At 43.6% G+C, this 144179-nt stretch overlaps 1 protein-coding gene across 1 annotated transcript; it reads right to left on the minus strand.

The window, feature by feature from the left end:
* Positions 1 to 3058: 3058 nt before the first annotated feature.
* On the minus strand, positions 3059 to 75863 carry cdh11 (cadherin 11, type 2, OB-cadherin (osteoblast)). The gene is made up of 16 exons (XM_079559426.1): positions 75263 to 75863; positions 40166 to 40223; positions 25597 to 25870; positions 24860 to 24999; positions 24427 to 24721; positions 22990 to 23109; positions 20733 to 20900; positions 16772 to 16959; positions 12026 to 12139; positions 11639 to 11778; positions 11423 to 11559; positions 10323 to 10444; positions 9484 to 9601; positions 8834 to 9085; positions 8111 to 8262; positions 3059 to 5773 (listed from the first exon to the last, which is right to left on the minus strand). Exons 3-16 carry the CDS (start codon positions 25742 to 25744, stop codon positions 5408 to 5410), a joined length of 2460 nt encoding a protein of 819 aa, XP_079415552.1. The 5' UTR covers positions 25745 to 25870; positions 40166 to 40223; positions 75263 to 75863; the 3' UTR covers positions 3059 to 5407.
* Positions 75864 to 144179: the final 68316 nt, after the last annotated feature.

Raw genomic sequence — 144179 nt, forward strand, 5'->3', positions numbered from 1 at the left:
CATTTGGTGTGAAGGGCGTTTGAGGAGGAGCACTTTCTTCCCCTACTTCAAACTTACTTGAGCTAAGTGAGAATGAGAAGTCCATTAGACAAGTCTGTGTCTTGGCTTAATGAACTTACGGTCTGTCTTCAAGGACACTCCGACACGCATACGTTCTCTGGAGTGAGGAGAATATTTCCTTGTTTACTGTGGAGCCTCTGGATGATTAAAAGCTAATCAGGCCGTGGGCAGAGAGGGGCTCCAGCTCCAAATACACAATGGAGCGGATTATCAGAGCAGCCAGCACTGTCCCTGCGCCAGCCGAGTGTGGCCGTACTAGTGCACCGCCTGTTTGTTTAATGCAGAGAGACTGTGGACACATGTCTCACTGGTCCTCAATGTCCCCACTGCGGCCCTGTGAGCTCCCGCTGAGTGCTAATAAAGCTGAAAGCATCAGCGAAATACTGTCTCAACTGTTGTTGTTTATTTTTCAAATACGTGTTAGGGTCTCCCATAGTAAACAGGTGAACGAGCATACAAAGAGACATCGACAAGGCCTGGTGTGTCGACTGGATTGGCTGGTGCACAGTGATCATCTCAGACTGTTGTTTCTGTGACCCAACAGAAGATAAAAGAAATAAGTGGATTTTGGAAAAGAAAAAAAGCCATGTAAAATCTACAAATAGAGTTAAATGTCACCTGTTGAACATGCCACCAGTTCAGTTAATAATCAATTTTAGGTTAAAGGAATAGGCCACCATTTTTACATACTGAGATATGTTCATACCTGAGCTTAGACGAGTTGATGCGTAACTGTCTGGTCTTTGTGCGTGTGCTCTGTCACGCAAATGTTGTTAGCGTTCAGCCGCTCCTAGCATAGGTATAGGCTAGCTCCAAACTGGGGTGAAGTTAGAAGCTACCAAGCTGTTCCACGTTTTCCCTATTTAAATGCAGTTACGTGAGTAGTTACACGATCCAAGTATAGTTACGCGAAATTAAACATGTTGATTTTCTAAGCGTATAAAAAGGGGTACTATATATGTAGGGCGTAATAACATTGGAGCACTGCGATGTCCGCGCAGCAACATCTCACTTTACTGCAGTCACCACCATCCTGCTTTAATGAGTACCGCCCAATAGCACTCACTCCAATTCTTATGAAGTGCTTTGAGCGGCTTGTCATGGACCACATTCAAGATTCAAGATTCAAGATTTTTATTTGTCAAACCATGTGAATGGTTTGAAATTATGTTTCTCTCATCCTTGATTGTGGAGTGGGGGGAGGGGGAAGAGCTGTGGGAGGGAGGTTAGGGAGTTCAGCTTCCCGATGGCCCTATGTACGAAACTGTTCCTCAGTGGACTTGAACTGACCCGTAGATAGTCATCAAGTCTGTTCTCCCTCCCACCCTGGACCCATACCAGTTGGCTTATCAGTCCAATTGCTCAACTGAAGATGCCATCTCCACTGCACTTCACACAGCCCTCACTCACCTTGACACTATAATCCCACAGCAGCTAATACACAAACTGCTCCACCTGGGGATCAACACATCACTGTGCAACTGGCTGCTGGACTTTCTGACGGGGAGACCACAGGCTGTATGTGTCGGTGGCAAGTCCTCCAGAGCCATCACACCGAACACGGGTTCTCCCCAAGGCTGTGTGCTGAGCCCCCCCGTTCACTCTGCTGACCCATGACTGCACTCCAATGTAAGACTCAAACCTCTTCATCAAGTTTGCAGATGACACAACAGTGGCAGGCTTCATCAGCAACAGACACGAGTCAAACTAAAGGAGTGAGGTGAGCAGTCTGGCCATGTGGTGCACACAGAACCATCTCTCTCTAAATGTGGAGAAGACAAAAGAGATAATTGTGGACTTTCGAAGAGCGCAGGTCCAGCATGCTCCTCATCATCAATGGTGCTGCAGGGGAGAGGGAGACCAGCACTAAGTTCCTGGGTGTGCACATCATAGAGAAGCTCTCCTGGACCATGCAAACTACATCACTGGTCAAGAAAAGTAATCAGCGTCTCTACTTTCTCCGGAAGCTGCCAAAAGAGCCTCCAGCGCATCGTGAGAGCAGTGGAGGAGAAGATATGCTGAGCCCATGTACACCACCCGTCTCACCCGCAAAGCCGTCAGAATCACCAGGGACCCTACACACCCATCACAGTCTCTTCAAGGTAATGCCTTCAGGGAGGAGACTGCGGAATCCATGGGACAGTTCCAGTCAACTGAAAGACATACATTTCATACACCAGGCCATCATCTGCGCTCCCAACCCTCACTCCCCACTCCCCCGTTTCACAATCAGAGATGAGAGAAATATATAATATCAAATCATTCACAAATGGTTTGACAAATAAAGAATCTTTGAATCTTTTGAATCTTTGAATCTTTCAAATTTGAAACACGGAAGACTCAAATCACATTGGTGCATTATGCAGCTTCTTATGCAGGCTGTATGAGTGATCAGCATGGTGCCTTTATTTTCGATCACAGTGATCTATACAACACTCCAGGGTCAACTGTTTTGTAGTTTTTCTAGTGAGCGGGTCCATCTGCAGTGAAAACCTTCCATACAATTGATCGTGGAGCATCCTAGAAACCACTGTGAAGGAAAGTAAAGGCATCATGCTGACCATCATATAGCCACGGGGCCACTACAAGGTCAAATACGCCCAAATATCAAAAAGAATTTCCACATAAAAGTTGCAAACTTTAACTGTATGAGTGTTTTAATATGCACTTGCTGTTCACACACACACACACACACACACACACACACACACACACACACACACACACACACACACACACACACACACACACACACACACACACACACACACACACACACACACACACACACACACAGTGCAAATGCGTATAATTTGAAATTAAATTGACCCAAAATCGTCTGAAAAGCAGCACCTGCAGTTGCTCCCTTTAGTTGCGCTGTTTCTGCTAGTCTCAGTGTGAATACAGATCGAGCCATTGCACACACAGGCCTCTCATTTTATAAAAAGAGCATTTATTTCAAATATTTCTTTTTTTTTTTGCTTCAGAGATTGAAGCACATAGTAAAGCAAAAGTACAATGTTCCCAAAATATAAGTGTGATGTTGTCACTTTCATATCTTCTTAACATGTTTGTCATAATACTGGAATATTCTGCATGTATACTAAAATAAGAACTTTTTAACTTGTACAAATTGCTTCCATAAAAGGTGACGGAATAAAAATGAGGCGTTCTTTCTCTGCAACAAACACTGATTGCATGGTTCTCGTGTGATCCGGGAGAAAAACAAAGCAAATCTGAGCTCAAACGGAAATCAAATTATAGACACATAAAGACAAAATGACCTTGACTTTTGGCAGGAAACCTTTCATAGTTACACAGTTACAACAGTATGAATATTAAAGATGACCCGCAAAAAGTCTTATGTGCAGCCAACATACAAACGATTCTTCTGTAAAAATGACAATAATAAAAATAACATTAATAATAGCAATAATAAAAATAATAATTACAATAGTATATAAAGAGGAACATCACATTGAGGCGTGTGCTGCTTCCCAGAGTCAGCTCTCACACACCGAGCTACAGTCATGTGCCAACACAGTCCTTAGAGACAGAGGAGTATGACAAGCCTGCCCCCAAACTACTGCGGAGATTTTGAATCCGCTAAGTATCTGACGGGACGGAGCGTATGCTACTTTCCGGTACATGTCTTTGGGAAACTCGGCTGCTTTTTTGAAAGAATGTGTGTCTTGCTGCGAACAAGAAGCACTCACCTCAAACTAAGAGCTTCTACACTCAGAGCAAGGCCGACAAGACTTCAATGACATTTAATGGCTGCGTTGTAGAGGGCGCTTTACACAGGAACATGATGCAAACGGGGAGAGGAGTTAAGTATTAAACGGATGAAATATAGGTCACACATTTTAGTATTTCCAGCCTGGATTTGATTTGTCATTTAGATGTTGGAGCAATCCTTCCCGCTGCAACTACAGATGTGGGACAGAGAGATCTGGTAAAGGCTACGCTTTAAGACCACTGACTATTGTACATATGGAACGTCAGGTCAATCTTTGCTGGCAAATGTATTCTTTTTCCCTCCCCCCATTGTCCAAAGTCCAAGCACTTCACAGTGATTTGACTCCTCATGCCAGATGCCCTACCACCTACTGTGTCTCGGTGGGTGAATTGATGAAACTGGTGAGCTATGTTGTCATTTTTTCTGGGATGTGAGTGTGTTATTTTCTGCTAAACTGAAGTGTCTTGCCCAGTCGTAAAAAAACAAAACAAAAGTGCTGTTTTGAGTGGGAAGTAATTGATCAGGGAGCAACCTGTTGAAAGTGTTACTCGACCCACGGCAGCCCCAAGACAAAAAGCAATATAACGAGCCATGTAAGTACTTAGAGTCAATTGCTTGTGAATGCACCAGTCATAAATCTGTGTGAGCTCAGCTGTGGCTGTGCTGAGTCATGACTGCAGCCCCGATGCTCCTTTGAGGACCCGCACTTCCCTTTAAAGGGCGGTGCCACCGTTATTTCTACAGCTCGGCTTCATACCGACGCAGCGTGGTGTCAACTTTCATTATGCTTCTCAAGTTACAAATCAAATCAAAGTGAGATAAAAAGAATATGCTCTGTGTCCGTAAAGTTTAAGGCGTTTTCCAGCTCACAGGTTTTCACTGATTGATTGTTGGTGGACGTCGGTGTGAAGTCGTGATCATTCGTGGGTGGACCATGTTGAAAAGTGACTGGACAAAGGACACAAAGTGGGAATGTTCTTCTCAGACATGGTGCAGTATGAAGCACAGTTTAGTGTCCACTTTGCAAAAAAAAGGAAACAAAGAAAAAAGGTTTCAGAAGCGTTCACACGATCCTGGAGTTGTGCGCTCTCAAATGCTCTGCTCCAGCCTCTGGAGTTGTTGTAGATTTATTATAAGGCCACCACACAGTGAAGACGCTGAGTCTTCAAAGTATCAACAACCCAGAGTCTGCCGTTCAGTCATAGTACCTGCTTTTGGACACACAACTTTTAACAATTCATTCTAACACTTTCACAAACTCATTTTTCATCTGCCCCCGTCCCCCTACAAGAATAAAATGCAGGAATGTCACCTTGTAGGAAGTTAGTCCAAGTCTTTTTTCAGAACCATCTTTATCCAGCTTAACAAGAACAGCTGCTTCACACAAACATACATAATTTTCTAGCCCAGGTCCAAAAAGAGAAAGAGGAAAAGGTGAAGATTGAGACTGTGTCCAGCATTGTGTCCATGAACGCACCATCATAAAAGAGATCAACAAACCTGCCTAAACCAGTCGTTTACTAGTTGGTGTTGGAAATATCTACTACAGCTCAGATCCTGATGGAATCACTAATGTGCAGTGTGGGCGTCCATCTGTGGAGTCCGCTGTTAGGAGTCCTCTGCCTCGTCGGCGTCAAAGAACGGAGAGTCTTTGGTCCCGTACAAATCGGCCAGTTTCCTGAAGCGCGGTCCCCAGCTCTGCAGATAGTCATAATCCAAGTCAGACTCTGTGGTGACAGACTCCAGAGAGCTGAGGGACCCAGCCAGGGAGCCCCTGCCCTCATAGCCGTAGATCTGAATGGAGTCATAAGGGGGCGCTGTGGGGTCACTGTCTGCCTCAGCGATCCGTGTCTTGATGAAGTCGTCCACGTCCACACTGTTGGGGGCAGGGTGTCCCATACCAGGTCTTAGTGAACACTGCAGCTCTGGCTTCATGTCCTTCCTGGGCAGGAAACCATTGGCACCATCGGGGTTCTAGAGAGGTACAGAAAGTACAAAGATGTCAACTCTAGGGTAAACACAGCAGAAAGAAGTGCACAGTTTGGACCTCAACAAAATGTTTTGTTGGGAGCTGTGCCTTTTCCAAAAGAAAACCTGTTTGGATTGAGACACATCAATTTCTGTAGGTTTGCAAAGTTTGAAATGAACATTTTAGCAACTCTCTGGTGTCAACTGCAACAATGCTAAGACAAATAGGAACATGTAAGCCAAAATGTTCAGTTCACATTGAAACAGAGCTATTTTTCATCCTACATTGTAGCACCTGCCTACTCTGGTGAGGTTCAGTCAAGTGGTTCTCAAGTGATTGGTCCTGTAAGTATTTTCAGTGGGTCGCGGGGCAAAATTGATTCCATAGTTTTTATAGTTTTAACAGTTGTCTCCATTATCCGTGCTTCAGTCAACAGAACTCTGTGAGAAACTGCTGTATCTAAATTCTTAGATATACAATATAAATAAATCATACAAAAAGAGTGGTTTGTCGGGATCAACACCAGTTGAAAACCATTGCGTTCCACACTGACGTTGGGGCAACAAGGGAAACTGTCTAAGGATCATGAGTCTGAGTCTCAACACTTAACCTGTTAAGAGCCAGACTGATATTACGGTGCAATTTGCTGCTGATTTGGTCAAGAACACTGAAAATCCATAAAATATTTAGTTTAACAAAAATGTATTTATGTTTGTGCGTGTAATGTGTAGCAGAATACCTCATGCATTTCTTTTCCTTTATGTCATCATTGCGTTGTTAATTAGTATCTATTTGCCCCAAACCAAAAATGGTTTGGTTCCGAATGTTGAAGGCAGGAGTGATTCATGATGGATTCTCGTGTGTTTGTGAACGCACAAATACCACGAGCAGGGCCGTAGCCAGGATTTAAAAAACAGTGAGGTCCGGATAATTCTTTAAACCGGGGGGTCTGGGGGTCCTCCCCCAGGACTTTTTTAAAGATTCAGATATAATTTCCTGTATTTTAAGTGATCAAAAACACTTTTGTCTCATCCTTGAGCCATTTTCAAAAATTGCTTTTTGTTGCACCGTTTGGGACCAGGAGCCTGAGTGAATGTGTGAGTGAGTGGATGGTGGTCGGACATGCAGATGGTGCAGACTGGCCTCACTTCCATCAGTCGACCCATGGGCAGTGGGTGCAGCCGTGAACCCCCTGAAGTGTTAGGTGACGAGTCACGTACCCCATACTTTGACATGATGAATATCACAAAACAAAATATCTATTTAACATCTATTTCATCCATTATTACTGTGAAGCAGGTTTTCCAAACAGTTTTACTCGCCTGAGTGAGAGGCAATAAGAAGGTCTTGTCCTAAATAAATACTGAAATATTAAATGAAAATTGTTTTGAAAACGAGGCTGTGGCTTTGAATGGGTAAAGCTGAGGGTTCTGCTTTGGCTCATTCTGAACATCAGACTCTGGTTTGGACACTGCACTCTGGCCCCGCCCCCTCTGCGTCGCCCTCACTGTCAAACCACTGGAGCTACAAAGGTGAATGCGCTGGTTTAAGCTCTCATTAAAGCGAAGATCATTTACACGCAGGACATTCTTTGCATGAGACAGAAACAAAGTGAGCAGCAGAGGAGGAGCAATGATGAGGCACGGACGCTTCTCCTTCTCCTCTCGCTCCTCAGATCAGAATGAGGAAAACTCCTGTTGTAAATCGAGGTCACCGTGGCGGCGCGCGCACAGGCTCCTCTCTCTTTATGACAGAGAGCATAGAAATTGCATCTCAATCAAACTTTGGCGCGGTTCATGCGCTGCTGTTGTAGTGAGGCTGACGCACAGCCGCGCCCCCGCCTCCGCGGAGTTTTACGCACTCGGGTCCAAAGCAGCTCATGAGGTCCGGTTTTAGAGCGGACACGTTTAGGTTCAGAACAAGCTCATCCACGTCTGAACTAGAGGCTCTTACGCCTGTAGAAGCGCGTGTTTACAACATTCATTTGCGCAGGATTCAATGTGTAAAAAAAAAAAAAAAAGCTAAAATTTTACCGAGGTCCGGACCTCGGTGACCTCAATGGTAGATACGGCCATGACCACGAGTGTTCAGTCTGAAGGCAAAGTAACTCAACTATCAATTATAATAGATCCACGCTCAAAACCCACAATTTTCAGAATGTCTTTCCCTGTTCATCTACTCATTTCATTATGTACTGTCCTCTCAAATAAAAGTCTTTACAAAATCATAAAATGTTCACTAGAGCTGTTTCAGCCACTTAGTACCAGAGTTTCCTTGTATTTTGTACAAAGACAGTGTAATCTATCTTATCCTACTTTCTGATTCGGCTCAGACTGAATTACCTGCAGAGTGGCGATGTCGAAGGCCTCGGTGTCTTCCTCTCCTCCGCCCTCGTCGTCGTACGTGATGATGTTCTCCCTGATGTCCTCTTCTTCAAACACGATCAGAGGCTCCTTCTTCTGACGCCGCAGAGCCACGAACAGAACCACGATCGCTGCAGCACAGAACATCAGCCACAGTCAGGACAACCAGCTGCTGGTTTTTAACACTTCATATCCTTTCAAAATGACCAAGAGAATGTGAGTTAAATGCAGTTTATGCTAGGACATTCAAATAGACATACACAATTGAATATTTTTCTTCACTACAGTTTTGATTGGTAATACTTTCAAAAACCTTCCTATGTTGGTCATTTTTCATAGCATATTTATGACTGGGTCATATGAATTGTTCTTTGCCAACAAACAAATATGCAAATAAAATGACTAATTTGAATGTTATACTACATTTATGATGATGTTGGCAGATTGTGTGTAACATGTTTACAACAAAATCTGGTGCACAAAGACATGTGCGTCTATAAACATGATTTGATACATGTGATTTGGCCGAAACAGTAATCAAATTCAGCTCATCAAACAATTATGTGGAAATGTGGAAAGCCTTTAGGACACTAGTAGAAAGTTGAGAAGCCATTTATGAGCTACCAGTTGGAGATAAAAGTTCGTGGCATAATTTGAGGGCTCAAATCCGTGTCAGCTTTAGTTTTATACAGCCGGATTTACCGAGCAGGATGACGATGCAGGCCAGGATTGCGATGAGGGCCCCAGTGCTGAGTCCAGCTGGCAGGACGTATGGCTCCACATTGCAGGACAGGATGGTGTCCCGAGAGTCACAGGAGCACACGCGGATGGTCAGTGTGTTGGTGGAGCTTAGAGGGGGAAGGCCGTTGTCATTGATCTCGATTGGGAGGAAGTACACGTCCTGCGTGAGGCGGCTGAAGCCTTTCCGCAGCACGTAGATACTGGCTGTGCTGTCTGCAATCACACCAACAACACAATCTAATCAGCATTCAACCAAATGTCAGCTCCACAGCTTTACTCCAATGGGCTTCCTGACGCCAAAAACTAGTCTGAGGTTCTTGGAAAATCACGGATCCCATCTGTTCAATAAACAAACAAGCACTGATACGATATAAATGTAAGGGTAGATTTTACGTAATTGCAAGAATTTTTAGAGGTAACAATTTTGATTTAAATGTAATAAAAAAACAACAATGCCAAATGTAAACGCCTTTTTATGTCTCACAACAACAATCAGCAGTCCCTTCCCTCGGCCGTAACTGCAATCTGGGGTCAAAGCCTGATGTAAACTCCAGTGCCCTTTTTCAGACGTGCGCTGTCCCATGTGACTAATGACTCCCGCAGAATCTCACCTCTGTTGTCTTTGAGGGAAAAGTTGTTATTGTGGGCCACCTCTGGAGCCAGGCTGAAGGTGAAGTGCTGCCTGTGCGCCATCTCGTCTTTGTCCACCGCTCTCACCGTCTCGATCAGCTGAACACAGAAAAAACACCATATTCTTTGAACTGACTTCGGACTTAAAGTTTGAAGCAATCCTAAAATAATAGTTAGATTTCTAGATTGCTGTTTGTTTATCATTAACCTGGTTGCTTACAGCTCTACACAGTTGACACAGAGCCTATCAAGGACTTGTGAAATGATTTTGGAAATATCAAACTGTGTCTGACAAATACTGACTGAGATTTTTTTCTTAAAAGCAAGATTCAGTTTGCATCTCTCATTTTAAACTTGCAAAGATGAGTTGTCATTTGAGTGAATTATAAACTTAGGGTGACCAGAACTCCCATGTCCCCTTGGACGTTTTCTCCAAAACCATTGATCTGTCCCAGTTTTACACCAGCTCTATCCAGGTTGTTTCAGTTTTTCACCAGAAGCAGCGGTTTTTGTACTTGATCCTAGTGACTTTTGGCCATGTGCGCATCAAACATGAAGTTTCCAAAGCAAATGAACCAATAAAAAGCTGAAAGGTCTATGGTCCATTTAATTGAAATTGGACTTTTACAAACTATGTTACTGTGAAATCTGGGGGGAAAAGTCACTTTTTAGCTCCTGACAGACATTCCCATTGTTTTTAATGTGGAAAATCGGGTCACCCTAGTATATAAACTGCTAAATTACAACAAGACTCACACGCATTTAAAAGCATTTCCCTTTAAACAACAGGAATAGCAGGTTTTGTATGAGATAAACTTACCCTCGCTGGAGCCACAGTGTCACACATCAGCACTTCGTTGTTGTTGGCAAACTCTGGAACGTTGTCATTCATGTCTTTGATTTTGATATTCACACGAACTTTAGTGTCCTGATGGTGACCTCCTGTACACACAGATGAGTTTTGCTTGAAATTATAGTATAGTATGAAAAAAAAAAAAACATGCACGTCTAGACTTATCAGACCCGATGATGTGATTTCTGACGTAAAAAAACAAAATGGGTGTATTACCACATGCTGACTTCGCTGAAGCTTATTTTGTCGTTGCAGAGAACACTCATTTAAAAAGTAAAAACCATTTAACTGAAGGGGAGCGTTTATTTCCACATGAGCCGCCTACATATTTGTGATGTTAGTCGCTCCAGCCTCTGCTCTGCCCTGTTATTACCAGCGCATATTTAGCTTCCCAGGACTGTTAGCGGTTAGCCTAGCCTGCCGTGGTCAGGGCTCTGTGGGCGGCGAGCCGAGTTCCATCTGGCTGCTGGCGTCTCACATGCCACAGGGAAACCACATGGCGCTCCCTTCAACCACAGGACTGCAGGGTGGGGCCAGAGAAGGGCCGGGGAGAGGGGCCAGAATGAGACCAAAGAATGAGGGGGCAGAAAGAAGATAGAGACATTAGAGACCAAAGAGCACCAAAGACCAAAGAGGAAAGAGAACAGAGACCGGACCGGATCAGAGTAGGAGCCAGAGGAGAAAGTGAGGGGCAAGTGAGTGACCTATCAGGGGCCAATGAGGGGCCAGCGGATCTTTACTTAAATCGTCAGGGCATATTATCCGCTTGGACCTCTGTTTGTTGTGGGATTGAATAAACTGTTGATTCTCTTGCTGCCAATTTCTAGAAGTGCAGTGTTCAGCTATTTGTTTGTAGCCCTTGGCCCCGGCCCGTAACTCCGTGGTTTTAGGAGTTATCTAGGAGGCTTAAGTTCTGACGCCAGAAGGTTTTAGTCTTGCTTTTTCTGCTTCTGATGTTACTCTTTTAACTCTTGACAACCCTTTCACTGCAAATTGTCTGTGTTATTTCCATTGTTAACTCAAGCAGTAATATGAGTTTCATTAGTACTTAAACCGGCCCCACACACCTATCTCGGTGGCCGACACAGAGATGTTGTGCCAGGGCTGGGTCTCTCTGTCCATTGGCCTGGTGGTGGTGATCAGGCCGTCTTCGGAGTTGATGTTGAAGAACTGCTCCACATCGGTGTAGCGAGGGATCATGTACCTGTGGGATGAACACTCTCCGTCACGCTATTTGTGTGCTACCATGGCAAACGAACTGCCCCGTAACACACGACACTCACCTGACTGGGTTGTTGGCCACATCTGTGTCCTTGGCATGGACCCGTCCCACTGTGGTGCCCTCCGGAGCGTTCTCCTCCACCTCGAACGTGTAACTGGGGGCGACAAACACTGGGGGCTCGTCGGCATCCTCCACTGAGATCTGTACGCACGAGGGTTACACAAAGACGCTGAACAAGAAATCCCAACAATCTTTACTGCTATATGATCATTCCCCGTTATTGTTGAGAATGCAAAGCTTATCTAAATATGCACTCAGAACATCACCAACAAACGACTTGGGTTTGAGAATTCTTTGATTTTGTATAGAGTTCCAAAAATGTAGCTGTGTCTCGGCACGTTCACACTGCCATGTGCTCTCAATTTCTTACACCCCTGTGCCGACTGACCTTTATTGTGGCTTCGTCCTTGTAGGGGCCCCAGGACATGAATCGAGAATCTATGTGTGGGTTGGATCCTTCCACTTTGAGCGTGTACATCCTCTTGGTCTCATAGTCCACGTGCTGACAGGACAGAGGAGAGAGAGAGAGAGAGAAAGAGGGTCACGTCTCCAGCTCACCATCTCCAGTTCATTCCCAAAACAATGCCAGCAAACAAACATCTTAGTCATCCGGATGAATGTAAACGCCGCTGATCCTCCGACCAGCGCAGTGTCTCGGTGTCCAGCTAGGGGGAGCTGTTGCTACACGAGTGCGGCGCTGTCTGACATTACCAGCGGCGGCCCAACTAGCGTGTCATTACGGCTGATAGAGAAGCAGAGGAGAGCGGGAAACACAAGTGAACAGCGAGTCTATTGGAGCATTATTTGAGAGAATAGTGGCTCGGAGGGAGAGACCAAAGCTGTTCAGTTGAGGCAGCAGCCCACAGCAATCACACACTACAGGGTCTGGTGGAGGAGATGAGCAAAATGACAAATTATACGTTGTACGCTGAGGGAGCTGCATAGGGAAAAAAAAACAAAAAACAAAACAAAACAAGAGAAACAAAACAAGCCACAAATAATTTACAGCATGTTTGAGGATTCCAACAGATTGCATAGCGTTGAAAGCGGCCTGTTGTGTAAAATTGAGATGGAAAGCAGGCTTCTATCCTAAAATGTGCCTTTCAGTGTTCCTTTTGTAGAATCCACATGAAACAACACTGGCAGTTCCAACATTTAAAGATCTAGTGTTTTTCTTTCTTTTCAGTCTCCTCCATCAGCACAAGTAAAGTGAGGTGGAATTATTTTCTGAAAATAGTTAGCCTAAAGTGATAACATTGTTCAACCGCACAGACATCATTGTTGCCATTGTAAAGGCGAAGGTGGCTCAGATGGTAGAGCGGGTCGCCGGTTTGAATCCCAGCTCCCGCAGGTTAAGGCTGAGAAAAAAGACGAGTCACTGCACGGATCTCGCCTATTATTGAATGTGGTCAGAGAGTGAGTGGATGATGGTGGTTAGAGGTTTCATCTGTCCGTCCCATAGACTGTTAAGAAGTCCATCCCAGGGCAGCTGTGACCAGTGTTGGGGAGTAACTAAATACATACATTTAGAATACTCATTTTGAGTAACTGTATTCTGGTAAAGTTACTCTTTCATTTGAGAGTATGAAGAATACAGTTACTTTCCAAATATCAGGGGAAAACATCCCAGTATCAATCATTACATTTCAGCTCATTATTATTAAGAAAGAACGTTTAATGTTGACCTCTTTTTCCTCCTAATATGAAATAAAACGCCTTATGCTACAGTTCATACAAACACTGCACATGCGTCACATGATGCTGCTCCATTTGCCAAGAGAGTTAAAGAGTTCCTAATAAATGGTAAGTAAGTTTATAACAATAATCGTAGTCTTCATTTTTGTAATTATACACCATATTTATACATAAATATAATGGCAATCAATGTGAAAATATTCTAAAAGTATTCAGAATACAGTACTCTGATAGGACAAAGTAACGGAATATGTTAGAAAATACATTTTAAGGCAAGTATTCAGTAAGTAAATACAACAAGTATTCTTCACAACACTGGCTATGACGGCAATAGTAGTTTATCACCATCAAGTGTGGAGTGAATGAATAATTCAATGTGAAGTGAAGTGTTCAGAAAAACGCTATATCAAAACAATGCATTTTTACATTAAAGGACGACAGCCACAAGATTAATATGAGGCGTTAATAGACCCTATCACACACTAAAAAGACTGTCTGTCCCTGATGTATATATATTTAAATAGTGAATCGTCCATGGAGAAAAACAAACCCCTTCATCCCGTCTGAAATGATTAGGCGAGCCTTACAGATTGCCACAGCAGATTCTGAGATGGGTCCGTCTGTGAAAGGCCATAACACGTTCATACACACAGCCTATTGCGTGAAAACTCACTGCCTAATCCTATTGTCCGTCCTGAAGGAGGAGCTTATTATACTCAGGCCTGAATGCTCCAGAGACGCTCGCCTTTGATTATGAGGCCGGTGTTGACAACAGCACTTGGCTGCAGCTCAACTTCCTCTCGCTCATGCCATGGCTGTTAGCACCAGAAATACATCTCTTTATGCCGCGCCTGTGCTCGAAAGCTACCACAAAATAGGCAGACAAACAACAAAAAAACAGACGCAAACTGTTAGCTATTCAGTATGTTCAGAAGTGATGGGAAGAGTTTAATGTACACATGGAGACATACTGAATTTAGAAATGGGTTGTACAAAAAGAAGTTAATAAATAATTATGAAAAAAGATATCTGTGCCTGGTTTAACCTTTTCAGACACTGGAATTGATTGAAATCTTTACACAACTGGGAAAATGCCAAACATTTCAAGTCTATTTTATGTTGTCTTTGGCTCCACAGTTTCAGTTCATCCTGAGTTTAGTCCACTCTGTTACTGATACTTTGCACCCATAGTGTCCTCTGACGGTGAACGCATCATTCCTCCTCCAGTCTCGGTGTAATGAGAGTGGGTTAATGTCCGACTCCCCCTCTTTAATATTCTGCGGCGGCGTTCATCAGGACACAGTTGAAAGAGAATAGCAGATTAAAGGCGCTCCCGTGAGTGTGTTTGTGGAGCAGAGAGGGAGAATGGAGACTCTCACTCCAGCTTTGTTTATCAGCTGCTAATACTACAGCACGGAGTCTGAGGGCTGCTGCTATGGGCCTGGAGCCTACGTTCACTCACATGGTCTACATACCTTTTCTACGCATGGACCAATGGATCGTCTTTATATGGTATGGTCTACACTTCATTTACACATGGTTTTTTCAGGCCTGAACTTTCTTGAAACAGACAAAGAGCCACAGGAAGAGGGATGTGGCTCTGAAACCATGGGCTGCCTAATGCGTATGCCTGGTCTACATGGTCTCATATGAATCAAATGATCTACAGTTGCAAGACCTTACATGCTGCTCATATGGTCATCATTTCAGTTGTTCATAGTCTCATTATTCCTAGATCTGCACAAGATTGGATTATTTACTCCATATTCTCAATTCAATGATGTCTATACACATCATCCGCACTCGATTTACACATGTTCATCTGCTATTATTCAACAAGACTGTGTGTCATGAAAACGTAGTAACTCTGGAAACTTCTTTGCTCCAGTCCTTATATGGTCTGATTCCAACTTTTTGATATTTAACTGACTTAATGTTGACATTTAGTAACATCAACATTTTAAAAAAAATTGTTCTTTATTTATCCAGGATAAAACTCATTGAGATTAAAAATCTCTTTTTCAAGAGTGTTCAAGAGTGTTTTAGTTCTCATATTTAGTCGACATATCATAGACATTTTATCACACGGACAGATCTCCAGATTATGTTCTGGGGCTCTTCATTTTTTACTTTTTAGTCATGGTTTTAGTCATCATGAACCACCTCTAAGTTTATTCAGCAAAAGTATCACTTTTATGACAAAAGTATTGTAGTTGAGAGAGAATAAAAACACTGAACGCTCAAGGAAACAGCGGTGAAGGAAGAGGCTGAGAGCTCCTCTGTTCGCTGACGGCACACTCTACTCCAGCTGCAGAAAACTCTCTGCTATTGATCCCAACTGCGCTTTTCCCACAGACTCACCATTTTGCACAAATAAAATGTCAGACTATAGTTTTCATTTTCAAAAAGCTCAACCTTTAGTGCATCCTGGCTGTTTATTCGTCTAAACAGGCTAAGCACCGCTATTACTGAAGCTCCAATGATAAAAACGGGAAGAGAAAGTGCTGATTCGTATGCTCTTCAACCTCCACTAAAAGCACGTCGATCAAGGAATCACTCAACCTCAAATTCATACAGTGTACACACCATTGGTGTCTTGCCCAAGGACACACACCCACAGTATGCACTTGTTTCCAAACATTTATGTCAGTTTTGTTTTCGTATAACTTCTCTGATCATTTCCATAGTGAATAATGAGACCAAGTTGATAAATTGGTATGACATTTAAATAGCATTTTCATTGAGGTTTGACATCTGTAAAGTAATGAGAAATATTTTTAAAAAAGAAAAGTAAACACATTTCCCCCATGTGGTTTCTCATTGTGCAAGGTTTCAGTGAGGACACTTCAGCCCCTCAGCTCACTGCTGTCTCTTCTGTCTTTAGCTCAAGGATTAACAGGGACCTTGTGCCACGTCACGCTCATAAAGCTCCTAATGTCGGAAAATAAAGATTGTGAGGTGACATTTTCCATCGCGCCTGCCTGTTTGAGCTACAGAGAGGCAGCAGCCAAGCACTCTGCGGTCCCGCTCGGCTGCTTTAACGGGCCAGGCCTGTATGCTAATTACACACCAGCTCCCAGAGACGGCCAATTTAGGAAGAAGCACTGCAAACAGCAGGGGAAAATTCACAACAAGAGCTCATGTTATGCGTAAGCCACTTTCTCTGTGGCCTTACGCATCTGTGTCCGGGGAAGATTTGCAGTTATATTTTCGATTATATTAAACGAGTCTCTCTTATTACGATATTCTATTTTTAGACAGGCGCTAATGAAGCTGCACATCTCTATTTCAAGTATCTGCACAGCCTAAAGCGCACCAAACCTGTGCAAATAGATCATTTAGGAAAGTGTATTCATGGGTAGGGTAAAATGTGTCTTTTCCACAGACGACAGGGTGATTAACCCAACAAAAGTCATGAACTCAGAGGAGCAGTTCTTACCTTCTTCAGTTTGATGACTGCCTCCCTGGTCTCGGAGTCAGTGGAAAGCTCAAACACGCCCATCCCATCTCCATCCAATAGGCTGTAAGTCACCAGGCCATTGTCCCCCAGGTCGGGGTCTTTGGCCTTGAGACGACCCACCTCCTCCCCGGGCACACGGTCCTCAGAGACAGACATGGGGTACACACCTGTGGACACAGACAGGTGCGCCTGTTAGTTTGGAGTGGTCACACTTGTGTTATCAGCTTTTAGAGGCACACTGGCTGCCTGCCACACTCTTTACACAAGGCCCGGGTCACTGTGGGAGGGCACAGCAGATTAACATGAAGCCTACCATCTGTGTGAGACAGCCCAGAGGAGAGCGCATGGCCTGCGGGATATTAATATACCCCCACACTGTCAGGTGTGTGTGTGTGTGGGGAGGGCACCTGGCTCAGAAGTGGAGCACCAAGACCATATGTGTGCCCCCCCGCAACCTGCCTCCCCCTTCCTCCCCCTGCTAACCCCCCGCCCTCCACTGCCTCTCTGTGCACATCTGTCTTCAGCCGTTTAGCACCCGGACCCTGACCGCAGCCTGACTGCATCCTCTTACTCTCTCTCTGCCGCTGTGATGGCTAGAGCCCGAGGAAAATTGCTTCTGAGAGCCATAAGCTGGATGTACCTGTCACATTTCATGGTTTCTGAAAGACAGATGAAAGAAACAAACTATTTTGGAGAAACTGTGTGAATGAAAGAAGAAGAAGAAGAAGATCTTTATTTATATAGCGCCTTTCACAGACATATAGTCACAAAGCGCTTTACATGAGACATGAGACATTCACTCCATACTCAGTGGTGGAAAGCTACGTTTGTAGCTTCAGTTTCCCCTGGGGGAGACTGTCAGAGGCGCTTTCGCGACTACACACGTCTGCGCCAACAGACCCTCTGACCACCACCATACATTCACTCACACACACATCATTCATCCTGACCTATTGTACATGTTTTTAGTGGTAGGGGAAACCGGAGTACCCGGAGGAAACCTACGCAGACACGGGGAGAACATGCAAACTCCACACAGAAAGGCCCCGTCCTTCCCCCGGTGGGAATCGAACCCGGACCTTCTAGCTGTGAAGCGAGAGCACTAACCGCTGCGCTACCGTGCCGCCCACAAAGAGGCAGAAAGAGGCAGATAGTAAAGCAGATGTGAGATGCCCAGACTTTTGCACCATTGGAAAATCAGCTTTTCAATGATCATTATTATCTTTGATTGTCTTTTTGACCAGTGCTGCAGTGTTAGACATGCTGCACCAAATCATACGGTGTAGCAAGTAAATGCTAGCACACATATAAGCTTCTATTTTCAATGAATTAGTGTAAATAGGCTGGTGTATATTATCAGCACAGCACAGCTTATATTTCTGAATCACTCAAAGTATCTCTAGTGTATTAAGATTAGCTGTCAAGCCTGCAGCTGCATCCTTTACGCTATTGCATGTGTTCCTGCCAACCACTGAGTCACACAGATACAGTCATTGGCTGGTGAGTTTCTACATGTTTATGTTGGACATTTTGAGCACATGTGTTGTCATAGCACCAGTCCAGAGCCGATGCTCCGGTGTTAGTGCTAATGCGTGAGGAAGACCCCCGCAGTGGCCTCATCATTCTGAGCTCTGCTTCCTTCAGTGTCCACCTGCCGCAGGTGTGTAGTCCTGTAAGTCATGAAATTCAATTGGTCGTGTGGCCTCCAGCGCTGGAACTGGGGATTGTGGGATTTCATAACGTCCCAATACATTCTGCACTCTTGCATCACATTCACTTCTTTATGTCTTTTTTATAAATGCAGTAGCCCTTCCTCGAATGAATTTCATCAACTCCTCTTGGATACAGTCTTTCACTTCACATTTCTGTGTTTTTTGCTGCTTTAGCTGTGGTTCCGTATGCCGTATTCTCCCCTCTCGCAGCACGTTTGGGCACTGGGCTGGCCCCCCGCTGCCCTTGCGCCTGTCTCTCCTGTTGTTCCTCATTTCGGAGGCTTTCCCTCAATGACTGGTGGCAGCTGAACAGAGAGAGAGAGAGGACACAAGCTGCTGCCATACCTGCTCCAGGCCGATGGTGCACGGAGACAGCAGACTGCAGTGTCTGTGGCTGCTCTGACACAGAACACCGTCAAAAGGGACTGTCATGCTCTGAACTTCTGATGATTTCCTCCATGCCTCATGAGAATGCTGTGATCATTCTTATGAACACATTGTTCACTTGTACAGTATGCTTCTGGGAGGCTGCACTGATAAACAGTTATAGATAGATCTTACATGCTTTTCAAATAATATGTTTTCCAATGTCTTGTCGCCATTTTCTCAAGAAATAATAACATTGCATTTACAATTGTGTGTTAGACTGCAGTGCTACGCAGTCCAGCACACTGTCGTTGTTAGTCCTGGCTCCAACAATTTGCTGAATGCCTCCTCTCACTGTTCACCTCTTTCACCCTCAACTGTGATGTCCAATAATTCCTATGGGCCAAAACAAGAAACAATAATGATGTAAACTAGAAATGCAATGGCTGCGCCATTGCGATTGACTGCGGAAATGTGGGAAGCGAATGCAGAAATTGCATAAACTCTTCAAATTGCATAATCAAATTTGCATAAACTGGTAAAATGCATAAAATGTCATGTTGCATAAACTGTATAAACTGCATAAAGTGGTAAAATGCATGAATGGGTTAATTTGCATAAATTGTGTAAATTGGATAAACTCTTTAAAATTCATAAATCCTAAATGGCATAAACTCGTCAGTTGCATAAACGCTTTAAATTCCATAAACTGGTCAAACTGTTGAAATGGCCTCAGTGCTTGATTGGCAGAAGCTGCACAAATGGCTGAAAGTCCTGGAGTCTCCCGATTGGCTGGATTCGCACATACACACCAATGCAAAAATTTCAAACTCTCATATAAAAAAACTGGAAATCTGCAGAAGGCCAATTTTTTCTCAAAACCCACAAGTTGCATAAGCTGAACATGCACAAAGTGCAGAAATTGCATAAAATGCAGAAAAAAGTGCAGAAAAGCATGGATTTGCGGCAGCCCCATTATAAGTCAATGGGAAAAATCTCCGGCATTTTGGCCGATTGCGGAAAAAACGTAAATTGCAGAAGTCCCAAAAGTAATAGCACCCTTCTCCTCAACATGCGGAACGTTTTGATGCATAACTTGCATAAATTGCACAAAGCATGAGGCATCAGGTGCTGAAAGCTGGAGAAAATCGGGAAAAAGATGGAAGAGGAATAATAATAAAGAACATGAAAACCAATAATTGACTGCGGAAGAATTCCGCAGTCAATCAATAATAATATATAACAATACAAATATAAACGCTGTAGTCCGGTATTCACGAACAGCGACTCCAGTTTGTAGGCTAAATGCATCAGTTGTCCTGACCTTGCCCGTGTGCAGTGTTGATTTCAGAGTTTCCTCTGCTGAACTCCTCAGTTTCCTGTGTTTTCTGTGCTTTGCGCCCCCTCCCACCCCTCCTGCTGAATAAGTCATCTCTGTCCTGGTTCACCATCTGGAGCTGTGCAGGTGGATGTTCTTTCAAACTCCACGGTAGAATTAGGAGTCACGGCAGATTACATGGGCTGCTCTGATTTTGTTGGAAAAAGTCTGAATATTTTACCGTCTCCCAAACGACATAAATAATCACAAATGATCGCAAGACTTAACTCCGTAATAGTAAATCTATGAGTTTTATTTGTTTTCCGATGGAGACGTTTGAGTCATTTCTCAATGGACTGTGTGGATCAGTTCTTTCTGTAGGTCCACTCACTCCAGCAATACACAAGTCCGCATGAGTAACTATTTCAAAAAAGGATTGATAAACTATTTCATTAAAAAAAAGGCAAAGTTGAAATAATTTGTTAATCATTTAAAAGCACCTAAAGCAGTCACAATGTTACTATTGAAACACAGCGATACTCACTCTGGGGGAACTTGGGCGGGTTGTCATTAACATCTGTCAGAGAGATCTTGACCTCTGTGGTCCCGGAGAGCCCCCCCATGTGGCCCCCCATGTCTTTGGCTTGGATCACCACGTCATACTCCTGCCGTGCCTCCCGGTCCATGTTGGGCAGCGCTGTCCGGATGATGCCTTCGGGGACACAAGTAGGCACAGACAGTAAGTATTGAAAGTATTGACACCCCTACACTTGGTACAACCTCAATTCCAAAATTGATTGAACTTGTTTGGATTGGACTTCATTTGGAAAAGGCAGCGGAGTGAATACTTTCCGGACTTAGACCTATATGTCTTTTCCTGAGTTCAGTGTGTTCTCTTGACCAGACTCCCTCTAACCGCAGGCTAACTACAGTCAAACCCGAAAATGTTTCTATCTCCGTCTCTCTAATCACTTCTTTGTATGTGCTTCATCCCGCTGCTCTCAACTCCCCGGCATGTCTGCGCTGAGCTGGGGGCCGTGTGTGTGACAGCATGAAAAGCTGATAATCTCCAAACCAATTAGAAATGTGAGCAGTGGATTTGTGCCAGGCCGGTTTGATTAGGCAGATTTACCAGGAGCAGCCAGCACTCAAACGCCTCTCTGTTCATGAATTGCCCCTAAGCCTGGCCACGCTCCTCTGACCGGACAGATGCATGCCCTCTCCGCTCTGTGTTGAAGCTTAGATATTGGAATGAGCTGCGGGGTCTTTGGATGTGATAACGCACTCCAGCTGACAGCCCCCGCGCAGTCAAAACAACCATAGCCCAGCCAAAGCACGCTGCCACTTTTTAACCGGCACAGATACTCCAAACGTTTAATGGATCAGCTCAGGAAAATTCTTCTGAAATAAAGTCAACCTATTGTTAAGTATGAGAGACAGAACAGTGAGATTGTATTCCTAGTGTGAGGCAAAAAAGGGCTGTTGATGCAGAACAGTGTTAATTTCGTCGACTAAAATATTTAGTCTTAATTTTAGTCAAAGTGATATTTTTGACGACTAAAATTTGACTAAAACTAAATTAAAAGTTTTACATGAGACTAAAACTATGACTAAAATGTCCAGATATTTTAGTCGACTAAAATAAGACTAAATAAAAAAGAAAAGGAGAGACTAAAATCATCCAAACTTCTATTGACAGTTTGAAAGAGCCTCAGATCATATAAATTCACTGCCAAAGGAGCAGCTCTGAGCTTTGTGTTGATGTTGTTGTTGATGGAGCAGCTCCATGAAGCAGAGGACCTGATTAAATATGATTATAATGAATATTATAAATGCAAAGTCGACTAAATTCGTCTTAAATTTAGTCGACTAAATTTACTTGCAATTTTAGTCGACTAAAACTAGACTAAAATTGAAGATATTTTTTTGACTAAAACTAGACTAAAATTGAATTACATTTTCATCAAAAGACTAAGACTAAAACTAAATTAAAATATGTTGTAAAAATTAACACTGATGCAGAAGAGGATCAGTGTTGGGGGTAATGTATTTCGACAGTTACAATAATATACTTTTTACAGTAACTGAGGAATATAACACATTACTTAAAGAGACTAGATGCAAGTTGGTCATTTTATACTCACTACTGCCACCTCAGCTCTTATGCATAACTGCAGGTTCTATATTAAGCTCGTGCATTTAGAGGCAGTTGTGGTGAACAGGTCTGGGCTCATTCTACACATCAGGACATGGCTGGAACATGTAGGGGAATACTTAGTTTTAACATTTTTTAACTCAAAATACGGTAACATATGAGTCATTACAATTTAAGTAACTCAAGTTTCAAGTGCATTTAAATGGTTTGTATTATGTACCAACGAAAAAAATGACAAACTTCACCAAATATATGCAGCACCAAATCAAGTTGGATCCTGGTGTACAAGATCTGCAGCTGCGTGTAGCTAACGTCGTCAAAACACAATACAAGCGAGTGGAGAATAGCAAAGTAAAAGGAAATCTTTGACTGCACTTTTGCTCAGTGGCATTATTACTATTTTCAGTTTTTGCCAAAAGTAACTCAAAGTAACTCAATGCAACTCAAAGTAGTGTAACTCAGCTACATTTTTGAAACAGTAATATGTAATACAAACATATGATTTTTTTTTAAGTTGTAGCAACTAATATAGAATATATTACAATTTTAAGGGAGCTCGCCCAACACTGAAGAGGGTGTGTGTCGTTAGTTCACATAAGGTTCACCTCTAAAGCTCTACATCTTACACAGTGCACGTTATACTGACCGGTCTGAGGCTCCACAGAGAAGTATGGCTGTCCCTGGAGGATGCTGTAGACCAGGCGGGCACTGTTCCCGTACGTGGGGTCGTCGGCGTCTGTGGCCGTCACCTGCATCACGGACGTACCTGCGCCACACACACACACAAACACACATAAGGCATATCATAGATTTCATATTTGGCTACTTTTCCTTGCTATACACGCCAGAAGGAGACTGGTCTGCAGCCAAGGAGTGTGCGGAGTGAATTGCAGTGGCGCTGGGAGCGTTGAATCTTGGAGCTTCGACTTCACAGGCGGAGTGTGAATGGGCCTAAACAGAAGTCCTCCCCGCTCTGTCAGATCTGCTCTTTAAAGTAGTCTCCTCACACAGATGGGATTTCTCTGCGAGAGAGAGTGGAGTCGAATGTTGCCGGTTGGTTCATGTGAGGTCAGCCTCCGGGGGAGACAGTGTGAGAGCGAGCGAGGGCCCAGCGGAGAGATGCCTCAGCCAAACTCTAATACTGCGTTTACGTGACTTTGCACCGGCTTCAGAAATTTCATTTGCACTCTTCTTAAGGTTTGTAGACATGCCATATCTCAAAGTGTTGGGAAAAAGACTTTAGCTGCTTTGACCGATAAACAGAAATCTGTACAAACCTGTCTGAACAAATCTGTGTGAAACCTCGAGTAGGAAATCTTTGAGGTAGTAGTCTGGAGGAGAGTTGTATTAATATGTGTGTCTATTCATGAGCGTCTACATTCAAATACAGATCAAATTAGTATCCAAACGTATCACCCAATTTACATTATCAACCCATGAGAGCCACTGCACAAGGGCATGATTTTCCTGACAAAATTGGTTTTGGAAAATTGGTTTGATTGGTTTCTCATTTTCTCTAAGCTTCTTCTTCGATATGATTGTCACGTTTTTTGTCCTTTCTGCTTGTGTTTTCATCACGTTTTCTTTTTTTTGCTTATTTGACAAGTTTTGGGCACATTTTTGTGGCTTGATCGCAGTTCCATTACAAAAACAAAGGCCAAAATGTCACAAAAACCATGAAAAAAACGTGACCAAAAAAATGAATGAAAACGCGTCCAAAAAGTATCAAAAAAGCAATGAAAATGTCACAAAAACATGACAAAAACGACTAAAATATGGTAACAAAAACAAGGAAGAAGCTTAGATCAGTTTTGCAGATCTTAGCTTTCAGATGAAGCCTCACACTGGCCTATAGGCTGTAAACTTGATTTACACTGGAGACAATGTGCTCGGCTAAGGTGAGGGTTAAGGGGTTAAAAGCAGGATGCATGTAGCAGCATGAAACGGAGACACATGGATGTCTAGTTGTGTAGGGAATGAAATATTAGCTCAAATATTTGCTCATTCTAATTCCATTGGCATTAGTCTCTCGGCCCTTGACTACACATGGTGGATTTGTCCAGAATGGTCGAGCTGTACTGACCCACGTTGGACATCTCGGGCACACTGGCGTAGTAAGGTCCGTGGAGGAATTCGGGCGGGTTGTCGTTGATGTCCTGCACTTTGACTATGAACTCCGACGGGGGCTCCAGAGGTTTGTTGGTGTCCCGGGCCACGGCCTGAGCTGTGAGGGTGTACTGCGCCTGCTCCTCGCGGTCCAGCGTCTTGGTGGCGTGGATGTTCCCCGTGTTATCGTCAATGACAAAGATGGTGCCAGCTCCTTCGCCCGACAGGATGTACTTTATGTTGCCGTCGCCCAAGTCCACGTCGGAGTGGAGCTGTGAGAGGAGGAGTATCATTTTAAAACATTTACCGTGGAAAAAAGATTCAGAAACTATCTTTACTACAGACTTCCCATCACTTGCTCAGAATAGTCTTGCCGTTCTTTCACCAAGGACTCACAAATATTTACTTACCCTGCCCACTAAGACGGGGTCGGGACCAGTGTACTCCTCGATGACGAAGAACTGGTTCCAAACCCAGCCCCGTTTGGAGCGGTGCAACACCTGGCCCAGTTTCCCCAACCGGTGATGGTGTCTGTGGGACGACTTGTGACCTGAGAACAAGACAGAAGCACGTTCACACACACAGCTCACGAAATTAGGCTGGCAAAATCTATACAGGGGTGTTAAAACTGTCTTAGGTGTAAAAATGTATGCATTTTTTATTTTTACCATCAGAGCTAATTTTAGGGGATGATGTTCCAACACAATTAAAGAAAGCCACTTTACTCCCTCTGTAAACTTATTTTATTCACCTAAATGTTTGCAGATTGTGCTCAACATGATCATAACGGAACAAAAGAATGCTTTGATGTGTTTCATAAAGCGTATGATGAAATACAGAAAGGTACTTGGAAAGAGACAGTTGTATAATCTCATTAATGGTGCAAGATGATCCACATTTACCTTTCTAGTATTTTTTTTTGTAATATCAAGCCCTCCAAACTCCAAACAGTTAGGATGACCTGACATCTTACTGTCAGACTCTGGATGTAATTCACTGAGTATTTGATGCTCTTTATAAGGCTGAGCACAGAGTCTGAAACCTTGAGTTCCACCTTTAAACTGCTCAGTCCTCCTTTGTTCGACCGCGCCGTTTGAGAGCAGCGCTTCCTTATGATAATGCAAGCTTTTTATGTTGCCGTTCTGACCTGGATGCCTGTGTGAGTGTGCTCTGTGATCCAGCGATCCGGCTCCTCTCCTTGTTCCCGATGCGACGCTGCAGAGGCCTGACACCCCCAGCAGCAGGAGAAAGGTCCTGAGCAGCCCCCGGGCCCCGCGTTTCCCCGTCGCTGCCATGACACACACGCCCCTGGCTGCTCCTCTGTCCTCTTAGACCTCTGTGGTGGCTCTGAGTGGGTTAGCTCAGAACAGACCTGCCGCTGTCACTCATCACAGTGGAGACAGCTCTCAGCCAGTCAGAGTCTGGAAGACAGAAACGGGCAGGGTTATGGTTTGTACATGAAACTGCACAACATCGATATATTCCAATATGAATGAATACGATCTGAAATACGTTTTAACTCATCCATAAGAAACACACTGAGATACTCTCTGGGATGGGGTTGCTGGGGTTGTAAGCGGATGCTCTAACCACTGAGCCACTGTGGCCGCTGAGAGAGATAGAGAGAGAGAGAGTGCTGTGCTGAAGTGTGACATATAATTACTCCATATAGACACTGCCTCACTGCTCATTACTGTAACCGGATGAGACACACAGATGCTCGCTGAGGGGCACAGCCGTTTACAGCCCAGGGGTGAGATCCCACCACGCGACGATGGAGAGAATATGAAGATGCAGCGTTGATCATTTGTCAACGTATTAGCAGCTCATGCATGTTGGCGTTTATGCACTGAATTGAATCTGCTTGGAGCGTACTTCAGTGTTTTTGCACACACGTTGACGCAATAGCTGTAGTGGAGTCTTTGACCCCCGTTCTTCTCGTTTAACTATCATGTTTGTCTTCAGTTCCTTTGACGGGTCAATGCGGGCCCCTGCTAGGCTCCTGAATAAAGGGAATGCGTTGAAGGGCAGCGTGTGACTGGGAGATGAAAGAAGACATTTTGAATCTATGCCATTTATTTATGAATGAGTGAATTGTAGAGACGCATTATGACTTTTCTTATGAGGACAATTCTGAAATTATTAGGCTACACCAAAATCTAAACTGGTTACTAGTCAGTCCACATGGTAGGATGAACCAATCCATCCAAAAGCTCATACATTTAAAAAATCGTCCTTAAACCTGTACTAAGTAACTCATGCCCCTAGAGGCCATAAGTGCCACTGCAGGTGTCGTACATATGTTACGTTATTTTACTCATTAATTGTCCGTGAGAGTAAATACTACTCTGACAGAAAAGACAAAGGGAGAAAGGGATATAGTACATCCAATTACACGATGGAGCTAATTTTTTGTCACTCAACCTTGGCTGTGAATATAATTAAAGTGGTGCTAGCCCGCAGTTAGCTTTGCCCGTTAGCTTCTTCTTCGTGATTTCATTAGTGTGTATGGGGGCCTCTGACCCAGTTCAGGAAAGCTTGTGGTTTTCTGGCCAGAGGGGGAGATGAAAGACCCCCCAATCATCCCATTAACACTTGTACTACCCCCAGAGGGACTACAGAAGGATTTATTAAGATAAACAAGTTACTTAGTGCTGCTTTAAAAGAAGGGAGGAGGATGGACAACAAAAATCCACAAACTCCAAAAATAAATGATTAAGAAAAAGATCCATTAAAACCGTGGCCTCTTCCATTTAAAACACAATGTGAGAGGTAGATACCCTCCCAGGCTGATTTGCTCAGAAATAAACGGTATCAAAGACACTGCGCTCAGGGGCCGGTTAAAAGAGCAGCCTGGTTTAGACCTGCAGTCCATCACACACAATCACCATGTCGAGACAAGCCAAAACTAAACGATGATTACAGTAAAGTCCATGAGGTTTGAGGAGGCTCGAGGGTGCCCCGGGCCGCTGCGCTCTGGGGGTGTCCCCTTTCTGCACAGCTATCTGTGGTCTGCTAAAAGCTGAAACACACACCGCACCACGAAACCGGAGCTTTAATTGCCTTTCAATTAGAGCGACTAACAGGCTTCTGAGGCGGGTGTGAGTGATTACGGGAAAAAAGTGCAGTGCTCTCTCAGCATTCTCCAAAATCACTCTCAACGTATAGGACCAGCCACTACGGAGACCTGAGACAATGTAAAAACAGCAAATTACACCGGCTAATGAGTCCCTCACTCTGCCCCTCTGCCCCGTCCTCCTCTGCTCGGAGCGGCAGAGGCATTGCTGATTCTGATCACAGAGTTGCTGAACACAATAAGTAAAATAATAATCATTGAAGTCAGTTAATCTCTACTGTCTCAGTCGGTGCTGTTGCCTGATTCAGTGAGCATAATTTAATGGTGTGTTTTTGACCTCCTGTAGAAATAATACAAATAATAATATTACAAAGTTATTGTTGGGTCTCTAAGAGCGTGTACATTTGCTGTTAGACCAAAGAACAAAGCGGTCACACAGAGATCGTCTATTGTTGTTGCGACTTGTGACTAATTATCTCCATTATTGTTGTGCTGAAGTCCCATTGATTTGCGCAAAATATTCTGCTCACAAATAAACCCTAATACACGGTTTGTCAGTGATTAGCTCTTTCTGATTAGCATTTTGAACAGCGGCCTGGTACAATACTGTTGGAAATACTCTGCAATCATGGGGTTAATGAGCCTTGTAGTCTTCACTGTTTGATTAGACTTTGAGCACTCTTCACAAAATGGCTGCCTGTCAATTCAAGTGGTTTAACTTTCTTACTGGCTGTTTATGCGCTTGAAAGTAACAATGATTACAATCAACACAATCATTTTACTGTTTGATGTGAAGTGCTAACAGAAAAAAAAATCAAATCAAACAAGTGGGTCTCAAAGCCAAGCGCGCACTCCGCTGGAGGAAAAGGCAGTGAGTGCAAATGCAGCGCCAAATACGAGCGATCAGCACACGGGAATCTTAAAAAGCACCGGGCAACGTGATGCAGTGAATGCAAAAAAAAACTCACTTGGGGTTTTACTCAAAGATGTTTCGCCTTTTCACAAAGCTTTTGGAGTTTTGCCACAGTGTTTTGACCTCGTCTTCTACACTAAACAACCAGCACAGATGAACACTTGAGCAACCCCTCTTTGTGATGGAAAACTCCTGAACAAGTAAGAGCTTGTGCTATTCGCTGTCTATTCTGTGACTGCACATTTTCCAGCGGTCTAAAAGGCACTATGTAGTAAGAGCTCCGCTGTGAGATCGTCAAAGTCATATCTTATCTTACGAAATGTTATGGACATACAAGTATTAAAGCAGTACTAAGTAACTTGTTTACCTTAATAAATCTTTCCGTAGTCCCTCTGGGGGGTAATACAAGTGTTAATGGGATGACTGGGGGGTCTTTCATCTCCCCGTGGTGTATCTGGCTAGAAAACCACAGTTACAGTTTTCCCTGCTCCGACCCGGAGGCCCCTATACACACTAATGGAATCACGAAGAAGAAGCTAGCAGGCTAACGGGCAAAGCTAACTGCGGGCAAGTGCCACTTTTACAGTATTTACAGCCAAGTTTGAGTGAAAAAATTATCTCCATTGTGTAATTGGATGTACAATATCCCTCTCTCCCTTTGTCTTTTCTGTCAGAGTAGTATTTACTCTCACGGACAATAAATGAGTAAAAAAAAACTTAACATGCTACGACACCTGCAGTGGCGCTTATGGCCTCTAGGGGCATGAGTTACTTAGTACTGCTTTACGATGCCAACAATTCAAAACTTTGATTAGGCCCACATAAGAACTCTGTGAGGGACTCTTAAATAATATGATTAACCTCCCACCCCCCACCCTCACAGAGCTAATTTCCTCCTGTTCCGCTTTACCCAAATCTAAAACTTTCTTGACTGGACCTTACAGCCTATAGGCCGGTGCAACACCTCATTTCAAAGCTACAAAACTAGATCTGTTTACTCTCATTGTTGCTGTGTTTCCATCCCTTTTTTCACTTGTGCGTTTTCGTCACATTTTTGTTTGTCTTTTGTGGCTTTTTGTGGTTCTTTTGTTGCTCTTTAGTCACTTTAATGTTGCATTTTTGTCACTTTTTCATTGCTTTTTGTTGTTGCCTGTTTTTTGTCGCTGTTCTGACGCATTTTCCAAGAAGCTTCTAGATTTGGGTGAAGCCGAACCGGAAAAAATGTGATTGGTTCAGGTTAAGAGGTCAACACTTTGACCCGGATCCGAGCAACATGACCCGAACCATTTTTGACCCAGTTCGACCCGCCCTGTGTCATCCGACGGCAAGACCTGCCCCTGACCCCTCGTCATCTGCTCCACGTGTTTTCACTCGCTTTCCACCGCTGACCACAATCCTCCTCCGCCAAACGGCCCGCGATCGACCCCCGAGAGTGCACACACGCAGCTATTACGGCCCATTCATGAGGCCCATGTGCTGGGGTCAGGGGACAGGAAACGGGCCAAGACCAACCGTCCCGGGACACTCTGGAGAACAGAGGCTTCTTTATCTGCCATATGTTATGAATCTACGCAATAAACTGGGATGGAGGCCCCCGAGATTTATCGTGGAAGTCATAAAACGTCTCAGCCCAAAGAAAAGAAATGAAAACGATACAGTTTATTTATGCAGCTATGGCCTTAAGAATGTTTTCTCCTCTGTGAGTTAGATTCAATGAAAACTAATAAAAAAGTTGCATCTTGAACAAACTTGAGCAGAGAAAATCTTTAGGACTATTACCATTGAAAGTCAATCCATTTCACCGAGCTACAAGGGGAAATTTGACCAAAAAAAAGTTGTGTATCTAATTTATAAAACATAATAACAGAGACAGCCAACCATTCTCTTTAAGTGAAACCCAAACTGCCCATTACCCCTCAGCCCCGGGCCCCTGTCCATCGCGGGTGCTCCCATCCACAAACCCTAACTCCTGCTTCTCTAATTGAGCAGCGGTGTAATCTGTATATTTTCTCCTGTGTAATTTTGAGCTGGAAACTTTAGTTATTGCACATCCGCTGGAGGAGAGGAAAGCGATACACAAAGAACCTGAGATGGTCCGAGAAGAAGAAGACAGCCGACAGTTCCAGGAATAAGTGCGGGGCCCGAGGAGCAGCGATGTGGTGTGTGACTCAGAGCGCTGCGGTGTGGGCCCCGGGGGGAGAGCAGGAAACCGCCGCGTCTGGAATTGATTTGAGGCTAAAGGGAAAATAAAATAGCTAAGATTCTTAAAGGCAATGGGGGCAGACAGTGGAGCCTATAGAACCACAGAGAGAACGTTTACTCCATAGCGCTGCAATGGGCATCTGTGGGCGCTAAATGCCCCACAATCTCGCAATATATTTCGGAAAGTTTGGAGTTTGCTGCGGCTTTTTCAAAACCTGTTTACAACTCACGCCGTGTTCTGTATAACCGGCCCCTCCATTTGGGAACATCGCACTTCTGCTTTTACCAGGACAGTTCCGGCAGTGGCGAAATGAGAAAAGAGCACAACCTCAATTTCACATTTCAGCTGTTTTATCACGGGCACATTTCTCCTCCACATTTACATAAAGAATATAAAACATCACTTCTACATTTCTTTATAATTTTCAATCTTTTCTTTTTTTCAATCTTTGCCCCGACTTATTTGTTTATAATAAAAGCAGCATCTAAATGTGAAGTTGTTAGTTCCCGACCTAACTCATTCCTAATGCATTTCCAACACCCCAATTCTCCACAGGGATGAGCGTATTAGCACATTTATTTGTCACTTTCTGGGAGCAAAACTGTCACATTAATGTAGGCAATAACAATAACAACAACAACTTGCTGCTAGGGCTGTCACGATAAATACTATATCGATTTATCGTTCAATAAAAACAGATAAACGATACATTTTTGTGCTCGATATTTATCGTCTGTACATTTATTAGCATTTCCCCCCATTCTTTCTTTGTAAAATTTTTACGTTTCACTTAAATTGAGTTTCAATATATTTCATGTTTATTGCAGCTTGTGTGGTATTTTAGGATATTATACAGACAGCATCTCCACAATCGCCCATATATGGTCATGTTTGAAAACAATTAAGGGGGAAAACAATTTTGAGAAAAATCTAAACTTTCTCGAATTTTTCAAAAACTACTTGCTGAACAAATACTGAATTATGAATGTAGTTTTCTACTAAATGAAGATAAAAATACATGGGAAGGAGCAAAGACGTTCAACAGCCCATAGATACATAAAAAAACGGAGAATGCTAACATGATGCTACATGTTAGCATCGTGCTAATGCTAACGCTAGCTAGCGCTTGCTATGACTGCCGTTTTTTTGCTTCTACTGAACAATCTGCTGTGAATAAATATCCATATGGACCCGATTTAGACTTTACTTTATTTGTATGTGAAAAATAAGTTTGTATTTCGCCAGAAAATGGCAAAAAAGAGTGAAAAACTTTCCCAAAAGATTCTATTTTCCCCCTTGGCGAATCCACGCCCCCATCTATGAGATGCCATCTGTATCTATGATGCACTTTTACCACAAAGGTTTACTGTCATTTTTATGCCTGAGAGTTGACAGTATCTGGTATTGTTAGAGTTAATAATATCGTTTATCGCGATACTTTCCTGTGTCAATGTATCAAACTACAAATGTGTTTGTCGTGACACGCCTACCAGCTGCTAGTTCACATTAGTAAAAAGGCTATAATTAAATGCACAGGGCTTTTACACAAACTCATCAATAATTTACTCAATAATCAGCTACAAGGACCTTTTTGAAAAGATTCAGCAGTATATAAACTGTGTAAAGCGCTTTATAATTCCATTCCTTTCCTTGTAAGAAGCCGTACCATGCACACCACAAAATTACAGCTAGTTGCCAACTCGAAATTAACACTTGTTGTTTGGAAAGCAATGAAGCCACACCCTGAATGTGTAATGTTGTTTTCCACTTCTTGACTACCGTGGTATGACACATCATGTCTGCTCTCAGCGATTGCTTCTGGATGTGATTCTGATCGGTGGAGATAAACAGAAACCGCTGACGGCTGGGAACAATTATCCCATATAAGTCATTGTAATGTTGTGTCTGTTTCGCCAGTTAACATAAAGCAATATGTGTAGAATCCAACAAGGACCGTTTTGTTGGGTTTAAATGTCCCATGAAGACTTTCACAGCTGTGCAAACGTGTAACGCGACACCTGGAGTAGCCGGTTTGGACGGTGAGCCATAAAAGAGCAGAGGCCACTGGCGTTGAGATCCCCCAGCTGTCACAGTGAGGACTCGGCCTCTCTCATCCAGACTCCACGGCATTGATGGGAAATTTAGCAATTTTATATGACTATAGATGCAGACGGCATGTTTGTAATTGCCCATATATGGTCATGTTTGAAGCAGTCAGAGGGGGAAAACAAAGAAGAGAAAAAAACATTCTCCCATTTCTCCGCCACTGAATAGATTTTTCAGCTAAACAAAGAAAGAGACATAGAGTGGAGCAAAGTGCTTCAACAGAACATAAATACCTAAAAAAACAATGCTAACGAGGAGGCTAGCGACACTAACATTAGCTTCATGCTATGTTAGCCAACAAGTGCTGTTTTTCAGTTCTACTGAACAATTTGCTGTAAAAAACATCCACATGGACCCGATTTTGGCTTGACTTTATGGATAAATTGTGACTCTTGGTGCGATCATGTGGACTGGGATGCTTGTTTTCCCAAGATGTGACATCATTGACCAGGGTTGGTTTGTGTTAATGTGGTTTTTATGTGTGAAAGTAGGGATTTTGATGTCAACAAATAAAAATGTCTTTTATCATTGATTAGCGCTTAGCTCAGCTAATCATTTAAATGTGTCTCTCAAAAGCTAAACTTCAGTTTGTTAGTTTAAAAAAAAATCACGTAAATTCACTTTTTCCTAACATTGATGATGGACAACTCCTGTACGACTGAGAGCTTACAGACACATTGATGTAAGGCATTTCACTCGCAAATTTGTTGCTACGAGGATGACGACAGCTCACACTAAACTCTAAAAAAAAAGCAGTGTTGCTCACATTACATGATAAAAGAACAAATCAGCTGATTTCCGCATCAGGTGCGGAAGTCAGGAAGCTCGTCTTGACCCGAGTTCCTCCATCGTTTTCCCCAGTTGAGCGAGCGTTCACGTGCATTCCTCAACTGTGGAAGTCGTTCGTCCGAGGACCACATGAACGCACCATCTCATGACAGGTTGTGTGCCCCCTCGACGAGGCCACGCCCCCTTGTATGACATTATGCCGTCTGTATCTATATTAGTGTAGATATTTTTAGAACAATGTCAGAAGAGTTAACAATGTTTTTTCTATTTCCGATGCCTCCACATATGAGATCCACTCAAACGATTCATTTGAAAATAGCCAAGACCAAAACATGATCCGCACAAGCCCAGCCTCTATGCTGTTGAAATCTGGGTATTTTGACAGATACAGATGTAAACGTCGCCGGGAGGTGGCGGTTACTTGGACTTTTGGCATCATTTCCTCTCAAAACGGTCGTGATCAAAACGCTTACATGCAGCTTTTATCTCACACCCGGCAACAAAACATTTGACCGTATGGTGTTTGACAATGTAAAAGGTTGATGTGGACTTGATGGATGGAACAAGTAAATGAGACGCATCAAAAGAAACAAAAAAAGACGCTTCACCCCGGCGTGACCTTAGCAGAAGACATGAGAAGTTGCTTGCGTTCTCTACCCCGACAATAATGTATAAAAAAAAAACATTATGCAAACCCTTCTTTTATGTGTTCTCTTTGCTGTTTCCTATTTGCATCTTATTTGTTCTTCTGCTGTCATATTTAAAATCCACACACCGGATTTGTTTTGATCACTTGCACACAGTTTTTTTTTTTTTTTTGTGACTATACCGCATTAACACAGAAATACTAGAGAAGATGATTGTTCGGATGACTCTGCCCCAGTGCTTGGACTGACACGGGCCGTCACCGACTGCTGTGGACAAATGAGGGGCCCATTAGGCAACAGCAGGGGCCCCATTATCTCATTATGCAACCTCATTACGGAGCCGCAACACTGATATGCATAGGTCGTAAGGCGCAGGAACAGTGGATGTCTGAAATAAGCGATGATGCCCGTATTGTAAGGTTTGCATTTCCAACCATTTCCCTATGAATGCCAGATGTTTGCTTTATCCACATGTTGTCCCCCCTGATTGTTTGCTCGACGTGTTCCCCCCTCCGGCCTCGTTCCTATATAAATCACACAGCTCCCTGGCTCCTGCAAGCGGCTCCTGTCCCGTCCCCCGCTCCTCAGCTTGGCGACGCCGCTTATGGGATATTTACATCTGATTTATGCGTGCGAACAGGATTACGCGCGCGCAAGGGGTAGAGGAGCGGAGGATGATAAAGACATGCTGAACACGTCGCAAATTGAAGCGTAAAACAGAGGCACAGAGAGAAAGAGAGAGGGGGGGAGTCAAAGATAGCAGAGGAAAATTAACATCAGATCCATCCGAAAACCACTCAGCGGGAACATGCACATCACGTCTAAATCTGCGTCTTGACATAACATTTTCCGCAATTACAGCCATGCTCCTTCAGAATCTAGAGAACGTCACGTCGGAAAATCAAGTGTCACATCTCATTGTGCCTTGTTTTCTTTGCCGCGCATTCATGTTTTGTGTTGTTTTTCGGAGAGCAGGCAGTGGAAAAGCTGGAAGCTTTGATTTTGATATTTAGTAGACTCTTGGAATACCTATAGGTTAAGGATTGTGCCAAAGCGCGTAACAGAATTTGCCAATCGGCGCCATACTAACTTTGAACTACTACTTGTTTTTATATTATTTGAAAGATGGATGGAGCGTGAGATCGATAGACGGATCGGTGCGGCATCAGCAGTGATGCGGTCGGACTGTTGTGGTGAAGAGGGAGCTGGGTCGGGGGTCGATTTACGTTCCCACCCTCACCTATGGTCATGAGATTTTGGTAATGACCGAAAGGACAAGATCGCGGAAACAAGCGGCTGAAATTAGCCTTCCTTCCTCCTGGGCGCACCCTTCAATATAGAGTGAGGAGCTCAGTTACCAGGGAGGAGCTCGGAGTAAAGTCGCTGCTCCTTCACGTCGAAAGGAGCCAGCTGAGGTGGCTAGGGCATCTGTTTCGGATGCCTCCTGGCCGTCTCCCTCGGGAGGTGTTCCAGGCATGCCCTATTGGGAGTAGGAAGACCCAGGACACGCTGGTGAGACTATGTCTCTTAGCTGGCCTGGTGTCGCCTCGGGGTCCTCCCCAGAACAGCTGGAGGAGGTGTGCTTTGATCGGGAAGTCTGAACATCTCTGATGAGACTGCTACGCCCGCGACCCGGCCCCGGATAAAGTGGAAGAAAAGGGTGGATGGATGGATGGATTATTTCAAAGTTTCTAGATGAGTTTATTGCTGGGGACCGGGGGGAGCTAAATAGAGCAATATCTTGCTTTACTTTTTTTTTAATTTTTTTTACATGGACATCACTTCATGAGGGTCAGAGAGTTGGTTAAAAAATTCGACTTGGGTTCCACTTGGGCAAGACACAGTATTTTTCCTGTTGGTAGATGACCATATAGAGCAATTACAGTAGACCTGTAAGATAATCAGAGTTGCCAGTAACTTTATAAAGTTCATAGCTATTCTCTTAAATGACGGGCGAAAAGGTGATGTTTTTTTTGGTTGATGGGAGCTGACTTGGAGAAATCCAGTGTAATCTCACCCTGTCAGTAGTAGAACATGCAAACTCACATAGAAAAGCCCAGACTCTACGGCACCCCGCTGTGACAGAGAAGGAGCCACTTTTCCACCGCCCGGGCATTGATTTGACACAGTTAACTAATGCCAATCGAAGCATCTTCAAATTAAAAAGGCGCTCTCAGCACTGTTCAAAGCGACAAGTTCTCTCTCATCTATTTAAATCACCGATAAACTACAGTATATGTCAAGTCTAAAATGCCCCGTACATACAGTATTAAGGCACATATTTTCACTCTGTACGACACAGTCCTCCGTGTCGCCTGTGCCCGAAGAGAATGCTGTTTTCAAGGGGCTCAGCCAGTAATCTCATTCTGGAGGATAACTGCGTATCTGCAACTCCTGAACCCAACTAAAAGCAATCTCTCCTCATTTTCGACACGTTCTAATGCCATTTGCCCCAGACGTATTAATCCCCAGATCACGCTCACCTGATTTCACTGAGCTGTTCCCAAGGCCAGTGACAATATACTGCCTCGAGCCCTCCACTGTGCACAGGACACACAGCACACAGCTATGGCTCTTCATACTCAAGCCTTTTACTGTATGTAGGAGGGTGTGTGTGCATGTTTTAAAACATTTGTTGATGTTCCATGTAAAAAGTGTTATTTTTCACAGTGCTGCAGACTGTGGCTATTGTCCAGTAAAATCCCCTATAGCAACAGTAGCTCAGGCGGTAGAGAGGATTTCTTACAACCAGAAGGTTGTTTGTTCAATCTCAGCAACCTGTGCATAGGTAATTTACCCACCTTTCTCTCAGTCTGCCCCAGAGCAGCTGTGGCTATGTTTGTTTAGCTTATCACCAAAGAGTGAAGGGAGTGAATGAACAATGGCCTTTACAGTGGCACTGAAGGAGGTTGTGTAGTGGTCCAAGTATAACCGTTTCACAGAAATAAGGCCACATGTTCGTTTGTTCATCTAATAAAACTTATTTCCTTTTGTGCTCTATCACTTTTTTCACTAGCATCCTTCTATTCTCATAATTGTGACTTCTGCCTTTTCAGCACATGCTGTGCTCAGGGGGGAGGCAGCAGTCACCTCAATAAACAGTTTAACTTTTCATGAGAGATTTGAGCAATCACTTCGACACCTACAGTGTATACATACTAACCAGAATCAGTGCCAGGAGATTTAGAGCCGAGACTCTGACAAACTGCTCACACAGAGGCATTGTTGGTCTGCAGTGGCCCCTTTTAGGGCCCCGTGCCGCAGCCCTAAGTCTCCAGGCTCTTGACTGTTTCTTTAACAGGTGCTGGATAATCGATAGAGCAGAGTTTGTGCAGCTCCTCAGAGTGCTGTGAGCCGCGGGGCCCGGGACAGAGGGGACTCTTTATGGGGCCGATAGTGTGGCTTTCAGCAGCCGACGCTCCACTGCCTCCACAAGAACAGTCATAAAGCAGCGCTCCTGCCTGTCCTCTCGCCACACTGACAGGCTGATCCTAGCACTGCTCGCCGGGAAAATGTGTCACTGTCACAAATGTGACTAAAAAGAAAAAATCCCGGGGAAGTTTTAGTTCCCGTTTCAAAATGAGATTATCACACATCTTTCTATAACTGTGCTTCCTCTTCTGCCACAGCTTAAATACCTTGTGTGTTCAGTGTCTCATTGGTGATCTCAAACACAACTCAACAAACATAATATTTGAGAAGAAAACGCATTGTCTTCCAGTGTGAACATGAGCAGGAGCTTAATTTAAGCAGCAATTAGGGAAAAGTATTCAGAAAAATGTATTTAGAGCCAAGATTACGGTGTTGCATTCGGAGGCAAACAACTATAAGCGGACCGTTGGGAAACAAAGACACATCAGCGTGAAGCTATGGCTCCACAGGGACAACAAAAGGGTCGGGGCCCAGATGTGGAGACTGTGGAGAGGGATGCAGCTGTGTTTGATGCAGCTGAGAGAGCACTGTTCAGATACACATATAAATGTCTCTGTGTGTCGACAATGCCACGATCTGACATCATTATTTAGAGTCGTCAAGCACTATTTCTATTATGCACGATGGTGAACACATGCAAGTCAAATCCATGATCAATAAAGAACTGTTAGAAACTCCTATAAGAAACATCCAAGTAATGTCACGGCCTGTCCATTATTGCTTTGGCAATGGCAAAAATATATGGTTTATCTGTTATTTATTGAACGATAAGTCGATATAGTAATTATCGTGACAGCCCCAGTTGTAAGAGGGTCAAGATTTTGAATTTCATCTCGCCCTAAAGACACAGATATAATTTGTCCTCATGTGGGCTTGGTGAGCGACAGAGACATGATTGTTAGAGAACACGTGCTCAGATGGTGGTTTTAGGGGTCAAAGGTTAAATATCCAATCAGCCCTGTGCACCGCTAAAGCCCTGCACACCAGGATTTAGAACAGGTTCGCTCCTAAATCAATATGCGTCCGTGACAAGACTGCCGCCCGTAATCCTGAGAGCGTCTTTATTAATACGGCTCTGGTGCGGGATCGGAAATGAGCGCGCCCCACCTGTATTCATACGCAAATACATTACACACAATGACATAAACGCATCACTCCACCTCCGGGCCCCGCACCTCTGCGCGCACACACGGCCACAGAATGAGAAATAAATCCGTCTAAGCCCAAAACATACCACCCTGAAATGACGCTGTCTGGATTAAAATGGTAAACACACAGTGGTGACAGCGGCACAGGCAGACATTTCGTTGAACTATCATTCCATTTCTTTCCTCACTCTTCATCCAGTTTTACATTTAGCATAATATGTAAATCTTACTTTGTGGCTTCATGACAGACAAAGACTATGACTAAGAAAGACTGAGAGGATTCCTTTATTATCACTAAGATGACTGCTTTGGTCCAAAACCTTTCCAAGGAACCGCTCTTTGTATTCCAATTAGGGTCTCTCTCCCCGGGCCGCAGACTTGCCCTGTCATGAGTCTGTGTTTGGCTCAGTGCCCTGTTCTAATCTGACCTCTACCCTCGGACCTCTTTTTTTCCTTCTCGTTTCCCTCCTGATCGTGTCATTTTTCGCCTCTGTCTGACTGTCTGGGACCTTCTCGGGGTTGGACTGCAGTGATGGCCGTCAGCTGCAGCCCCTGATAAGCCGCTGCATTGATCCCCATCACTCTTGAATCTATTCAGCGTCTCCTCAGGGGGCGGGGGGCGGGGGATATGCTGACTTTGGGACACATGCTCAGAGGGCACTTTCATTGACGCACTTAATCAGTCCAGTGCAGTTTTTTTTTTTACACCATTCCAATACTGGGCACGGCGAGATGGTAAGATAATCCCAGTGTCGTCAGTAACTGTTATATGGGCTGCACATAAGCACGGGAACACAGGCTTTTCTTAATACCCCACATGGGGAAGATTTACAGTGTGACATGACTCATAGGTGGCACAGAATCAGAGGGTATGCAGATGATGTCACAGCATGCCCCCAGAAGGCAATTAAGTGTACATTTTCTGCTATAATATTTGTTAATAGCATAGAATGGTAACTGAAAGTGGGAATTATGGTAATTACATGATACATTGTGCTACTTCATTTCATGGTTATGAAATGAGTTTTCCTGTATGGAGACGTAAATTGTAAATTGCCAGGAAACATGGTTGACATTTTCTTGGTAATAATATAGAATAGGTGCAATGAATGCATTGATCCATTCTTCTCCCAGTTCCCATGCTATTCCCATCCTATCACCATGCTACTCCTGTGCAAGTAGTAATGCTTATATTGCAGGTCCAAACCAGGAGAGTGATATGGGGGAACACATGAGGAGCAGTGTGCATGAAAGGAGTAGTGCTCGGGAGAGTAGCTCTCTCCAGAGCCCAGAGCAGTGCACATTCAGGAGCCGCTCTCACAGAATGCTAAGCAGGCATCAGGGGCCCGCTGTCAGGGCCCATCAGAGGCCCTTTGATTCACTCACACAGCTCACTGCCTACCTTAAGCTCATCACTGAGACGCTTCACAGAGGGCCGCTTTCCTCAGAGTCGCAGAGATCTACAAGAGAGAAGAAAAACACTTGTTCAGACTGTAACCCTTTGGACCAGTGACAGACAACAGTTGATCTGACAGGATCCAATCAGGGCAGCTGCACAGGTTACATGCTTCTGCTGCAGACAGATTATTGGATTGCTCACCACATAAGTCTGAGGATGATGAGAGAGAGATTGTCGAGGCCGTTCTGTCGATTTCCTGCCTCCGCCTCAATCGGTGCTGCTGTGAAATGTGCCGAGTGTGAATAAATGTCTAATAAATATCCACTCCAACAGTTACATGTTTCACTGTGTGCTCCCGGCCGCAGAAAGTGATAATACCTCATATTGATTCATTTTGATGAATTGCATTGATTGCCAGCGAGCGATTTTGCGCACACTAAACACAGTTGAAGAATGAAATGGTCTGGGGCTATGAATAAGTAAATAATCTCCAACACACAATATGCGATGATACATGTCTGCGTGCTTCGATAGACAAACATGGATGGCTGGAGTGAGGGGGGAGGAGAGTGGGGAGAAATTGGCCAACTCAAAGTACATCACCAAATGGTAATGAGAAAGTGCCTATTACAAACCGCTTGTCGTGTATTGTACCATAGAAATTCTATGCATGACATCTGCATGAATTTGCCATTGCAACAACAGTGAGTTAAGTCGATAAGTGCATACAGTCGGCAGTGTTTTTTTTCCCCCTCAAGTGATCAAACATTAGGACTGTCATAGCAATTGCCAAGTAGAGTACTTTGTAATATGAAGTAGTTTACCTCATTAAAGAGACTAGGTAACCTGCTAGCAGAGGGCGTTGGGGTCACATCTCCACATCTATTTGACTTATGGTCAGAATCACCTAGTTGACAGATTCATCTGTTGTATATTTTTGGGGAAAGGGCCGTGATATGACTGAAATACATGAATATACTTTACTAGACAGGACATACAGTGTTGGGAGACATTCTCACAACATCATAGGCAAAGGTTCTTACTTTGTACTTTCCTCTCATGACTCTGCGACCGGCATAATGCCCCGAACATGTCTACGATCTAATCCTATATGTTATTTTAACGTGAGCCTGTCCGATTGGCCACTCCAGTGAAAGCTCTCAGCTCACAGACCTGGAGCGAAACCAGGAGCACAAAATGCTTCCTCTCACTGCGTCCACCTCACATCTGTGCGCTCCCATCTGCAGCGCTCGCTGGCACCCGCAGCGGGCAGCTTTATCCCCATCAGCGCCTGTATTAGCCCTATAACTGCTGATATAACGGCTGTGGATGAAGTCATTACGGGGCGCGCATCTGCCTTTATGGGACAGTAACAGGCAGCCTTTACGCAGGCGGACATAAAGTTGTCCCTGACCCACAACTTACATCTCCATAAGAGTTTACTGGATGTTACGAGGCCAAACCTGTCCATCACGCTGGCTGCTCTTTGCAACACAACTCCACGTATTTTTACATAAAGGACTCACTCATACCGTCCCTGATCCGCTTTTACTCGGAAATGCGTTTTGTGTTTCTTGTAGCTGAACACAGAAGCTGCAGGTGTGAAAGAGGTGTGAATCGCTTTCATTATTTTTGTTACATTTGGAATCACAACATCACAAGTGAAGAAGGAGGAAGTTGCATTTGCACTCCTATCCTAAAAAAAAAAAAAGACCTGACATGACACATCAAAACAACAGGGTTCATTTTGGTACCAAGTTTAAAGATTTCATATAGATGTGCCAGCTTGATAAAGGGCATACTAGTCTCATAAACTGTGTATTAATATTAGCATTTTCGTAAAAAGATTAAAGACATAACACCAGGCAACCGCCGATTCAACACAAGTACAGGAATATGGGGAAGGATGAAGAGCAACAAGGTGGAACACTTTGTATACCTTTATTACACCGAAACCAATAAAAACTGGTGGATTTAGTGCTATATCGGGATCACTGTTGTTCAGCCACGCCTCCATAAAACAGTCCACTTAGAAGTGAGTCAGTCAGTAGTATGGTTCGTGGATTAGCCCTTGTCTGGCTTGGATATCTCTACAATTTTCTCTCCTTTGTTTCCTGTTTGCTAGTTGTTGTGCTCCAGAGCAGATCACATCCCCATATCTGTTCGGCAAGGCCTTAGTTTGGCTCTCAGAAGTTCTGTCCACCCAGATCACTCAAGAAAAGCATACGAGAGGCTCTTTAGCCAACAAAGGCGTGATTAAACTTTACAAAAAGACACCGCCAACACATTTGATTGAGAAAGACTCAAAAAAACACCTTTGTTCTCTCACGCGGCATCATTTTACCCGTGGTTGTCACATTCACGAAACTCATTCTTCACATTTCAAACCAGCCTTCTCTTATGCATGCAGTGTGTTTGTCCTCCCCATGGGACTGCTGATAGCCTTTACGACTGTGCTCCAAAACAGTTATCCTACAGAGATTTAGAGCGTCCCGAAGTCCAGCCATCACAACAAGAGAACTGCATTTGGCTGACAGAGGCGGGTGTCTGACAGTCCTCACATACGAGACGTAACTGCCTCCCGCACAGTCTCAGCGGACGCCTCTTGTTTTATCCGGACCTGTTTGTGTAAACCAGAACAAACAGTGTATCTCGCTCCGTGTTCTTGTCTTCACGTCGACTGTAGCGGGTTATTTTTAGACGGGCTGCTCAGATCTCCCGCCCGTCGCTCCTCCTTGTACCTGCTCTGACTCACAGTCATCGGTGAGGCAGGTGCAGCCGATGGAGTCGGTTTCACTCAAACAGCCCCCCCACTGTCCTCCCACGGCCACTTCAGAAGAGTCAGAACAAAGATATGCCTGCAAACAGTAATAGTGTCTGTATGTTGACCTGGATGACGGTCAGTTTGGCTTTAATCAGCCAGGTGCATGCCCTGCCCTCCCTCAGTGAATTCTCCATCCAGAAAGGTTTTGAAACACATCCACACGTTTTGAAATGTTGCCATAAAGGTTCAATGCAAATGTAGCCGATAACACTGAGTAAATTTCATTTCATAGCTGCTGTAGTGGCTTTCCTTTTTGAAATATGCTATAATATATTTTTCCTTATGTTCTTTTTCTTGATGTTGCAAATGATTTAGTACTGCCTACACTGTCTGCAAATCTTTCCATCTTTAATGCAGTAAAAACTGGGAAGCAGACAGCAAAAAATATAAAAAATAATACCCTTAAAGTCGACAGACAGTATTATGTAATTACAAAAAACTCCCTGCGCCTGCAGAGTCTCTGAGAAAATACACAAGTGTAAGTTCAGAGAGTAAACATAATGAAAAGTCTGTGTGACACATAAAGCGGCTGCACCCTGGTCTGTGCATGCGTTCGCCGCAGGACACACTCTGTGATTAAACGTCGGGAGCAGCACTATTTTGGTAATATTCTTGTAAGCGCGCCTCATTATGTTCCCATCATTGATGTTTTCCAATTCTGCTTTTGTCTCTCGGGAAGACGGAGCGGCTCGTTTACAAAAAGCTGCTTATGTGAAAGTGTTCGGTAATTTCCATTTGAGGAGCCTGGGCATGTGTGTGTGGAGAGGTGGGAGCTCAGGCCTGACACTGCCACATACATAGATTACATTTATTTCCTGGCATGTGTGCTAGAATTGCCCTTAGACCACAGAGGACATCCAGACACTCAAGTCAATGCTTATTTTGTTCATTTCTAATCTATGCCACAGTGGTCTGGTGCAGCAGAACCTGTCACTCCAGCAGTGTCTGTTTAATACTAAAAGTTCCCACAAATCAACAATTCTATGAATTCTTTTAGACTGTAATTTGGATGTAAAGGATGTGCACAGGCTGACCTCGCTGGGTCACTCTGCTTTGAGCGCTGCTGTGGGACGCGCACACACAAACAGAACGTTTCCTCCACAAATCAATAAATAATATACCAGCACTGAGCGCAGTGCTTTAGTTTATTATAGACGCATTAACACCACAGCACCGAGAGCAGCTGCACAGAGGGAGATCTGAGCATGTCTCTGCAGGCCTCTGCTCTACACTACACATTTAGTTCTTCTGTGATCTCAAACAGGAGCAACACAAATAAGCCCATTAAGATTAATAAGACTTATGTATGAAACAACAACAGCAACTTGATCTTAGCTTGTGTGTTGTGTATACACTACATGTAGTATGCACTGTATTCTATGTGTATTAAGCTGCTAACTGGATTAACTTCTAACCTGCTGGTAAGAAACATGGATGGTTGGATTAAACAAAATGCATAAGGAGTTCAAGTAAATGCTTGAGTCAATGCTTTGGCTAAAATGATCCCATCAATTGTGCGTCTTCAACAGAAACTGTCCAGACTGGTTCTTCAGAGGGATGAGACCTCACCTCCATCCCTCTGGAGTGACAACACCGGCCCCTCTTGAGGAGGGGATGGATGACCAGGAGAAACTCTGACCTCTCCTGAGAGCTTCCCACGCTGGAGTATAACATACACACATGTGTGAACATGCAGGCTCAACAAACCGACTGCAGCTGCACCGATGTGCTGAGTCAGGAGAACACACAGCAGCGCTGTGAGACCTGCAATTTACATATTCAGCTGGGCAATACATATGCTCTCTATTTTAGTACGGTGCAAGGTGTGGCTTTACAAGTTCGTTAGATGCATAAAAGTGCACATTCATGTTGAAGTTGGAGACCGAAATCCTTGCTGAAAATGCCCCTACATGAAGACTGAAGGCTCTGTCCTGCCTCACATCCCCCCATAAGCAGCATATCATTTGTCTTTTATAGAACGCACACTCACCACACCACTGTTGCTCCTGTGAATCATTCATGATGTTTTGCCTGATTTAAATATTTATAATCGCCACCTTGTTAGCATAACTCACATTAGCACACGTTAGCATGCATCTGTAGTTTTCTGTGATGCAGCTTCACGCAGATGTCCACAGCCTGTTCCAACAGCCGCCGTGTTCCCTGTCAGTGAAGAGTGGCTTCTTTTAGTGCTTTATCCCTCAAGACTGGAATTTTGTACAATTTTGATCATGTCATGGTTTTGGCTACATTTTTCTATTTCTACAAGTATAATGACAATCTTATTTAAATCACTATTTCAAAGGTCACAATTAGCAAATTGCAAATATTTCTTTTTATGAGTAAGCTTTAATCTGAAATACATGCAGTTCTTTTGGACGTTACGACAGAAAGGGTTTGAAAAGCAGCAATCGGCTCAGGACTCACTCTCACAAAGCTGTCTGACATATGCGCTGCAGCCTAACCTTGTGGACTTTTGTGGTGCACGATGCCGGTGATTCTTGTATTAGTTTAGCAGTTCATAATTCAGTGTTTAGGACATGAACTGAGAACTGAATCGTGGGTTTAACACATAAACTCTAAAAACACTTTCTAAAATAGTTCAGCTTTTACTCATTCCGTAATGTCACATTTTGACCAAGAACACTGCTGTTTGGCACAGTCCCCTTCTGTCACCATTAGGTGCAGACTATCTAGATACTTCAGTAGATCTACTATGCAGGCCATTACCCTCACTCCTCCCTCTGCTCCCCCTTTTTCCTCCCACAACTCCCTCATGCCTCTGTCTGGCTCTTTTGGTATTCCGAGTCCGCTCAGCTTTAGCTCACAGACTCTTATCTCAGTCGGCATTCTGAGATCCAGGCTTCACTGATAACACAGGTCACTCCGCAATGACGAGTCCAAAAGGGACCCGGGCGCAGGAGCCAGAGGGGAGGAGGAGGCAAATGCCCAGGCGCACGTCCACCAGCAGGAGGCTGTCCATTCGCGGATCGGCTCACGTTTGGGTTTAAGATCCACTAAAAGCTTCAACGTGCTTGGAGTATTAACACTGCATCTAAAGACCACAGCACCAGAATGGAAGGATAAGCAGAGGATTAACTGATCAATGCTTAAGACTCTCCATATTTCAGAATAAAAAGCTACCGTGTAAAACCCTTTTTGTTTTCAGTTCATGCCGCGTTTGTTTTTATGGATTTATTCACAAGGCTATCACAGCTGCACCACAGAGGCTGGACTGGTTAGACTTTATAATGACGACAATCTTTGGATTTCCTCTCTCTCTCACACACACACACAAATATAAAATTATGCTGAAATCTGAGCTTTTTTTTCCGCTTCCACTATATTCTTCAGCACAATTTCATCACATTTAGTCATTTATTCAGCCACGCAGTCAGCAAAGGATTTATTTTATCGACAAATGGTCATTATGTTACGTGACGCAATATACCTTTCGCAAGAAGCTCAAATACATTGCGCATCCTCAAAAAAAAAAAAAGAGCACAAAGAAAGACTTCAGTGCCCGACGAACACGGAGCTTCGAGCAAACGCCTCATTGTCAGGTCAGCGGTGCAGATGATTCATATAAATGTTGAGTTGTTTTGTGGATATGGGGGGATCAGAAATGGCCCCACCTGCCGTGTGTGCGAATACAATGTTACCTAAAAATACCTTGGAGCAGTGGCAGGAGTGTGGAGGAGTGCGGATGTGCAGGCGTCTGAAGAGGCTAAAACTGGCTTTTCGGCCCACGCTCCAACCAACACAGCCGCAAAGGACCAGACATGCAGATACATCCAACATTCACGCGCCGTGTCAGAGTCCCACCGAGCCCGGAGAGGAACAGCTTTTCACGTTTCATTGTTTTTGCTGTACGCCTTTTGCCTGTCTGAACTGTAAGCACTTCCTCCCAACTTGGTATGTCGGTATATTTTACAGCAGTAAAAGTGTTACTGCTCACATGTATAAAATGAAGGCGTTATTTCACAGTGTTTATGAGCACAGCTTCAAAGTTTTCGCACCGTTATAATCCCTGTGAACGTGTTTGCAGCCCTGCGTTCTCCGGATTAGAAGTTAAGGCACATTCACGTGAGTGCTTCCCATTGTCAGGGCTGGGATGATCCCGCTCTGGCTGTCAGTGGTGTCTCGTGTTTTGCAGGTGTATTTTTATTCCCTCAACCTCTGTATCCCACACCATTCCACATCAACCGCTCCCGTATCCCCTCCCCTGCTGCTTTCTGGGGCTCGTAGTGTAAAGTCAGCCTCCATTCATCTGCAGCCCAGTGCTATCAGATCTGCTGCTACCGCTGTCCAGGCTAAATGAATGTTAAAAGCCTATTGAGTTTCGGAGCGTTAGCTGCAATAGCTTTGTCATCATGTAGGTAATACGATGTGTGTGTCTGTGGAGTGGTCCCTATGTAACAAGATCCACTCTTTTAATTTGGGAAAGAGAGCATCAGCAGGTAAAGGTCACAACCTCTGTGAAGGACACACATCGATTTCTGTAGCGCGAGGGCTGCCAGAGCGCTGGACTATGACTTTATTGTATGAATTATACCTCTAGATTTTTCTCATGTATCAGATTATGTTATATGGCTTTTGAGGTGGTCAGTGCAGGATCCGCTGTGAGATCAGGTAACTGCCATTTAAAGCCACAAAAACAAAAGAAAAAGCAAAACAAAAAGTGATAGCTTTTAGTGTTTTTCAGCAGTGAGATATCAAATGATAAATTCTAGACTCAGACCCTTATAAACGTTTAAAGAGGGGGTATTACGCTTTCTGCAGGTCAAACACATCTTTATCACTATCTTACACTTTGTTGGTTAGAAAATGCTACATCCATCCATTCATTTTCTTCCGCTTATCCGGGTCCGGGTCGCGGGGGCAACAGTCTCAACAGAGAGGCCCAGACTTCCCGATCCACGCACACCTCCTCCAGCTGTTCTGGGGGGACCCCGAGGCGACACCAGGCCAGCTCAGAGACATAGTCCCACCAGCATGTCCTGGGCCTTCCATGAGGCCATCTCCCAATAGGACATGCCTGGAACACCGGAGAGGTGGCATTCGGAACAGATGCCCAAACCACCTCAGCTGGCTCCTTTCAATGTGAAGGAGCAGCGACTCTACTCCGAGCTCCTACCAGATAGCTGAGGTCCTCACCCGATCTCGAAGGGTGAACCCAGCCACCATGAGAAGGAAACGCATATCGGCCCGCTTGTATCCGCGATCTTGTCCTTTCGGTCATTACCCAAATCTCATGACCATAGGTGAGGGTGCCGCGGTGCAAGGAATAGCCACGGGTGAAGATTTAAAGGTTATTCAAAGACGTGTGAGTAGCTTCAGGTATGTTTTTGATGAGATGAGAACATTTCAAAAGACACCTGGTGCCCTCACCCACATTATGAGCGACTGACCACTCCAGGCCGAGAGGTTTGAGAGGCTGAACACTCACTGAGAGGTGGCCCTTCTCTGTATTGACTGGGACACTGACTGGATCAATAGTCACTGCTCTTGGAAACAGGCTCCTCATCAGTTAGACTTTAAGTGTGTGCGACTCCTTAGACAGCCGTTTATGGAGAATCACAGCCTCTCAGTGGAGAACTATACCCAACCCCGCCCGCACTGTTCAACTCCACTATGGCCACTTTCACTTTTAGAAAATAAAAATTGATTTGTTTTCAAGTTAATATTTTGTGGTTTGCTTTTTATTGAAGTGGCTACAATAGTCAGAGCACCCAAACTCCACTAATACGGGACAATATTAAAAACTGTATTTCCTCTTCTTTCCTTTCTTTGAAGCAGTAAATGGCCTTATGAACCAACACACTATAAATGCTTTATGCCACACTCTCTGTCACGTCCGAGCACGCAGTCAAACAGCCCGCAGCGAGAGCGAAATGGAAAAGCAGCAGTGGGATCGTTCAGGGCCCTGCACTGCATATTGTGTGCTGTGTTTTGTCTTCATTGTGAGGAGGGACCACATATTGGAAGCATCAGGGTGAAAATCAAAATGGTTGCTCATTGGCGTGAGCTGCCTTAGTACAACAACACAATTATCTTACTACTCCGCTGCGTGATCCCTTCAGCTCAATCAAAGTGTAAGGAAGTGTAAGGGCAAAAGCGACATTAGGATGTGATTCTTCCCCGAAATAAACGTGTATTCATTTCACTTTCGGAAACACATGCAAATGTAAGCGCCGGTCGTCAGGGACATGCGCGTGTATTTCCACTCCAGTGACACAGATTGGGTTGAGCTGCTGAAGCGCAGACCCATAGAGTTTGTTTCCACAGGCAGAGGCTGATAAACTGCTCCTCTGCTCACACATGCATACAGTACAATTGGTTTGTGAGGACCGCCGCCGCCCCAGGCCAGGATGGGAGAGCAGAGAGACCACGGCCCGGCCAATAACGCCATGCTCCGAATGAAACAGGACAAAACCCAACAGGAGACTCCACTGCATTTCAGCAGAATTATTTTTAGTGAGCTATTAAAGCCGCTCTCCGAGGTGCTCTGTGCCCGGCTGCCACACAGCTTGTTAAGGTGAAAAATCTGGTGCTATGAGCTAAACATTGTGAGTTCCTTCGTTTTGCAGACGATAAGTGTTCTACTGTGTGTGTGAATATTTACAATATGATGCCATGGAAAGCACTGGACCCTGCTTTTACTGCTGTGATCAGCACTCTCAGCATGGCAACAGAGGCAACGCTGAACTATTTCAACATCCTCTGGCTTTGATTCATGTTTCACTTCTGTTAGTGTGTGAGCATATGGGAATATACTTCTGCACCAATTTGAGTTAAAAAATCACGTATTAATCTGGTAAAGCAAACAGATGGTTACTGCACGCGCCAGTGTTCAAACGGAGAGGTGTTTGGAGCTTTGCAGGTGTGCAGATTCCAAAGCTCTCCTGTGATGTGTGGCCTCTGAAATAAAGCCCTAAAGCGATCGATGGAGCGAGGAGTGAGGGGCTGATTACAGACATGACCAGGGTCAAAGCAATCTACGGCAAAACGCTCACCTCACCGCAAGTGACGGTGCGCGGGCAGGCAAAACCAACACTGCTATGAAGCCGTGTGAAGCCATAAAAACTCTACATGAGAAAGCTTTATGAAGACAGTGTCAGCACTTAATTGGAGTGTGGCTAAAGGTCAGCGCAGAGAAAACACCGGCTTTGTGTCTTTCCATAAAGTGCAATCTGTTCAACGCTGTGGGACTAAGAATAACTAGTCCAGTGTCTGCATCCGGATGGTGATGCTGGAATATTTCCACCTGCCACGTCGACACATAGAATAGAATGTGCTATTACGTGCTAGAATTAGACTCCAACTGTATATTTCCAGGTGTGGGACAAGAGGAAGTGGATTGAATGCACAGTGGTAGGCATGCAGGCTCAAGTATGATGTACACCTTTGGAAAGTTTTGCTAACTGCATGAGCCGTGTGCGTTCAAGTATCTAGCATTTTTTTTGGAGGAAAAAGTCATCACGACATTTACCTCACTCTATCTAGGAAGGAAACTGTTTATCGTCACAGGAACACGACATGTTTGATTAAAAATAATTGATTTGGGCTCTCTTTGACACCTCTCCTTTCTCCTGTCTGCTCTGTTCTCCCCCACCCCTCCTCTCTCTCGCCTTGTGTGCCACCTCTGGTCTCCGCTCATCCCTGAACGGGCTCAGAGCAGCTGGATTCAAACGGTGTCAGTTGAAGGCGGTGTCATTATGTGAACAGGGCATGACGACATCTGCATGCAACACAGACACCTGTCACGGCCGCGCTCACATCTCCGCTCGCAACTTTGTGTATACTCTACTCTCTCTGCGCTGTCTGGTGATGTGACGACGCTCATGACCAAATCGGCTCTTTTGAACGGCTTAACGTGACAGATCATTCAGTATCAGTTCTTTTTTTTCTCTTCTTTGTGCAATTTTACAAATTTGCCGTGAGCAAACATGGCAGAGACGCGAGCATAACAGTGGAGCAGGTAACATGAGTTAAAGCTTTTAAGCCAGGGGCACCCGAACCTTTTTGTCCTCAGTGGCGGAAATGGAAACATATCAGCAGAATGAAAATTGTAGTGTTTAGCATGCAAAGAGTTTTAAGATGTTAAATTATTGCTGCATGTGGGAGTTTCCCAATCTCTTCAGTGCACAACTGAATAAAAGTAGTAACGTCTTACAAATCTTTGCCCCAAAATGAATTTGTCCCAGCAGCCTGTTTTCTTTCATCGTGGCCCATTACTGTATTTACATTCACACGCTTAATTTCAAAACAGGGTGTCCGGGGATCCACAAAGCTCACGATTTGATGTCTGGCAATGTTAGAGAATATCCTGCAATAGATACAGACGGCATCTCTAAACTCTAATTATTCAAAAACTACTTAAAATTACTGAATTAATAATTCAGCATCTGTTAATTCAGAATTATGAATAAAGTTTTCTACTAAATGAAGATACAAAGACATGGAGAGAAGCATAATACATAAATACATAAATAACGGAGAATGCTAACATGATGCTTCATGTTAGCATCGTGCTAATGCTAATGCTAGCTAGCGCAACTTACAACTGCAGTTTTTTCGCTTCTACTGAACAATCTGCTGTGAATACACATCAATACGTCGTCACATCCGGGGGCCGTGGTAGGCATTTTATGTTTTAAACAAATGATAAGAATCCCATGATCAGCAAAAACAATGCTCATAAACAGGGCATTGCTTCCCTTGCGCTGTAACATATCGATCATTTTATAAAACCGTGTTAGAGACCTGGATGCATCAACTGTTGCCTACCATTCACCACAACATCCGCCGAAAAAAGAAAATAATGAAAAATTGTGAAAAAACCCACAATTTTCCTCCTCAGTGAGGCCACGCCCCCTTCCATGACACGATGCCGTCTGTATCTATTCACCTTATTCTGCCCCGCCCACTTTTGCCTCTTTTTGCCTTGTCTCGGCAGTTGTATTGACACTTCCGGTCGAGTGCGAAGCCCGTTCATTCAAACGGAGAACAAGGGAAAATGTTCGCCGCTCAAATCTGATGTTTAGAAGATTGATTTAAGTAAAATGTCCAATGTTCATTTACACCAACAAGTCAGCACTGCAACGTTTCTCTGCGTGGCCTAAATACGGTTTGTTTTCGTGTAGTAACTGATTTTAATTGGAGTTCACCAGTGCCATGTTAACTGATTAACATGGGATTAACAGGAGAAAAGGGGCGGGCACAATTCATGGTGAACTTCCGGAATAAGGTGAATATAATACGCCACAGCACAGAGGTCTGCTGGCTCAAACATAAACAAATGTTCATTAATTACAAGAAAAGGTCAAAGTATGTTTTAAATATCAGTCTTTTCGAACAGCTCTTTGAAAAGTAAGTCCGAAATACTTGGCTATACTTTTCAAGAGCCATAAATGGCATCACAAGCTCCATTTGCACCTTCCTACACCCAAGTGTCTCATCACTGCGGTCACACTCTCTCATATGCAGAAGCTTATAGAAATTCTCACTGAGAGAGACTGCGTTGGGGTGATGCAAGCTCGTCTATTTTGCCACAAATTTCTCGCTCTGCCAAAAGAAGATTGTGCTGACATCTAATCCACAGCGTCAAACGCCCCTTGATTGCAACTACATCTCCCTTTGAGAGCGTTGATAATAAAGAAGCTTAACTCACCTGTGGGCCAGATCCTCTCAATGAGCTGTAATCCTGGGAGTTTGGCCAGGGGACAGAAGAGAGCACCCGGGCATTTTTTTGCGATAAAACAGGGATTACATGCCGGAAGCCATTCTGAACTCTTCATTAGCTCGCCGGATAGGCAGCCAAATAAAAGAAGAAATACTATGGAAGTTTTGAAGGCCCCGTCCTACGAAATCAACTCTTCAGTGTTGAATGAAACCCCATCCTTCTGTCTGCTGCGAACTGATCAGACTCGGCCCAGTCATGGTCTCGGGAACAAACAGGACCCCTCCATTTCCATGACACTAGCCTCATTTGTCCAGCGTTTACGGGTTTCCGGGGGTGGGGGGCTTGTCTGAGAGGCCCAGAGGGGTTAAAGGGGTGGAGATTACACAGACTTTTACTAAATGGCAGGTTGTACTGTGATGTAAACACGCTCTTTTACTGTTTCTACTGGATTGTGTTGTTCTGACGGGAAATACTGACTCCTGTATCCACGACAACGCCCTCCTGACCACCCCCAGGACCACCCACTCACCGATTTCAGTTCAGCCTAAGAGCGCCTTTAAAACGAGCTCCTCGTCATGAATATGCAAACAACTTGCTCTCTCTGACTCAGACTGTTTCACGGGTTCAACAGGAAACTCACTTTGAAATTTGTTTAAGAGAATTCTAGATTGCGTTATAGAATTAGGTGAGATATTTTTGAAATACATCTAAGTGAATTAGGACAGGAAACACACAATTACTGACTTTCTGACATAATGGGAAACTCGTCTGAAGAATGCTGCTCTATACTAGGAAAAACCAAGGCTATGTAGGTCAGTAAAGGTTAGTAAGACCCAGCACTCGAGAATTAAATGGTCTTCAGTTATGTGACTAAGTGAGCCTTTTGCTCTATGGGAAAAGGTCGAAAGTCTACTACTTTTGATCAAGTGAAAACACCAAAGAATGTGAGGCCCCGTGAAGGACGCCCTAAACATGCTCCAAGAAAAATGTAGCAGACAGCCGTATAATGCAAAGAGCAGAAAACGGAAGCCGAAGCCAGACACGGTGCAGCAGAAACTATCGAGAGCATAAAGAGCCGCTCTTGTGCCAAAACCACAGAGAGCGCAGGAAGGGGCCCGCACTGGTAAACTCATCAGAGCAGCGCGAGGCCCCCGTGTGCCACAGACGGAGCCTGGTACAGAGCTGCAGCGGCCCTTACAACCCTGTCCGCTCCTGATTACAGACAGATGGAGTCCAGGCTCAGCACGTCCTGTACGTCTCCAGACACCAGATCACATCAGCGAACATCTAACCACCTTGTTCTCTCTGATTCAGTGTGTCAACCGCAGGATCAGGGACAAATCTGGGACCCTCACTTCTTAAGCCAAAGTTTATATCAAGATAGCAAGGCTCTTTATTCATCATTCTAACAGTATGCACTCTGTGGGTTGTCTCTTATGACGCAGGGTCCAAACCATCAGGCAATGGTGCAGGAGTGTCTTGGCGTTTGTGTGTGCTCCTCGCTTTGGGACTGTTATGACTCAGAAGTATGTTTTAAAACGCTCTTCTGTGGAGGACTATAGTGTATGGCCATAATGTGAATAAAAAGGCTATCTTTTATGGGTACCATTGACTTTCAAGCATATTACACGCATTACTCTCTCGTCCAGAGCGTTCGTGAATCGAGTGAAGTGAATCAGGATATAGCAGCAGCACACTTTCCGGACACCTTATTTCTCATTTATTATGTAGCAGCCTCATCCTGTGTCATATCCTCTTTCTTTCTTGCTACACAAACTATACACATATTAACCTCCAACAATACATTAAAAACTATAACTTGAAAAGTTTTCTACAAAAAATGTAAAAAAGAAAACTGAAGCTTTCATATGGGGCATATCATTCCACTGGCAGGTCCTGTCCTGCCCAGTGCCAGGTCAACCCTGTTGGCCGAGCATCTCCACTGCAGCAGCACAGGACAGGCACAAGTTTTGAGACCGACCTCTGGCTGTGGCCAAAGCGCGCTGAACCATCCATCCATCCATCCATTTTCTTCCGCTTTATCCAGGGCCGGGTCGCGGGGGCAGCAGTCTCAGCAGAGACGCCCAAACTTCCCGATCCACACACACCTCCTCCAGCTGTTCTGGGGGGACCCCGAGGCGACACCAGGCCAGCTCGGAGACATAGTCCCACCACCGTGTCCTGGGTCTTCCACGAGGCCTCTTCCCACTAGGACATGCCTGGAACACCTCCCGCGGGAGGCGACCAGGAGGCATCCGGAACAGATGCCCGAGCCACCTCAGCTGGCTCCTTTCGACGTGAAGGAGCAGCGACTCTACTCCGAGCTCCTCCCGGGTAACTGAGCTCCTCACCCGATCTCGGAGGGTGCGCCCAGCCACCCTGCGAAGGAAACTCATTTCGGCCGCTTGTATTCGCGATCTTGTCCTTTCGGTCATTACCCAAATCTCATGACCATAGGTGAGGGTGGGAACGTAGATCGATCGGTAAATCGAGAGCTTTGCCCTCCGACTCAGCTCCCTCTTCACCACGACAGACCGATACAGCGACCGCATCACTGCTGACGCTGCACCGATCCGTCTGTCGATCTCACGCTCCATCCGTCCCTCACTCGTGAACAAGACCCCGAGATACTTGAACTCCTCCACTTGAGGTAAGGACTCCCCACCGACCTGAAGAGGGCGCTGAACCAAGACTAACATTATGTGAACAGACTGCCAGTGTCTGATTGGCAAACAAGAGAGAGAGGACAGCCCTTACTATTTACATGCAGGTTATAGGGATTTTATTATTTATTATTTCCAGTATTGGGCAAGTTACCTTAAAATTGTAATATATTATATATTAGCAGTTACAGTTTTAAAAATGTAATATGTTTGTATTACATATTACTGTTTCATACATGTAGCTGAGTTACACTACTATGACTTACTTTTGAGCTACTTTTGGCAAAATATAAACTGAAAATAGCAATAATGCCCCAGAGCAAAAGTGCAGGCAAAGATTTCCTTTTCCTTCGCTTTTTCTCTCATTGTCTGTGTTTTTCTTTCCACAACATTAACTAACAGCAGATCTTATTCACCAATTTCCAACTTGTTTTGGTGCTGCATTTTATTTGGGGAGAGTTTGGCATTTTTTCGTTCATTCATTTAAATGCACTTGTAACTCGAGTCACTTGAATTGTAATGACTAATATATTCCGGTATTTTGTGTAAGTAATATGTTCCTTCCGTACATTCCTTAGTTGCTGAAAAAAGTAATATATTTTTTGTAACACTGATTATTTCACAACATCATGCCGCTGTTGAAAAAGGTGATTTTGCCGATGATAGCATTTAGCCGCTGTTAGCACAAATTTAGCTGGTGTTAGCTTATCAATAGCATGTTGCTTACCTTCATCATTGTCTTTTAGCTACTTCTTTCCTCTAGTATTTGCCTTGGCACATCCATAAACCCCACCAAAAGACAACATTTGTCTCGTCACACAACTCTTATCCCTGTTCTGTTTTCCTTCAGTAACGTGCGCATCTGTGGGGGCTCAGCCCACAACAACTGCGATCCTTGCATGCAGTGCCAACCCTGGCCTGTGCTGGGTAGAGTACATACGTAAAAAGGCGAGTACTTAGACCGAGGCGTGCGGGACACAAGCGTGTTATGTGAAACCACGGCTACAGTGCATTGTTCAGGACCAGCAGATCCATTTCTTTGCTCTCAATCAAGTCATAATTTTAGCATAGTTGCAGACTTAAAAATAACACAGCAAAGAAGTCCACAGTCGTTGAGCAGTCAGTAAACCATCTCCCTCCGACAGTGCGGGATTGGGGATTGTCGTGAAACAGTTCATTTGAGTCCAAAGCCCCGAGCTTCGACAGGATGAAATAGTGTTTATCTATCTGGAAAAGGAGGCCAGTGTTGACAGGGCTGTTTACACGCTCTGCACCAGAATCAAGCACTCTGACGCATTCTGATCAAAGTGTGGAGCAGGGGCCGCGCCGCTGACCCCCAGTGCACCACAGACGGCTTTGTTTGTGTGAGTGTGCGCCCGCCAGGCTGCTCTCTGCGCCTCCAGCCTTCATCTCTCATTGTTGCGGACAGATAAAGAGATTGCGATTGGGGCTCACAGAATAGAATCGCTTCCACGCACACACCCAGCCCGGATGAAAGGGTCATTGTGGCGAACGGGCAACAAATCCTGGCAGCGGCTCAGGCACATCCACTGACTGAGCTCCGGTCGGACAAAACGCTTCTTGTCTTCACTCGGAGCGGCGTAACACAGGCCCGTCCCGGAGAGGTGGATTACCCTAATTTACAAATGTATGGCTTTGTGACCGAGCCATTAGCAAAACTAGTGTGAGCTCAAAGGTATGAATAATTCAGCGCCTCCTTAAGGGTTAAAACAGGCGGAAAATCTGCTTGTTCGGATCTCAAAGCGATCTCAGACGATACACATCACAGGGGCCGAGGGACCAGCACAACAGCTGACAGGAGGAATGTTACGAGTTCGCGAAAAACATCAAATAATAATACCTTTGAGAATCAAGCCCTGTAACGTATCCACTGAAGAGAGCGGAGCGCTGTCACAAAGTATACTATTATCAAATGTACAGGAAATCTGGCAGAATTTCATTGTGGATCTCTACAGCGAATTCTGCCAGTGATGTGATGTTCATGACGAAGCACATCTTGGTGAATGGCTCTTGAACGCAAACGCTTCGAACGGATCTCATTTGTGAATAGAGACAGCTCTATTTCTTCCTGCCTTTTATGCAATTTTAAACAGATGTACTCTGAATGAACACAAGAAACGGCTTTTACTGCAGAGCAGGCAACACGGGTGAAAGCTTTTTGCACTAAAAAGTTTTTGACACCGCTGTTGTAGCCTGTTTCCTTAAATCACTTTTCCTACTGCAGTCCCTCAAAGTTTAAATGAGTATAACCGTGTGCCCCTCAGGTCTATAACAAAGACAGTTAAGATACAGAACCCAAAGAAGAGACTCCTCTGCGACTACATTCTCCAGGCAAGCGCCCCCTAGAGTCATGGAGAGTCTTTGTGTACTCACCCTCGTGGAAGTATAAATAATGTATGCAAGCGCTCTCTGCTGTATTCCGCGGCAGTGCAATATATATCTGAAATCAATGTCACAAAGTGGGAGTGGATGCTTCCAGGTTCAGTCCAGGGCTTGGGCCGCAGATAAATCAATCAAAACCATCTCCAAGGACCTACCCTGCTGCCCCCCCCCACACACCCCATCCACAATCTGCCCCTTGCGTCCCAATCTCCGGACCCCTGACAGCGAGCTGAGCACCTCGGGCCGGTCCCATGTGCCCGCTGAGCCTTGTCTAAGTGAGTGTGGCAGCTCTGCTCTTCGTGCATGAGTGCCCTGGACAAACAGAGACCACCTCCAGTGACCTCTCACACTTTCAGCAGACTTCAGACCGTGGCATCCATCTATCACCGGGACGCTCCGGCTAACGCTCAATCAGGCTTAATCTAAACGGGACGACAGATTAGGGTATTAGGCTTAACGTTTTCTTTTCCCACTGCAATTTTTCAGATAAGTACTGCGGTTGCGATTAGATTTGTGTGTTTGTTTGTTTTTTGCGATCAATCAAGATTGACTTCACTGTGCAAATTTTCAACACATCCAGGATACTCATTTATATTGTGGTAGAGATTTTCAAAGATTGTCAACCAGACTGTGTTGATGGAATGGATAACGTTTCACGCATAAGAGGCTTCTTTCGATCTCTTTAATCAAATGTAAAACCTCTCCACAGTAAAATCTCCTCAGGGCTGTGTACTTTCCCCCTGGCTCTTCTCCCTGTACACAAACTGCTGCACCTCCAGTCACCAGTCCGTAAAACTGATCAAGTCTGCGGATGACACCACCCTCATCAGGCTCATCTCGGACGGTGATGACTCTGCCTACAGGAGAGGTAGACCGGCTGGTGTCCTGGTGCAGCCACAACAACCTGGAGCTGAACGCAGACAGTGGAGATGATCGTGGACTTCAGGAAAGACACGGCCCCACCGTCCCCCCTCACCCTGACAGACTCTTCCACCCCCATCTTCATCGTAGGTTCCTTCTGTTTTCTGCACCGAGAAAGAAATCCTAGTTTGTGAACCTCAAACCCTCAAACAATGGCAATAAAAACTATTCTGATTCTGAAAAAGCCGTTAATGTTAATTGGATGACTAAAATGCTAATAACAAAATAAAGAAAAACAAGCACCACAGGGCTTCAAGAAGTACAGAAGTGCACTGAGACCACGACATTAGCTTTTGTGACCAGCACTAAGAGTGAAGGTCAAATGAACAAAATGTGTCTCAGGGGACTCCAAGAGCACAAAGAACATCAGCTCCGATTCACAACCAAACACCGAGCGGAGCTATGGGCCGAAAATACCTCCATCTGCTCTGCTTTCTGCTCCGATCGCCACCTCTGACTGCTGCAAAAGACACACAGTCGGTTTATTACCGCTTACTTTGGGACATCACACACTCGCATCTGCACTTGACGGCCAAGGAAGAGCTCTGAGCGGAGAATCAATGTGGAGAGAGAGAGGAGAAGGGGCGTTCTAGCGTTCGAAAGGGGAACGAGGAGAAGTGAGGAAGCAGCAGATGGTTAATAAAGAATCATTCAGGGCTCTATTAAAGACAAGCATTTCAAAGTGCACGAGCGCGCTTTAAAAGACCGGCACATCTGTCCTATCCAAATATTAATAAGTGCTGCTCACTTTTATGTGTGCAGAATGAAGACACACAATTTACAGCCATAGAATGAATGAGGAAAGAGGAAACGAGCAACATAAAGGGTTTAGAAAAGAAGGAAAGACGAGCAGGAAGAGGATACGAAGACAAAAAGTGAACAAGAACATACAGCGAAGGAAGAACGGTTGGGTAACACTGAAGTGAGACGCTCTCAGAGGGGAGAGCAGCTAAAGAGAGGAGCTAAAGAGAGAATTTTTATTTTTTAGACTTTAAAGTGGTCCTATCGTGCATAATGATGATTTATTTCGGGCACATCAGCAATAAAATGTCATGTTTTATCATTTGATATAAAGTGTATGGAAAATAGCCTCAGAGCGCCCTCCGCATACGTAATGTGGAGTAAACATGAGTAAGCAGAATATGCAAGCCACCAATTTTAGTCAACAGCATTCTAACACATCAATGACAGCATGATAAGCTGTCATTTCCGGAATCTATTTATTACACAATCCAGAAAATATGCAAAAAATCCAGAGCAGGATGATTAAAGCAAGTGAATAAAGCAGCATTCTACCCAGGTATATTTTGGATGAGGGGAATCAAATGTGTCTTGGATCAGAAAGTACCTGTAACTGGAAGATGTTTTTGAGTTAGAAAGGGCAACCTTACTAACCCAAAGAAAACCCATTCATGGAAACTCCTCACGACAAGCCTCACCTGGGCCAGAAAACATACATTTCATAGCAGCTCATCTAGTGCCACTGAGGAAAGGAGATGGGGGTTCTGAGAAAAGAGAAGAAACTGGAGCAGTAACAGGAGGGAAAGAGTTTATGGGAGAGGGGAGAGGAGCTGCAAAGTTTTTTTTTTTAAGTGCCAAAGGTTGTAGAGGTTGGCTTTTGTTGCTCTGAAGCGTCGTTGCACAAAGAGCCGAGCTGCCACAGTCTCTTAAACATGGCTGACTGGACACATGTAGCTGCAGTGACCTGGCTCTCTGCTGCACTTGGCTCAGCCTCTCAGCTCCTCTCTCCAAGTCCTTATGCACCCTGAGAAACAGTATGGAAACAGCGCAGGATTCAGTTTATCTAAATCACATCACACATCAGACTCAACATCCTCTCACTAGCTTCCCACTGTCTCCTGTCCCATCTCCACAGCTCCCCGGTATCCTCTTCCATCGATCCGAGCGGCCGTTGTACATCTGGGTGATTGACAGCGCATAATTGGCCTAATCCCGCCCCCGGGGGCTTGTAGGTCTTGGGCTGATCTGGATACAGCTGTCCTATTCTTCAGCCCTGACACTACAGCCCTGGGGACAGTCGGGAGGGGCCATGGGGGGAGATAAAGAGAGGCCGTCAGAGAGCGGTGTCAGGAAGAGGAATCACTCTCATCTGCTTTCACTTCAGATTATTTGCTGTTACTTTGCACACGTGTATGTCTGTTTGGATAAGCAGTACAGAGGCGATTGTGTTCTTCTGAACGCCTTCAGCTCAGTTAATCCACACAGGAGCATGATACTGAAAACGTTTGAATCAATATTAATGTTTATTGAAAGATTTTCATATCAGACTGCAACAACAAAAAGAGGTCTGAAAACTTTCTAACAATCAATCTCTTACATTGCCAAATAATGTGTTGGTGTGACTTTGTCCCCGATGCGAGCCCACTGTAAGTGAATCTCTAACAACAGCCTGAGAGGAGAAGGGAGAGATAGTCGGGAAAACCTCCCAAATGCCCCCCAACAGCAGCATCCTCAGACTGGGCAGACAAACAGAGGGAGGGGCCACAGAGCCAGGGGGAGCAGCCCTGGGGGCGCCCCCCCAGATTAGCTGTGCTCTATTGAGGAGCCAAGGGCCAGAACACACGGGTCTAAGGGGACGCGCTAAGCCTTTTAGACCACCCTCTGCTGGGACGTGCCCCTTCCACGGCAGCTCATTCATCCGAGCACTGACACTCCGAGCTCACTCACATTAGAGCCATGGAGACCCAACAGTCGCTTACAGGCAGGTCATGATCTAAGATAGCCCCCCCACCCCCCCACCCCAAACAACACTCTCTCTCTCCAGCCACAGCACGCTCCTGGATCTATGAATCATACCCTTCAGATAACCACAGCTTCTTCCATTTGCTTAATGTGTCATTTCACACTTTTTCATTGCGTAAACTACCTCAAAAATCTCGATTAATTGTTCCAACGTTTCAATGTATAAGCAATTTTCAAAACAAACATGCCAGAAATTCTTCATCCAAACATATGGACGTGTTGTGTTATGAAGTGTCGGCACTATTCAGATTGATTTGGCCTTTGACCCCGCCAGTAATAAACCCGCAGTAATACAACGATGCCTGAAGTGGCCGCATGAACACTTCAGTGTATCGATTTGTTCATGATATTTCACAGGTGTGGCCAAAACATGCGCCTAAACATGACTTAATTAATAACCTGTAACCGGGCCGTATAGGGCAAACAGTGCGAGGCGGTGGTCAGGGGGGAGGAGGAGGAGAAGGCGGGGGTTTGAAATATAAGAATTGATCGCTGATGTTCTGCCCCATTAAAACGGCTGAGCGTGCGGAACACTGAGTAATGAGCTGTGAATGGGCCTCAGTCTGGGCCCTTGAGCGAAGGACACAGGGGTCATTGTGCGACCCCCGCCGGGGACCTGAAGAAACCCCGCACCTCTGCCCCAACATGTCTGCCATCTGTAAACGCAGAGGACTCGCTTTCACCTGGAGCACTCCCCCTTCCCTCTCTCTCTCTCCCTTCTCTGTGGAACGGGACACCTGCATCAGACACTCAAACCCTCCTCCACAATGGCTCTTATTGTAAAGTGCTGTCCGCTGATAATGTTTTTGAACTGATGAGTGTGTTTTGTGAAGGTGGAGAGGGCTTGAGAGGAAGGTAATGTGAGGTACGTGTGTGAGCGTGAGCGTGCATGTGAAATATCTAATAAGAAGGAAATTGCATTACAGTGTATTGCTTCAGCACATTAAAGCGGCTTCATAAATAATATATTTGATTTTAAAACAGCACAGTAAAAGAACAGTATTTAGCAGTCTAGACCTATTTGAATTGTTCCATCAAATACGTTTATGTAAAGTATATATGCCGCACAGCTTGAGGCGCACCAGTAAAAATCAACTTAATGTCAAAAAAGGGTATTTCTTCTTAAAGATACAGTGTTGACCATATGTTTTACCACAAAACAACACAGAGCTGGGAGGGAAGACCAACCACCCGAGACTGAACACAGGCAGGTGTTTTGCATAAGCAGAGCGGCTATAAAATGAGGAACACATACAAACGCAGCAAAAATATCCTGTAAGAGATTCTTAATTTAAGCATGTCGATGATGAGCCTCCACTTGAGTCTGCATGAACAGTGAAGAGTCATCTGGAGTGGAGATGTTCCTACACCTGCGCAGCGTGGAGAGCCCGCTTTCTGCACATGAATGCAGTGCGTGAATGGGACGAGAGCTCATAATTGAAAAAGCCGCCGTCTGTAAATGTCAGCTCTTTATACATCTGTTTCTGGTGCTTACACACACACAAACACACGGCGGAGCTGAGAGGTGTGAGAGGTGCAACGTGAACGCCGTTTAGCATACAGCCTGAATAAAACATGAAAGAGGGAGGTCAGGAGTGCTCTGTGCACATTCACCGATGGCCAGATTTACGCTCGCATTCACCTGTTTGTAAGTGGGACCATTTCCTGAAAAAGCCTTATATATATATATATATACATTGAGAGGAAATCAAGGTCCATGAAATTGCAATGCATTCGCCGCTTGCCAGAATGCCATAATATCATATGGAGGGACTCAATGTGCAATTCATTGTTCAAAAAAATAAAAAATAAATCCCACGATTGGGCCCTGTGCCATAGAAACCTGACATATCCCCTCCTCACAATCAAACAATTGTGTGATTTAGCTGATAGCAAACTGATGATGATGATGATGAGGCTTTTGTAGGTAACTGTATACAGCTCTGTGTGGTTTGCTGACTGTTTATGGGTGGTAACTTGTGGAGTGACTCTGGTCATTTATCTCCAAACAACAGGGTGGAAATTCCCCACACAGATTGCCGGTGCTGGACTGAGCAGTGAATCAGCGGTTTGTGAATATAGAAACCTCCACCTGGCCCACTCCAGGGTTTACTGGAGCCCGTTGAACACTGTGTAGAGTTTAGCAGGCGTGTGTAAAGAGAAAAGTCCCCTGTGTCCCGCTCGGTCCCTCCCAGTGGGACACAATGGAATGTTAAGTGCACTGAGATGTTTGTGTCAAGGAGAGAAGCTGAGAACTTTATATAGCTCTGGCCAATTCTGTAAAGTCATTGCTACAGACTGCAGTGTGTGCTCATTTGTTTTTATTTCCTGTTATTTGTAAAATCTTTACCTTTCTCTAAAAGGTGTATGCGCTTCTTTTTCAGCTATGATGATATGAGTACAAGCGTGTGGTTTACTGTGCTCTGAGCTAAAAGTCACTGCAGCCAGTCTGCCCCTGTGTCATGGAGATAATGGGATGACCTTGGTGGAGGCACCTTTGGGTGACGCGGCCTTACACGGACAGGCCTGTGATGCTCATGCTTTGTGACCACAGTCAGAGAGGTCGCACTGTCATCTGAGTCCTCGCCTGCAGAAAGGACAGGAATTCATAAACATAAAAATATAAACATCAGCACACACTGCGATTATCCAGGACAACTGAATATGTAATGCACCCGCCCAGAGGCACAGCCTTCTGCCCGTGTAACTAGGGTACTTTCAGTCAGATGATGAAATGTCAGATTAGAAAGTGTGATCTAAAGCCATTCTGCATGTGCCTTATTCCACCGCTCTGCGGCTGATCTTTACATCGTGGTGCTGCTGCGGGCTGCACTCAGTCCTCTCCATCAGAGCGTCTGCTGTCAGAGCCTCCAACACCTCCCTATGAGCGGGACGTGAGGAGCTGACCTTTGGATCACTGCCACCAGCTCCAGTCTCTGAGGCCTACACCAGTGATCAGCACACTGTCAGGGGCCTGTAACCAAATGAGGTAATGAGCTCTCACATTCTACTGCTTTTACTCACAGTACCGTACATGCTTCCTATTAGTTATTAAGTTAAATACAGTGTAAACAATTATCGCGATTGTTTACAACATAGTTTGTATCTTTGGTGGCGGGTTTGTATTGATGCTCTGTGTGCAAACCAGTCACTGTGTACTTCCCTCAGTGTGTACTATATTCACACGCACTCTTTTCAAACGCAAAAAGGCAAAACTCCTATGGCTGAAAATTTGGAGACAGCCTGTGCACACCCTGCTCCAGACAGGTTGCACTGAGGCACTTGTTGAAATGGGCCAAATGCACTCCCCTTGGCGTGCTCTCTCCCCATCAGACAGCTGGCCATGGGTCCACTTCAAATCCCAAAAGCATGTAGTTAAAGGAAATGTTAAAGTGTGGTATAAAAAACAAAAGCGCTGGCTCATAAAAAATGAAAATACTTGTATTATTCTGCCATATGGGACCAAAGAGTTTCGTGGCATTTTAATATGGAAATCCTCACTTATATATAGGTCTCGGCTGAAGAGAGCAATTCTCGCGGGCCTTTAGGTTCTTCAGCCAAACTACAGTCTGTACTGTTCATAAGCCAAATCCGACCTGCCATCAGAGAAAGATTCTCATGGATTTTAGTGGAAAGACTGATTCATTTCAGATGAATCCAATGGTGCACTGTGAAAACTACGTAAACACATGTGACCATTGGTAAAGAATTGCATTGTGGCTTTTGGCCCGTCTACATGAGAGGCCAAACCAAAAAGACAAATCACTCTTTTTTTTTTTAAAGAAAATATATGAAATGCACATGGGTGGATGGAGACTGCAGGATGAGCGTGACTAATGCTACGGTGAGATCTGTATGAGCACTAACTGGGTAAATCCACAGACACACATACGCATGGGACGCACTCGCACCTAAGCTCTGCGCCCCATAAACACTTTGGATTGGATCCGTACAGCCATCTCACATCCAGCTCCATTCTCCCGCTTCCTGGCGTCAAACAGCTTTCATTTCTCTGTGGTGACAAAATCACGGGGAACAATCCCATTACGTGACGGGGCCTGCAGCTCAGAGCAGAGAGAGAGAGAGGTGTGCCAGCTCTCTTACCTGTGAGTGCTACAGAGCTACGCAACACACAGTCCTCAACACAAAAGAACTCTCCATATCCCACTAATGAGCTACTGCGCTGCGGCTTGAGAGCACATTAAGCGAACAAGTGGTGAAGTCATACTCATGGATTCATATTGAGACAGTGTCCTTAAAACAAGCCTCATTCAGTTCAATTAAAGCAGCTTAATTCATGTCATTTATAGATCTAAATACGTGTGCAAGAGGTGGTGCCTGTAATGGTAATTATTCAAAGAAAAAAATCACAAACTTTGTAGAACAGTGTCTTGAAGCCTTCCACAGCAGATCTGGAACAGGCCAGGCTCATATCTCTGTACATGTTTTTATGTGTCTGATTGAGAATGCGTGAGATAAGATAATGCAGCTCCGTCAGCCGTGCTCTGTGGAGAAATTCCTCTTGGCTTTGTTCAGCGATACAAACACGGAAAATCGTCCTGTTCGTCATGACCACCTCACAAGGCCTCGCACATCTCCAGCAAAAATACGAAAGTGTTTTTCCAGAGATGATCCCCATAGCCGCTGCCAGATTCTGCGGGCTGTATTTCTATCTTTCACTCTGTCAGCAGTGGTCAGGCATTTTCAGATTCTAGGCTGGTTTGAGGGTCAAATGCTTGATTTATTCTCCCCTGACCTCGTAGCCTCCGCTCAGACGAGCCCTGTTGATGTGTGCACAATGTGCTTGGACCCGCTCATACAGTCTGCCTCCAGGACTCAGACGTCCAGAGTTCACCTTTACAATGTGTCCCGTCAGCAACATTCACTCAACACAATTAACATAAGCAGGTTAATTATGCAAATCAGGGACACAGAACAAAACACCTGAGTGCGAGGCTGCGAGCACACTCAGAGGCGGTGCAAAGAGCGGAGATACGGACCCATTCAACTCCTAACATCAGGGATGACTTTGGAAAACTTTAAACTACGACGACTGCAATGTGTTTGTTGGGTTCGGTTTTGCCTTTTGAGCCAAAATGCCTTCAATAGTTGTGCAAATGACTACTGCTCTGTCAGTGTGCCAACCACAAAATGAGAAGCACGGAGGTCGCAGATTTGTATTTTCAAATTCATTTTTAGAGACTTTGTTGAAACTACCTTGACATTTGGCCACATCCTTTAAAGGGGCTAGATGCAAGTTTGCCATTTTATACTCACTGCTGCCACCTCAGGTCTTTTGTGTAACTGCACCTTCTATATTAAGCTCGTGCATGACGGCACTTCGGACCCGAAATAACACCTTTTTGAGTGACTGTGCAGGATTTTAGAGGCAGTTGTGGTGAACAAGGTCTGGGCTCATTCTACACATTAGGACATGGCTGGAACATGTAGGGGGAGGAAAATACTTAATTTTAACATTTTTAAACTCTGTATAGTCCCTTTAACCAGTACCCCAGCGCCTAGCCCCTCAGCGACCAAACCGCCGACATGAAAGGAGGCACGGACCTACTACTTGTTGCTCCTGCTTCCAGTCAAATAACAAACACTGATTGACTTACTTGCACAGACATGGTGTTTTTGCGCTGTACAGTACATCACATTACTGCAAATAAGTGAACCGCCGTGACTGCGCATCACATGCTTCTCATTCCCCCCATTTACAGATAGATTTATGAGATTATCGTCGGTCAAGAGCAGGAGGTCAAAGACTTGAACGGAATGTTTTACTAATACTTTGGGTCATCCAGCGGTGCCACGGCTGTCTGCAGGTCACATGCACACAACGTTAATTATGGATAAATTATGATGGTGAATTATGTGAAGCTAACGACTCATTACCTCTCTCCTTGACCCTCGGACTAACTCGGCTCTGTGTGATCGGGAATTAATTGCCAAAAAACAACAACAACTGAGTGTCCGTGATCCTTATGTGCGGCTCTAATGGCCGTGGATTGAGTTAAGAGTTATCTGCGGATGTTCTGAAACGAAGCTGAGCAGTCATGAGACTGAAGCAAATCACTGTCACACACCGTGTATGCAAACAAACACGCACACAGGCACACAGACCAAAGCACACGCCGACGGGCCCCGAAACATCCAAGCGTCCTTGCACCGAGGCTATCTCTCGAACTCCTTTCCCATTTTGAGGCTCCAAGACAACGACGACGGACTTTTGCTGTTGCCAAAGTAATAATTTTTCAGATTCAGTCTAAACAAGAAAGAGTTCATATTGACTCAAAATGCGAAAATGTTTTTGTGAGCAAATAATAAACCAAACGAAACTGGAGGAGACGAACAACGGGGCAGTATGAACCTGAGTAACAAGTCTGCCTTTTTGATATTTGACAAAAAAATACCGCCTCATAAATTAACTGACCTCCCAACTGACATGAATTGGAATAAATTAGCAAAAATCAAGTCTATGACAAACAAAAAGAAAGCATTCATTAATCAAACCCCAGTGAAAAACACCACAGTCTGAGAAGAGTTTTCATTATGAAGAAATGGAGAGCCGCGTGGTTTTCCTTTTTCTTTTTCCAGACCCTTTACATACTGCATATGTACCGTATGGGAATATCGACACAGGAGCAGGTCGATGCAGACTCCACCTGGACTCATTCATCCTCATCTAACGCCGTCAATATCCATGTCTTTCACTTCTGATCGCCAATACTCCGGATTCGTCAAATCACCACTAATGTGGAATTACCATCGATCTGAGCCCGGCCTGCTTCGCACCTACAGCGGCCCTGTCCCGCGCTCAAATCCAGAGCAACGGGAGGATTATAGGCTACATAGTGTTTATATGTCACTTCAAAAACATCCTTTACTTATTCTGTCTTTTCAAAACTCTAATCATAATCTTAATGTCATGCTATGGGAGAACTGAGCAGCTGCACTTTTCACCGTAGTCACCGATGAGTGGTGTCAGCAGGGATTGAAAGAAACTAAGAGTGCACTGTATGTTGTTTGTGTGTAGTGTTGCATCATGGGTTAAATGCTTGTTCACTGGTCAAGACTGGCGGTCGGCCGGACAGATTAGCAGTAGTGCGTCTGTCACTCTACCTCAGAGCAGCTGCACTGTGGAGACGCCGGTATTGCTTATAAATTAGACCTATGATCTCAAGAGTTAGAAATTAAAATGCAACTGGCCAGAGCAATTATCGCTGCCTTTGTAGTACGTGTCAAAGAATCATAAAGCCCTAGCATCCTTTTCCTTCCCCTGCACAGACACACACGGAATAATACATGCAAACGGCTGAGTCTGGCTCCAGTTCCAGTGAGAATGAGTGTAATTCTAGAATAATTAACGGAGATAAAGAAGAAAGAGGTTTCAGGGCGGACTGTTTCGTTCTGTGGAAAATAGGGATAATGTGACAGAGCCCAGAACAGCGTGTGCTGCGGGAGATGATGAGGGGAACACATGTTGAAAGCGAATGGAGGGAAGCATGCACCAGCGCGGCGGCGTGCTGCATTACAGAACATTCACATAGCCACACACCTGAACTGGGTACCAGACTCATGAAACCTGAGCTCAACAAAAAGTCAGGTTTACAGTTTCTGTTACACAAGCAAGACAAGATTTTAGAGCAATGTAGGGAAAAGCGTGGTGATGATTATTGTATTGTAATCAGATCTGGGATGAAATGAAGATTCGGTTTGCTGGGTTCGCAAGTGAGATAAAACTGAAACACGAACTGCTAAACGAATACAACGACGACATGCGTTTCAGTTTGTGAAGTCTAAACTTAGACTAGCCTAGTTAATTAACTTTGTTTGCATGTCATCATAGACTCAATATTGTTTCATGTTGAGCAAATCCTAGTTTGTGAATGTCCCTTGACTGACAAACAATAAAACCTATTCTGTTTCTGATTCTGACGGGAACCAGGATGGATTTTGTGTGTTCCATTAAGTGCGCCTGGCAGCGGAGCACAGTCATTCCCCCAAATAAAGAGGCTTTACTCCTGTCAGACTGGGAAGTACGGAGGGTAAAACACACAGCGAATGAAGCGACACCTCCTACTCAGCCCTATACCTCCCCGAGCAGCCGGGGAGGGGGGTGGAGGAAATAGAAGCTACCAGGGCAGACTCTTATTTAAGGGATTGAGGGGGTCAGATTGAATCCTGCCTCCCTGGGGAGTGTTAAAACAGACCCGGCTCTCCAATGGAGCCTGGTACTCCGGGAGGACTCTGAAACTTCAGACGGAACTTTGAGGTGAATTCGACAGGAATGAAAGAGCAGAGCACAGCCTGAGGGGGCAGGCAACAGCGCCCCCTATGTCCACCAGGTGCACCTCTGTGTCTCAACTCCACCCCGGGCGCAGCACCATCTATTATAGAAAACGCTATCTCAATGGCCGCCGCCTGGGCGCCGCCATGTTTATTTCCCATACCGACTTTGAAGCTAAGCAGGAAAGTGCCTGGTTAGAACTGGGATGGGAGACCGTTCCTCCGATGCTAAGCAGGGAAAGGCCTGGTTAGGACTGGGATGGGAGACCGTTTGGGAACACCAGGAAGCCTGGCGACAGTACTGAGTGTGTGCGTGGTTGGTGTTATTACATCCGCGGCCGGCCCCCACGTCACGACTCCCACCGCTCGCGGGCATTGACAACGGGTCCATATGGACCGCGGTGCTGCTGTCCGAGGACAACCCGCTGTCACAAAAACCCGAGTGCACGAGATCTGACTGCCGTGCGTGTGCGCGCGTACAAACAGGGCGATGTGTGTGTGCGTGTGTGTGTGTATGTATGTGTACGCGTGCGCATCCAAACAGGGCCATGTGTGCGTGCGTGTGCGTGTGCGTATGTGTGTGCGTGTGCGTGCGTGCCCAAAACCTGCTCAAACACGAGCCTCTAATCACACGCGCTGCTCCGACTGATTTATCCTCCGTGTGAGTAAAAGCGAAAATGACACTACAACTTAACGAGCGCATGGCCTGCACTGCGTATTTTTTTTTCTTTTTATCTTTTTTTTTACTGCTGTACCTTTTGTTTTCTATTTTGCTTTCACGTATTGAGCCCAGAGGTACATTTTATTCTAAAGCAGCTTGGAAAGCATTGCCAATTTTATTGTAAGGTTATAAATACTGTCTAACAACGATAATTAGGCTATTTCATTTCTAAACCTACTCATTATTTTTTGGATTGTAAACTACCGTGATGCACCAAACCACGGGTCCTGCACTTTGAACCAAAGCGTTAGAGCTCAACCCCTAATATTTATCCATAATTATTCCACTGTCTCTTGAATTCTATTCCCTGAGTTTAGCGAAAATATTGTCGTTGTAGTTTATAAGAAAAGAGTACGGGTGCATCAAACACTCCAATTGCAGTTTGTTTGACATTTTTTTTTGCATTCATTCTTTTACTCATTTGTAGTGGCCATAGTTTTTGGCATGGGTTGGGAACCACTGGTCTACAGCTGAACTGTGTGACGGGTTGGACATTTCTTTGTAATCACTCATAATCTCAGAATATCAAATGTGGAGACTAGCGAGGCCCGGCCGAAGGCCGGGTCTCAGCTAGTATTACAAGATCTTACTTTTCCTGTAGAGGTGTTACGACTCTGCCATTGTAGACGTGTCGGTTTAGTGATGTATTTCTAGCGTTGAAATCTCATATTAAAATGAGTACTGCTGAAATGTTATCATGTGAATTGGTGTAATACTATAATAACCTTACGCACATAAAAATATATATACTGAAAATGAAATGGGGGTAACGCCAATGTATAGCAATCATTTTAGGCCAGCCTCTGATGTGTAGCTTGAAGTCAGTTTTCATTTCCTGGTTTAGAAGCATGCCGCTGTGTTGATATGTGAGAGTGAGCAGCTTGGCGTAAAGTAAATACAGATCATAGAGTAGTAATAGATGTGATGGAGGTCCCCCTCTGAGCGGGCCCATATGCAGCCCCGGAAATAAACTTCCATGCCACAATGTCCAATACGTATGGGATTTTTTTAGGCGGGCGGCTTCACATTTAAAGTGATCGTCTGGAGGTCTAAATGTACTACAGATTTAATAAAATGTGCAAAATCGACCACCTGGTTTTGCTTTTTTGATGTTAAGTAAGTATATACTTTTTGTAAAGTCCCTCCTTCCCGGATCATAGCAACTAATCAGAGTCTAGTATCCTCCCGCGTCGACCAATGAGGCAAGCTTTTCCTGTGTGTGTCCAATCAGGAGGGAGGGGGAGGAGCTTGATCATTTACTTTTGAAAATTCTGTTCCTGCTCTCCTCTTTTTGCAAACTAAGAAGGGCTTTCTGGTTACAGAGGGGAAGGATTTGATTGTTTACTTTCAAATTTTACTCGATCCATCCACACAAACTTACAGACTATCACTTAAAATGGTCTGCAGAGGATTTCTCCCCAAAGCAACAGAAGCCACTATACATGCTTACAGCAGTTCTGCATAAGTTATTTCATTGCAGGACTAAAATGAGTCACTGAAAAACACTGCATTTCAATGATCAGAGCTGTATGGGTGCAAATATATGAAAAGAATATGAATATATGTTATGATATGAATACGATATTAATATATCGTGATATTTTGATCCAACAATCAAAACGTATCCAAGACCTAAGCAAGAAGACCACAAAGGATTCATTCGAACAAAAAAAAGAAATTTTCATTGTAGATCTGTAAAGACAAAACCGATGTGAATCTGAAGGATTTCATGACACATCGTGCAGCCCATGACAAAAAGTTAAGGGCGTTTTATCAAGACTTCAGGACAAACAAGCAATTTCACCAAAAGGTACAAGAAGCCATGTTTAAGAGAAGCAATAAACATATCCTTACGCATAGCAAGCCGGTGTTCAGAGAGTTCAGCAGTGATTCCGCGGTAAATAACCTGATACCTCCGCCCTGTCACACTAAGCCTCCTTTTAGCCCCAAATCTGCGCTCAACTCCCTGATCTCTCTTGCCCCACAGACGGAGCCGTGGGAGCCATGTTATCTGAGCGACAGGACAGGGGAGGCTCTTCTTTCAGCCGCGCGTCTGGAAAAGCCACGGTGATCCTTGGTAATAGAAGTCACGCTGCCTGTCAGGCGCTTCTAATGGGAGTCATACCCCCCCCCCCCACAACCCCCACGCATCCTTGACCATCAAGACCAACAGGCACAGACATGGATTTCATTCTGGTATCAATCTTTTTCTTTGTTCCGATAGTAACATAATGGCAAAGCCAGTGAAGGCTATGATTCTGCAGGATTTTCTTTTCTTGGTTGCTATTGTGACAAGCTATGCGATTTTTGACCTGTCCTTTGAGAAAAGACTGAAACCCCCCCAAATAAAACACTTATTCTCATCTGCTTGACCATTTTCAGTGGGCGAAAACTGTGTTGCTTTTGATTGTTGGCCTCAGGATAAGTGCTTGAATCAACAGAACTCTTTGGAAATACAGCTTTTTTTTATTTTCATTTTCTACAGGGTCAAACTACAAACTGCCAGAAGGCGTACGTTGGCCTCTATAAGCACCCATAGCACGCATAGACTGCCCCTTAACATAAAAGCTTTTTAGAGAAAATGTAAATCAAGGATTTGAAATCCACAGGCACCTGGCAGGTTTAATACATGAACCCCATGGAGACGACGTAACTGGTTGATTGTACAGCCTCAGTGATGGCAAAGCCTTTTATTGACTTTGCACCCCTTCAATTTGAGATTTGATTTGATTGTGATTTCTCTCACAGTACGAAACAGTCTCGAACGTTATGTTGAAGAGCATTCGAGATTATTTTTGACCTGATTACTCGAAACAGGCCAGCTCCACAATATTAACCATGGCCTTGTAATATAGATGGATATCTGTTACACAATGAGCTCTGGAGTGGGGTGGGGGGGGAATAACTGTCAAAGGTATTCAGATATCTTTCCTCAGGGCTTAATGGTCACACGGAACAAAGCCTCCAGAAGAGAAAAGTGATTTCTCTTCATACATACAAAAAAAATCAGCTCCCATTGTTTTCATCTAAAAACGGACAGTCAGACTCTTAACATATTCTGTAACACTATGCCGGCCTCCTCAGAGAGCTCTGACGCAGACATGTTTTCACGGCTGCATTCTGAGCCCCTCTTTAATCAATTCTCCCTATTCTCACAGAATAAATCAGCCCTCGGTGCTGCTTCGGGAGCGTATTATGCACAAGTCCACAAACACAATCAGCCGTTTAGAGGCGCCAGCGGCTGGGACCAAAGGCAATAAACATCCAGTTCAACATGGATCTAATGTAGCCCCAAAATGCTTCTCACCCTCCAGCACATGGTCTGCCTCAAAGAACACTACGAAGATTGGTCTCAGAAAGCAAAATCACTCTTTTGATGGTTGTGATTGGCCAAAAAGGAACTGAAACAGGGTGATAAATAATCTAAGCTATCTATCTAATAATAAAAACTAAGTAAAATGTAAGCATATTTAGTTTAACTTAGTGTTAATAGACTGAAGCAGTATTTCTTTTAATAAAGACTTTATTAATTCACGTGTCAACAGAAATAAATATTGGAATAGTGTGAAGAAAACACTCACACAAGCAAAAGTCTAATTGAAAACCAAGCAGGCCATCTGTGTGTGAGTCTGTGCGGACGCTTGGAAGAGAGAGGGATGTGCATATTTTCACGCCTTCAAAAAACCCCGTGAACAAAAACTATATTTCCTCTTAAGAAGCTGCGTCCATGTTTAGTCGGATATATATTTTCTCCTGCAGTCTGTCCGACACTCTCCTGTGAGCTCATCGGGGAGTCTCATTTCACTGACTGGTGTGTGTGAAATCAAAGTGCCTTTAACTTGATTGAGCTGTGGACTTCCACACAATAAGGCTTCCACAACAAACAGCGCAGTCGAGCAGCAGCAGAAGCCAACAGCAGCAAATGATTTTTGTGAATGGCTCCCCCAGGACCGCGGGAGCAGAGCATGGGGAGGCTGTGTGAGGCTGCGCAGCGCAACAGTGTGGAGATTACTGCCTGGCGGAGAGCAGCAATCTTCACTTGTGCCATGAATACCAAACACTTGCGCGTTACCAAGCCATTCCAAGTGATCTAAAACCGTGCGCCCCTGACACATACGCGGATATAAGTGCACCCCAACATCCACGCACGGCCCAGTAAAACTCATTCACCCCCCCTTTACGACGTGACTCTTCAAAGATCATTAAAAATACGAGCGGGCGCTACAATTAAAAAGCGATGCCCGTTGCCCTGCAGGGAGCGGAGCGCGGAGCTAATTGAGTGCGGAACGAGCCCGCTGGCCAAGTGATCTGTATGCGATGTGTATAGGGCGCTCCGCTGGCTCCGGTGCGCGCACGTTAAAAAAGGGCAAGGACGCGGAATGGCCGCTGAAGTATTTAAATGGACTGAATAGACGAAACCATATGGAGCCTTAAGGGACACTCGTTTCAAGATGTTGATTCCACATGATGAAGACGTGGAAGGGAACAGCAGCTCAGCGCACAAACCGTGATGCAACAAAGTCTTGAGAAATGAGCTGTGCAATTCCGACACACTCAATCATGTTGAGGGGGTTCAAAGTAACATTTTAAGGTGTCAAATGAAACCAGCCAAAAACACTTCACTATGACATGAATCACCAAATGCACAGGATTCAAGACCCCCCAAAAAACCTCGCTCACAGACGTTCCACATGCAGTCCCAATAGTCACTGCAAACCTGCACAGCACCCTATAGCCTCCAGACCCCGAGGGCAGTGCAGCGAACAGTGCAACAAGACTTTCAGCACCACTGCTTTCAAACAAAATAACACGCCAAATGAAAGCTTACCTGGGCTGGATATGGGAACCGGCAGATGCAAAGCAATCCTACTGAAATATCACCGCTCTCCTGTCTTCCAACGTCCCACACATCCACGGAGCTGCCTGTGCGCACAACCCAAAGCCAAAAGCGAGGGATGTTCCTTGATGCGTTGAGTTGACCAGCCTTTCCCCCATGCAGAGCGCACCAAGTACCAGCGCACGCGTCCTCAGCCTCCCCCCCGGGGAACGCGCGGGACAGACGCTCGTGAGTGGCAGTGGATGCTGTGGATATTGGTCTCCGTTTAGGAAGAGCTCATCACATTCCACAGTCTCTCTGCCTCCAGCCACTACAGTTGCCCGCGCTGCGTATCCGTCCTGCCTCCGACGACTTCAAGAGCGCTTTGAGCGAGAGGGGACGCGCGCGCACAGACTCACAAGCAGAGGAGAGGAGAGGAGAGGAGAGAAGAGAAGGAGGCGGGCGGGATGGAGAGACAGACGTGGCACTGCCGATGGAGGGCGTCGGAAACTAAACCCCAACCTCGCCTGTGCCACCGTTTTTCTGCGCTCGCATGTGACTTAACTGTCCGCCATTCTGAAATATGTATCAGCTTCTGTGTCGAACTCAGCAGAAGTTAATTGGAGCTGTATCCTCAACTATCCGCACGGGTCTGAATGAGTCATAGGGGCGCTGAAGATGACATTGATTAAAGGTGGACAGAGGACCCGTGCACAGACCTTTCTCGGTCTCACTCTGCTGCAACAGAGAAGCCTGCGGATGCAACAGTTGCCCGTCTCTGATTGGGTGCCAGGGAAGAACGACCAACTCTGAGACAGCCAATCACTTATGAGCAGAGGGAGGGGCAGCGCTTCAAAAAGGTGGTCGGTACAGCGAAGGTTTAAAAAACAAACATAAAACAACACAAAGAACTTGACCAATAGAAGGAAGGGAAAACAAAGGTTGGTTTCCTCCATGCAGGTGATGTATTGCACACTAGCCCGGATGAATGATAATGGTGTGTTTCGTGAGTGCGGGACAACGCAACAGAAATTTGACCCATGGCTTCAATCTGTGTGTGTGTGTTCATTAACAAGGACGGTCGACACGGAATAAACAAATAGACTTAAAAATAAAATGCTTCATGTTAGATGGAACAGTTCACACTACGATTGAACAACTTACCTGCCATCCACCCCATCTAAGCTGTGTTTTACTCACAGGTCTTAGCTTTCAAATGTGGTATTGCACCGGCCCTATAGGCTCTAAACAAAAACACAAAAAGCATTACAGGCGTGACAAAAAAATGGACAAAACCGTAACAAAAACGTGCAATAAAAGCATTAATAACACTGTAATAAAGCAACAACAACAAAAAAAGATGGAAAAAGCAACAAAAAATGCGACAAAACCGTGTAATAAACATGGCTACAATGCGTCAAAAAAGTTCAGATCAGTTTTGTAGGTCTTGTAGGTCAGAACTGGAGTAAATGCATCCAGTTAAAGCTGCATTATGCAACTTTTTATGTGGAAAAAAAAGTTGATATTTGTGCGTATTTGACCTTGTGGTGACCCAGCGGCTGCGTGAGTGGTCAGCATGGCGCCTTTACTTTCCATCACAGAGGTCTCTAGGACTCTCGCGACAGAAAACCTACAAAGCCGTTGTTCATGGGACCACAGGGGCTGGACACGGCGGAGGCTTTGCCAGGTAGTTCCGTCTCCTGCACTTGGCAGAGTCATTAAGAAGCGATGTATTTAGCGCGCAGAGGAACCTGTGGTGAGCCGCTCTCATACCTGCCAGTCCGACGGCGCGTGCTTTTATCCACTCTCTGATCACTCATTGTCATCTCATATGCGCGACAACAGGTCCCTATTACTTTAGATGCAAAACGACAGCATTAGCAGGAGATTAAGCGCGGCCTGTCAGATGTGATTACAGTGTTTTATTTGGCACGATGAATGATTCTATTTAAACTTATTTGCACACAGCAGCCTCCTCCAGGTGTGAATGTGCGGGTCATGTCTCTGAGCAGATGTTTGGACCTGGCAAAAAGAGCACTTTGCGCATTGTGTACGGAATTTCTGTTCATGTGGTTATAATATACATTATGTCGGGGTTTCTGTGGAGTTTTTACAGAGCAATATTAACTGTGAAACTTTATATTTTGCATCAATTTGACCTTGAGTGACAGATTTTCTAATTGTTCTGACTTTAATGATATACCCAAAGCCCTTCTAGTACAATCCCTCTACATTTACCCAGATCTTAAGTCATACTGAAGGTTGATTGTCATAAGTGCCTGTATCGGATTACCTTAAGCATTCAGGTCGTGACCAATAATGTTCAAGTGAAAATCATCCTTATACCAACTGCGAGATGGTACAGATTCTTTTGACACAAAACCTCTCCTTTCTTCAAGGTGGTCATGTGCCTGTGAGGCTGTGACTCTCATAAACATTTAAAGCCCCCGTGTGTTTACTGGATAACACTCTGCTCCACAGTTCAGAGCAGGCCAGAGTGCTTCTTCGTGTACAGGAGACGAGAACAGTGCTCCTCTGCTCTGTCCTCTGCTCCAAACATCCTCCAGGGACCGCCTGTGTCAGTGAGTGCGCGGCGGAGGACACTGTGGACGTTTAGCCGCTCTGAGGGTCTGTAGGGAAATGCAACCACAAATACAATACACTGTTGACTTTGCATGTATGAAGCAGGGTGTTGTGAGTACTTTTCAGACATTTCTGGGATCTGACAAAAAGAGGTTTTGACTGTAACTGTTCTTTTCTTTGAAGTACTGTTATTTGAGCTCCTGTACCTGTGTCTTTAAAACGGCTCCTATAGAGTTAACTATAATTAAATATCAGACTTTTTGGAAGATACACAGCAACAGAGCTGTGGAGGAAGAGAAAAGCGCAATATTTACCACATTCAACTGGGGCGAACACTTCTCCAGGAGATTTGCTTATTCTCATGTTTTCCATCTAAGTTGGTTCCTTCTGCTGTATCATCGAAAATATGAATAAATACGGCTTTCAAAGTACTGTATGAGAGTGGCAGTTCTGTATACAGTTAGTGCCACATCGATCATGTTTGTATCTGAACCTCGCTCACACAACATCCCAGTGAGGTTCAACTTTTACTTCAACCAAATCATTTTACAGTTGCCTAAATCACATCATATTCCCTTTTCCCCCCAGTTTCAGCATGTGCATCTTTTCCTCTTTCTGTCTGTCAGTCAAAGCTTCTTAAACTCTTAAGAGAACACAAAAAGGAGGAGTTAATAAGTGGATTAAATCAGAACTTTCCTGGTATTTAGTAAATCTTATTAAGTGGACCTTGTTTCCCCATAGCTCTGCAGGGCAGCACCGATTTGTCTCATTTCCATCTGTTTGTTTGTCGTAAAGCTCAGGACTAAGCATGGAAGGACCACAGTGAATGCTGCTTCAGTTTCAGTGTTTCATCTCTGGATCAGAGGACTACTCCGGTCGCAGGAGTCCTGCTGCTGTTAGATGTGGACAGAGCTATGGTGGGTAGGTCCTCTCTCATCACTCAATGATTAGAAAGTGGACCCCCGGGGACCTTTGTTTTTTTAATCTAAACTCAAGAGCCCCCAGCAGCTTTAACTGTTTCATTTAATCAACTGTCACTGAAACTGGCAGAATGTAGTAACTAATTTTCACTTTAGTTCAGGAAGTCATGGACATTCTGAGGTATTGTGATTATTATGTTTCATTGCCAACAAAACTAAATAAAGTCTCTTTGTAAGCTACGGCAGCTCTCTGTTGTCGGGATAATGTCCATAAAGGTTTTCAAAGTTGTCAACTGGACTGGGTTGTTTGAGTTGAAAACATTCGTCTCTTCTCCCTCTCCTTCAGAGAATGTGATTGATTGATTACAAAGTATCTAAACTTTCATTATAAGCGTTTACTTCTTCCAGATTTGTTGAAACTTGACATGAAAGAAACACTAACTATTAGCGACACAAAAATGCAATAAAAATATAGTTTTGGTAAGCTCAAAAATTGCTCGAGGGCCAGAATTTCCATCTAAGCATATGGCTTTTATAAAAAAAACAACAACAACAAAACAACAACGTATGTGCATGAAAGAAAAAAAATCACTATCAGCCAAGGAATGGATTATAATTTAATCAAAAGTAAAGATTCTGCACATCACTAACTTCTTCTCACTCGTCTGATTGAACGTCCTTATGCTTGCTCTTGTGTGCTCAGTCTACATGTGCAAATGTAGATGAGCATTATCTCTGGACCCCTGGATGTGCGGGACCCCACACCAGCCCCCCTGGCCCCCTGCCTGCCTCTCAGACCCTCGAGCTCCCTGTGGTGCTGAGGTAACGGCTTTGACCAATCAGAGAGCTGAGATTTTCAGCGGCACACTAATTGAATTTGGGCAGCGTGTGAGAACTATGGGTGAACACTAGAAAGATTTCTTAAGAATAATAAACAGAACACTAGAAAGAAAACACATGTCCCAAACTATTCAACTTTTGACACAAAATGAATCAAATGCTAAAGCTACAATCGTGTGAATATTTATTTATAAATGAATGGAAACAACATCATGTTTGAACAAAGCCTGTGGATAAAGGCTCCGATGTGCTGCAGACTCCTTTTTCCACTGTGAGGTTATCGGCATCAGTCACAGGCAGTTTCTTACAAAATGAGTTTGAGGAGCAACCTTAAACCTAGATCTGGATACATACCCTGTTCAAACCTCCAAGGTGTGAAACACAGAACTGATACTGTTGGATAAAAATTCAAATAAAATAATGAAACATCTCCACACAGTCATGTACTATGCAGTTGATTGCAAATGATGTAAATGGAAGATTCCCATTGACCACTAGTAACATTCAGTCTGGCATTTGTGCCCACCAACAGCCTGCTCTTCCAGACTCAAGTGTAAATCTCATCTTAGATTATTGGAATGACATTTGGAGTCCCTACTCAGAGTCCTTGTGTCGTGGCCGGTATGCCGGTGGGTGCTGGCTGCTCCTTCCCGCGCTGCATAAACAAACTCAGCGCCTTGTCCACTCTCCTCCTTCGTTCATTCTCATTATATGCCTGTTATTTGTGGCTCGCCGCAGTGGACAGCATTAACTTAAGTGCGGGGGGGCTTCTCCAGAGTGCCAACAAAATATCTCTAATGATGCAGAGGTGTTTTTCGGTCTATTTTCAATGTTTTCATGCTGCTGCTGCTGCTCTGCTGAGTGCATTTGCATCTGGTCACAGTTGCCAGCCTCACTGCACAGCTCTCCAGAGCTTGTGCAGTTAAGGACATCGTCAGCTGGAGCAGTGTGATGTCCAAAATGGATACACTCACCTTTTGAGTCCCATCAGATTACTTGAAAAATTGCTAAAATAGTATTATTTTCAATAACTAAGGAGGCCATTGACATTTTAGAGCTTTAACAATATCATAATGCTCCATCATGAAAAACAAACCTGGATCGCTGTTATGTGTCATTCATAAGTTTTGAATAGTCCTAATTAGGGATATCGGAGCCGATACTGGGAAAAAATACGATATCGGGTATTGGCTACAAATATCGGATACTTAACCGATAACAGTTTTAGCTGTCAACGACTTAAAAACACAACTTTAACCACCTAAATGTAAGTGAATATGGGCATGCTGTATATCATTTTAAAGGGGAGAACCAGGGGAAATGGAAAATGCTGCGCTAGTAATAGCATGCTAAAGCTAGCGGGTACATGCTAATCCTAACGAAAACTAATCAAGGCTGGGCCAGAAATTATGATAGAGACAACTAAAGAAGCAAATACAATAAAATAACCACTGCTGAAGCCAAGTGTTTTTATTTTAGTTGAAGAAATAGCTGATCAAACATATTTGTAATGATCAGATCATTACAAATATTCAACTTTTATATAAACATAAAATGAATGTAAAAGCCTCTAATTTACCCAAGGATGATAAGTGTAGAAAAGTCCAGTGATCCTTTAATGTTTATCCATTAGTTTATCAATAGATATAATTGATAATTGATTTGAAACATCGTAACAATAAAGTATGATTTTATTGGTCTGAAAAAGGAGAAAAGAGTCAATTAAATTTTTCACTCAGAGAAAGCCACTTTTAAGAAAGTCTCTAGGTATCGGTAAATATCGGCAGATACTCAGTATCGGTAGCCTATCGAGGTCAGTAGCAAAAAAGCTGCATTGGTGCATCTCTAGTCCTAATGCATTTGTTAATTTAAGCTTAAAAATGTCTTTTCAAGTCTGTAGCCTATACATTCATCATTTCAGTGCTCAAATTGCCTTCACTAAAACTTGTCTTGGAAATACTTTGCAACTTTACTTCACCCTACTCCAGGTGCGCACAGCATCAAAATACACATAACAACCTCTTCTTATTGACAAAATGACCTTTTGTAAACATTGTATAAGCTGGGAAGTGTTTCAGTCAGTATAAACAGACATAGATTGTCGTGATTATTGGACTAATTCTTAACTTGGACAAACACACAAAGCCCTGATGAAGCACATTTCCTCTCCTTGCTCAGACACTTATGTTCAGACTTGCTGCATACTGTAGGTCAGTATCACAAAGAGCCAAAAGGTAAAAGCTCACAATGCTTTAATATCTCATTAATAAATAACAGGAGGAACATTATGGCCGTCCAGACAGCGGAGGAGTTTTTACAAAGGCTCTGCGATGGTGTGTGCGTGTAAGGCTTGGACTGTGGGAAATCGGCACAAAACTTCATCATTCTGCCTGGTTCGGACCAATCAGGTGTCGGGGGACAGTCATGTTGACATGCACAGAGTACTATAGTCACTACACTTGTTGCTCGATCATAGTCTGAGAGAACCATTTGTCTCCGTTAACATACAGGTAAAAAATCTGAATTACTGAGAATACAGCCTGCAACATGAACAGGGTTTATGGGGAATAGGTACTAAAACATACTGAAAATACATTTGGCACACTAACAGTTTTTCTCACCTTTAGAAAATGCTCCTCTTACAGGTTGAATGTATTTTAACAAGGTTCATAAGCTCATTGGCGCTGTCTGATATTTTACAGGCTGTTCAATGCTGAGTGCCATTAGATTAGGAGTACTTTTTGCATTCAGCAGTACTCCGAGTATGAATGTTACCCAGTGCTACAATTATACAGTGGAAATTCAAATACCAATTACCATTACCCTTGACTTGTAGTTCAGAAATCCAAGTAAACGTAGGACAATATGCTTTTAAAAATGCGTGTAGATGGTGAGTGTGGCTTTACTCTGCTCTCCGGTGGGATCAGCTGCTTGATGCAGAGGTAGGGTCAGCTGGTGTGAAGCCAGTGTTTTTGCTCTCCAGGGAAGTGTAGGAGGTCTGTTTAGGTTCAGATAGTAGATCTCTCTGACAAACAGCAGAGCTCATTACGCTCCATTCCCTTCTTCCTGTCAATGTGAACACAAGGGTCGTCAGTCACTGCAGAGAAGTGGTCCTCAAGGTGGGGTCCGCAAAGGTCTTGCAAGGAGCAAGACCATATACAGTATTATATATTATACTTTGGAGAAATACATTAATATGCTAGTTTCAAATACTGTGTTGGTGAGGGATTAGGAGAGGAATCCAGGTTTGATCCCAAGGCCGGACGGGGCCTTTCTTTGCATGTTCTCCTCTGTTTCCTCAGGGTGCTTCGGTTTCCCATATTACTAAAGACTTGTACAATAGCCCTGGATGTGTGTGTGAGTGAATGATGTGTGGAGCCGCACTGATGTCTGTCCCAAAGAGCGGCCGTGGCTACATATGTAGTTTTCCCACCAATTAAAATTAAAATTCTCTCATGTAAAGCACTTTGTGTCCCTGTCTCTGAAAGGCACTTTACAAATAAATTCTTTCCTCCCTTTCTTTAGGTTGATTTATTTATTTATTGAGTACAGTAATACTGTCACAAGTCTTGAAACAGCATTCACCTTGCACTGCCAGTCCTGTCTCTGACACTGATGCCAGTCACACCCTTGGCCTCTGGGGCCATACGCACACATCAAAACACATGTGTTTCCTGTTCAGGGGTTTAGTTTGTTAGACTAATCAGATGTCGGCAACCATGATCTCAAGAGCCACATGCAGCACTTTAAAGCGCTGGTGTAAATGGTCTCAACTTATATAGCGCTTTTCTACCTTCATCACAAGGAACAAGTCACACATTCACACAGTCACTCTAATTCATACACCAATGTGCACAGACACTGTGCAGTGTGCATCTTCAGGCGCTGGGATTCGAACCCTCGACCTTTTGATCATGAGACAACCCACTCTACCAATTGCATAATGCATAATAAGGTGATGTTTTATAAGCAATAGAACAAATGAAAACCAGGTGAGAAAATGACATCAGTGTTAAATACTATACTTACACATGAACATAACTCTGTGTGTTGCGCAGAGTCATGCTCTAAATGTAGTGGCTGAATGTAAGTTGTGAATAAAGCAGACATATTCCTGTTGTCTGTTTTTTGTTGCAGTACATCGGTGCAGATCACCACATGCACACTCTCTTTGTTGCAGTACACCTACACATGAGAGTGTCTTCAAAGTTTGCTTCTCTCACAGTCAGAACTTTAGCGCTTCCACTGTACAGTTCCTTCAGACTGCACTCTGCTGTGCCTTTGGCAGATTGCTCAGACTCTGTTTTAAAGAATACAATAGCTGTGAAAACCATTAATTCATTTGGAGTTTGAGGTGTATATGTCTCTGTGCAAGTCAAGAAAAGATACCAATGACTATTTTTAAACTGCATTTGTTATTAGTCTAATGATTGTACGACTATGTTTAATGGCATGTGTAACCGGGTGAGCAGGTATGCAACAAATAATGCTACTAAAATATAACTTGCAATTTGAAATAAATTATCGCTACATGGACACAGATTTACAACATGTAATACAGTCCATAGCTCATTAACTTTGGGGGCTTTTCAAAAGAGGTGTCCAAAAGGAGAATCTTGGGATACTCGCCGCAAACAGAGTCTGAAAGGCTACTTTACATCTCTTTAAAGAAAAGACCAGTCCACACAAGTATTCTAGCAACCATACCATGAGTTGCACGGGTAATGGCACGCAGCTCCTACAGCCACTAAACACAGATGCCCACGTGGAAGAGATCTATCACCGAGCTACCGGCATGCTACAAACAATACCCTGTGAGCTTACACACACGCACACGCAAACGCACACGCACACACACACACGCCAGTCAAATGAACAGGTAGTCAGTACAAGACTCACTCACCAACATTACGATGCCCGCACACTCCTGCCAGCCTCTGGGCTTGACGAGTTTACAACTGAGTCTAGAGCGCCTAAAAGTAACGTGGATTGTCTCTTGGGCCATGACAGCTTGGCTCCTGAACAGTGTGAGTGAAGAGTGTGATAGCTCAGGTGGAGGGGGACTTGTGACAGTGTAACTTCTTCACACTGTCTAAATTCATATGTGACAGGACGGGTTTGTCTTCCCTTCAAATCCGCCTATAAAAGGACGTCACTACCTACATTTGGCCCCCTCACCTGACCTTAGACCCTCCGACGTCACTCACCGTTGTAGCCGTGGAGACCCAGCTAAGAGGACGATAAGACGCACTAGGCTCGATGTGTAAAGCCGTCAAGGCCAGTGATTGGGCAGTGTGTGAAATCGTCAGTGAGTAGGGAACGTCTTGAGAAACGTGTAAATCGACTTGCGCGAGGTCAATGGATCGTTGTTGCCTCTAGCATGTTGGTGGCCCTGGACTATGTGCGTTGGGTTGGCCACACTCGAGTGGCGCAGATGCTGACACCAACTATCGGTATGTGATGGCAGTCAATGCATTATGTAGGTTATTGCAGAGTTTATGTAGATTACCAATTATGCACTGTGTAAACTTTATCTTAGGCTCCTGTGGGCAGTGAGCCTTCCCCTTTTGCGGGATGTTCGGTCCACGTCTCAACCAGCACATCATCGTTTGCTGCTATAGAGCGCTCATGTTTGCTTCAGGCGCATGGTCCAGTTACTCCAGGGAGTCGAGTGGAGGTGGATAAATAGGGGTTTGTTTGGTGGTTTACTGACTGGAGGTAAAGCATTTGGGAAACAAGAATGAGGATACTTAACATCATGGACATTAATGTAATATTTTTGGTTTCTGACATATGAACCTGGAAATGTGCAACTTATGAATTGTCATTTATTGGATTTCCTGCCATATTATTACCCCGTAATGATTTCGGGGTGGGCGTTTATAAGCTTTTGCTTCGGCCCACTCCTTTTGAGCAGAATTTCAACTGCTCAAATAAACAAAATAACCCCTTTTAAAGCAACATTCTTAAATTATAGTAACATACAGAAATAAAATGTGTCTGGCAAACAGTTAAACATGCCTGTGTTGCCTGGTTATGTCGTGGGGCATGGGTTTTGTTTACTTCAGTTAAACACATTTAAGTTAGTTCACCCTCTGTTGGTCGCACAAACAGACTTAATAAGAGTGGCAGTGGTGGAATGCAAAAGCAGATATCTCAGATATATCAGAATCGTTTTGGATATTTGTTACAGTGAAACTAAAGTTAATCTAGATTCTACATTTGATTAAAAATAGTTAATTTAGATTTTTATGGCGCTGAAACAGATCTAGTAATGAAAAACACTGATATAAAGAAAAATGTGCATACGTTGGCACTTATCTGTTTTTGCAAATGAACTCTCCTGCCAGCTGGCGGCGTCACGGATATAAAAGCACAATTCATTCACTCCTTGGTTTTTTTCCTGACGTCACTCACTTCTTGATCCAGCCAGTCAGTGCGTTCCTCGCTCCTCCAAAGGACAGGTAGTAGTGTTCGTTATAGATTTTATTGCATTTAACTAATTAGAGGTTTTGTAATGTAGCTCCACATTGTAATAACAGCTCCACGATGTCGACCCTAGATGTTCCTTCTGCAGGGATGGCGTGCGTCTTGACTTTTTATTTGGTTTTAGAAAATTATTGCAATTTGAAATTGATACTGTGAACGATCAATTGTGGGACAAATGTTAATTGTCAAATGCTGAATTGTGAACCAACTGAACTTTTAACAACAAATGAAAAACGTTATTTATTGAAACAAAATATATAGTACATAGAACGTATATTTGGTGGTTATGGTCTAATTACGGTCTGCCTGTTGATCTGTCTCAGAGGTCCCTCCCCTGCTTTGCTTCTGAGGTCTAACGGGATCGGGCAGAGCAAAGGCATGGCCCGAAAAATATTGCGATATGATTCCAATACTTAATGTGTGCTTAATTGAAATTCACTGTCAAAGATCGGACAATGATCAGTGACATGGAGTATTTACCTGTGGAAAACATTAATCTAACTTTTAAAAATGAGCAAAAAGAAACAGAAAAAATCAGTCAGTTCGATATTTGATTTGAAGCATTATTTAACACTGTGGTTAAATACCTCGTATTGTGTGTATGTTGGTATAGTGACATTGGAGCGTCCTCTTCTTGTGAAGCATGGACTGTTTCTGCTGCTCGGGTCAGCTCATGTTTTACGGTCGACTGCCTGACGCGCGAAAAGCGTCTCTGTGGTGTGTGTGTAAAGATAATGTGTGAAAATGTTGTGTTTTCTTTAGCTGAGGGCCCCTGTTGAGCTGGGTCCACACTGTGGTCCCTCTGCGGGGGCCCGGGCTCCTCTGTCATTGTCTATATTTCCCTTCACAGTGACTGAGTGGAGCTGCAGCGTGTCACTCACTCTGCATATTTCCACACCACTGAGGGAACAAGTATTCTCACACTCGACATCCACCAGGCTATCAGGAAGCTGAACTCTCTCCCTTCCCTGCCCTAACTTCCTCTGTTGCCATCTGTAGACTTTACTCCACCACCATACCGCCTTTGATCTGCCCCATCTCGTCAGATCTCGGACGCTAAGCAGGGAAGGGCCTGGTCAATACTTGGATGGGAGACCGTTTGGGAAACAGGAAGCCTGGGTGAATGTAGTGAGTGAGTGAGTGGCGGTGGTCGGAGGGGCTGATGGCGCAGACTGGCAGCCTTGCTTCCGTCAGTCTACCCTGGGGCAGCTGTGGCTTGAATAGTGGCTTACCACAAGTGAGTATGGAGTGAATGAATAATACACAAAATTGTAAAGCGACTTTGAGCGTCTGGAAAAGCGCTTCATAAGCCTAATGCATTATTATTATTAGTATTTAAGTCAACATTTTTAAATTTTAGATTTACTTTATCCTGTCTTGCCTGAGAGTAAAGTAATTTCAATTCTGAGAAGGCACTCAACAGGTGGTGGATTGAAAATACAAAGGTGACTTTGACTTGGTTTGATTTATACTTCTAATATTGTATTTACTACGACAAAGATGAATAAAACAAAAGGAAGCAGCATATATCCAGGTTGAATTCATGTTCTAGAATTGAATGATGTCTTAAACTGAGCACACACTACACCATTTTTTTGCCTGATTTTGCTCTAACTCTCAGTTGCCGCGAGTCGTCCTGAGTCGTGACGAGTTGAAGGCAGTCGCAGAGTCGTGTCTCGTAGTGTGGGGAGTTCAAGACTGGACTCACGATCGAATGGTGTAATGTGGCCGGCAGAAAGACGCAGAAAAGCCTCAGTCACAGGAAGTCAAACATGTGTGATTTTTTATCCCGATTTGGGACGCACAGGAGAAGCGTGAGTGACATCTCAAAAGTGAACACACCGAATGCAGCAGCCAATGACAGTGGAATACACAGAAAAACAATTCCATTTCTCTATCATAACAGCGGCACTGACAACTAATGGCCACAGCCCGACAAAGACCACAACAACACACATTACAGACACAACATTATTTCCCCAAAAGTTCACATGAACCACTTATTGTGCTCGAAGACGAACAATTCAGGGAGTTACTTTACTCTCCGTCATCTCCTCCGTCACGAGGCTGATGTCAATCTCCTTTTCTTATTAGTGGGGCCTATCTTTGCAGATCTGAGGTCAGTTTTTCTCCTGTGAGCACTTGATAAGGTCTGGACCAACTGAGCCAAGACCAGGAAAACATGAGGCTCAGCGCACCTCCTCACAGCTAAACGGACAGAGGGCTGACCATGCGTGGAGCCGCTGTTCTCCTTTCCAGATCAGGCACTTTATGTAAAAAAAAAACAAAGCGCTCATGAGATGGCACGCTCATGTTTGCATCCTCATTTATTCAACTTCAGCCACTCTTTTACCTGTTAACTTCTACCATCACAAAGAAAGCATCTCTGCACTTGTATCTTCACATTTCCTACGAATGCAGATCAAATTAAGTCAAGGGAGAAAGGAAGCAAACATCTGCCTGTCACTTGCATTATTCTGATATTATTTGGGTAAGTTAGAGTTCAGGGAAGCACGCTGTTCATCCGCGAAGAGTCCTGCTCCTTCACGCGATAATCTAAGCAAAACTCGAGGCACACGATGCATGAGTGTCTTTGTACTTCGGTCAAATCTGTCAGTCCATTCAACGATAAGCCTCCATTTTTCACACTTTAGCCGCTTTACACCGTTTTACAAAGCCATGTTTTTATTTGAGGAACCAAACAACCACTTTTCAAAAGGGGACACTGACTGGTTCCGACGCCCATGGTCCACACTTATGATTCCCAGTCGTTATGTGTGAACCCCAGTCGTTCTAGATTCACGCTAAATCCAGTCGTAGTAACCTGGCAATAACTGGGACCGCGCTGGCTTGCATCGTTCGGGGAGAGGTTGATTTGATCCAGAACATCACTAATCCATTCAATGTTAAGTTTTGAACAAAGTTATGTGTGTTTGCGTTATGGTTTTGTGTATGTCAGACAGAACCAATTTCGGCTCTGTCTGAACGATGAAGGCGGGAGGGTTCAGGATGGATTCTCGTGGGTTTGTAAACTCACAATAAAACACTATAGCTCCAAAACAGGTCAAGATAGAAGCTACCAAGCTCTTCCACGTTTTTCCTATTTAAATATGATTACGTGAAGTGTTGCACTACAAAGTATAATTACACAAAATTAAACAATGTGGATCTTCTAAGCGGATAAAAGGGGGAACTATATTGTAAGGCGTAATAATACCAGGAGTAGTTCGAAATCCGTGCAGTAATATCTTCACTTTCCTGTGCGGATGCCAAACTATGCCAAAAACATAAAACTTCAAAGTCATTTTCCTACACCAGACCACACTTCTCCGCAAACATGTCCTTGACTATGTTTGTATTTTAGAGAAAACACGTTCACATGTGTTTCTTATCCGGAAGGGAAGGTTTCTTCAAAATCACCGTTTTTTAATTAGAGGATCGCAGCTTGAGTAGACGGCCGCCATACAGTGCGTCATGACAACTAATAATTTATGAGCAGATGATGCAGATGGATTTATGACTCCAACATCTAGAGCAGCTAACAGCAGGACTCCTCCAGCGCGTACAAGTGCCAACAACAACATCAACGCGGTACAGTCATGAGCGGGGTGTACGCGTGAAGCATGTATCAGCAGGAGAACGGCGAGGAGGAGCCACACTGACGGAGACACACTCACTGTCAATTCTGTTGTAATTTACCAAATGCATAATTCATTGGGCGAAGGTTATCCAATCACTCAGCCAATTCCAGCTGCATCCAGGGAAAGATTGGAGTATTAAAATTTTATATGAGAACAGAACTGTGTCAGCCCTCAGAAACGGAAACACTAGTCAGAGAACAAAAGAGTCAACACCTCAAGGTTATGTGCATGTATAAAAAGGGATAAAATATATTTCAATTTTTTCTTTTTTTTAAATTTGGGGCATGCTTGAAGATAGAGTGTACGACAAAAGAAGATCGAAACAAAAATTCATTCAAAGTTTTTTTTCCCCGCAGCGTGCACGTTCCGTCTGCCGCGCGCACGTCTCGACCGTGATTGGAGCAGTCCCTCTGGGTGATAATTAGCTCACAACAAGAGCTTGTATTCCTGTCTCTAGGGACAATTAGCGAGCACCACTTAGTTATTTGTCATGTTTGTAGCAGTAGAACACAACACAAGCACCCACTGTGGATTCAGTGAGTTATGGAGCTGCCATGGCACCCCCCCCCCCCCAGCACGCCGGCACGCTCTGCTGTAGTTACACTACAGCACCATGAGGAGGGGGCTCAGTCATTTACATCCCTGACACATCACTCAAATCACAACATGGATCCAATTATTTCAGTACCACAGACACCGTTTTAACTCACAAGGCAAGGCCCACCACCAGAAACTCTCATTAACACTAGCGGCGCATTCTTATTGGGGTGCAATTATGTAATGCAATGTATGCAGTACATCAAAGCTCCCCCAAGGCAACCAGATGGTCCACTAAGACAAAGGTTGGAGGTTTGGGGCAAGAACCTTTGCCTATGGAAAAAGGTGTAAGACACAAAGTGATTAAATCATCTATTTAAATCATGTACAGACGAAGTCTTCAGCAGCACAAATTCTAAAAAAAACTAATGATGTGATTCAAATATATATATCTAAATGGCCAATAACAATAGGTTTTTATTTACCTTCCCCGTGTCTCGTATTGGAATGCAGTGGTTAGTATTCTCCCTCTTGTCTGGCTTCGGCTGTGAGAAAATGTCAGACAGAAGGCTACAGCTAAAATGCCAGGATCGCACCGATGTCCATCGGAAAATCACATCAAAAGTCGATATCATATTCAAGCCTTGAGCGAGGGATCCACAGAATGCATGGCATGCACATTGTCTACCACGTCCTCAGTGCCACAGTATATTGGAAACACCATTAGACCATTTAGCCAACAGTGTCTGAATACTCTGTCCTCTGAGGAGCGCTATGGAGGGCACAGCCAAGTTACCACCAAAGCAACTAAGCATGAATTTTTTTTCTTTTTTAAAGAGGGGGTATTATGCTTTTTTCAGCCACATAGCACCAGTCTATAGCACACTACAATGATGACGAAACCTTCTGTTGGTCTGTCAATGCAGTAAATTAGAATAACTGCCTTGTATAAAATTGCTCTTTCAAAATGGCGGTAGCAAATGACTTGAAATAGGCCTCTGTCTCTTTAAGAACCTCTGACCCTTTCCGACACGCCCCCTCCACACGCTGTCTGTGGCATCACAACACTTTCTCCACAGTATTGAAACTACGATCGGTGCATTTTAATTTTTATTGTTGGAAAGGAGCTGCTGTTTATCACTTTGTGAACAATGGCCACACAGGATATTATTTGGAGACGAACCTTCCACACCGGACGCTTGGAAGGGGCTCTTGCCTGAAAAATAACTGCTGTTTGGAGGCTATCTCTTTGCATCTGCCATGCCCTATGGATCTCTAACTATACCCCCATGGACGACACCAGGATCTGCAGGAGCCCATACGATTCAAAGACGGACATTATCTGTGCAGGTGGACAATGGTTTTTCGAGGTTACCCCGTTAGCTTGTTATAATCGACTACAGCTCATTGTTGATGAAAAGTCTGTAATAAACCACAAATGTGTAAAGCCAGGCTCATTGTGTGATCATCGTAAAGGCTGCTTCGAGTAGTTGCCTGCTTTATTGACGTTATTTGTGCATAATATGCTGCCTGTTTTCAATGAATGTTGTGAAGGTGAGGGTTGTTAGCTTGTCGCGGCTAATAGTGCCTTAGCTCCGGGAGAAAACCACTTGGCTACGACTCACTGTAGATGAAATGTGAGCAATAAACTACAAAATCAACAAGCCAGGCTCCGTGTGTGATCGTCATAAAGGCTGCTTCAAGCAGTTGCCTGTTTTAGTGACGTTTTTAGTGCATAATATGCTGCTTGTATTCAGTAAATTTTCCCGTTAGCTTGTCGCGGCTAGCTTGTTAGCTCCGGGAGAAAACCACTCGGCTATGACCCATTGTAGATGAAATGTGAGCAATAAACTTCCAAATCAACAAGCCCGGCTCCGTGTGTGATCATTGTTAAACGGTTCTTTATGTGTGTGGTGGTTTTATTGACTTTATTTGTGCATATTTCTCGTTTCCACGTGATGACTCGAGGTTTAGCTTAGCATTAGCTTTCTCCGGAGGCTCTGTGCATCATCAAGGCGCAGAACCAGACACTGAAATAAGTGTTCTTGTCACCGGTTTTAATCCTGGGTGTTTCGGTAACAGAAACACTGATGTGTGTCTTTGTAAAAGTCTGCTGTGGCTCCGGTTCACAACACATGAAGCTAATCCTCCATGATGACTCTGTTTACATCTTAGGGCTAGACACTGCGGGGAGGGGGTTCTGCTGAGGGGCAGTGGTTGGTTACTCGGCTGGTGACGAAAGGTCGGAGGCGTATCCTGGAGGTCGAGGGCGTTTCCTGAAGGAATCAGGCGTTTTATCCCTAAAATGGCTGCCATCAGAGTTTTTACAGACTACTCGAAAATACGTGAATGTGCCAAGGCAACACTTCAGGCACGTTTTTAATGAGGGAATGACATTATAACATGATGTAAAGCTTGAAAAAGTCGATTTTGCATAATACCCCCCCTTTAACTGTACAGAAATCAGAAACCAAAATAAACACATGAAGTACATGCAGATCCGTGTTACTTGTGTCTGTTTATTAGAGAGAGAGATGATACTTTATTGATCTCACAGATGGAGAAATTGCATTCGATGAGAGAGCATCCGGCAGCAGCACCCATTCAGTGCGCACCACTCTTTTTCCACTCTTTTTTTTTCTTTGGTGAAAGATCGTTGTGTCGCGGCCGCCATCTTCACTGTTTTGGTCACAGGAGGAGCACTGGTTGATGGGAAATCCGTGGGCGATGACCACGGCGGTGGAGCTCTTGCGCTTGGCCACGATGTTCTTGGCCACACAGGTGTAGTTGGCCGTGTCGGACAGACGCGCCTGCTTGATGATCAGGTTGTGGTCCACGGTGATGTAGAAGTTCCTGTCCTCGGCCGGGTCGATGATCTCGTTGTCCTTCAGCCACTCCGCCCGCTTGACCTTGGAGGATGGAGAAACTGTAGCTGCCCTCTGTCTCCTCTAATCATCTGAAACGGTGCACCGCCTCCTGGGCTTGTCCCCGTCTCAGAGCGTGGTGTCCTGCACTGGTCAGCTCCACCTCGTCCTTCTTCTTCCTCCTGCACAGCTCCCTCCACAGTCTATCACCATCTCCTCCTCCTCTTATTACAACGTTAAGCCATGATGACCCCATGTGCACACACAGACATGATTGAGAGCACATTAGAGCAGAGCTGCCCTGGCCTCGGCCTGTGTCTGTGCTGTTGGAGTTCGGGGACACCTGCTCATGCGACTGCCATCAGCACTCTATATATTCATCTGTCCTGAGGACCATCATCATGCAGCTATATGTGCAGCTCAGATCATATCTCTCAGACTGAGCTCAGCCTATAGTATCCATTCAGTGCCCCTCATAACACCGCAGCACTTGCCTCAATCTGATCACACAGCTTTAAATTCCATCCACACCGTGGCTTCATGCATCCGCGCACCCGTGACTTATAGTATGTTTGGAAATGCATTATTCACTGCAGAGTTCTGCACAAAGTTCAGTCTCAATTTGGTATCTCAATATTGCATTTGTATTGGCACAGAAAACTAATATTGCCATCCCTTTAGGAGGAGTTCCATCAGACCTCAGGCTGGAACCACTCAGTCACACCAAAGGCAAAGGCACCTACAAAACTAATATTTACAGATTCATACTCAGTTTTGAATAGCCCTGGATTTTTGGGTCTGGCGACGTCCATATGCAAGTCATACAAGATTTTATCATATTCAATATTCTATTTTTTAATCATTTTGATCATTTTTTGCTCCTTAAAAACATACATGGACTTTAATTTCCTTTACACATCTTTGGTTGAACCTGCATATTAATTAAGTTAAGCTAGATTTTTTTTTTTCATCACAAAAATCTGGACCTGTAGCTCACCTGTTCATCCTGTAGTCAGAAAGCTCTTCCGAGGAGTTAGATAATTTTTTGCTACCTGAACAATTTAACTAAAAAAATAGACTAAAGGTCGGTGTTGTGAGGAATGTGACAACCTCTATAACAAGAAAAAAGTTGTTTTGACAACTTGAGTTTGCACTAAAAATACAGATACAACAAAGCATAAAGCGTCTTGTCCTGGTCATGAAATGTTGTCATATATGACTGAAAGGTTGGCGATTCGAACCCCTGGTTTCCACAGGGGCACACTGTCGTTGTGTCCTTGGGCAACACACTTCACTCACCTTACTTCCAGTGTCTGTGTACACTGGTGTGGCCATGTCAGTGAGAATGGAGTGTTTTTTCTCTAATATAAAGTGCTTTGAGTGCCAAAAGTAGGTGTATAAATTGAGATAATTTACCAGGATTGTGACGTCTACATGATCCCAACATGATCCTCAAACGTCCCAAAGGCTAGTTTCTCCTTGTTTTGAAATGTTACATTTATTTGGCAGACTAGCTGCCAGCTCGGCTTTCAGCTAATGAGGATCTGTGCAAACCGTGCGTCCCAGGCCAATGTCATATCTTTATTTTTCAAAGTTAAACATTCTGCTGCCCTCCAATCCAGAATTTAGTCATAAAGGACATGTTGAAATGCCCACATGAAGTAGTGCCAATTCCCAGAGCTGGTTCTGCTGGGGGTACAGCACCCCCTCCAAAATCACCTGCTTGCCATGGGCCAAACGTGGCCCGCTGCAGAATCACAGCCACTAACTGCTCGGTCGTTTGTTCAAGGTGAGTTTGAGCACACTGAAATCATTGTCCTAGCAGGTTTCTAAAGGGATTTAGAGTCAAGGAGAACGGGAGTCTATTCAGTGGGAGCGCCGGATTTTCACATCAGCGGGGTGGGGAGGGGGTGAAGAGAGACGGGTGGGGGCTTTCAAATGTCAGGTCCGCAGAGATTAACTGGCAGCAGAAGAGGAACTTTTGCCACAGACTCCACTCTTTACTTGGGCTTTTCATTCTTATTGCTTCAATTTCCCACGCTGTACCAAAATCTAAAGAGAAATCCACCTTGACGAACATTAATTTTACGTTTTCTATTTTCAGCCCTATTTTGTGACCAGTGCACCATTACTTCACATCAATGTTTCTTTCACTCTTTACATCAAATTTGAATATTGTGTCACTCAAAGACATTGAATAATATAAAAACAAGGTGACCCCATAAAGCATTGTTACTAGAGGTTAGAGCAGTCCCACACACCACAAGTGAAATATTTCACAGAAAGATTGCATTTAAACGGTGTCCCAGCAGCAGCGGCTCCCTACTGCTTCCCTCTTCAACTCCTATAACACACCTTTGGTCTCTTCGCCTCGCACACTTTCTCATGCGCACTTCCCTGTTTAAGTCCTTCGCTCGGAGCATCACATATTTGAATATCCGTACAGAGAACGAGCCAGAGGAGAGAGACCGTGTGAGGGGCGTGGGGAGGTACGGGCAGGGGAGGAGGACATGGAGGAGGTATTAGGGGTGAGAGAGAACAGAGCGCTCATTGTTATGCATGAAAAGTCTGGCGCAGGAGCTGGAGAGTGGAAATCAGCCCGTCAGAGCGAGAGACGGAGGAACACCAGTGGATTATCCAGACATAAATACACTTTACACAGATAGAGAAGTAGAATGCTTGAGACTTATTATTTGTTGACATAAACTGGCTTATATGTGAGAAGGTCCCAATCCAGGTAAGAGCTTACTCCACTGTAATAGAATAAATAATGATGACAACACAAGTGCTTATTGATATGGGGGAAAGAGTTTTAACAGGGTTTACATTTATACAGGTAGCAACAAGTCAAATTTAATGCACTTGAATGGCCAAATACAATATTGTCACTGCCACAAACGCAAAAAAAAGGTACATATTTAATTTCTTAAAGGAACAGGCCACCGTTTTTCCATACGGAGATATGTTCTTACCTGAGCTTAGACGAGTTGATGTGTACCTGGTCTTTGTGCGTGCCCGTGGAAGAGCTTGGTCGCTTCTAACTTCATCCCATTTGGAGCTATAGGAAAATACTGGGAGAGGCCAAATGCAAACTTGTTCTTCGATTTAATGCCCGTTAGAATCCAATTGAATGCCTTTTAATGACATTGATTTTGGCACATTTCATTTAATGACTTTCAATACTTTTTAATGCCCAACGGAAACCCATGTTTAAAGTTAAATGATGAAGTGATTTGGTTAAGCATCCACAAACACTGGAGGGTGGATGTTTTAAAAACTGCATGCAGGGCTAGATTGTGCTCCCTCAAGTGAAAGCCAAGACTTTCTAGTTTCTAAAACTGTGTGTAAAATCTGAGTGAAACACACTTTACGTCACATTTGCCATTCCTAACCCTAATCATAACCCAAACCCTGGCCCTAAACCCATAACCCCTAACTTCCTGATCAGGTGGGACAGGTTGAACAGGTTAAACATAAGATGGTGATATTGCTGTGGAGCCTTATACAGCATACGTAACAGCACTTGCAAGCTGGTCAGGTAAGGCAGAAGGAAACTGCTTTTATGTATAGCTCGCCCCCCTATTCTAACTCACTACACAAATTAATGTGAGCTGCTGCTGAAAAGGCTTCATTTCCCACTCTTGTCACAGTGGCTCGATGCTTCTAAAGGTAACTCTGCCTTAAAGATCTCAACATGAGAGTTGCATGACAACCTCCATATAGAAGGGAATATGCTGGAAGATAGAAAAATAATTGAATAACTAAGAGGCCTTTGCGTAGAAGTGAAAAGGATTGGAGGCCTGTGTGGAGCTTGATGATCTCTCTGAAGCAGTCACATTAGCTGCACAATAAGCTCGACACACGCTGCATCACCCAGCCCTCGTATAATCAGGACAATTACTTCATTATTCATAACCACAGTGATGGCATAAAGACTGTGCTGCGAGTCGGTGTGTGTGTGAGTATATGTGCTCCACCAGTGATGTTCTTATGTATTTCTGTAATTAGGGGTCTGTTACCTAACATCTGTAAGGCTCCAGTGGGGGTAAAATACTGCTCTGAACACAGTGGTAATCTCAGTCTGATTGGAAATGTGTTACTGGATTCTATTAAATGGTAAAACTGTCTGTTCTTACATCATGTTTCTGAAAAGTTGCCTAAAATGCTTTGTGCCTCCCTGGACACTTTCCCATTTATACTTAACTGTCACTGTTTAGCGATAATAATAATAATGATAATGAAAAAAGAAGCCCTTCCCAAACTCTAGTATTCTGTGGTCTCCCTGATCAATCCAAAGATTCAACTGGGCCCCTCAGTAAAATGAAATCACTCCTTTTAAAGAATTTGTAATACATTTCCTTATTAATTTTGCATAGATGAACTGACAATTTGCAAGTAATAGTGGTCAATATTTGGAGGCCGTCCTGTAATGCCCAGTGACTGATATATAACATCATTGAAATAATGCTGTACTTGTTTGCTCTGTCTGTCTGAAAAACAATGAGCCTGAAAAACAGAAGATGCAGAACCCTGTGGGTCCCTTACATGGAGGCTACAATGCTTGGAGCCGTCTGAAGCATCTGTGCTATTTCCTGTCGTTTGTTAGTGAAGTAGCAGAAACTGTCCATAACACATGTCATCCTTCGACACTGTTTACTGTAAGTGAGTGTGTGGGCTTCGGGTTCGTTACAACGGCCCATGTCACAGCTGGAGCCTGGGCGGTGAGAAGTGATCTGGAGAGGCCCCTGGGAGCCCGCACAGATGTGACACAAAAAACTCTGTTGCTTTGAACTGAAGTCTGATTAAAGGAGTAACACGTGTCTCTGAAGATCTCAAAGGCCTGATGAAAAGGACCATATAAAGAGGAATGAAGAAACCACTTCAAGATCTTCTGCCAGTCTGCCTCTGGAACAAACAGTTCTGAGCTCACATCAGTGTGTGCTTTCGATGAGCAATCCGTATATGTATGACAGTGTTACTTTGTCATTATCATATTCAAATAAATGCGCTGAAGGCTATTCTAGAGAATATCGTTCAGTGTGAGTTCAGTAATGAGAAATGAACATTTCAAATTGTTCTTGGTTAAAAAACGATCACAGAGCTGTCTGGCTGTTGTTTTCTGATGCTGCTGAAGTATTTGAGCTTGTGAAAACTAATTAGTAACTAATTAGTAGCCAGTTACTTCTCTGGCTTCACTGTGTTACAAACAGAGCATGGCCTTTTGGGGAAATTCTTGGACTGCTGGGAGATCTAAAACATCTATCCAGACTACTGTTGTGTCCTTAAGCAAGACATTACACTCATGATCACCTCCTGTGTTTGTATTATCCCCTGTAACTGTGAGATCAAGCATAAATGTCCAGTATAATATCCATTATAATTGGACAGTTCGCTCATTGATTGAATTCTCCTGTGCCCACACTGCTCAAAGCACAGGCTCAGTGTCAGAGCAGCACTGCTAAGCACTGAGCTATTCTTTTATATTGAATATAATAATTGGAAACACAGCTAAACAGCATTTTGCAGACAGTAAAACAGATGTGTCTTTTGCTGCCTGTTGGCCAGGACTCCCTTAAAAAGAGGTTTGTTATATCAATGGGACTTTCCTGGTTAAATAAAAATAAGAAAATCTTCCTAAAGGCTGACCTCAAACTTTAGATTGATATTTATTGCATAAAAATCAGCCCAGGACCCATAGATTGTGAAAGCGTGTTTACATTGTAGGGCTTTTGTAACCTAATATGACACAGATTTATCCACAAAGTATGTGAACAACAGGACTGAGGATGTCCTTGGTGCGGTAGTACAGAGGACAGAAAAATCCACAACACTGGTCTTATTGCAGAGGCAGTGTAACAGTCTGCTGACCCAGGATCAGCTGCACACTCCATTTGTGTCCTCCGTGATGATCCATTTCCCCAGCCTTATCCCAGGGACTCGCCACGGCCCATAAATCCTGCTTAAACTCGGCCTTCTCTTTTCGGAAGCAGACAGGACTATGATGGAGGCCCCCTCTGTTCAGACCCCCATCTCCAGGGCGCTGTGCCTCTCTTATGCCCATTTACTGGCCCTCATTTGTCAGTCTTGGGTGTGCAGAAAATCAGGCCTACCCGAAAAGCAAGACAAGCTTCTACACTATTAGGCATAGAGTTACTCACAAAAGAAAAAATGAGCAGAATCAACTTCTATGAGTAGGGAAGCAGAAAGAAAGAAAAAAAAAGTTTGTTCCTGTTCCTCCATCCAAACCCAGCATAGCACAGAACATTACTTTTAAGTACAACGGTACGGTATGGAGTCAGGGCCATTGCCGTTTTTAACTGGTGAGGCCAGTCCATGTTTTTATTGCTTTCTGGAAGCAATAAAGAAGATTAGAGGATTAGACATTAGAAATGATTACTGACCCCCAATACTGCCTCAGTCCCCCTGGGTGGGGTGCCATACTGGGGTGGCCCAAGCCCCCTGGCCTTTACTTAGACACACTGAGTTTGTTTGAGATAAACTCCTGTAATGTATCTGCCATTTGTTTCTACATACTGAAGTTTAGATCAATGTTTGTCGTGAAAAAGAGCATCTATAGGCCCACAATCGAGTCAGAAAAGTCAATATACCAGAGTCCTTACAAATAGACTATTGGATAAACAAGTCGAGGACGCTCACAAACTCAAGGCAGACAGCTGAGTGTGGTTCACAAGTACATTTCTTATTCACACTTAAAATCAATCAGCTTTTTGTTTTCTTTCACAGAGATTCTTAAACACTTGCCTTTTGTTTTCACAGTTACGCTACAGTGAGAAGACATGGGTTTGTTTGTATGAATGCTGTTGAAGCATTTTGCTGACATGCACAGATCCTTCACTTCTCATTATCCCATATATGCAGGTCAGCACACAATTCTGAGCTCTGCAGGGACACTAGTGGGACCTGATTGTGTCGAGTGCCATAACGTGCCGCGCCCCCAATGCTGTGGCCAATCAGAATCACTGTCAGTGACCAGGTGCATGTTTCTGTTTCTCTACAGCTCACAGTGTGTAAGTCCGCCTCGCGGGGTGGAACTTCTCACCCTTTTGCCCTTTTAAAGAACATGCTCTGTAGGAGGAGCATGGTGCACCATGTTACTTTCTCAAAAAAACACGAGACCATGAGTGAGATGGAATGGCCATCTATCTCTTATATGATTCACACTCTTTTATATAATCAGAGATTGTACTAGCCAGAGCAAGCAAACTGTATCTGTAATGAGCTGCACAAGCCAAAATGTAGTTGTGTTAATTCAGGAACATGTGTTAATTCCGAGGAACATTGCAAATGGTGTTGGCTTGAGTGCGTGTTATTTACCACTGATCAACACTGAGCTTACATTTGAATTGCTTATCCAAAGCAGCAATGAGACACCTCAGCACTGGTGGACGCTTACAAGCAAAAAACCTTTGGAGAAACCAGAGTGGCTCTACACTGAGCGAGCAAGTGCACAGGTAAAAGGAAATCCACAACACAAGGTAACGAAAAATAGGCAAATCTTAAAAAAACTGAGACACTGTGTCAGGAACTTTTATTTTGGGCATACAATGAAAGGAAATATTGCTGAGAGCAACATGGACACTACCACCTGTCTACCAATGTTTCATGTTTCATAAATCCAATCCAATCCACTTTATTTGTATAGCACATTTAACCAACAAAAATGTTTCCAAAGTGCTGCACATGAGATCCTAAAAACAGATACAATACTTATTAGCTCTACCACAAAAAAAATAAAAAAATAAAAAAAATAATAGAAAAAATAAATAAAATAAAACCTGCATAAAACAATAAATAGTTCGTTAAAGACATTAATAAAAATAAAATAGATAAAACAATAAAATAATTAAAAACATTGAATAGAACAATAAAATCAACAAGATAAATAAATAAAATACACGGGGACCATACAACTCACGCGGTGTTAAAAGCCTGAGAATAAAAATGGGTCTTAAGACGAGATTTAAAACACTCCACTGTGGGGGCCGTTCGAACGTGGGGGGGCAGAGCGTTCTCCGTTGTCGGCCCTAAGCTGTGGAACGCTCTGCCCCCCCACGTTCGAACGGCCCCCACAGTGGAGTGTTTTAAATCTCGTCTCAAGACCCATTTTTATTCTCAGGCTGTCCCCTCTGGTTTTCCGCTTTGTTTTAGGAACTACAAGCTGTAGCTGGGCCTCAGACCTCAGAGCGCGTGCCGGAGTATAGATTCGGATGAGGTCTACGATATACTGAGGGGCCAGTCCATTCAAAGCTTTAAAAACAAACAACAAAATTTTAAAATCAATTCTAAAACGTACAGGTAGCCAGTGCAAAGAAGATAAAATAGGGGTGATGTGCTCGCGTTTTCTGGCTCCTGTTAAAAGTCGTGCTGCTGAGTTCTGGACTAACTGCAATCGGGAAAGTGCTTTGAGGCCAATGCCTGAATAAAGGGCATTGCAGTAGTCCAGACGAGAAGAAATAAAAGCATGCACGACCTGTTCAAGCAAATTAAAAGATAAAAACGTCTTCACTTTCGATAAAAGACGAAGACGAAATTTTAAAACGCCATTGACCTGCTTGTCTAGTTTAAAATCGCTGTCTATGGTGACGCCAAGGATGGTGACTTTTGGGACGCACATAATGCTCTAGGGGTCCCAAGTCAGTGAGGGCATTTCCAAACAGAACAATTTCTGTCTTTCCCTCATTTAATTTTAAAGGAATAGGCCACCGTTTTTACATACTGATATATGTTCTTACCTCACTTTAGCCGAGTTAATATATCCCTGTCTGGTCTTTGTCCGTGCGCTCTGCCAGGCAAACGGAGCACATACGCAGCCTCTCCCACATGTCACATAGCTCCAAAAAAGCTCACGATAGAAGCTACCAAGCTCTTCCACGTGTTCCCTATTTAAATAAAGTTACGTGAAGTGTTTTCATGCGAAGTATATTTACCCAGAAATGTAGCATGTCGATTTTATAAGCAAATAAAAAGGGGGACTATATTGTGAGGCGTAATGATACGAGGAGCACAGCGTCCGCGTAGTAACTCCTAAAGACTTCCCCCGCTCACTTCCGTCAATAACCTTTAGGAGTTGTATATGTAAAAACGGTGGCCTATTCCTTTAAGAAATTTTGGGATAACCAAGCCTTGACGTCGAGCAGGGGTGTCAGGGGGCAGTGGCTGTTTTGAATAAAAACATAGAAAGTGTTTAGTGGGACGACCTGATTATTGCTGAAGTGATGGGAGAAGAGATAAGGTGAGGAGTTAAAAAGAGCTCTGTTTGTCTCTGTTAAGGTGGATGAGACGTCAGGCCTGCACAGGTGTCAAGGAGCGGTTAGTCAGATTTGAAGATGATGAAAATCAAAGTCTGGGTAAAGTTGTGGCTCAGTGTTTTGACAGTGGTCATGTCTTCTGGATTTAAAGGGGTGAAGGTTTAAGTTAGCAAAGAGCACCTTTGGCTTTATTTATACACTGCTTTGCACATCGGCTCAATTTAGTATGGACTCATTGTGCTTCAAAGCTAAAAGAATGCAACATCTTTTTCGCCCACTACAATGGCCTTGCAACATTTTTTCCTCGATTCCCTCAGCGCACGTAGCTACTGGATGAAATCCCTCATGTGGCACCCACACAGTGGCAATACAAATCCAGAGTGGTCAATACAGTCTTTGAGAAGAGAGATTCTGGACCTTCTGGAGCATCATGACAAGTATAATGAGGACTGTGCACAGTGCTGATGGTTTTAAAGTACGTCTGGAAGATTTAGAGTTTTTTTTTATGCTTCATCCATTTAATAGCATTTTTTTGGTGTTCAGACACTCTCTTCTCAATACTACAGAGCAAAAGAATGGAGGCGCAGTCTTATCTGGCAAGGGTAAAGGACTTTTGTGACATCTTTGAAATCTACGAGGCCACTGAACGCACTGAACAAGAGGCCCAGCACAAGATCCTCATGTGCATTATCTGATTCTGAACAATATTTCTTATCACAAATAGACATGATTTCAAGACCAGAAAATGTAAAGCAATCAGCTAACATCATGAATGATCATAAACCACAATTTCACTTGGATATTATTCAATCTAAATGATGGACTGATTGAGGAAATCATGTTGAAATTCAAAAATTACCAACAACACTTCATTCAGCATCAACTTGAGTATATAAAGATGGAGGAGCAGATTCTAACCCAGTATCTACTGCCCTCCAGTCAGAGACACTACATGTGAGCTATGTGAACTGCATCTGCTGGTTTCATATGCTCTTGTAGACAGAACGTAAAACTGGATCATTTTATTGTTGGTAGTTTGCTTTAAGCGTTCTTTCCTTTGTCTTGGTTTGAAAGGTTTTGTTTGTTTTTTGAAGAGATGGCACCACCATCACGCACACATGAACTCTCCAAATCTCCATCACAGCAGCGCATCATAAGGCGGTCTTTGGCTTCAACCTTTGATGATGTCACTCTCTGGAAACAACACACGCTCCGAACTACACTTCATATTCCACTTCCTGGTTAAACGTTCATCACTACTTTTCGATCTGTCTCGACTAAGAACAGAGCTGACTAATGTACGCCATAAATGGTTTAGCAAGAAAATCTCCCACAGATCCCCTTGACTTCCTCCAGCAGAAAAACAGCATGCTCAGCCGTATAAATGTGTGTGTTTGTTGGTGACCATTCCCGTATCCACTGCCTCTGTGGAACAGACATTTTCAGCCCTGGATGCCCTCTTTTTGAGGAAAGAAAGGAGGATGGGTTTCATGGTTTGTAAAATGTTGCTATTTTCCTTAATAATTCCCGTAATGCAATTTTATGAGGTTATTTAATACAAAAATCTATGTCAATCATATTAAAATCATTTAAAAAATAATCGTTATCATTGATGCCTTTTTATGTGTCACTGGCAGCTGTAGCTGCAGTAGGAGACTTGTGCACTCCGGGTTTGTTTCTTAAGCAAAGATATTTATTTGGCTATCTGCGATGCAACAGCTCTTGACACTGCATTTCTGCATAAGATATTTTTATAGCCATGAAATCCTTATTGAGGGTTGGATTGATGGAGCTGGTGGTTTCGCTGGGGATATTTCCTCTCCGTCACTATGGTCATAAAAAATCCGTCATGAACTTTTTTATCTATCATTAATTAATCTATTGTTCTATACATTTTTAAAGGTGTTGTAAAAGATGTACAGAAGATGAATAGAATCATAGGGGAATTTATCAACACAAAAAACTGTTATTCAAAGCAATCATCTGCTCATCAATATTATGGCTCTTATTTCACGATAACAAATGCAAATTTGAGCTTATTTGTTTAAGAATCACAGTGGGTGAACGGTGTAAATCGTCAGCAGTTCACATTGTGTGTCTTTAAAGCCTGCACTATAGAACGTGTCCCGTCTTACCTTTGTGCACCTCACCTCCTTCTCTCTCTCCTCCTTTAAATCTACCTTTTGGAAAAAATCTAGGTTTGTCAGCAGTTTCCCTGGGTCCCCACCTGGGCTGACAGTATACTAAAGGAGGAGGAGCCTTGGCTGGCATTTATTATAATAGAATTTTATAATATCATCAAACCTAAGGATATTTTGTCGACACTACAGTATGACGTTGTACTTCTTCTAAGTTATATTACACAAATACCAAGGTGAAAGTGTATTAAGTAGTTGTAAAAGCCTGGATAAAGAAAAGGAGCAAACTGAAGCCCCAGAACCCTGCTGCGGCTCTGTGTTAGAAACAGAGCATGAACCAGTTCAGGCCAACCACATACCTATGACACCTGCACATGCGTCAACAGTGCCCATAGAGTGCTGTAAGTGATAACGGATCCAGCTGGTCTCAACGGGACTTAGACAAAAGGAGAACGCATGTTGATGTGAGAATGTGCGTGGCTTTTCGCGTTTACATAAGCAGAGCGGTCATGTCCACAGAGGTCTGCAGACGTATGAGCAGGTGAGCCAGTGCCCATGCCCTTTCATTCTCTCCCAGACACTCCCAGACACAATGGGGTCATACGTATGTCTTCTCAAGTCTGGATCAGGGTCAGATAAAACTAACATGCACAGAACACACCTCCACCTCTGTTCATTTCAGAGTTCCATGGGCGTCCTTCACACCAAGTAACTCTTCCTCTGAGCCTCCTGTTCAGCTCTAACCTCAGCATCCTTTATGTATCTCTCATGATGAAGGCTTTCAGTGACGTCACATGAATGGAGAAATCAATTGCAGCAGTCGTTTTTTCCTGATATAAAAGCGATGAAAACTACAGTAAGCACATTATGTTATGAGATTCTGTATCTATGAACATGTCTACACTCTTCTATACTCTGCCATTCTTTCATGGTCTCATTGCTTTAAACAACACATATGTTGGTGCAGCTGAGCTCGAGAACACTGGCTTGTTGGTCACGTTTGTGTGTACAAATGCTCAGTAGCCTTTGCAGTGTATACAGCGTCAGTTATTGGAGATGAGATTTCAGGTGGCAGGTTCTGAGCTGTGCAGATGTGGAGAGACTGAGATGAAACAAGGAGGAGCCACTGATGTGACGCTGCTCATGGGCAAGTCAGCTTTCACAGTAAAAGAAACACTTCAAAGCCTCGACCATAATTCATCTGTCACTTCAATGCTTCTCTCTGTACAATCAGAATTATGTAAATTTGAAATAAAGTATGTCATATATAGAATACGGTGTGTGGATACAAAGGAAGCCTGTCGCTGTGTTTGATTCTGTGAGCTCTGTCTGAAGGCGTAGACAGAGCTGGAGAAGGATGAAACATAAAGTAAAATAAGACGTCAAGTTTATTTGACACTCCCAATGAGCTGCGTGCCATAAACACTGGTTGTGTAACACGTGGCTGTAGTGAGTTCTCAGATTTTCTTTGTTTCTGGCACATTATTTTTGGGCCTGCCGGCTCCATGCTGCGTGTTCGCTCGAGCGCTCTAACATGACCAGTTAGTGCAGGCTGAGTCACGTTAACACAACTGAGTTTATAGCTGTGAGTAACTGAGCCTTAAAGGTCCTATGTTGCGCTTCACTCAGTGTTTCGAAACAAAGACAAACATGGAGGAGCTTCATGAATCACAAAAAGAAAAGAGGGATGTGTTGGAAATCAAACTCAGTGATATGTTTAACACAATGTCATAGAAAGATGATTGACATTCAGAAAGAAGTCCCATAAAAAGAAAAGCAAAAGATACTTAGACAGGTGTTAGGGCCCTTTGTTTCCCACGCACCGTTCAGAATGATTTGGATCTACAAAGTGTGTGCAAACACGATAGTGCAAACTAAAGCTGAGGGAAAAGTAAGTGGAATTGAGATTCACAGCTCTAATAAACGCCAAAAGGCTGAGGCGCAACATTGAGACAGAGAAATTTCAAATGATATTGTTTAGCGTCATATTTATTACGAATATGAGAAGTGCGCAAGAAATTCGTTCAATGGAGAGGCAGGGATACACTTTTGTGCATGGCATAATGCAGTTTGTGCATTAAAGTGGCATTGATCGGCATCTGCTGGCTTCATATGCTCTCGTAGACAGAACACAGAAATGGTAGATCATTATATTGTTGAGAGTTTGCTTTTCTTTCCTTTGTCTTGGTTTGAAAGGTTTTGTTTGTTTTTTGAAGAGATGCACCATAGTGTGGCACCACCATCACGCACACATCAACTCTCCAAATCTCCATCACAGCAGCGCATCATGAGACGGTCTTTGGCTTCCACACAGTTCGCTCGAGTTGAAGCCGTGCACCACTTTGAACCGTTTCCCCGTCCACACTGCTTCATGAGCCTTTGATGATGTCACTCTCTGGAAACGACACACGCCCCACACCACGCTTCATCTTCCTCTTCCTGGTTAAGCGTTCGAAGGGTGTTTATCGACTACTTTTCGATCTGTCTCGACTAATAAACAGAGCCGACTGTAATGTACGCCATAGATGGTTTAGCAAGAAAATCTCCCACAGATCTCCTTGACTTCCTTTTGCAGAAAAAGAGCATGCTCAGCCGTACAAAGGTGTGCGTTGTTGGTGACCATTCCCGTATCCACTGCTTCTGTCGAGACATTTCGTGTTTGTCGATTTCTGACGCTTTTTCATTGCTTTTTATTCCTTATTAGTTCCACTTTTGCATTTTTGTGTCATTTTTCCCCCCACTTTTTTGTTGAATTTGCCTCTTTTTTGTCTTCCATCCCAGAGCTCAGTGAGGAATAAGAGCAGCAGTTTAGCGCAGCCTCTGCTAATGCAATAAACTCATTTACGTATCACATTTGCGGCACTAAAAACACACCGTTTCTAATGATGAATTGGGTGCAATACGCCCACAAAGTAGCACTTGCTCACTTTAAGTACCACTCGCAGTTTAACACCTGACTTCGTAAACCAGGACCAGCGTTAGCTTCCAACTAATAGTGGAATATTTTCAGTTACAGAAACACTTTGAAGCTAATAATAATACTAAGGTTATATAAAGTTTCGTAATTTAAATATGAATGCCACTTTTGCCTGAAAGGAAGTTTGAGCTCTGCATATTTAAGGAAGCGTTTGTGGCAGCTTTCTACCAAACAGACAATCCCTGCCTCAGCGGTCTTTGTCTAATGGACTGAGGGAAGAGCACACTGGCCCGATCATTTTTGAGCAGGTGAGAGTCAGCAGCCCTTAGCTCACAGAAAACAATCACTTTCACAACACAAAGACCCATAGCATTTTGAAAGCAGATTTGTGTCTAATAAACCAGCCTGATAAATGAGTGCAAGACGGGGCCAAACTTCTGCAGATTTATGCAGAACACGGGGGGGGGGTCTTGAAGCTTTTAACCTGTGTCAGACCTGAGCAGCGGGAGATCAAACACGCTCAAACGCACTAAACCACCGGCGCTTGGATAAGAGCGGCTGCTGCGCTCTGTGAAGATGGTTCCAAAAATAAACTCGTGTCATCTTAAAAAATGAGGTTGGGGACTTAGTACAAATTAGAATGTTGAAGTTGGAGTAAGGACTGGGCAAGTTCTGCAATCTTGCACTTTCTTTACAGTCCAGAGGCACCTGCGAAGGAAGATGTATGGATTTGAGGGACTTTAGGTAAACATTTCAGGGGGAGGTAATGTTGAGGGAGCAGATTTCAGCGGCATTTCTGATAAATGGGCGACTAAATTCAAACTCAAAAAGGTGCAATAACGCAAGACAGCTGCAAATTCCTGGGAGAGACAGAGACAGAGTGTGAGAAAAGCCGCATAAAGAGATAGATATTCTAAACAATAGTTTGAACTGAGACAGGCCTCCTCTCTCTCGTACCTCCCCCCCTCCCTCCTCCTTTTTGCTTTGGTGCCATTAGCTCGGTATACGCTGCCTTTACACCTGAGTATCTGTGACAGGCTGTGGACGCGAAAAGCCGCACGTCAATAATGGATTAAACAACATGCAAAAAGCAACAGCGGGGCCCACGGACGCGCACGCTTTCTGAAACACGCACCTCCTCTGCCTTGCCCCACTGCGGCACGGAGCAGAAAAGGAATCATTCCCCAAAAGTCTAATGAAAAAGCTGTCAGCAGAGTGTCCGCTGAGACGGTCCTATTTGTCAGGAATCAGAGGTGCGCTGCGTATAGGGTGCGCGAGAATGAGCGCGTGTGACAGGCAGACAGATGGATGGACACTCGGGGGGGAGACGCGGCCTCTCCATTGGCTGCTGGGGAGTTCAAATTGACTCGGGCTGCAGTCACGACAGAGGAATTCTCAGTGTTGAATCAGACCGGTCTCAGCACGGAGGAGGCCCGTCTCTGTCATCACTGGGTCATATTAGACTGTGACGTGACGCGCCTTTAAAGCAAGGAGGAATTCAAATGAAACTGCAGCACCACACAAAACAGGCATACTAGTGATTCAGCTTTTGAATCCCGACATCGTATCTCACTCAGCATGGACTGTGTTTGAGTGATTGAGGGACATATGGATTCAAGCCAGGTGCAAGATGTGTCTAATGCACTGTCCGAGGAAATTTCTCACATTTCTGCACAAACTGGTCATAAAACATGCTCTGATCTTTATTAAAATCACAATAATGAGTAAACAGTGTCTGCTTGAACTAATACCACCCAAATATTTACATTTGATCATATTTTTAACCTGAGACATTCACAACAGTGTGGAATAAGTAACCCTTGCATTAAATAGCTGTTTTTTGGCAGCAATAACTTCATCCAGACGTTTCCTGTAGTTTCAGATTAGACGTGCAGAACAATCAAGTATGAATCTTGGACCATTTCACTTCACAAAACTGCTGCAGTTCAGCCAGATTCCTGGGTTCACTTACTTATTCCACGCTGTCCTGTGAATATTTACATGTTGCGACCATTCAAAATATGATAAAATGTAAATGTTTGGGTGGTATTAGTTCAAGCAGGCACTGTTTATTTATATTTTTGATGATGATCAGACCACATTTTATAACCAATTGAGGCAGAAATGTGAAAGCTTCTCCCACTGTATGTTAAATACTGCTAAGCCACTTGGGTCTTTGGGGTTGTGCAGATACTATTATCTGTGGTATATACATACTAGTATTATTCATCAAACCATAAAGTGTTTCTTTGTGGCTGCATTTCTCTGTTCTGGCAACGCATATGGCATGTTTTAGCCTTCATAAATATTCCAGACTGTGATTAATCAATTATTCATGTAGTTGATAATCATAGTAATCAGTTAAAATCCCTTACTGGTTTATGTGATTAATGTGATTAATGTTGCACATGATTCTGTTGTGTGAACATGCTGTACAAACACCTGTCTTGGCCGGACCGGAGTTCTGCTGTGATCCTTTCGACCACAACAGCCCGTATCCAATGTGGTGCAAGCCAGACAGCAACATTTGTGCATCACAGTTACATTATGCACAAATGTTTTTCCGGAATACCGTCAAACACATCGTATATTTGCTGTTATGTGTAACACAATGCCGTCCTCACCTTTATTGTCTGACTTAAAGAAAATGACAATTATTAATGTTGAGCAGCAGCTGATATTGCCTTGGCACAGTTCACAGACACAGTTGGGAACGGACTGAGGAACAAACATTGTTGCTGGAAGCTCTTCATAGAAAGAAAACACACTTTATAGCAGCTGCCAATAATGTGCCGCCTTTGTGTGAACCAATGGTTTGTGTCAGAGAACATGAGGCTCTTTCTCATTGATTTTGTCAGTTTAACCTTCCTTTGCGGCCATCTTTCTCCAATATGCCGTTCAAGCAGCTTTTAGCATGTGACAAATCAATGTTCAGGCACAGTTAGCGCTGTAACAAAAAAGCAATCAGCTGGAGTCGGGAGTACAGACGGGAGCTGTGCGTTGTTGTCAGACATTCACTCTTTGGGATGGCTGCTTTCATGGGCTGTGTGCATGATAACTAGCCTCATCGTCCAGGGTGTCAACAGCTCCGTCAACATTAGCTTTATGGTTCTCGGCTGCCAAGATACAAATTTGTTTTTACTGGGCGGCCATGTTAGATGAGGTCATTAGTAGTTTAATTTTTAAAGAGGCGTTCAGGTAAAGGAGAGATGGGAAGTGATTTTATTCCTTGTGGAAATAAAATCAATATGCAATTGATGTCATACATTTTGATTAACCTTATCAGCAATTTACACAAGCAGAGGAAGGATTCTGCCAAGTTTGAAACCCCCCGCCTACCCCACTGTGGCAGTGAACAAATCTTCACAATAGTTTCCCCCTCTTGAGACCATCTTTGTGCCAGCATTACACAATTTCAGCTAGATTTGAATGCTAGGGAAGAGTGGTGCATTGAATCCTGCCTTTATACTGCTGTTGTGTTCTTGGCCAGGACAATGTGCCGCACTTTACCTACGTCAATGTGTGATTGATTGATGGTGGTCGGAGACGCCATTGTCACACAATGCCGAATGTGCTTCATGAGGCACTAAATAAGTCTCACAATAACAAGTTTATATTATTTGTAAGTGCAGCAGGTATCAGAGACAAGAAGAAAAGAATAATGTCATACAGACATTCGAGGCTACAACATGAAACATATCATAATGTAAGGTTTAATGTGCAAAAGGAAAATGGTGTGACTATAAAAGGGGTTCAGTTTCCTTGCTCCGCCCCACCCACCTCTGACCCCTGACGTCACGCGCTATCGGAGCCGGTGTCATGGCTGCACAGCTGTCCACTCTACTACGACTAGGCGCACTGTCGCTGTTTGTAAAAGCGTCAAGCTCAACGATGTCATAGTGTTGCGAGTATCGGGTGAGTAGGGCTAGTATCCTGTGTACATTCACTTGTTTGCGTGTGGCTAATGCAGGTTTGTTTATAGCTTCCGGGTGGTTCGGCGCGAACACAAGGGTTTGCCATGACCTCAGTATGTCGCTAAATCTACCTGGTTACTATTACTATTAACATGTACAAAATGCAGTTGTTTACAATTAGTCCGTTTATTTAGGCTCCTGCTGGCAGTGGGCCTCCTCTTTGTTTTTGTGTCGTCCTTCACTGCTCCATGTGTACCTGTAATTCTACTCTCTCCTGTGTCTTCGGCGTGTGGCTCAGGACGCAAGGCTACACCGCTCACATGGATGGAGTAACTAAATGCTCGAGTAAAAGACTGTTCGGCTCCAAAGGTAAAAAACGTTGGAGCTTTGCTTCTGGGAGCACGGACCTAGACAAACTAAACGGAAATGGATGAACTGTGTGCATATCTGCGATTCGATTTGCACAGCACGTTTGTTATTTTTGGAAAACCTGAAATGAACTCAAAACCAACTTGAACTTATTATAAATAAATTAACGGAAACGGTCTCTGTTGTTTCAGTCTACGGATCTGTGAACCTTATGGGGTGTATGTGCTACAGCTAAATGAGTAACTTCAAAATCACAATGCAACACCCCATAGCTACCACACAGCGACAATGGGAATGCAAAAACTGCTCAACATTATGCAACGGTTAACTGGGGAATCCTGTCAAACGTGCAGCTCTATCACTGTCAGGGTGGGATAAAATCGTCTTGTACGACGTGTTTAAGTCAATCTGTGTCACCATTGAGGTCTTGAGGCGCGTCACATACCTCTTCTACCACACTCGCTCATGCCAGACCTTCTCCTGTGGACTCTGAAAATGCCTTGTTCATAAAACCACAAAGTCAGGGCAGTTGTTTAAGGTCATATCCTGCATATTGTTATTTTTAAAACATAGCTGTAATGATGTGTCTGACGTTGATGGCTGTGGCCAATGACTATGATGAGTCATGATTGGTATTGAGCCCGTCACACATGACTGCTGGCTATCAGCGCGGCTCTTATCTCACACAACAAGGCGTTATCCGGTCTTCAGCCCCTCCGCAGCAGTCTAGGCCCCGCGCTGCATCTTAATAACTGGCCTTAATCATAACTGTCCCTGCGACTGTGGCCCATTCTCCACACTCCAGCGCTCCACTGCCTGCTGTGCTCTCTGATTTCACAATTAGCTTCTTTTATCTTGAAGCACCAGTCCTATATCCCATTTTCTTGTTGCGAACACTGTCTTCCTGGCCTCTCTAATCTCATTGCTTGTTCTTATCGCATCCCTCTTGTTGCCACTTGGACTATTTTCTTTCAAAGCTATTTGTTATGACTGGAAGATAAAAATGCTGACTTATTCTTCTGTCCGCTCCTATTCGAAAGCGATTTGGTTCCCTCCATTTTAAAGGGTATTGGAGTGCTCGGAAGAAAACGCTTCGTACAAAAACACTGACAGGATAATTGTATGAAAAACGATGTAGAATTAAGGTCCAACATCCAGTGTGTTGTTGATTTACGAATATTTCAATCTATGTCTGATCTTTATCTCCTGATTACAAACGTTGCTCATAATTGCACTGCATTTGAATGAGTTTATGATGTGACAATGTGCGCCCTGAAATCTCTTGTTCTTTGTCGAAGATCACAGCGTGTTTGATGATTGGAAACACGTGTGACGAATGAAAACAAAGGCAAGAAATCAAGAAAAGGGGAGTCCTTAAGAGCAGCACAGTTTTGTGTCTATAGTGTATATTATACTTTCTCTGATCGTCTTTGTGTCTGCAGACAGTATTTGTGCATTTCTTTTGGATCATCAGCTCTTACACAAGCACTGTATAGTATTGTCCTTTTGTCCACGCTCATCTTTTAGCATGAATAGAGGGTTGTTTAGGCCTGCAGTCTGAATGGTCATTGATGCTGAGTCAGAGGCAGAATGTCCTGGTGCACAGAGCTGTTCCTTCAGGGAGTATTGTGTTTAGTGTGGAGCAGGAGAAGCCCATTCAGAGCTTGATAAAGGATACCCCCCCCCACACACACAGACACACATATCATGCATATCTCTGCTGTACACTGGGCCAGGTGATCTAGCCCAGGGAAACATGCCGCAGTAAATTTGACAAGCTCAGATCCTCTTCTGTTTGTCACACAACTGTCAGGGCTAACAATGTCTTCACCCTGTAAACCAGTTTTTACAGCGGGATTACAAATATACGACCTGTCTTGACTGACCTGGCCTATAAAGTCGCTTCAGGGGCTCCGTCGCCCTTGAACAGAAGCTGCTAATGCTGTTGCTGTGTCCTTGGGCAAGACACCTCAGCCTTCTTACTTGTACAAATGTGTGCGAGTGTTTTTGGGGCAGATGGAGTACAATTGAAGAAAAGCTCCCTGTGATGTTTGTAAGCTCTCAATTGTACAGTTGTTCATAATGCTGGGTTTAGGCCAGGATGAATGATGTGTGTGAGTGAATGTATGGTGGTGGTCAGAGGGTCCGTTGGCGCAGACGTGTGTAGTCGCGAAAGCGCTTCTGCCAGTCTCCCCCAGGGGAAACTGAAGCTACAAACGTAGTTTACCACCACCGAGTGTGGAATGAATGTACAACTGTCTCATGTAAAGCGCTTTGTGACTATATGTCTGTGAAAGGCGCTATATAAATAAAGTTCTTCTTCTTCTTCTAAGAATCACTGTTTTCACACTCAAAATTGACAGACACATGTGGTGCCAAAAAGTAAATATTCGTACGTGCAGTAGCTATGCCAAAGAAAAGTCACACAAAGTCGGCCAATCCGCGCTCCAGTCCAGGGACAGCACCTGCCACTGCTGCTCCTCGGGTGCTGAAGTTGTTCCTCCGGCTTTTCTTCCTCCTGCGGTCGTTCCTCCTGATGTTCGGGAGTTGGAGCCAGAAGAGCCCAATGAGTGAGGGGAGAGCACGAAGCCACAACGGACCAGAGGAGCTATAAGAGACCAGAGGATTTCTGACAGACAATTCCCAATGACCTGCAACAGCCCGCAGCAGTTCAGGACACATAATCGTGACATTAGTGACTTGTCGTTGTTATGTGTAGACCAAGCATGAAGTAGAAACGTTTCTAAGCCGTCATTTGCACTGGGTTCTTTTGAGGGCGTTTCGCCTCTCATCTGCTTCATCAGCAACTAATATTTTTGTTAGCACAGGCTGGACTTTCGGTGTTCTAGGGAGGGGCTTGCGTTGTTATTAGTTCTGTCCATCTTTATCCGAAAAGGGTTGTCTGAACTTGATCAATTACTAATGTTTGGCATCAACATCTCTTGCAGGGTAATTGTCGAGAGCGGGTAAGGTAAATGGGAGTCTTTTGTATCCAAGACCCCCATTGTTATTGAGCAAAATGCTTTCTTTCTTCAAACCATCTCTTCTCCTTGGCTAAATCTGTGAACTCACGGACCCCAAAGGTGTGGTTGGTGGCTTTAACATGGAGATCTCTTGCTGTGTTGGTACATTCTCTTGTGCACTGACATTAACCCAGATAAGTTATTCAGCCTTTTTGCCATTTGCATATTTCTGAGCTGTACTGCTGTATACTTTGACCAGGACCATTTGTCTTTACCGTCGTAATTATCTTGTCTAATCTATTCTAAATAGCTCGAATCCGTATTTCACCAGCAAGTCGCAGACAATATTTACTAAGTCTTGTACCCTTAAGTACTCCTAATACCCATGGTGTATATTGGAGGCAGTTGAGTGTGCGCATTTCCACTCAAAATGCCTACGGGGGCTGTTGGGTCTAACCAGCCGTGTAATGTGACAATCTCTACCAGAGGAATATTCACTTCTCCATCCGTCTCCGCTTATCTCCCTCCATCTGTCTCCTATATCTGGCCCTCCTCGACTCACAGCTCCACAGCCCTTATCTCTCGGCCCCTCCAGCCCTCCTCTCGTGGGTTTCCTCAAAAACAAATGGGGGCTCCTTTCTTTAATGGACCAAACGGGTTCCCATGTGTCCAGAGGGAGCAGCTCGTCCCGGACTCCGATTGCTGCGGATGAAATATGTATGAAGGGATATGATACAATGCATAACTTCTAGCTGTGCTCTTCTAAATTAATGATCAAGAGTACTCAGGTCGGACGCTGGTTGGGTTTTGAAAGCACTCAGGTTGGTGGATGCGCGGTTTTAAAATTTTGCTTGTTGTCATGGGGTTTTTGAGGTCATGTACACGGGATTTACCCAAACTCTGATTGTCACAGAAGGCTTGAGGCTGATGTTTGAGTTGGGGGAAAAAACGCCTAGAACTATGCCTCCAAACCATTGCTTTTCACCGCAGGGCCTGGTTTGACTGTTAAACGTCATCGTTGCCATTTGCACTTGGAATAGATAAAAGCAACAAAGTTATTGCTATATACTGTACATTTGCTTTTTGAACTAAGATGGACTGTACCGTAAATTATAAAGAAGAAATGGTACACAAAACCTAAAGGGGATAGAGCAGGTAAGAGTCAGAATAGTTTTAGCCTCTGCATAAAAGTGCAGCTGCTGTTTTGTGTAATGTTAATATTTAAACAAGTTATGATCTTTTGGGAAACCGTGCACACAGGACAAAGAGGCTTATGTTTCTGTCTGCGGATAATCTCCTGACCACGCAGCGGCAGTTGGGCCACCTGAGCAAACCTCTGATAACACGCCAGTCTGATGGCATTACACTGTGTGGACCCACCCTACAGTCTGGTGCTCTGGCATTACATCATATCTAGAGTTCACCCTATGCGTCAAACAGAATATGTTTTTAGGTATTTTCCGGTCAGTTTCCGAGATGTCATTTAGATATCACTTTATTGTGGAGTGTAGGGGAGTGTAGTGTGGAGTGTAGTGATCTCTTTGTTCAGCATTACTATTTGTGTAGTGCCAGAAACAGTGCCTTGATGCCTTAAAGTGATAGTCTGGAAGTTTGCAAAGTGAGCAGTGATTGAGCAGGAGTGAAATTTGAAAGTAAACAATCAAAGTCCTTCCCTCTTATGCATCTGGAGGAAAATCAGCCGCCTTGAAACGGTCACGGACAGTTTCGCATCAATCCACATTACCATGCTTCTTTCCATCTTAAATATTCACCACTTTTAGTTCTTTCATGGTAAAAAAAAAAAATGAACTCAGTCTCCTCTTGACTCCAGAAACAGGAGCTCTTCAGATTTGCCGCCGCCGCCATGTTTGTTTACGATTAACAGCGCATGTGTAAGCAAAGGGAAGTTGCTTAAACTGGAAAATAGTGTATACGTACAAGCCGGTTACTGTTGGAGAATCCCATCTGGAAAATCGTTTATATGATCAAAATTGGAATATTAAACAAACTATATGTGCTGTCTTTCAATTGCCTATCTCATTCCTGTTGACCTTTCTGTCAGGTGAAATGTAAAAATTAGCCTTCCCTTATTCCTTTGAGCAGATCTGATTCCAAAGTGCTATTAAGGATTTACATGTATTCGACAGTGAGTCCTCGAAAATACCGCCTGAATGAAAGAGGCTCGAAATGGCCTCACTCTGCGACAGATGGGACTCATTGCTTTCTTTGAGGATGCAGAGCTCCTCCCTGCTGTGAGACCAAAACACCTCCTTCAGCACATTCAGAAGATTGCAGGTTTGGACAAAAAAAAACACCTGAAAGTCTCTTGTGTAAATGACAGGTTGTAATGCTATTAAAATGTTCCTTCACGAAACATGTCGTCTAAACAGCGTACGTCAGAACACCCTTTGATTTGGAGCCAAAAACAGGACGGCTGCTGTGGTGGAAATTCAACAGTTCGATTCTTTCACCGGTTTAGTATCCACTGTGGTGTTTTTTTAAATGGATAATAAAGAAAGGAAGGATGTTAGCAGTGGTGTGATACAACATGAAAACTTCCTCAGTCCCAAAACCAATAGACAACACCGTGAAGATTCATTTCACAAAATATGTCCAATCAGCATCCCATTCATGCTCTAATATGCTCTAATCTGCAATCACGCTGCAGGCATTTATGATAAATACTCCGTGTAAGGCCGGTCTATGTGGAAATCTGTGATTAAGTAATATCCGAAAACCTCTCATCTATTTCCTGGACATGTTGGCGAAGAACGGCCATAGGGGTTTGGACAACTTAAAGACTTTGTAAATGCAAAGCAGTTTGGAAGCTGTTAAATGGGAAAAAGGTTGCGCTCCTATTTTGTTATGCTGACTGGGCCAGTGTCCTGAGCCCACTGCGGCGAAGTACAGTGGAGTTCCGGCTCTCTGCGATTGTATGTGTTGTGGTTGAGGCGATAAATCAGTGCTGATGAATAATTAAGCAGACGGAGGAAGAGGCTACAGTGCGGACACACTGAGCCCTGCTCGCTACACTTTTGCCTCAGGAATAGGCAGCACAGCAAGAAGAGCCCGAGTTTGATAAGAACAAACTCCACACAGCTCCTGGAGATAGAAGCCAAACTCAACCCAGCCAGGCCAGTCCAGATGACGAAAAACATCTATAAACCTTTTTCGTTGTTTCTCCTATGTTTGAAGGGGTCCTCGTGAGAACTGAGCAGACCGACCCAAACAGCCAAAACGACAGTCACCTATAACTCCTTATCTGAACACGTCTGCACTGTGTGATTTTGGATTGATTTGAAATGATCTGATGGAGGTCATATCACAAGGTGAGATATGTGCAGTGCTATCTCCTGAGGTGCATGTCATATGAGAATTACCTGCCCCACTTCCTGGTGGATTTTGGTTGATTTTGTGCTTCATGTGTGACTGCAAACGTGATCATGCCCGACAAAAAAAAAAAAAAAAAAAAAAAGAGCATTTGTGAGAAGTGTGGTGAAACGATGAGACTTTGATGTTTAAGGTGTATAAGTCCTTTGAGGTTGCATAAATATATATGTATTTTTTTCATATATTGGTGGTAATTGAATTCAGAAAAATAATGATGTTCAGACTGGATCGTGGACGTGACTTTAACCTTTTTTACCCTGTGTAATTGTAAATTTACGACAGGGTTAGAGCATTTTAAAATGCACTTTAATCTCTAGTTCGTTCCCAATCACATAGATTTGTGAGCTGTTTGGTGCCATGTCCTTGTGACTTCAGGTTTCCTTTGGAAGTATGTGTCTTCTTCAGTTTTTTTCATTCATCTGTGTGGACCAACACCAAAATACTCAGGTTGGTAGAATTAAGTAACTTAACAAGAGTTAATGGGATGATTGGGGGGTCTTTCATCTCCCCTGGTGTCTCTGGCCAGAAAACCACAATTGCAACTTTCCTGCCTCCAGGTTGGAGCCACTAATACACGCTAATGGAATCACGAAGAAGAAGCTAGCAGGCTAACGGGCGAAGCTAACTGCGGGCTAGCGCCTCTTAAACATTATTTACAGCCAAGTTTGAGTGAAAAAAATTATCTCCATTGTGTTATTGGATGTTCAATATCCCTTTTCTGACTTTTCTGTCAATGGACAATTAATGAGTAAAAAAACGCAACATGCTCCAACATCTGCAGTGGCAATTATGGTCTCTAGGGGCATGAGTTACTTAGTTCTGCTTTAACTTTATAAATTTGACCGCGCGAGACTGTGTCAGTAATATCTTTTAGAGATGGATCTGCTTCGGAAGAATGTGTCTTTCTGATGTTGTCCTATTGTGTGATGGTAAGGGGAAGTGTTCCGGACATTTCATACAGTCTGTGTGGTTGGCCCAGACATGGGTCGAAACCACACCACACTATTTTTAAGTCTATGTCTGAAATATCAATCTCGACTTTCAGCTCGTGCTGATTGAAACGGATGATTTACGATATAGATTTCTTCTAACCCCCAAACCAAAGAACAGGTCTGCAGCATGTAAGTGATAGGCCATTTCGCTCAGTCCTTTGTCTCGCCTGGACCACCACCCCCTCATTTGTACTGCAGTCAAGTGTCTTTCAGCTCAGATTTACCAAATGTGATCCTCTCCAATCAGCTACCAGAGCCACATTTAGAGAGAACATTATCAACTATGAACACAGGTGCTACTAGGAAATAGCCAGAACATTAGTTGCTGGTGGATACTGTGTCACATGCAGTGAATTGGTCCAAACTCAGCCTGATAGTGCACCAGAGGCACACAGTCAGGAAATGTGGCAATTACTCAGCCTTTTAAAAACATCCTTAAACTTTAGCTGAATACAAACCAAATGCTTTTATCCATTTATACTTATGTGTGTGGGGATGGTATTTGTACAGTCCAAATGAATGTTTCAAAACGCTTTAGGACAACAGAACTTAGGCATACTGTATTTACTTTAATGGACATGGCATTTTGATTAATGTGAATTGTCATAATAGATTGAATAGATGCAAGTACACATTCTGGTGTTTCATTGGAGGAGCTGCCATGCCTGGTTTTGCGGTCTCTTTCATGTTCATCTCTGTCAGTGCTGCTTCGGTGAAGTCTTTGTTGCTCGAGCGTGCGGAGCCGTGTGTGCCGCACCCGAGCTGGCATTTGTTCTGAAAAGTGTCACCTATGTTTGCGTCTGTAAAACCTCAGCTTTATCTCATCTGCACATGTTTGGATGTCTCTGTCCCGGCCATTTGTACTCGCGAGGAGCATTGTCATGCATCAGTCAGTTATTTTTATCTCAAAACAACACTTGCTTGATGCTATTAATCATTTGCACGAAATAGATTCCAGAGTGAAAACATTTCGCCAAAAAAATGTTCTCTGTACTTGTCCTCAGACTGATAGGTTAACCATTTCAAAGCATGCTCCTGTCCATCTGTTTCATTCATTTTAGTGCTGCTATACAGAGGGTTTGCTCTTGAGGCTACAGCAGCACAGCCACATTTACTGGGTCACTGTGAAGTGCAAATTATGTAAGTAGTAGAAGAAGTAATATGGGATGAAAGGTTTGAGGAGGTAGGTCCAGAGCTTTGGACATCTACACAGTTATACAGTTACATGTCGGAACTCAAAAACAGGAAAAGACCATTCTCAGTCCATCAGATAATAAAATGTTTGCTTTATAATTAGTCTTATACTTGAACAATACTTGTTTTGATATTATAATGAACGTATTGTGATGTACTTATTTGGATAGATTCATAACTGATGATGGACCGTCGAGCACGAGTTGAGAACCACTGGTCCCTCAAACCTCCAACAGAGATAAAGGAGATGAGAATTTTCTTCACTTTTGAGACAAATTGATCCACCGTGTTACTGAGGAATGGCCAAAGTGCTATTGCACATCTTTCTACAATGGGCGCACTGCACCTGAATTCTGCTGAACAGCTTGTGAGTCGGGCGAGTGTAATTTAAGCCACACACCTACATAATTCACAGCTTTACACCCAGTAATCTGCGGCCTGAAAATACACCAGGCAGAGGGATATGAGCGCGGCTAAATCTGGCTCTGTTCTTATGGCGTATGCGCTGCTGAACCACTCATTACCGAAGGAGAAACTCACATTCAAACATTTAGAATCATATTCAGTGAGTTTAAATAGACTTGGGGGTAAAAAAACGTTGTCTGCAGGATGATATCAAAGTTGTTGTTTGGACGGTGCTAAATTACAATACTGAGGATATCATCAATGGCTCGTGTCCAAGTAAAAGCACCAGCAAAATGTAGTCAGAGATTGTAGACAAAAAAGTGTACTACTGTGCTATTTCATGCCAACTCTCTTTATGGGAAACATAAACTACAATGCAGTGACAAAATATACATGTTCACTTTGCCAAAATAGCTCACTCCTTATTTGAAAAACAGAATGAATCATCAGAAATCTCTATACAGTTCTGATCTAAAGAAATCAATTGTGTATGTTGTTACTCACACATCCTTTCATAAATCAATGTAAAAATGAGGTGTCCTGACCTTCTGAGCGCCAGCAGATCCCTGCCATGTGTGTTTCCCTCAGATTCCTGACTTATTGATGCTATAACGTACATTGTGGGCCGCATTTGAATGTGGGGGGCGGGGGCTGGCCTGGAGATACATCAGCCGCCCGTCCCCTCGGCTGGGCCCGGCCCTCTGCTCTGCGCTCTGTTTGAATCTTTAATGCGCGCAGTGAAAGGGCCATTCTGGCTGTGTAATCTGCATGTTTTAATAATGGCCAGTCTCAACATACAGACACTGGATAAAAGTGGACATCATTTATTCACCGTGCTGTTAGTCTGCGTGGTGAAAATGTCACATCGGGAAGCAACACGCCACTAATTATAGAGAACACTCCGGCATGACGGTCTTTTTTTTTTTTTTTTTTGGCTTTCTGCAGCTCTTTTGATCACTCAAGCCACTTTACTGGAGTGATCATTTGGTGGTTAAGTCTCATCCGAACTCAGAGCAGTGTTCTTTTGATTCTTAAGTTCTTGCCCCACTGCACTCTTATATAATCTGACAAATTTGCAATCAGGTTTTAAATAAGTTATAAGAATTGTACGATGTAGCCAGATATTGCAGGGGGAAAAACAAAACACAAACACTTAAAGAGGGGGTATTGTTCTTTGCCACTATTTTACACTTTGTTGGCTAGAAAATGAAATGCTGATCTAAAACACCTCCAACTAAACATCCAGTAGTTTCTCTTCCCGATTTGCACGCAGTCTCCCGTATACGCCCTTCCCACATCCCCCCTCCTCCTGCTCTCCTTCGCTGCACAGTTGTTTCAATAAAGAGAAACACAAAGTCTGTGCGGCTGTAGTGATCTATGGTGAGTGTTTTTATTTTGCAATGAAAGGATTCATCTTAGCAAGACGTTTCCCCAGGTGGGATCGTAGTGTTAAAGGTGCAGTATGCAACTTTTTATGTGGGGAAAAAAGTTGGTATTTGTGTGCATTTGACCTTGTAGCGACCCAGCGGCTGTATGAGTGGTCAGCATGGCATCTTTACTTTTGATCACGATGGTCTCTAGGACGCTGCAGGGTCAATTGTTTGACAGATTTTCACTGCTGATGGACCCTCTCGACAGAAAACCTAAAAAACAATGGATCCTGGAGTACTGTAGAGACCACTGTGATCAAAAGTAAAGGCACCATGCTGACCACTCATACAGCCGATGGGTCACTACAAGGTCAAACACAATATGCACAAATATACACTTTGTTTTCCTGCATGAAAAGTTGCATAATGCAGCTTTACGAATAAGAAATGGTGAAGTTCCAAAGATTACTCAAAGATGCGGTCGAAATACAACTCCATGTATGTTTTTGCTGAGAGAACAACATAACGTAAGTAGGTATAAAAAGTCAATTTAGCATAATATCCCCCCTTGAAAATGTATGTATGTGTAATATATATATTCGTTTTGCAGGATATCACAGTCTACTTAAAGGACAGGATTTTGTGCAGAGTCCTCTCCCTGTTTCCCCATTTTTGAGCTCAAATTCAGCACCAGACTTGAGTATTGTATCCTTTATAATGACATATTTTGAAGACAATTACTCCCAATCCTAAAGCCAATGGGGCATGGGAGAGTGCTAATCCGCAGAAGTGAGATTGTATTTTCTTCACTGTGTAGAAATGTTCTCTGCGGGAGCGTCGAGGCTCTTCATTTGTGATTTAGTCTGCTTGGAGAATTACATCTCACCCAAATCCCTCCTATAGTTGTCTGCAACAAAAGCCGGCAGCAGCGGGCAAATAGAAATAATGATAGCAATTATTATCCCAGCGGTCATCACCTAATCCGTCCTTGTGCGTCTCCCTGGTTTGTGCCTTCACTGGCCCGGACCCCTCCCCGCCTCCAGGGGGGTGTAAAGATGTGAGTGTGGCCCCCTACCTCAGCGGACTGCCCTCTATCTCTCTGCTCTCAGCTGGAGACAGACGCATCAACGCTCTGCTGGGTTTGAGGAATCCTGCCCCCCACCATCCCCAACACCCAATCACCCTCACTGCTCTGAGCACGGTCGGTAAGGTGACATCAAACAGGACAAAAATCCAAGAGATTTATTTTGGTTTGTCAAGATCTCATTCGTTTACTTGGCTTCAAAATCTAGAAATACAATTCCTGTGAACTTTCCATTTCGCTAGTTTAGTCTTTTTCCTCCCCTCCAAAACTCATATGACCTCAGAATTGGAATTTTGTTTCATAAAGCCACACGGAAGAATATCTTGGGTATTACTTGCAATGTCATGAGAGTAACAAAATAGAAAAATAAATATGCCGGCGAAAGCAAACATGATCTTCAGCTAGACAGTGACAATACCATCGCAGTGGATTAGGAGAATAAAGCTAGGTTTGGAAGTGGACCTAATATATTTGATACTCATCATCAAAGGAAAGCAGAAACATCTCCATGGAGACGAGCTGGTGGTGTCCCGCTCCTTGAGCCAGCACCGAGGAAAGGTGAGTCTGTTCACAGTAGGAGCTTGTTTTTCTTTATGTACCATATGTTTGCATTATGGTTTAATACTACCTAAAATGTCAATTTTAGAGACGTAGTTTTTTAAGAAAAAGAAAGAAATGAAAGTGACCAAATTGTGCAATTGACTCCATGCATAACATTAAAATCAAGCTATAGCTCCACCGCCCTTACAGTGATTTCCAGTTCGATCCAAGCAAGCTAGAATAACAGCACACAGCTCGTCTCATTCTTTAGTTTAGCAGGTACTTGCTACGTCACAAGAATATAATTAAAGACACACATTGGATTTGAAAGGATCACTCGCCCGATAAGATAAGATAATCCTTTATTCATCTCACAACGGAGAAATTCACTCGTTACAATCGACATTCAATAAGATCACTCAGGTTTGCAAAAACAGACAGGAAATGTGCAAACAGTTAAATAGAAGAAAAAAGAGGTATCTTATGTACAATAAAACACTTTAATAATCAGAAAGATGCATGAGTAAACCAGTAGGCTAATGCAGCAATAGCTCAAAAAGACATTTTGCGCTGGCAGCAGAGCTAAAGTTAGCATTTGACCTGTTGTACAAAAACAACAAAGCCTACCTTAGAAAAGTTCAATGTTATCACCAATCCATGGGCAAAAATTGTCCATGAACATCCTAAGACTTGTATCCTCACAACGATGAGAGACGACCCGTGAGGGAGAACCGGGGTGCTCAGGGGGGAGAAAGTACAGGCTGAGATCAAATATGTTTTTTCTGTTAATAGTAAGCAGAAGAAAAAGAAAGTTGAACTAATGAATTAGACAGTGCTTTCATTTAGGTGTGTTGGATCAAAACTGGAAATCACTGTGTGGGCTGCGGAGCTACTGTTAGCTTCATAACATTATATGCACAGTGTGGTATTCAGACATCTTAACCTACCTTGGTATTTCTTAAGTACAACTAGTGAAATTTGTCCGTGGACACCGAGCAGAGCTGCATGGATTACTACCCGGAGATGCGCCTTTTTTAGCTTCGAAGCATTTTGAGAGCAGATCTGCAAAATGGTTTAACATGCAGGATTACTGAAGCATGCAAATAAAACAAAACACTGCTCCGGGTTATATTTGATAAGGATTTAACATTATGACACACGGTCAAAAGCTGAAACAAGTCAATATTGCATAATATAAGCTTTTAAACAAATCTTCCCACACACACACATAAACACTGAGAAACATCAATGGAATTTCTTCAAACTGAATCCCACCTACAATATTCACTCCAAATGCAAATGTGGCTAATTTGTGTACGCATTAGCTAAAGGCAGTTGCCCTCCTTCGCCTAATGACTGGTGGTATATGTAAGCGGTTTAACTGACTACATTACGTAAAGCATCCGCAGAGACCTTTCCCGGAGTCTTTAGAAGGTAAGTGTGAGTGTGCTTTGGGCCCTGTGTGTGACAGAGGACCTGCAGTTCTGTCTCAGTGGGGGGAAAATATACTAGTGACCCCAAAGACAGCCTCGAGAACCAAGGCTGGCATCCCATTGTGACTCATATTCACACGGTCCCAATGTTCATGACATTTTCCCCTGTTCCCTTTCCCTGGCCCAACATCTCTGAAGCAGTGCAGGAAATGCTCCGATAATGTCATTTTTAACACAGATGCACGAGGACTGGGTGAGCAAGAATCATTTACGTTTTTTATCGGATCTCAGGCTGGAGGAGAGTCTCGGACTCTCCTCCAGCCTGTGGCTCACTTCAGTTGGATAACCCGCTTTTGTTTTTTTTCAAGTTTGTTCCAATGGGAAATTAAATGCTGTACTTTTCTAAATCAGGGCCAATCAGTGTAATTAAGCACATTTGCACTCCAATGCAGGTGCAGAACCGCAAACACAAACATGAGGGACGGCAATGGGAGGGATCTGAAGTCATAGATGTGAGTTGGGCGTGCAGGGTTTCAATATATATTTTTATTGTGAAATTGTAGGTTTTAATTTTTCATACTTTAGCAATATCCATACATGTTTTAAATTTTCCATGTGTGGAATTATAGGAATAAAAATTTACTTAAACAAAATTGTAGTAAAATATCTAGATCATTTAAAGACAGTGATTAGGGTATACAGATCTCTCATTGCAATTTCTCCGTTGTGAGATCAATAAAGGATTATCTTATCTTATCAATTACATACCATTTACTGCACTTTGATGCATTGTTGCTACGCAATGCGTCAGTTAGTCTATTTATAACAGTCACAGCTAGGGATGCACCGATCCGATACTGATATGGGATGTAGAGCCGATACTGGAAAAAATATATTGGGTATCGGCTACAAATATCAGATACTGAACCGATATCGCTGAAATGTAATTTTGAAAATCTGTGGTTAGCAATTGCGTGCTAAAGCTAGCGGGAGCATGCTAATACTAACAAAAACTAATCAAGGCTGGGTCAGAAACTATTATAGAAATGCATAAATTAGCCTAACAAAAAAAATATAACCATAAACCATAACCATAAAAATAACTGCTGCTGAAGCTAAGTGTATGTATTTTAGTTTAAGAAATAACTGCTCAAACATATTTGTAATGATCAGATCACTTCATGTGAGTTCATGCAGCCATCCATTTTCTTCCGCTTTATCCGGGGCCGGGTCGCAGGGGCAGCAGTCTCAGCAGAGATGCCCAGACTTCCCGATCCACACACACCTCCTCCAGCTTGTTCTGGGGGGACCCCGAGGCGACACCAGGCCAGCTCGGAGACATAGTCCCACCAGCGTGTCCTGGGTCTTCCACGAGGCCTCTTCCCACTAGGACATGCCTGGAACACCTCCCGTGGGAGGCGACCAGGAGGCATCCGGAACAGATGCCCGAGCCACCTCAGCTGGCTCCTTTCGACGTGAAGGAGCAGCGACTCTACTCCGAGCTCCTCTCGGGTAACTGAGCTCCTCACCCGATCTCGAAGGGTGCGCCCAGCCACCCTGCGAAGGAAACTCATTTCGGCTGCTTGTATTTGCGATCTTGTCCTTTCGGTCATGACCCAAATCTCATGACCATAGGTGAGGGTGGGAACGTAGATCGATCGGTAAATCGAGAGCTTCGCCCCCCGACTCAGCTCCCTCTTCACCACGACAGACCGATACAGCGACCACATCACTGCTGCACACTTCATGTGAGTTGTTTATATTAATGTGACCTAAAGCCTGTCATATACCCATGGATATTTAGTGTAGAAAAGTCATCCTTGTTAAATGTTTATCCAAGAGTCTCCTGGTATCTGTAAATATCGGATATCGGTAGATACTCAAACCCCAGTATCGGTAGCAGAAAAGTTGGATTGGTGCATTTCTAGTCACAGCATCTGTTCTGTTTTATATTTTTTAATTCATTCTTATCAAGAGCCCTGCATGAAATCAAAACATTATTGAGCAAAACAATCAGTAGGCTGCACTAGAGTAACGCCAACAGATCTGACAGACCTTATGTTACTGACAGGTTTTTTGGTGGGTAACTATAATCCCTGACACTGTATTTCCAATAAATCATGAAGCTGTTATGACTTTAGGCGCTGAGCACTGGGTAAACAATACCCCGATAACCCTGTTAATTGAACAAATGCCAGTGACCCCCTCCTGAAGATTTTGTGACAGATACAGTAGCTTTAGCTTTACATGGTCTTCTACAAGAGAATTGTTGCTGTGAACAAGGTCTTGGCTTGATGCCATTGATACAAACAGCTACACCTGCCTCACTCTGAGCATCTGTTCAGCTTGTGGGCCAGAATTTGAAGACAGTATGATGCCGACACCACCCAGCCGTGTCGGCCAGTAACTACCTGTGACAGCGCTGTAATGCTGAAGTGAGGGGCAATCCTACAGCCCTGGTTCCACTTCAATAGCCCACTAACATCGGTTTATCCCCAGCAGTGCAACATACACAGTACAAATGAAATCCATTAGGGCTGAACGATATTGAAGTAACTTGCGATATGCGATGCCGCTGTGCAATATCACGATAACAACATTATTGCGATATTTCTCTAAACCATTTCAACACGATATGTTCCATTCTAATTGAATACAAATTGTAAGTAGTAGTAACTAGTTATTCATTGTGTCAAACAAGACTTAAAAAAACATCAGCACAAGACTAAAATGTAACTAAATTAAGAAATGTTTAACTAAAACTTTAACTACAACTATTACACATTTATGAATTCAGTGCATTTTTTGGCTGAGTTTGCAAAAAAAGAAATTGTGGATCTCAGTCCGATGAAGACAGTGGTTGTTGCAATATATTGGGGCTTCTTGCAATACAGATATTGCATCACCTAATATCGCGAGATAATATTCACTTCAACTTCATGGCATTGAGAGTTTGGATTAGTGATGATTGTACTGTTTACCCAGTGTTCAGGGCAGAGAGGTGCCTCTTCAGTGCTTAAAGTCATATCAATTGTGTAATATAGCCCAACAAAGACGGGTTTTAGGGCCCAGAATCCCACACACTCCTATTCAGGATTAATAATGAAATATAGGCTAATCCATACGCACAGCAGAACTACGCAAATGGATGTTCTTAACCTCCTGAACTGCTGCCGCCTGTGGATCAGTGTGTTCATTTTTTATTGCATGAATAAAGCCCCTGTCATGACACACTTTTGTTCAACAATGTACGGGCTAACGGGTCACTCAGGTGGTGAGTCACAAAGTCAGGTAAGTCAAGTACGAGACGTTTGAGGAAACCAATTCACCTGCTCTCAATGTGAGTTTCTTATTTTTTTTTTTTATATATATCTTTGTCTACATTTTTCCTCTTTTACCCTTTCTCTTATTATATAAAGCAAATGCCACATAGAGTAACCTTTAAAATGTGAGGCCAGCTCCCGTCAGGACGGCTGCTGAGGGACTGAACAGGGATTATTGACATTTGCAGCCATCGTGGGACTATGAGCCCAAAGCAGCAGCATTATGCACTCGGCATCACTGTCCAGTGTTTCTCAGGTGGAGTTAGAGTAAAAATACACACAAACATAAACTATTAAGACACCAGTGAAGTTTTGTGGTAAAATGTGATCAGGAATTGTCAGAGAGGCCATTAGTGGAAACGGGCCAACACTTTGTACATGTATCACCACAACCAAGTGTAGAGACCCCATTATACAGAGCATGTAAAGCTTGTAACGCACAATGTAAATCCGAGTCATTATCGTGGATCTTAATTACAACACTAGCACAGCAGTAACTCTATTTCTCTGAAGACAAATAAAACGCAAGTAACAGTATGCACTTCCGCTTGGTGAACCAGCAGATGCGTGGGTTTTTATATACAGCTCCAACCGAGACAAGGTGTTTTTGAGCGTGTGCGCGCCTCTATAATGTAAATATAATCCACGGTGTGAAACATTGATATGTCATGTACATGTCTCATATAGGAATGGGATGTGACTGACAGGCACTTGGCTTCTGCACACAGATCCAGACTGACACAGCAGATGGAAAAGCGTCTGTTTGTGGATGTGCTCTGACTGTGGATTTGCGCAGTGAGTGACGGCTGCCTGTTAGCTCTGCTCCGTCTCTATCTGCTCACCACGCTTACGCAAGACATTATTGGGGTAATTTATGTTTAGCAAAAATCAATTTCCGCACACTTGGACTCAGTCAAGGCACATGTGTTTATTCCCTGGTTGTCATCATTGGCATGCACAGCGACCCGCACTTGGTCTGATTTCAGGTTAACCCAGAAGCAAGATTTTCTCTGCAAAATCCAAGCCTAAAAGAAGCACTTTTGCAGCAGACAAGCTCAGGACAAGGACAGATAAGATGCTCTCATTTACACCACTGTGAATATAAGGGCTGATGTTGCTTGACCACTCAGTACATATTCTTTGCTTTTTTCTGTGAGCTGCATTTGTGGTTTCTGTGTTCCATATAATGGCCCAGGAGGAGGAAGAGGAAGGAGATGAACAGTGCTGGACACCACGCTCTGACACAGGAACAAACCCAGGAGGCGGTGCACCGTTTCAGAGGATCAGGGGAGACTGAAGGCAGCCAGCCAGGTTTCCTCCGGGTGCTACGGTTTCCCCGACCTCTGGGTCAGGTCGGCCCACAATGGCGGCTAAGTCACAGCGGCTCAGGACTAACACCTGAATACTATTTCATTGTGCATTTGTACAATGACAAATAAAGCCCTTGGGGTGACAAAAAAGTGTATTCATTCCATGTAATTTAGTGTATACAACAAGCTAGCTAAGTCAGATGTGTCATGTCTAACGTTAGCCTTCGGAGCAGTAGGCTACTTATAGCGTCTTGATGAGAAGAGTTACAAAAGCAAAAAAGTCTGGCATTTCACTAAAGCCTGCTCTACCTGCTGCTCTACAAAAATGCTCTACGCCCTTAGCTTCCAGAGTGGCCGTGATGCTTGTGGTTGTTCTGTGCTTGTGGAAAAATAGTTCTGCCAGCCGCAGGTACCCTTTCACACCCAAGCATTGTACGGCACCTACTCATGAGAGAGTCACATGGATTGTAAAGTGACGAATTGTGTCCGACCTGAGTTGCTGGGACCATATAACCCACCGCTTTTCCATTTGAACAAAAATAGTTCCATAAAGCTTTATGGGACTGAATCATTCCTTTTTATGATATTGTTTCATATGCTCTGGACCACTTGACTTTTACTGAGACGAAAACAAACTGTTTTGCAAGTTGTTGGGCTGAAGAAGCAATTGTAGCAGCACTCCAATAGAACAGGGTACAGCGGCAAAAGAGAGGCGGCCACTTCAGACGTGTGGGTGTGAACAGATGCACTTAGCACTGGCGTCACAAGGCTTCATTTCACATCATCCTCCTGGGTTTATAAAGAGGTCAATGTATCTGCGCGACAAGTTAATATCACACAGTTTGATCAGCGTTTCCGAAAACCTTTGAGGGAACAACAAACTCCCGCATGTAGCGAATTGTCATTGTTTACACAGTGAAAGACTGTGTAAACAGGGACTCACTTTTCATGGTTTGGTTTGGTCGATCGATCGATCGATCGATCGATCGATCGATCGATCGATCTATCTATCTATCTATCTATCTATCTATCTATCTATCTATCTATCTATCTATCTATCTATCTATCTATCTATCTATCTATCTATCTATCTATCTATCTATCTATCTATCTATCTATCTATCTATCTATCTATCCATCTATCCATCCATCCATCCATCCATCCATCCATCCATCCATCCATCCATCCATCCATCCATCCATCCATCCATCCATCCATCCATCCATCCATCCATCCATCCATCCATCCATCCATCCATCCATCCATCCATCCATCCATCCATCCATCTATCTATCTATCTATCTATCTATCTATCTATCTATCTATCTGCTCAAATGGCTGTATAACTTTGGTGTTTCCGAAAAGAATAAAAGTCAAGATGCGGTTAGTGCCAGAGGCCAGCTCTCGTGTACATTTCCAAGTGAGACTATTGACTTTGGAGATGTTCCAGACAGACCTTATTGTTCAGTTCCAAAACATCAAAACTGGGGACGTGATGTTTGGGGAAAAACAGTGCCATGCAAATGTTTTGGGAACCCTGATCAAAATGTTAATTCAATTGTTTATTAACTTTCAAGCGCGGTATAAAAAGAAATACACAACAAAGCTGCAAAGTCAATGCAGCTTGACTGAAAAGGAGCAGAGAGAAGAGGAATATAATGTGAACGATGAAGCGAAGGGAAAGATGATACGATCTCCGAAAGAATGAAGTTTCAGATGAGACATTCCCATTACATTTCAGACAAAATCATGATTTACACTCACTTTTTTTATAGACATAGCACACTGCAGGGTGTTCCTACTGTTTCTGTCATTAAATGATCCATATTAAGATATGATTCAAAACGATGACAAAGAAGTGCACTTGTAATCTCCTTAAATGACAGAGACAGATCAGCACATTTTCAACTACAAAGCTCACTCGCCAAACATCCTACCAATGCAAAACTACATCAGTGATGCTGAAAACCAGAAACAAGAATTCTGGTAATGCACATTTCCCACTCATGCCCTTATAATGTATGGGTCAGAGCTGCCTGATCCCATCCGAGAGCAGAACTTCATTCATAATCCCACAGAGTGACAGACTTATGAGTCCAAACATTCACAATCTAAACCACTTGTTTCACTATAACAAAGAAACATTTTCAATTTGTTCACAAACTTGTAATACGTCTATACACTGCAAATATAATTTACCAATACAGTAAAAAACCTATCCCTCCTCTGTGGGGCGATGTCAACAGGTGTGAACCTGTTGACATCGCCCACCATTGTCCACAAATGTCAGGATGCTGCCACATTGTTGTTGATGCTCAGTGAACCTGCTGAACTTGAACTTTTGTGTTTTTAAAGTCATACATTAATAATTGTGAAGTAAACACTGGTTTATGATTCATTTATGTAGGTTTCTTTTGCTTTTTGTTTTCTTTTAATCTAAAATATTTTTCTTTATTAAGTACTTGTAAAAACAAACAGATATTTAAGTACAAATTGAAATTCCATGGTCGTAAGACCGTTAGAGGAGTAAAAAAAAAAAAAAGGGTCCTCTAGCAAAGTGGGAAATTCAAAAAAAGTTTGTTTCTGAAATTGTCAGGTATCCCTTAAATTCCCCCATAGACCCAGAGCTGAGGCTGAGTGAGACAGCCATACACAGGACAAAATGAATATGACAACTGTATTCATACAGTATATTTGACATGACTTTATGGTGTGACAGTGAAGAGTGCAGTTCATTTCTGTCCTTCTGTCTCTGAACCACTTGACCCTCCTCTCATGAAAAGCCTCTTAACAGTCCTTGGGAGATGAACAGCAGACCTAATGACACTGGTCCAAAGGATGTGGAAAGCGCCATGTGACCCATGACCCATGTGACAACGCTGGACTAGGTGTCATTTATTTAACCACGCTGGATTTTGTACATCAGAAATAAAAAAGCCTTTTTCTATGATTGATGGGCTCTGGAGCTCAGTGGAGGCTCATATTCGGCCCAACAGGCTTCGTATGAGGAGATTGAGCAGCCATGTTAATTTCACAGGCCACACAGGATCATTTGAATGGGGTTGAATGGCTAATCATCAATCTCTTGTAAACTATATCTATGCACTGGTCTAACGAGAGCGCCCCTAACAGGATGGGTTGTGTAGTGCAAAGGTAATGCCAGCAGACAGGAGCATTTGGCTGGTGCCATTAATTGCGTGGCAGAGAGAGGAGTGGTGCGCAGAGGGACAGACTGGGCAGACAGGCAGCGACAGCAGGTCATTTGGGTTAGACATGGTGCCACTGCAGGCCACATCTATATGAATAGCCTCTTAGCATGAGGTACCACACAGTAGACCAAGTGGAGCTGCTGCAGTGAGATGTGGATAATGGAGGGCTGTCATGTGTATTATGGCAGATGATGCTGTTACAGCCAGAAGCCACAGAGTGCTCTCACACCTGGAATATTTACACAAACATGAACATTTAGACAGGCCTACGGGTGTCACACACCTGTTTGTTTCATTTCCCCTCTTGCCTTAAAATGTACCATACTGTATTCAGTCACCTGTAGTCTTTCTCACTGAGAGGATGTTGTATAGTCACAAGTATAGTCACAATATGGTTTCTTGTCTATGGATTTGAATTCTGTAAATTATGAAAGCCATGCAAAAAGTAAATATCAAGCATTGGCTTAAATGACTTGAATTGAGGAAATGTTTCTTGTTTTGAGCGGTTTTCACTTATTTAGACACTTTTCCTGATCGGACCAAGTTAGTTAATAAGAAAGTAAAATTGCCAATGAGATAAGAACAATTTTCTTACCCCATTGGCAAAGAAAATGAGTGCTCAAATTGAGATGTTTATATTGGTCTAGTTAATTACTTTTTGCAGTGGCAGAGGTACAAACGTTACAAATAGTGACTTCTTCATTCCACTGATGCAGAACAGAATGGGTTGGGCTAAATATGCCAATGTCCAGTTATTGCAACCATAGATTAAGAAATAATGGAAAGATTGAGATGAACTGCGATGTCCTTGGTAAATGTAGTGTTGAGCATGCAGCACAGATTATCCAAATGACCTGTGCACATTCAGTGTGATCTCTACACAATAACAATGACATAGTGTGAGAAACCAACTCATCAAACTGGGACTCATGCTGAGGGTGAGTGTCCTTGAGTTTCTCTCTTCTATTTGGTTTATTATTTACACATCTTAACCACATAATACATTCAGATCTCGTCTCAAAGCTGGGGGAACAATTGAGTGATCAAATCAACGCTCTCTCATTTAATCATTTTGTGGCTTCTAATTTAGTCTCGACTGTAACACACATTTTTGACGTCACTTAGAAGTGTGTTCGTAAGAATTATCAGTTTAGACCAGTCTGAAAGTTGTGAAATGACTCTAAACACAGCAGCAGCCTGGTGAACCGAACAACAGACATATCGGTGTGAGGAATACAAAGACCTCACAGAGAGAGCCCCGCACTACTTCAGACGTCCCATCAGCTATTCTGTTTTCACCCAAGTTCCCAGCTTCAGTTTATTCCTTGTGAAGCCCTCTCTTTGAAAGAGCGGCCATACGAGAAGTGCGACCTCCTACCTGTTTGTGATGGAAGGTAAAGATCCACAATTACAATTACTGCCTCTGAAGGTAAGCCGGCCGAGTGCGGAGTGTAACAACAGTGCTCTCAAACCAGCAACTCCTGCCTCTTCGATCGATCAAACAAGCCCACTTCACAACACAAGTATAAACTACTGCGATGAGCCCAAAAGCACAATGAAAAGGTGTTTGATTGCACAAAGTATATTATATTCGGCTCCCACTGCTTTTTGTCAGTTACAGACAGCCCCCAAAACATCACGCATTTACATTTGAGTATAATAATAATGATTTCTTATCCCTGAAATGAAGGATGTGTTGTCTGCTTGTATCAAATTGGTTCACTGCGAGTAGTCTCTGGTGCATTAGGTCTACTGTGGTGAAGTTACAGTGACGCGTTTACATAAACAAAACACTGTGGGGATATAAGTGCAGGATGAATCAGGCCGGGAGCTCAGTTTCTTTGATCTTTTGAAGTTTGTTTTTGTGAATTAGTCATGAGAACACTCTATTCTCATGTTCCTGTCACCGCCACTGACTTCATGTACTGTCAAAGCTCCGTCAGAGACAGTCAGTCACGTTTCATATGTGCAACAACACTTGCCTGGCCAACGCCATGCTGCTGTGTGCGCTCGAATCATTTCGAACTGAACAGCAGCCTGGGGACCATGGCCGAAATTTTCGCATGGATTTGGGAACCAATCACAGAACGAGGAGGGACGGCAAGACGATGACGTGCTATCGATATACGGAAGCTTGTAGTTTATTTACGGATTTAAAAAAAAAGTTTATTTATGGATCCAACATGACAGCAGCAGATGCAACGCTATTTTTCGATCAAGCTTTAGGCCGTGTTCTAAATAGTTTAGCTCAAAGGTTTACAGCGGGTACGTCATACGTCATCGGATACGATGATACGATTGGCTGTGGCTACGTGCAGACGCATGATAGACATTCGTAGCGCCCAATAAACGACTATGGATGATCGTAAACCACACCTCTCCTACAAGAAAATGAATTGGTGGTCCCCAGACTAAATATCACTTGTGATTTTCGTCTGGTGTTAGCCAGGCTACAACAACACAGTCCTACCTGACAAATGTTTACTGCTGATGGCTCAAACTACTCATTCACGGTGTTGGCTTTGCACATACTTCCAATAAATGGCAACCAGCCATTTATCTGCATGCATGCACCACTATCATACTTAGGCAACGTAGGTGATGTATCTTGCTCAAGGACACAACAACAGTATGGTGGTTGTTGGTACTGGTTATAAAACTCTACGGCATGAACAAGTATGGAGACTCTGTCCAAGTATGCAGCATGTCTTACACATATGAACAATATAAGCCAGCCCACATGATGGTGGTCCGGCACACAATGAGCACAATGTGGCTTTGTAAAAGGCAAGACATAATCAGATTCTAGAGGCATGTTTGCTGTGATATCTCGGTGTAATCCCCTTCAGACTGACAGACATCTGATGCTGTGGAAGCATCAGATAAAATAACAGAAAATCACAACGGTGCCATTTCTCCAAACCTCACTGATGTATCATTCTAATAACATTTGTACATCTGAGACACAGGATCTTCACAGTAATATAGTGCTGCTCTGACTGATTCTTCAGGTAACTCTCTGTGTGTGACATCAAAGACATGAGATTCTGAGAATGCAGACACAAGCCCCGCTCCTAAATCACGTTTAATAGATGACAAGAGTCATCAGATAACAGTGTAATGTTTAATTCTTCTGGCATAATCAGAGCCTGTGTGTTTTGGGACTGGTCTTTGTTTTAGATAAGCACATTTTTATGTGATGCTTGGATAAGCTCATTAATCAGCTTTTATCAAAATTTGACACATCGTCAGTATTCAGACCTTGCAGGTTAAAGGGACTAGATGGAGTTTAAAAATGTTAAAAGTATGTATTTTCCTCCTCCTCCATGTTCGAGCAGTGTCCTGTGTGTAGAATGAGCTCAGACCTATTCACCACAACTGCCTCTAAAATCACTCAAAAAGGTTTTAATTCGGGTCCGAAGTGCCGTCATGCACGAGCTTACCGTCAAATAGAACCTGCAGTTATGCATAAGACCTGAGGTGGCAGTAGTGAGTATAAAAATGACCAACTTGCATCTAGTCCCTTTAAAGCTGGAGTTCCTGACTTTCTGTTGTTGGCTCAGCTGGGAGTTTAGGACGCAAAAAAAAACAAGCTAAATGGTAAAGTTGAAATTTCATAAACCAAATAATATGACAAAATCACTCTGATGTGGCCACAATCGTCTTAATACAAAGTCACATGACAGACCAATCAGGCAACAATTCATGTGCTGTTTATAAAGACGCACAATAATTCATCCTGTGTGTGTTTCCTCTTCTCAAACCCCTGTTGGACAGAAATGTGGTTTGTTTATATTGAGTATATATTAGCAGTATACATCCTTGCACACCCTCAGGTCCTTTCCTTCACATGGCAATAGCAGAGAGCGAGATCGCAGACAAGAGCAGAAGTGCGTCGGGAGGAGACTGGGTTAATTGCCTTGGGACTGTGGCTCATTAGCGGCGTCTCCACCAACGCACCACCACGCGCCGCAGCCATTCCCTGTCCATGGCTTTTTATAGACGATTATGTGATTAAGTATTATAGCGCTCCTTGTTTTATCAGCCAGTGATTAGCCCTGCACAGACAGAACTACGGACACCAACATACCCCTCGTATACAGTTATGTCTGCGGTCCGTTCTACGCACGTCTTCCACAATAGTCCAAGAAATAAATATGATCAAATCTTTGGCTGCGCAACAAGTCTGTGTTTCAGATGCCACAGCAGCATAAAAGAAGCTGAACAGACTATTTCAAACTGTATGAAAGAAAATCAGGTCTAGTCTTGTAGCATTTTACAGTCACAAAGCAGAAATGTTGAGCGATAAGAGCATTGAAACATTTAGAATGAGTCCAGACATCAGCCAGTGAGTGCACATGTTTGGAGCTTGAAAAGTTCCCAGACTCAATATGCAGGGTTTTTCCAAACATGTCTGAATGAAACTAAACAACTCTGGGCATATTTGATCACGACGGAGCACTGCAATAACATGGTTAAAAGGGAAGTAGAAGGAAAAGCATAATATTATAATGGCCCCTGTAATGAACAGATAGTATTTCGATGTTCGGTTGCTCTTCTGAAAACACCGTCACTTGAGCAGAGAACCAATCCCACACCAGTCAATGATGAAGGGAGCACTGTGACGTAAAGTGCACTAAAGCCATCAGTAATGTTTTGTAATGTGTGTGGCTCAATGGCTTGTTTCCGCTTTGGAGTACGCCCAGCTCCAGCCCACTGTTTGCTCACAGAAGCACATTTGATTTGAGCCTGCACTGCTGCTGAAATGATTGGAAGGTAAAGGCTGCCACCGAGTTAGAAAACACACATTTATCAAAGTGAACTCTGGCTGAAACACCCTGAGTTTGTTTGAGACATCTGGAAAACCGACTTAGGGAAAACCAATTTGCACAGAGCGGAGTGATGTATGCTACACACTTTTGTGGAAATATCGAAATGCTATTTTTATTTTATTTTTTCATACAAATTTTGCAATTGCAATATATTAAAGATTTATGTTTTGAAATCAAGATTCAGTTCACGGTGCAGATTTCACTGAAGGAGGAGCATTAGCATTTGAGAGAAGGGCCTGGTTCCTACATCATGGTCCAGGGTGAGTCAAACCAACAACAGAGCCCAAAAAGACTTATTTCTGCTCCCATCCTCTCTCTGATGCTGGGCACATCCCACCATCACAATAAATAACCAATGAAATACTCCACATTTGGTCCAAACGCTTCTTCAGTTGTTGTTCATGTCACCTATAAAATCAGACAACAGACACTTTTCTTTGAGGACTTGCAGGCAGTGAAACATATTTCAAACTGCAGACCTCTGGTTACCTCTGGGAGAGCCTGACTGAGCTGTGTCTTTTTAGATAATGGTAACATTTGGAGAAAGATGAACAAAAATGTGACCACACGAGGTAAACAGATGGAGTTACACTGAGGACACAATTACAGGACAATGCATGTAATTCAGCTCATACAGTGCTCCACTTCAGATATTTTTATCCATTCACTTTCTATTCTTCAGGGTTAACTATTTGTTCAAGCCACATAACTTAACCTGTGGGAATGTACAACCCAGCACATGGAAAACAACAGCACACCTCGCATTACCTGTTACTTATGTTACATTAACATAAGGTAGAAGGCGTGCAGTTATTTTTCACATTACAGGAATATCTCCTTTGTGCATTGAGGTGAAGGCTCTTGTTTGCTCCATGTTTTTCTTTTGTGCAGAAGAATGGTGCAGAAAGGCTACACAATCCATACACACCCACTTCCCCTTGTTGATGCTGGTTCTGCCTCCCCATAGTCCATCTTTAGTTCAAAAAGCACATAATGTGACCTAACAATGCACTGGTCATTACAGTTCAGCTGTAAGCAGAGTACAGTGCAAGCAGAAAACAGTGGTTGTCAGGGCTTCGGGTGGTATACACAAGCTCTTATATTATAAGAGAGTTTCGGGTTAGTTCTCAAACAACAATTTCCGTCGTGCTCAATCTTCCCCACCTGGTTTAGTCCAAGTTTTGACTTAGTGCAATCATGTTATAGACTGTATCACACTTAGATCTATGAAGTTATCAAGAACATCATCCCATGAACCTCAGAGGCTTCCTGTCATTTATGGGGTTATTTACTGCGTACTGAAGAAGTAGAGCAAAAGCAAGTGCAGTTTAGAGTTGCGTCTCTAAAAAACGCGAAAGCCACAACACAAATAATAATATGGAGCAGAGAACAGTATGTTGTTTAGTGCATACTGTCGTAGAGAAGTAAAAAAAACTTTGTTTGAGAAGCAGGTATAAACTTTTGCGCCACAGTGAGCACCCCCCGATGCTAATCGACCAGCGCAGATATTGACTACTGCTGGGTGAGCGCCGAGGGCATAAAGGTTTGTTTTGGGGTTGTCTCTGCGACTACACATGCTCAATGTGAACATGGATTCAATATTTGAAGAAGACTTAGGCCCTGTCCATATGAAGTCAAGCTGAGCCATATGAGCCCGGCGTTTTGGGGGTCTGTAAACGAACATTTTCCAAACTAGCTCCCAGAGTGGAAAGATCTCAAAACACTGTTTACAGTAAAAGTCACTGACAGGTTTTTCTGCTTTAGTCCCGTTACGTTTGACAAATAAACTCACCTCCTCATCTCTTCTGTAGATCATAAATCCTTGAATCAGTTTCATTTTCACTGTTTAAATTCCACAAAAGCACATGCATCTTGTTCTATTATCTGTATTAGCGTCACAGCGCCTCACACAGGCCTGGAAGATGAATTGCGCCGTTTTGACAGACCTGAGTCGACCCATGTGGACGCACACATTTACTAAGCTGGCTTCGTGCTTACGAAAGTAAGAAAGTTTCTGAAAATATAAGCGTTTTGTCTTTGTGTGGATATAGCCTTACACAATTCACAGGCAGTAGTCTATTTCTCTTTTCTTTTTTTTTCATAACAAGTGACAGTGAGCATCTGTCTTTCTTCATAACTTGTACATTTGTTGTTCTCTCAAAAGTGCTCAAGTATTTGAGAGGCTGCCACAGATTTGACCATCCTCTGCCCACATAGTTAACTCAAGTATGCAACACCAATAATACGCACAGTTTCTAATGGTAAATCAGCATAGAGCTTGTTCATTATTATTACTACTCGCAATTTAGTAGCTGGCTTAGTAAATGACCCCCTTAGTCTCCACCAGCCAGCAAAACATGCACAAGATTTTTTCTGACCAACAACCTGCTCAAATCCAACCCTGACGTAATCGTCATAATTTGACCTGTTACTCACGTGATGCCTTATAAAAAGATGGGAATGTAAAGCCTTAGTGCAGCCATGTACAGTATGTAGGTCATTATAAGAACATGTCGTAAGTCCCTAATAAAGACAGGGCAAAGGAACCCTCTGAGCTCACTAAATGAAGTCATCATCTCACTTTAAGTACAGCCTGAGGCTGGACCAGAGCATGTACGTGAGGTGGGCGGGTGAGGGGGGCGCAGTGGAAGAGAATGAAGGAACCAGAGCAGTGTCTCCCCAGGGACCACTCTCACGGATCTAATATAGTCCTATTCCCTGTGAATGCCTGTTAATTACCTCCCGCGCAGCGCCACCATTCGCGCGGCGGGACGACGCGGCGCGCAGACGGACTGGAACTAGGTTAATGACTTCGGCAGCAGAAGAACAGAGTTTCAGAGGAGGCAGTTCTGTCACTTCAGGAGATGAATCCCACTAAACTGGTGCACACAAATGTAATACACGTGTCTCTGATGAGCACGCTCACTCACGCTGACACTGACCTTTAAACGCCACAAGGGGAGCACAAAACGCACTTTGTTCAGAGCTCTGTTGCATATGCAGTAACCTTTACAACTCCAACTTCCAGAGAAAATGCTGTGCTCGGTTCCATGTCTGTGACCAACATTGGGTTTCTATGCAAATTGAGGCTTAAAATAGTTATTACAGGAATCTCAGCATTGATATTTTTTTTAATTTTTTATTTTTTTTTAATATGTTTTAACATTTGAAATAATGTAATAATAAAGAAAATACAGTAGCAACATGAAAGAGAAGGGATGGTCAGGACTTTGAATAATAATAACTCCGGTATGTCTATGATGAGGGACCGACTAATAATGAGGTTAAAGATGAACAAAAGTCAATTTAGCATTGCTGTCTTCTGTCGCTGAACACGTACACGATCATATACACGATAATACAGAATCCATGTCTCTGTAGTGCATCAGAAAAGACACAGGAGCATGAGGGAGTGAGAGAGACAGATAGGGTGAGGGGAGTGGGAGTGTGTTCTAACAATACACTGCTTTATTAAAATGTCAAACACAAAGAGCCGCTGAACAGGGATATTACTGCCACCATAAGTGTGTTAGGAGCAGTGGTGTGGAGATGTGGGAGGACTGTCACTGAAATGGAAACTGTCAGGCTTTTGTTCTGAAATCAGATCTCAGGCACACAACAAGAACGGCACTGGTGCAAACTGGAGCCTAGAGCAAGCACAGTAATCTGAAAACTCATTTAGATCAAGTTATGTACACGGTGTATGATGTACAGAGAAAACTGTACAGCCGGTTGTGCGGACGCGTTTTCATTCCAGAAGAGAAGACCGCTAATGTACAGTATACTATAACTATGGAAAGATGAATGAAGAATTAAATATAAGTCGAGTGTCAGCTTTATATTTCAGCTCACGTTTCAGTTGGTAAGCCTTGTAAAGAGATGGATGTATTGTTACAAACCACTTTGTCAAAACAAACAAATCACAAACACAATGTTAAAGATTAAAAAGCATGTGTTTTCTCAGTGTCATGTCCTGCCCTCTCTGAGCTGGTATTTTGTTTTTGAGAAGGACAGAAAAAGTAAATGTCAGACTCACTCAGCTGAGTTTACCTAAGAACACAGCTTCACTGCTGTGTCCATCAGGCAGCCCTGTGAGCTCTCCACAAGTCCCCTCCTCAGTAAGCAAAACTCATATCATGAACCTTTGTAAAGCCAAATGAATTTTGACACCTCTGACAATTACAACACAGATGCATAAAACAAAGGGCCATTTTACCGACATCGACTAAGCCCCAAACAAAACACACGTGCCCCCCTCACCAAAGCCACAGGCTGGAGCACTGCTCTGCAAACTGCTGCATCACACTCTCCAGTCTGCTCTCTTTGATCATCATTAGCTGACAGCTCTCCTCTTTTCAAAAGAATATTCTCCGGAGTAAAGTCGTGCAAATGCTGAATCTGGCTGCTGGCTCGCAGACAGAAGCCTTGGGGTTATTATTGCTACCATAACAAATGAAACTTTTGAAAATAATTGTTTACACTGAAGTTAGTGTGTAACAGGCCTGGCATTAGAGGCCTGGCAGTAAAGCTTGTCTATTGAAGAATTAGTCCAATATTGAGACAGGACAATGCAAGGAACTCTCTTCTCTGTGGCACAAAGGCCGAAGCATCTTTCCCATCACCTCTTTCTCACTTTATCATCTCAATCAGGGCTGTAGTGAGGATTTTAGAAATGGTGAGGTCCATCTCCAGTCGACTATTGTGGCACTAGTCGACATCATTTTAGACGAGTCGACTAGTCGTGTGTTTGTCTCTCTCTCTCTCCGTTGATGCTTGTGGCTTGCAAGTTTTTTATTCTGCACTTTTCAACATCATTATTGTTAAAGTGAACTGTTCATTTTTAAACAGTTGTATGTCTAGTTTTAACATTTTTGTCAAGGCGGAACCCCTTTTCTGTGTTTCAGTGGGATAATAAACATCTGCCAAAACCTGGGCAAAAAAAAACACTTTTTGTGCTCCGGTAGTAAGTTTTGCCCACATCTCTTCTGGACGTATTCAGCCGATATGAGTGAGCTAAAGGGACAGTCACTCCACGGCGACCCATCGTTCCGCCCACCTTTTAACTTTTTCTCTCACACAGACTCATTCACATAGAATCAACTACAATCTAACACTCTTGGGACAGAGCGCATGTTTGCTTCAGACCTTGGATATGAGGATGGTGATGATCGGAGGAAAAAAAAGTACAGAGAGGAGAGGTGGGACAAACGGAGGAGGAGAGAGGGGAGAGGACGCGGCTCTATGTGATGTTTCTTGAGGCGCAGGTAAACAAATAAACACTGAGCATTGCCTTAAAATTTATTTAAAACCTAGGAAATGGTAATAAGCCACTATATTGCATTTTTAACAGAAAAAATAAGCTTGAATTTCTAGCTTAAATGTGAACCTACATTATTTTTTACATACAAGCTCATACAGCATCACATTCAATAGTTAAATAATAACTATCATTCACACACATCATTGACATTATCCATTAAAGAGTCGAATAACCGTAGGAATAAAGGTCTTTCTGAACCCCGCAGAATGGCACAGGGGTGCTCTCAGTTTTTGTCTAATGGTGCTGATGTTAATCATGAATGGGGTGGGAGGAGTTCCTCCTGATGCCCTTGAGTTTTGAGAGCATCTTTCCCTCGGACACTTGTTGGACTGTTGGGAGAACCGATCTCACCATTGAGCCTTTTTGATCATTTTGTTCACCCTCCAGCAAACTGCAGCAAAGAACAGAGCACTGGCCAGTACCGTGTGGTAGACAGTTCGGAGGAAGTGTGGGCTGATTTTTAATAGGGATGGTCCGATATGAAAATTTGCTGCCGATATCGATATCCGATATTTGCCTCGCTGCTGTGGCCGATATCCGATATTTGCCGATATTTATTTCAACGTTAAAAATCAACAGAAAGGCTCAAATGTGGTAAAGTTTGCAAATTGCTCCTTTATTGGAATGTCCTATGCTTATGCCTGGGACACATCTCACACACCAGGATAAAACAAACAATCCCTTTTATTAGAAAAATATTAAAAAGACCAAATGCAATGTTGGAGTGAAATGTCATTTGGATTTTGGCTAAACATTTACTCAGACCTACTTATTATTATACTTTCACCCAAGTCCTCTATTAATGGGAAACAGTGACACTGGGAATATGCTAGGCTACTATTGATTGTATTTTTTACTTAAACATGTAGCCTACCATGTTATTTAAATTACATGTTTTAACTTTAAACAAATCTGATAAACTTGTCTGTGGATACACTGCTCTGTATGAAGCTTTGGAATTGCAAAAAATAGTCACTTTAACAGCACCTTATACTGAACTAATGAGGCCAGACTGAAGATTTAGAGTTGGTTTAGAGCTGGCAAAAGGCAAACAGTAGATTTACAAGATTAGCATGAGCTTT

This window comes from Gobius niger (genome assembly GCF_951799975.1).
Source record: "Gobius niger genome assembly, chromosome: 7".
NCBI lineage: Eukaryota > Metazoa > Chordata > Actinopteri > Gobiiformes > Gobiidae > Gobius > Gobius niger.

Bases quoted from the DNA above. Each gene is read 5' to 3' on its own strand.
- cdh11 (XM_079559426.1), bottom strand. From the start codon at position 25,744: ATGGCAGCGACGGGGAAACGCGGGGCCCGGGGGCTGCTCAGGACCTTT. The intron at 12,140-16,771 runs GTAAGAACTGCT...CTGTCCTGTCAG, and splicing joins CAGTCATCAAACTGAAGAAG to CACGTGGACTATGAGACCAA. The intron at 5,774-8,110 runs GTAATTCAGTCT...GTACCTCTCTAG, and splicing joins TCGACATCGCCACTCTGCAG to AACCCCGATGGTGCCAATGG.